This window comes from Scyliorhinus canicula, chromosome 10 (assembly GCF_902713615.1).
Source record: "Scyliorhinus canicula chromosome 10, sScyCan1.1, whole genome shotgun sequence".
Taxonomy (NCBI): domain Eukaryota; kingdom Metazoa; phylum Chordata; class Chondrichthyes; order Carcharhiniformes; family Scyliorhinidae; genus Scyliorhinus; species Scyliorhinus canicula.
In genome coordinates, this window is record NC_052155.1 from 10,595,297 (window position 1) to 10,739,475 (window position 144,179).

The 144,179-nt window shown below is 46.1% G+C and overlaps 2 protein-coding genes across 5 annotated transcripts; one reads left to right on the forward strand and one right to left on the reverse strand.

Annotated features, from left to right (window-relative positions):
• Positions 1-20,917: 20,917 nt before the first annotated feature.
• On the reverse strand, positions 20,918-43,932 carry rida (reactive intermediate imine deaminase A homolog). Of its 3 annotated transcripts, none has more exons than XM_038808603.1 (6): positions 43,472-43,917; positions 30,766-30,871; positions 29,122-29,176; positions 28,249-28,317; positions 26,848-26,903; positions 20,918-21,219 (listed from the first exon to the last, which is right to left on the reverse strand). In XM_038808603.1, the coding sequence occupies exons 1-6, from the start codon at positions 43,603-43,605 to the stop codon at positions 21,145-21,147; spliced, it is 495 nt and encodes a 164-aa protein (XP_038664531.1). In that variant the 5' UTR covers positions 43,606-43,917; the 3' UTR covers positions 20,918-21,144. The 3 variants fall into 3 exon arrangements, with proteins under 3 accessions (XP_038664531.1, XP_038664532.1, XP_038664533.1); XM_038808604.1 differs by lacking the exon at positions 43,472-43,917 and adding an exon at positions 40,960-41,060; XM_038808605.1 differs by lacking the exon at positions 28,249-28,317 and having other exon boundaries at positions 43,472-43,932.
• On the forward strand, positions 43,692-115,347 carry pop1 (POP1 homolog, ribonuclease P/MRP subunit). Of its 2 annotated transcripts, none has more exons than XM_038808601.1 (16): positions 43,692-43,808; positions 49,115-49,282; positions 59,378-59,545; positions 64,030-64,202; positions 65,777-66,025; positions 69,623-69,710; positions 71,304-71,479; positions 74,027-74,274; positions 81,987-82,140; positions 85,219-85,333; positions 89,151-89,270; positions 94,457-94,572; positions 102,533-102,724; positions 106,515-106,669; positions 109,725-110,093; positions 114,036-115,347. In XM_038808601.1, the coding sequence occupies exons 2-16, from the start codon at positions 49,117-49,119 to the stop codon at positions 114,688-114,690; spliced, it is 3,144 nt and encodes a 1,047-aa protein (XP_038664529.1). In that variant the 5' UTR covers positions 43,692-43,808; positions 49,115-49,116; the 3' UTR covers positions 114,691-115,347. The 2 variants fall into 2 exon arrangements, with proteins under 2 accessions (XP_038664529.1, XP_038664530.1); XM_038808602.1 differs by having other exon boundaries at positions 81,987-82,080.
• Positions 115,348-144,179: the final 28,832 nt, after the last annotated feature.

Below are 144,179 nucleotides of genomic sequence, written 5' to 3' on the forward strand. Positions count from 1 at the left end.
CAGACAGGGCCTCAGTTCAACGTTTCATCTGAAACCTTCACCTCACAGTTCCATTCCGTACAACTCTTAAGTAGACATTGGCCATAAAGGCTTTGAGATACCATGAGATTGTGACAGGTTCTATGTAAATGCAAGTCTTTAAAAAAGATTTATAGCAATGAAGTTGCAGTTTTAACGCATGGGTTAACAGCTCTCAGTTCTCCCCACATGCAACCGTCAGCAGCGAGGCTTCTATCAGGCTGAATAATCAAACAACGGTTTTGTCCAGGGATTAGAAGCTATTATGTTTCTGATTTTTTTTTTCTGGGCTGATTCACATCAGGTCAATAAACTTGCAAAGATGTGATTGTAATAAAATCGAGCAAGTGTGCCTAATAAATTAATACTACTGGAGCCAGATTCTGCCAAGTGTTTAAAAAAAGGGGTTGCAAATCTCGCTGTTATTGTTGCCAGCCAGCGATGGTTTATTCTGTATTAAGCTTTTATAACAACATGGCCTAACGGTGCACAAAAAGAATCAGGAAGGAAAATCGAAGGGCAGCACGGTGGCCTAGTGGTTAGCACAACCGCCTCACGGCGCTGAGGTCCCAGGTTCGATCCCGGCTCTGGGTCACTGTCCGTGTGGAGTTTGCACATTCTCCCCGTGTCTGCGTGGGTTTCGCCCCCACAACCCAAAAATGTGCAGAGTAGGTGGATTGGCCACGCTAAATTGCCCCTTAATTGGAAAAAATAATTGGGTAATCTAAATTTATAAAAAAAAAGGAAGGAAAATCGAAAGTGACTAGCTTCAAAGAGGAAATTCCATTAAATGGGACTTTTCATGACCACCGGACATCCCAAGGCGCTTTCCAGAGAAGCACAAGTAAAGTCACTGTTCTAATGTAGCAAACATCGCAGTCGATTTGCGTTCAAAGAACAATGTGATAATGCACAGATATTCTGGTTTTTGTGTTGTTGATGGAGAGATAAATCTTGGGCGGGACAATAAGCAAATCTCCCCCACTCTTCTTTGAAGTAGTTCCATCGGATCTTTCTCATGCACCCAAGCAGAAAGATAATAATAATAATCTTTCATTGTCGCAAGCTAGGCTTACATTAACACTGCAATGAAGTTACTGTGAAAAGCCCCTAGTCGCCACATTCCGGCACCTGTTCGGGCACGCGGAGGGAGAATTCAGAATGTCCAAATTATCTACCAGCACGTCTTTCGGTACTTGTGGGAGGAAACCGGAGCACCCGGAGGAAACCCACACAGACACGGGGAGAACGTGCAGATTCTGCACAGACAGTGACCCAAACTGGGAATCGAACCTGGGACCCTGGAGCTGTGAAGCAACAGTGCTACCCACTATGCTACCCATGGGGACCTCAGTTTAATCTCTCATCCAAAATATAGCACTTCCAACGGCGCAGCACTCCTTTGGCACTGCACTGGAGCATGAGCCTGGATGTGTATTCTCAGATACTTGTTACGATCTTGTTAGGGACCATTAACTTGAGGGAAATCCAAACACCCCATCATTAACTGACAGACGTATGCCACAGGATTTCAAAAACAAACTTTTTATTGCATATGAAAATTAAACAAATCAAGTACTATTATGTTTATTATTTATGCTCTGAATTCAGTTGTACTTTTCAATCTGTCCCCGCCCAGTAATTCCCTTCTCCATGATAAAAATCTTGAAAATACATTGACTTCTTCAGAAACACACCTGCAACACATGCCACAGCCCTCCAGAATTCACTTGAATTCTCCTCTGTTCTAGTTATTTGCCTCGGTAATATTTGAATCCATTAGATTTTTGGCTAAGCAACCTTCCAACTTTTATTTGTGGTCAAGTACAATTCTGCTGCTGCTCTTGGCGCACAGCACCTCATGGATGCCCAATCTTGAGTTACGAAATCTGTTCAAAATCTACCCCATTTGGCATATGGTAGTGCCACATAACACGATGGGGGATATCTTCAATGCAAAAACAGGACTTTGCATCCGCAAGGACTGTGCGGTGGTCATTCCGACTGATCATGTCATGGACAGATGCATCTGTGGCAGGCAGGTTGGTGAGGATGAGATCAAGCAGGTTTTTCCCTCTTATTGGTTCCCTCTCCTCCTGCCGCTGACCCAGTCTAGCAGCTATGTCCTCTCGGGCTCAGTGTGTATTGGTTCTGCTGAGTCACCTTTGGCGATGGACCCCTGCCTGCGTACATTCTGTACCTTTGCCACCCTCAGCTCTTCCTCCCAATGGTGTTCAACATGGATGAGTACTAATTCATCATCTGATGGAGGGGAGGGGGTGGAGGTACATGGTAATCAGCAGGAGGTTTCCTTGTCTATGTTTGACCTGAATTTAACCTCCGGAGTATCCCCTCAATTTAACCTCCTGAGTCCTTATGGGGCCCGGAGTCGACGTTGAGGACTCCCAGGGCGACTCCCAGGGCAACTCCCTCCCAACTGTACACCACTGTGTCACCACCTCTGCTGGGTCTGTCCTGGGACATGGCATACCCAGGAATAGACATTGTGGTGTCTGGGACATTACCTGTGAGCACGACTCTGTCAACTGTTGCTTGACAACACTGTGCGAAAGCTGTCACAATTGAAATGAAAAATGAAAATCACTTATTGTCATGAGTAGGCTTCAATGAAGTTACTGTGAAAAGCCCCTAGTCGCCACATTCCGGCGCCTGTTCGGGGAGGCTGGTACGGGAATTGTGGCACAAACAGCTAGAGGTTGGTAAGGTGCACTTTGCAGGTTCGATAAAGCTGAGTTTTCCGTTGTTGTTTCCAGTGCTAAGGTCAATTCTGGGTGGTCCATCCAGTTGCATTGTTGTTATTGACATTTTAGCGGTTTGATGGAACAGGGTGGCTTCCTCGGCCATTTCAGAGGGCAGCTAAGTCTCAACCACATTGCTGTGGATCTAGAGTCAAATATAGGCCAGACCAGGTAAGGACGGCAGATTTCCCTCCCTACAGGACATTGTCAATAACTCCTTTTGTCCCTCAGAATGATTTACCACTCCTCCTCCTCCTCCTCCTCCTCCTCCTCCAGTATCTGGAAAGTCAGTCTGTGTCCTAATTCCACTATTGTCAATTAACTGAATTTCCCATGATCTCTGGGGCTGGCGTGGGAGGCAGGAAGGCGAGAGGGTGTTGGGAGGGGAGCCCAACAGCTTTTCACAGCCATGGTATGTTATCAGAGGCGGGAAACTTGGTTAAATGTTTGCCCATTGGGTGGCCAACTGTGCCTGCCCTCGTCAGCATTTTGCCCACATCAGCAGGGACTGCTGCCACAGGGCGAGACTATCTAGGCCTCCAGCAGATTCCCAGAGCCAGGGGGAAGGAGGACTCCTTAATTCCATGGCTTACCCCACAGTGACAATGGTTGTCTTGAACCCAAAGTTTGTCGTGGAACAACCACCACCTCCAATTCCACCCATACTCCACCCCTCTCTCCCCATCCCATTATTGGGGGCCTGCTCTCCACTCCCTTAAAAAAACTTAGAAGGGGGCAGCATGGTGGCGCAGTGGTTAGCACTGCTGTCTCATGGCGCCGAGGTCCCAGGTTCGATCCCGGCTCTGGGTCACTGCCCGTCAGAGCTCTGGAGAGGGACAGGAGCCTGCACTGAAACTTTCAGCCCATGGTCTCGTACCACTTTTGCCACCACAATCCACTTCCAAATAATCTGAGAAAATTAACACCCAGGTTCTGCTCTCTCTCTTCCAGACAGTTTCTACTTCAGTTAATTACAATCCCTTAAGTCCATATCCCCAAATCTACAAACGTCTCCTATATGGCACCTTAGTGAAGAATTTCTGAAAGTCCATGTACACTGCATCCATCGCATTTCCCATGTCACCTCATTAAATGAGATTTCTCAAACAACATCCAGCCGGCTGACCTTTGAATACCAGTTGTCACTTTGCCCCCTTTAGTGGTTTACAGGGTCCGTTAGTGTGTGGTGCAGATGAAATGGAGGGCACTTAGATTGGGGGTATTAGCTCAAATGGTAGAACGCTCGCTTAGCATGTGAGAGGTAGTGGGATCGATGCCCACATTCTCCACTTTCATTTAAGGGTAGCATGGTAGCACAGTGGTTAGCACTGTGGCTTCACAGCACCAGGGTCCCAGGTTCGATTCCCCACTGGGTCACTGTCTGTGTGGAGTCTGCACTTTCTCCAAGTGTCTGCGTGGATTTCCTCCGGGTGCTCCTGTTTCCTCCCACAGTTCAAAGATGTGCAGGTTCGGTGGATTGGCCATGATAAATTGCCCTTAGTGTCCAAAAAAAGGTTAGGAGTGCTTATTGGGTTACGTGGATAGAGTAGAAGTGAGGGCTTAAGTGGGTTGGTGTAGACTTGATGGAACGAATGGCCTCCTTCTGCATTCTATGTTCTATGACACCACAAGGTGAGAAGGTGAAATGTATTTGAGTCCCCAGACTTGAATATTCCAATATTCCTCATCAACCTCCCACCTCATGTCCTCTCGAGACCCAAGCTCATCCAAATCTCTGTAGTACATGTCTAATTCGCACCAAATCCTGTTCACACCTGACCCCTGTGCTCACTGGACAGCACTGAGTACCAATCCAGCAATGACTCAATTTTGAAATCCGCATCCTTGTTTTGATTCCCTCCGCGGCCTCTACCCCTCCCTATCTCTGTGACATCCTCCAGCCCTACAACATTCCAAGATCTCTACACTCCGTGATTCTGGCCGCATGCACATCCCCAGTTTGCTTTACTCATCGCTGTTGGCCGTGCCTTCAGCTGTCCCGCTCCCCAGCTCATGAATTCTCTCCCTAAACATCTCCGCCTCTTTATTTCTCCCCCTCTTCCTTTTAAAATGCTGCTTCAAACCCATCTTTGACCAACTTTTTATTCAGCTGTCCTAACATCTCCTTGTGTGAAGTGATTTGCGACGCTTCACCATCACAGTATCGGGTGCTATATAAATGCGGTTTGTTGTTGACGTGCGTATGAAAGATAAAAACATAAGATTATTGGGAAGGTTTTAATCGAACTAAATTCTCTTGTTTCTGTCCTTTAATGGGCCTGGTGATCGATGGTGAGAAACCAGCAGCTCCAGGTATAAACGGCCCCATTATCGATGAAAGTGAAACAATTCCAGATCACTCCCAACTACTAGAGGCCAAAGAACATGACGCTGCCCCAGATGAGGTGGTCACCAGTGAGCCGGGCCCTTCGGAAACGGTTGGAGTGTTGGAGGTGGCTGCTGAGGCCGACCTCAGTCCTGTTGCTGCAGAGATGGCTGTTGATGAACCCGAAGCGGAGATCTCTGCGGCTCCAATGGAAGCAACATCTCTTTCTGATGCAGATGCACATCCCTCGGAGGCGGAGGAACAGACCGAAGGTAACCTGGCAGCTGTGGCCTAACATTGTGCTGTTGCGACAAGCAGTGTCTACTGTAATTATTACATCTCAGTGTAATTCAAACACTAGAGGGCACCACCAGTTCCCAGTATAAATATCAGACCTCAGGGAATCTTGGGTAGAAGATTAGTGAGTGTCAGCAGAGAGAGGGAAGTGTTGATCACAGCTCAGGGAGTAATTTAGATTAGAGAGAAGTATCACAAGTACGCCATTAGTTAACATTAGATTACAGATTACTGTATTAATAGTTGTAGCTCTGTAGAGTGTGCGAATTCTATTTAATTTAATTGTTATTTAATAAATTAGTTTTGTTTTAATCTAAAGATTGCTGGTTTCTGTATCATCAACTCATCAGACCATTCTGGAGAACAAGGCAAAGAATAATGTTATATTACCATCAAGTGTAATACAACATTTACCACATGTCGCGACTCAAAAGGGAGGGCCAGCCTCAAAAAGTATGACGGGCGGGTTTAGTTGAAACAAATGAAAACAGCCTGCATCGTAACCCGAGCCATTTAGACCAAAGAACTTATGAATGTGAGATTCCCAGTGATTAACAGATAGCATTCAGTGTTAGCCATCAATGTTTTAAATAGTTAATTAGTACGTCCAGATTTTTTAATTTTTAAAAAAATTTCTTCTTGAAATGTGACCACCACTGGAAAGGCCAGAATTCATTTCCCATCTTTAATTGCACTTAAGCAGGTGGCAGTGAACCACTTAATAATAATCTTTATTATTGTCACTAGTAAGCTTACATTAACACTGCAATGAAGTTACTGTGAAAATCCCCTGTGAAAATCCCCTAGTTGCCACACTCTGGCGCCTGTTCGGGTACATTGAGGGAGAATTCAGAATGTCCAATTCACCTCACAAGCACGTCTTTCGGTACTTGTGGGAGGAAACCGGAGCACCCGGAGGAAACCCACGCAGACACGGGGAGAACGTGCAGACTCTGCACACACAGTGACCCAAGCCGGGAATCGAACCTGGGAACCTGGCGCTGTGAAGCAACAGTGCTAACCACAGGGTCATTGGTTAACGTCAACCACATTGCTGCGGGTCTGGAGTCACATGTACGTCAGACCGAGTAAGGATGGCAGATTTCCTCTCTGGAAAGTCATTCGTGAACTCACTGGAATTTAGAAGTATGAGAGGTGACCTTATTGGAACATATAGGGTTCTGCCAGAGCTTGACAGGGTGGATACTGAGAGGATGTTTCCCCTTATGGGGGAATCTAGAACTGGAGGGCACAGTTTAAAAATTAGGAGACTCTCATTTAAGGCAGAGACAGGGAAAAATTATTCTCTGAGGTTATTGATCTTTGTAATTCTCATCCACAGAGGGAAGAGAGACTGGGTCATTGAATATATTCGAGGCTGAGCAAGACAGGTTTAAAAAAATTTAGAGTACCCAATTATTTTTTCCAATTAAGGGCAATTTAGCGTGGCCAATCCACCTAGCCTGCACAACTTTTGGGTTCTGGGGGTGAAACCCACGCAAACACAGGGAGAATGTGCAAACTCCACACAGACAGTGACCCAGAGCCAGGATTGAACCTGGGACCTCAGCACCATGAGGCAGCAGGGCTAACCCACTGCGCCACCATGCTGCCCTGCTAGACAGGTTTCTGATCGTCAGGGAGTTAGGTGTTATGGGGACAGGCAGGAAAGTGGGGTTAGGGGGCAGCACGGTGGCACAGTGGTTAGCATTGCTGCCTACGGCGCTGAGGACCCGGGTTCGAATCCCGGCCCTGGGTCCGAATCCCGGCTCTGGGTCACTGTCTGTGTGGAGTTTGCACATTCTCCATGTGTCTGCGTGGGTTTCACCCCCACAACCCAAAGAGTCCCAGTGCACCACACGCCACTCTAAGTGTTGTTCGCTTGACACACCTCTACTTGCTGAGATTGGTTTACAGTCCGGAAATCCTCAATTTAAAAATGATCCCAGTTTTCAAATCCTTCCATGGAGTCACCCCTCCTGACCTCTGCAATCACGTCCAGCTCCACAACCCTCCAAGATATCCACACTCGATTTCTGGCCTCTTTTTTTTCAGATGTGCTGTTAAACCAAGGGGACGTAAAACATTTTTTAAAATCCCGTGTCTCAATTTTGAAGAAAAACAGGGGTTTTCCTGGCCAAATTGGTCTTTCAGTCAGCTCAAAATACTTTGACTTGCCTGGATAAGTACAGCTTCAATAACATTCAAGAAGCTCCACACCATTCAGGACAAAGCAGCGCCCTCGATTGGCACCTCATCCACCACTGACACACAGTGGCTGCAGGATATTCTATCAACAAGATGAACTGCAGCAACCCGTCAAAGCTCTTTCTGCTCGCTGCCAAGATGCTTTTTTCCCTTTCATTGCATGCTGAGCACATGCGTCACATTGATGATCACAGTGACAAGAGCCACCTGATCCAGTGGCTTTGCAGATACAGAAGGCCCACACTTGCAGGTGAATCTCGCCCAGATAATTCTAAGTTGTCTTTGGCAATGGCAGAGATGCTGAGAATCACATTCATTTCCCTCAGGAAGCATTGAGGGTCGGTATACGTGTTGCAGGGGAGATCATGGCCCATTAAAAAGGAGAAAAAGGCTCCAATCGAATCACACAGCACAGGAAAAGGCCATTTGGCCCATTCTGTCTCTGCCAGCTCTTTCAAAGAGCTGTCCAATTAGTCCCACTCTCCCATTCTTTCCCCACAGTCCTGCAAATATTTCCCTTTCAAGTATTTATCCAATTTTGAAGTTTACTTTCAAGTCTGTTTCCACCACTCTTTCAGTTAGTGCATCTCCTCAGGGGAGGCAGTGGCGTGGTGGTCTTATCGCTGGACGAATAACCCAGAGACCAAAGTAATGCTCTGGGGACCTGGGTTCAAATCCCCCCATGGCGGATAGTGAAATTTGAATTCAATTTTAAAAATCTGGAATTAAAAGGTGACCATGAAACCATTGTCGTAAAAACCCATCTGGTTCACTAACGCCCATTAGGGACAGAAATCTGCCGTCCTTACCCGGTCTGGCCTACATGTGATGCCAGACCCACAGCAATGTGGTTGACTCTTAAATGCCCGAATTCTATTATCAACTGCCATAAGTCTGTGTCCTCTGATTATTGACCTTTCTGGAAATGTAAAGTGTCTCCCTATTTACTCTATCAAGACCCCATATATCTTCTCTGCTTCAAGGCGCACAAACCGAGCTGCTGTGGTCACGCCACATAACTGAAGCCTCTGCGCTCTGGTCCTGTTCCAGTAAATCTCTTCTGAACCCTCGCTCTAAAAGTCTGGTGCTCAGAACTGGACACAATACGCCAGCTGGCTTTGCATCAGCGCTGTTTATCTTTCCATGTTTCAGGGATAAGGCCTTTGGAAAGTCAGCTGGCTGGGAGATAAGAATGCGTCCGGGTAATGGATGTAAAATTTGATTCAGATTGCATGGTTACTGTATCCAGGTGAGACTGGAGAGAAGTTGGAGAGCGAGATAAATGTCGACACTGGGATTGGAGAAGTGGAGACAAAAGAAGAGGAAACAGAAGACGCCGAGGCTTCTGAAGTGACAGAGATGAGTAAGTTGAAAATTAAACAATTGCTGTTTGTACTATTACTTCCACCATATTAAACAAGACAGGGTGATAGACAGAACACATCATCTCGTGAGCCATCTTTAGATTCTCAAGGTCTTGATTTCCCCACACTTGCACCAACATTACTCACTCGTGTTGAGATGAATACTCCCTGCACCATCTCCTATTCTAACTCACCTTTCACCAGGACTTCACAATTACAGTCCTCCGTCCTTTGCTTAATCAATAATGCTTTTTAAATCCAAGCTTGTCACTTCATCGCTGGGTATCCTGAAAATAATCTCATCTTTCTTCCTTGGAGGTGTCCTGTCTGTGAGCCTTAACCTTTCACCTGATTTGTCCCAGTAAAATAACTCTGTGAATTAAAAATGGGGCGCAATTCTCTCCCCCCCCCCTGCCCCCCCCGCCCCCCCCAACGCCGGGTGGGAGAATCACGGGGGCGCGGGGCGAGTCCTGCCACGCCGCCCCGGCCGCACACGATTCTCCCACCCCCCCCAAATTGGCGCGGTGAGATTTATGGCTGGCCGCTCGGAGAATCGCCGCTCGCCGTTTGTAATGGGTGAGCGGCGATTCTCCAGCCCGGATGGGCCGAGTGGCCTGCCCCGTACGACGTGTTCCCGCCAGCGCCGACCACACATGGTCGCTGTCGGCGTGAACAGCGTGGGAACGCTGGGGGGGTGGCGCGCCTGTGGGGGGGGGGGGGGTATCCAGCACGGGGGGGGGGGGGGGGTGGGCGCTCAAAAGGGGTCTGGCCCGCGATCGGTGCCCACTGATCGGCGGGCCAGCCTCTCCATAGGATGCACTCCTTTCCTCCGCCGCCCCGCAAGATCACTCCGACATTTCTTGCGGGGCGCCCGCGGGGAGGACGGCAACCGCGCATGCGTGTGTTGGCGCCGGCCAACCTGCACATGCACGGGTGACGTAACTTACACGGCGCCGCTTTTACGCGTAAATGACGCGGCGCCGCTCCTAGCCCCCCGGGGGTGGGAGAATAGGGGGCGAGGAGCGGCCTCCGACGCCGGAGTGAAACACTCCGGTTTTCACTCCGGCGTCGGCACTTAGTCTCCCGATGGGAGAATCTCGCCCATGGTCTTTGATTTGAAAACTCTCATCCTTGTGTTCAAATCCCTCCCCGGCCTCAACCCTATTGCTGTAACATCCGGCAGCCTAACAACCCTCTGTGATACTGCCCCCTTCCTGCTCTGGGTCCTTGCGCACTCCTGACTTTAATCAGCCTATCATTGGCAACCTGGGCCCTCAGTTCTGGAATTCCCTCCTTAAACTCTCCGCGTCACTAACTTTCTCTCCTTCAAGACGTTCATTTGAAGCTATGTCTTTGACCAAGCTTCTAGTCATCTGCCCTAATATGTCCTCAGGCGGTTCAGCGTCAACCTTGTTTTGACGGTTGTTCCTGTGAAACACATTGGGACATCTGACTACACTAAAGGTGCTACCTAAATGGAAATGGTTATTCTCACAATTACAAACCATCCTCAACACCGGGGCCCCGCAAGGATGTGTGCTCAGTCCTCTACTGTACTCCCTATACATACACAACTGTGTGATTTAACTCCAATTCGATCCATAACTTTGCGGGTGATATGACTGTGGTGGGTCATATCTCAAACGACGACGAATCAGACTACAGAAGGGAGATAGATCACTTGGTTGCATGGTGTACCAAAAACAAGACCAAGGAACTGATCATTGACTTCAGGAAGTGTAGCACAACACCCCCTGTACATCATTGGCTCCAAAGTGGAGATCGTTGATAGATTTCAGTTCCTGTGTCACCATCACCAAAAGTCTGTCCTGGTCCACTCACGTTGATGCAGCAGTCAAGAAAGCCCAACGACTTCTCTACTTCCTATGGAAGCTAAAGAAATTTGGCATGTCTGCATCGACTCTCACAAACCTCTACATCCTATCCGGCTGCATCACAGCCTGGTATGGCAACTGCTCGGCCCAAGATCGCAAGAAACTGCAGAGTGTGGTGAACTCAGCCCAACGCATCACACAAGCTTACCATCCTCCCATTGATTCTGTCTACACCTCCCACTGCCTCAGGAAGGCAGACAGCATTATCAGAGACCCCTCCCACCCAGGCATTACCATCTTCCAGACCCTTCCATCAGGCAGAAGGTACAGAAGTCTGAAGACCCACACATCCAGACATAGCTTCCCCACAGCTACTAAAATCCTCAATGACTCCCCCTCTCTCCGAAGTCCATTTTTGAGTTCCTTCCTAATAATAACCTTTTATTGTCACAAGTATGAAGTTACTGTGAAAAGCCCCCAGTCACCACATTCTGGTAAGCTGGTTCGGGAATTGAACCCACACTGCTGGCCTTGTTGTGCATCGCAATCCAGCTGTTTAGCCAACTGAGCTAAACCAGCCCAGGCTATCTTGTACCCCCTAGAGCTGTGCCAGATCCTTGCTTCCTCAACCTTAACGCTCAAATGTTTGTTTTCAGTATCACTTACCTCCCCAGGAAAGTTAGTTCCTTAACTTGTGCTTCTTGCACCATTTCCATGTGGCCCTGTTTTAAAATGTTCGCCCTCTTTTCACAGGTTATCAGCATTTTCGAGCGACAGTTTTGAAATGGCCTATTTTTCCACATTTGTAGTTCATCTGCAACCCCACTCTCCCCTCCTTCGTCCTAACCTTCCTGGGCCGTTTTGTTTGTGTGGTTTGTTCCTGCCATGCATTTCAAAATGGAGGTTGGCGTGCTTCCCCCCCCCCCCCCCCCCCTTGGCTGGTTTGGGCTTTGGCAGGATTTCTTTTATAGTCTGCACACGGCATTGTCCCACTCGACCTTCTCCATGAGATCTCTCCTGCTGAACAAACGCCCAATTCTGTTTCCTGACTTCCGTTTGCGTTGCGGTGTGCTCTGCACTCACAAATGTTAACTCCTCTCGTAAGAAATCTGACAGTGCTTCATTTCAGACCCCTAAGCATGTTGTAAATCAGCTCAACCTTTAAGATTCTTTAATTGCAGTTCCTTGCCAACCTATAAAGTCCGTTGATGAATGTGCTTTTGCCTGCACTTTGCTTTATTGTATTAAGTTTAGCCCTCTCTATTATTATATTCGGCCAGACACTGAAGGCAAGGCCACAGACCAAGTGCTGGAAAATGAGATTAGAATTGATAGGTGCTTGATGGCCGGAACAGACTCAATGGGCCGAAGGGCCTCTTGCTGTGCTGTAAATCTCTATGACTCTTAAGAGTAGCAAGCTTGCAGGATTTCTTGCTGCACAGTCTACTGACCTGGTCTTTTTGATCTTTTCTGTGTAATCCTGATGCAGTTCTGTAACTGGTGTCTGGTTTAGCTCAGTGTGCTAGACAGCTGGTTTGTCATGCAGAACAAGACCAGCAGCGCAGGTTCAATTCCTGTACCAGCTGAGAATTCTGTATTCCCCCTCTGTACCGGAATGTGGCGACTAGGGGCTTTTCACAGTAACTTCATTGCAGGGTTAATGTAAGGCTACTTGTGACAATACAGATTATTTACAGTTCATAGATTTTACAGTGCAGGACAATTCGGCCCATCGAGTCTGCACCGGCCCTTGGCAAGAGCACCCTGCCCAAGCCCACACTGTCCCCATAACCTAGTAACCCCACCTAACCTTTTTGGCATTAAAGGCAATGATCATGGACAATCCACCTAACCTGCACATCTTTGGACTGTGGGAGGAAACTGGAGCACCCAGAGGAGACCCACACAGACACGGAGAGAACGTGCAGACTCCGCACCGACAGTGACCCAAGCCGGGAATCGAACCTGGGACCCTGGAGCTGTGAAGTAACCGTGCTAACCACTATGCTACCGTGCTGCCCCTTTACCGTGTGAAACTTTTTCAAACAAAAAAGTGGTCGATCAGGAAGATTTTACCCAGTTTCCGATCAACCGGCCACAGAGTAATCTTCCTTTCAATTTTATTTTTTTCCCCCACACATCACATCCTTCGCAGCAAACTATTCATTTTTTAAAGAGCAGATGCTAATTGCCTTATTTTCATTCACAGAAAGTAAGGAAGATTAAATGTCTGCTATTCAAGTCTCGGAAGATACTTTTCTGCTAACCTGGAACCTGTAAAATGGCTTTATATCCTACTGTCCTCAATGATAAGAGATTTTAACAGCGGTCCTCAGCAATTCTACAGAGTCATCAACATTTATTCTGGGGTTTCTACACACATCACTTGCCAAGTCACAGCCATGCAATCATTCGACTGGATAACGCGGTGCGTTGACGACACCTATTGGCTGTCTGCTAATGTCACTGCTATCAAATGAGAGTGACTGAATCGTTCTCGGGAGCTGTTTCTTTCACTGCATTTACAACCGTTTTAGGTCCAAGTAATCGTGGAACATGCCGTTGTGTGGAGTTGTGAACCTGGGCCTGTAACCTGGCCGGTGAAAGAATTTAATTCATGCGTTTATTCACTACATGAAAGGCCACAAGAGATCAACGAAACAAAAAGAAATAGGGACAAACCCCGTGTTGTACCATCACCTGTTAATGGAAAGAGGTGTAGCAATCTGGACAGCGTCTTATTTATAATTATGCTTGCAGTACTTAGTAGCAATTTTTTTTTAAAATGATTTTTTTTGGCGGGGTAACACTGCACAAGAGCATGCTCATGACTTTATAGGGGACCATGTGTTGTGTATTTTTGCTGTTGGGAGATAGAAGCTTTCAGGAGCACTGCCAAATTGTTTGCAGTATGATGCTGCAGAGGTTCGATAAAGTGCTCCCCAAAATGACCTTTTCGATGTGCAATGCAAATGTTCTATAGATGCAAATTATTTTAGGGAACTCTTAGAATTTTATAAATTATTGGATACATATCAAAAAACGATGGAACGCTGTTTATATTTATAAATATATTCCTGCTCTAGTACATCAGATATTAGTAAACATATCATTTAAGCGCATTTAACAATAAGACCTTTGTAAGTCAAGGGTGTTGAGAATTACAGAACCAAGGTGGGTAGATGGAGCTAAGATACAGATCGATCAGCCATAATCTAATTGAATAATCGAACAGGCTCAAGGGCTGGAAGGAGAAGGAGGGAGGACGCCAATGTTTGGAAGAAAAAAAATGACAACATCACAACAGCTATGAACCTCCTTAAAATGGTCTGTATTTTGATTTAAAGAGTAAATATTGCAGAATATGAAATATAAATCAGCTTTTAACAATATTCTGGGATTTGTGTGGTTTATTCTTAATTGCAGTTCAGCCTGGACTTCACAAAAGTACAGTGCAACGTTATATTTATGGTTTCCCAATGAAGGTTTCCCAACCTCATGAAAAATTGACATGTAAAGGTAATAAAGATGATATAGTTCCCATATCAGCCTCCCCGAACAGGCGCCGGAAGGTGGCGACTAGGGGCTTTTCACAGTAACTTCATTTGAAGTTACTTGTGACAATAAGCGATTTTCATTTCATTTCATAGTTGCATTTGACGAGCAATTTATGATCCACAAGTCTTGCATGGTATGTCATAGAATCCCTACATTCCATAAGGAGGCCATTCAACCTATCGAGTCTGCACTGACCCTCCGAAGGAGTAGCCTACCCAGGCCCACCCCCACGCCCTATCCCCGTAATCATGATCAATCCATGGGGCTGTTTAGCTCACTGGGCTAAATCGCTGGCTTTGGAAGCAGACCAAGCAAGGCAGCAGCACGGTTCAATTCCCGTAACAGACTCCCCGAACAGGCGCCAGAATGTGGCGACTAGGGGCTTTTCACAGTAACTTCATTCGAAGCCTACTCGTGACAATAAGCGATTTTCATTTCATTTCCACCTAACCTGCACATCTTTGGACTGTCAGGTATAGTACGGATCACTCTTGTATTATGGGCTCAAACCATATTTTAAGAAGCCACGTCATTATGCCTTTTTTAACATCTGATCCATTAATAGTGGAACTGTGTCTGCTCATTGAAGTCCTTCACAATAAGTGAAAGAATAACTAGAACATGTTTCAACATGCCAAAGGAGAAACTGGCAGATTGCAGAGTTAATAGTCATTGCATAGACCTGAAAAGTACTCAAGTTGCATAAAAGGCACGCAGGTTTTTATGACATGAATAGTTGAACATTTCCCTTGCTTTATGGATTAACCTTTAGCAGTGTTGCTAAGCTATTTGATCACATGGACTCATTGCGGAAGCCAATCCCATGCTCTGCCAATGTTGGATAGTATCAGGAATAGAAAGCTTGGGTAACTTGGTGTCCCTGATCTAGGACGGGTCACGACCAATTGCTGTGCTTCACTAAACCACGTTCATTAATATGGTAAAACATTCCAAAGTGTTTCACAAGAGCATTATCAGACAAAATCTAACACGAGCCACAGAGCTCCAAAAATGTTACTTGGACAGATGACCAACGCCTTCGTCAAATGGATAGGTTTTAAAGACCATCTTGAAAGGAGGAAAGGTAGAGAGAGACATAGGCTCAGGGAGGGATTTCCAAAGCTTGGCGCCTTGGCCTTTTGAAAGACTGGCCACTAATAGTGAAGAGTTTAAAATTATTAATGCACATGGCACCAGAATTGAAGGAGTGCAGATAACTTGTTTGAGGAGGTGGTGGAGCACTGGACCAGCAATGGGGCTGGTTTAGCACAGGGCTAAATCGCTGGCTTTTAAAGCAGACCAAGGCAGGCCGGCAGCACGGCTCAACTCCCGTACCAGCCTCCCCGAACAGGCGCTGGAATGTGGCGACTAGGGGCTTTTCACAGTAACTTAATTTGAAGCCTACTTGTGACAATAAGCGATTTTCATTTCATTTAATCTAGAGACCCAGATAATTCTATGGGGACCAGGGCTCAAATCCTACCACAGATAGTGGAATTTGAATTCAATAACAAAAAATCTGATGATGACCATGAAATCATTGTCGATTGTCGTATCTGGTTCACTAATGTCCTTTAGGGAAGGAAATCTGCTGTTCTTACCCGTTCTGGTCTACATGCTGCTCTGGGGGCAGCATGCTGGTTGGTACTGCTGCCTCTCAACACCAGGGGTGACAGTGTGGAGTCTGCATGTTCTCCCCGTGTCTGCGTAGGTTTCCTCTAGGTGCTACGGTTTCCTCGCACAGTCCAAAGATGTGCAGGTTAGGAGGATTGGCCCTGCTAAACTTCCCTTTCGTGCCCAGAGATGTGTAGGTTAGGTTAAGGGATTGGGCGGGGAAGTGGGTTTGGGCGGGGTGCTCTTTCGGTGCACCGGTCATACTCGATGGGCCGAATGGTCTCCTTCTGCACTGTAGGGCTTCTATTATTCTAATGTGGTTGACTCTGAAATGCCCTTTGAAATGGACCACCTGGCATTGACTTAGGCATGGAAAACGGCAAATCCAGCCCTGTTGACCCTGTAAAGTCCTTCTTACTAACATCTGGGGGCTTGTGTCAAAATTAGGACAGCTGTCACTCAGGTGATGCAAGCAACAGACTGACATAGTTGTACTGATGGAATTATAGTTTACCGACAATGTCCCAGAAACCACCATTGCCGTCCCTGGGGAATGTCCTGTGCCACCGGCAGGACAGGCCCAGCAGAGGTGGCGGCACAGTGGTAGAGTCAGAAGGGGACTGCCCTGCAAGTCCTCAACATCGATTCCAGACCGGATGAAGTTTCAGGGCATCAGGTCAAACATGGGCAAGGAAACCTGCTGATTACCAAATACTGCACCCCCGCCCCAGATCAGCTGATGAATCAGCAATCCTCCATGTTCAATACAACTTGGAGGAAACACTGAGGATGGCATGGGCACAGCATGTAATCTGGGTGGTGGAACGTCAATGTACACCACCAAAAGTGGCTCTGTAGCACCACTACTGACCGAGCTGGTCAAGCCCTAAAGGACATAGCTGCCAGACTGGGTTTGGGCGGGGTGCTCTTTCGGAAACCCACTTCCCCACCCAATCCCTTAACCTTTGTGACAGATACTGATTGAACCAAGAGGGGAACACATACTTCGCCTCATCCTCACCAACCTGTCTGCCACAGATGCATCTGTCAATGACAGTGTCAGTAGGAGTGGCATAGTCCTTGTGGAGACAAAGTCCCATATTCATATCAAAGATGCCCTCCATCATGTGTGTTCACTAAAAGGAATAGATCCTGAACATATCTAGCAGCTCAAGACTGGGCATCCATGAGGCACTGTGGGCCATCAGCAAAAGCAGAGTTGTATTCAACCACAATCTATAAGTTCATAGCCCAGAATATCCCTCACTCTCATTACTACCAAGCCAGGGGATCTACCGCAGTTCAATGGAAATTACAGGAGGCTATGCCAAGCCCAGCACCAGGAATACCGAAAAGAGAGGTGAAGTGTCAATCTGATGAAGCTATAACACAGCTCTGCTTGTGTGCCAAACAGCATAAGCAGCAAGTGATAGAGCCAAGCGATCCCACAACCAATGGATTTAAGCCTTGCAGTTCTGTCACATTAGCTGTGTGTTGGAACCAACAATTCTACGGACACGTGCTTGTAGGATTAGAATAGCGGTTTTAATATACTTACAATAGAGCCAGCCTGTTAGCCGTTGAACTTTCGGTGAACTGGCCGGCTGACCCTGTGGCACTGATCTTTATACAGCAGCTCCCAGGGGAGGAGTCCTGGGCGGAGCCCCGTACAACTCAAGCATTCCCAGAGCTACTCCCCCGGAGGTCAGATAGTGCAACTGCACTTACAATATAGACACATGTATATACAGGTTATAATCCGGTGTGAATCACATTCACCACACTGTGAATGATGGTGGACAATTAAACAGCTCACTAGAATAGGAGCCTCTACAAAATATCCCCATCTTCAATGATGGGGAGCCCAGCACATCAGTGCAAAAGGTGGAATTTGCTCCAATCTTCAGCCAGAAGTGCCAAGAGGCTGACCAATCTTGTCAGTCTTCAACTAATTCAATTCATTCCATTGGAGACTGCAAAGGCTATCGGCCTTGACAACATCCTGACAATAGTACTGAAGACTTGTTTCAGAACGTCACGGCCCTAGTTAAGCTAGTCCAGTACAGCTACAACACTGGCACCTGCCCAGTAATGTGGAAAATCGCCCAGGTGCACACCCTGTCCACAAAGAGCATGACAAATCCAACACTGCCAATTGGTTATCACAATTCCTTCACAGCTCCAGTGTCCCAGGTTCGATTCCCTGCTTTGTTCACTGTCTGCGGAGTCTTCACGTTCTCACGTTTGCATGGGTTTACTCCCACAGTCCAAAGGTGTGCAGGTTAGGTGGATTGGCTATGCTAAATTGCCCTTCTTGTCCAAAAATGGTTAGGTGGGGTTATGGGGATAGGGTGGAGGTGTGGGGATAGGGTGGAGGTGTGGGCTTGGGTAAGAGGCTCTATCCAAGGGCCAGTGCAGACTAGATGGGCCGAATGGCCTCCTTCTGCACTGTAAATTCTATGAATTACCGTCACATCAGCCTACCTTCAATTATCAGTCAAGTAATGGAAGGGGTAATAAACAGTGCAATCAAGTGGCGCTTGCTTAGCAATATCCTGCTCACTGACACTCAGTTTGGGTCTGCCAGGGCCACTCAGCTCCTGACCTTGTTACAGCCTTGGTTCAAACATGGACAAAAGAGCTGAACTCTAGGGGGAGGTCAAAGTGCCTTCCCTTGATGTCAAGACGCATTTCACTGAATGTGACATGGAGCTGGAGGAAAACTGGAGTCAATGGGTATCAGGTGTGTACCCGAACAGTCGCCGTAGTGAGACAACCAGGGGATTTTCACAGTAACTTTGTTGCTGTGAAATCACTAATTAGTTGCATCACTAATAAAGATTATTAACAGCACTGTGGCTTTACCTACACCCCATGGACTGCAGCAGTTCAAGGCAGCTCACCACCACCTTCTCAACGGTAAGTAGGGATAAGCAATGAATGCTGGCATAGACAGCGACACCCAGATCCCTTGAATAAAATCAAACTTGGGAGGGTTGTAGGGTCAGAGGAGGTTAGGTACAAGATGAGGATAGAGATTTGAAACAAGGGTTAGAAATTTAAAATTGCAGCATTTTAGGACAGTGAGCCAAGGATAGCTGGTGTTAATGGAATGTGTTGCACCCAATCCTGTACATAGCCAGTGACAAGACATGTGTCATGAGGTGTCATGGGACAACAGTCAGGAAGAGGAACTTTAGGATCCCACCTGCATTACCATGGAATTGGCAACAACTCCTTGTAAAATAGCTCGAAAGGTACAAAATGATGAGTACAGGCCCACAAATGTAGTTATGTCCTGCATGATCTTCATTAATTGCCCCGTTTGAGTTAGGGGCATCGGGCCATTCCCAGAACGGAGAAGTTTATATCTATCATTGAAGACTGAATCTCTTTTCATCTGGAAAACAGACTGAAGTGTGATCCAATAAAGGCCTTTAAGATTACAAAAGAGATTCAACCGGCTGAACACAGAAGATATTTCCACTTATCATGAGCAAAATTAGTGGCCATAAATATAATAAATCCAGTAGGGTTCCAAGATAAACCAGAGAGTGGTTAGAATGAGAAACACAACACAAGGAGTGGTTGAGGTGATCAACAGATAGACTGAAGGGAACACTAGATAACCACACAAGGGAGAAAGGAATAGAATGATATGTTGTAAGTTGGGAGGAAGCTCTTATGGGACACAAGGATCATTTTGGATCTGCCGGGCCGAATGGCCTGTTTTTGCATTGTACATTCGATGAATGCCCTGATGTAATGGGCTTCTTTACCTGCAATCAAACAACGTGAAGTTGAAAAGTCCAACACACTGATGATGGATGCTGCGACTCTGACTTTGGCAATGTGAGTTATTTTCAGAATTTCCTTGGAAGATTAAAAATTGTGTCATACATTAATGTAACATGTTTCCCACATGGGAAATATGTATATCAAGTGAAGTGTCGTCAGCAGAGGCAGCATTACTCATTATAGACATGCTCTGCCATTTAACTTGATGCCGCAAGACACTGGCAACACTTTGTGAAGCTGCATAATTTTGTTCATAACTCACTGGCTCTTCCTGGCACCAAGCACAATGTGAACTGACCTACGTAAATCTTAATAAACTATTTGCCAAAGTCTTCAGAGGAAGATAACGTCAGACATATACAAAATGCTTTATTGTTTTTGGCATTGTGTGCAGATCATTCTCTGCAGGAGAAGCCACCCCCTTTATCCTGGCTGCTTGGAGAAGTAGTTGGAGAAGTTTGCTATACCACCTCCTCGAGCTTCTTGCGCCATACAATAAAATCATGGTTAATCTTCTAACTCAAATCTCTCCTGCCTGATCCTCATGTGTCTGAAAATCTGTCTCTGTTTTGAATAAATTCAATGACTGAGCATCCATTTTCTACAGTTGTGACCCCAGTTCCTTTGAAGTATGGCAGCAAGTTTGCTGCTCAGACGGATATTCTACCCTGTGCCAATAATATTCCCTCTCCAGCCTCCAATCTGTCCAGGGAATGCAGGAATATTTAAATTGGTGGAGCTCTCGCAGCATCACAAGTTGATACTTGTGCAAGTTTGGCAGTGATGGGATGCCTAAAGTGTTGAGTCGCTCTTCAGAATGTTTTATAGCACTTCAAAGCCAAAAAAACAATTTCTCAAATAATGCCAATTAAAATTCAACAGATCAGAGAAGCATCAAATTAATTGGCCACTAATCTGTTTCTGGTAGTGGTGGATGGACGAGTGGGGTATATAGGCAGACCAGTGCACCTCTTCGAGTACTGCCAAAAGGGAATTGTATCTCTATCTAAATTGGCAGGCAGGACCTTGGTTTAGCAGATTGCTTGAAATACATTTCAGCAGTTCGCTCAGTATTTTCCAGCCTAGATTTTTGAGAAAAACTAAGGAGCAAAACATCAAGAAACAAATAAGTACAGTCGCTTCATTTCATATTATATGTATTTCACAAAACTTTGATCATTGGATATAAAGCACAATTGGCGACTGAAAAAAATAATGGTTCTTGTTAAAGACAATTAGAGGTTTAAAAAAAGAACAATCACAGTTACATTTTTAAAGTTGTGTTATTTAAATTATTGATCCATACAAGACAAAAACTTAAATCGTAGAGCAGTGATTTCCTTGTATCTGCAGTATTAGTCTCCAATTTATAATTTTTGTTCCAGGGCCCCTTCCACAATGGGTCCCAATACAGCCACAGCTTCAATCTCCACTCGGCCTCCCTGCACAGGAGGAGGGAAAAATATCACAAAATTAGGCAAATATTTGACATGCTCTATAACACAGTGCAGCCCATGACATTCTTATGGGATCACAGAGTTTCTGGATACACAGAATTTGCAGCAAAAAATCAGGCCATTCCACCCAACAGTTCCATGCTAGAATGTATACTCTGTACGAGTCGCTTCCCAGCCTACTTCATCTCACCTGATCAGTCACCTATTCCTTTCTCATATGCTTACCTAGCTTCACATTAAATGTATCTGTGCTATTGATCTCATCCACTCAATGTACACTCACCAAGGCTCATCTGGAGCACCTTCCAAACCCATGACCTCTATCATTTAAAAGACAAGGGCAGCAGATGCACAGGAACACCACCACCAGCAAGTTCCCCTCAAACCATCCTGACTTGGAATTAAATAATTCCCTCACTGTTGCTGGATTAAAATCCTTGAACTCCTTCCCTAACAGCACTGTGGGTGCACCTACACCACAGGCACTGCAGCGGTTCAAGGCGGCAGCTCACCACCGCCTTCCCAAGGGCAATTAGGGGTGGGCAATGAATGCTGGTCTAGTCAGCGATGTCCATATCCTGTGGAGAAATTAACTTAAATTTGACAGCAAGTTCCACATTCTCACCACTTTCTGGGTAAAGAAGTTGATCTCAATTCCTTATTGGATTAACTTGTGACCATCTTGTGTAAACGGTCCCTGGTGTGGACTCCCTTCAAGTAGATATCTTGGTAACTGAACGGTTAATTAATTGAGCAAAACAAACAGCACACTTTTCAATTTCTTGTTTTCGTACTGCACATAAAGGCAAAGAATCAAAAGATACAGCAGCCACGTGGTTATTTTACTGGACTAACACAGGCAATCATGGATTCTAATCTCGCCATGGCAAACTAAGAAAATTAATCCCCTCATTATAATATTTGGGGAGGCAGTGGCCTAGATGTATTGTCATCGGACTAATCCAGAGGCCAGGCTAATGCCCTGGGTACATGGATCGAATCCCACCAAGGCAGGTGGAGGAATTTAAATTCAATTAAAAAATCTGAAATCAAAAAGCTCGGCTAATGGGTGATTTTCAGAAAAACCATACTGTCTCACTAATTCCCTTTACGAATGGTTCAGAATTATTGGGGTGTGGAATTCCTTTTTCCGAAGAGGTAGTGGAGGCTGGGCCTCAGAATTTATTCAAGGCTGAGGTAGACCGGAGGGGGGGGAAAAGAGGTCAAGGGTTATGGTGGGCAGTCAGAAAAATGGAGCAGAGACCGCAACCAGATCAGTCATGATCTTACTGAATGCTGGAGCAGACTCGAAGGGCCGAATAGTCCATTCCAGCTCTCGAGTCTGGTTCATATGAAGTTGTGCTCTCTGAAGTTCCCGTTGGACTTGTACAGCATAGGAGATCAAACACAAAAGGCAATGAGGATGAGATGAAGTGGAGAACTAGAATATACGGCTTGGCAGAATGTTAGCATTCTCACTTCAGAGTCATGTGACTGTGGATTCAAGGCTTACTCTACAACTTGATCTCGGAAGATACTGCAGTGCTTTGAAATTACCCTGAAAACCTCTCTCCAATACCCCTCCAGCTTGGGACAGGACCAAAACATATGAACGCGATTTGCAGGTGCCCCCCCACAACGTTCACAAACATTCTCTACTCCCTCAAAGAGTTGGCTCATCCTCGCCTTTGTGAGGTGCGCCCTATACACCACCTTCAGAGGCTGGTTTAGCACACTGGGCTAAATCGCTGGTTTTTAAAGCAGACCAAGGCAGGCCAGCAGCATGGTTCCATTCCCGTACCAGCCTCCCCGAACAGGCGCCGGAATGTGGCGACTAGGGGCTTTTCACAGTAACTTCATTTGAAGCCTACTTGTGACAATAAGCGATTTTCATTTCATTTTCATTTCAGCTGTATCAGCCCCAACCTTGTGCACGAAGTTGAGGCATGCACCCTCCTGGAGCACCTCACACCACAACCCCTCCTCATGCTCTCTCCCAACTCTTCCTCCCCCGTTGTCTTAATCCCCTCCAGCAGTGCCTTCCCTTCTCTCTGAATTGCCCCATAAATCACCGACTCCACCCACTTCTGCATTCCCCCGCCGTCAGAATCTCCTTGAACAGTGTGGAGGTCAGCACCCTGGAAAGCTCTGCATCTCCTTCTTAGCAAAATCTCAGACCTACTTATACAAAATCATTCCCCCCGCCCCAATCCATATTTTGCCTCCAGCTCCTTCAGTCCTGCAAACCGGCCCCCTAGAAACAAATCCTTTAATGCCCTGACTCCCTTCTCCTCCCATCTCCGAAAATCTCCCAGCCCACTTCCCTGGCTCAAATCTGTGATTCCCCTGAATCGACATTTCCATTGACCCCGCCCCCAGCCTAAAGTGCTGGTGCAACTGCCTCCAGATTTTCAACGTCGCTACTACTACCGGACACAAGTAGACTTACATTAACACTGCAATTAAGTTACTATGAAAAGCCCCTAGTCACCACACTCCGACGCCTGTACACGGAGGGAGAATTCAGAATGTCTTTCGGGACTTTGTGGGAGGAAACCAAAGCACCCGGAGGAAACCTACGCAGGCACGGGGGGAACGTGCAGACTCCGCACAGACAGTGATCCAAGCCAGAATCGAACCTGGGACCCTGACGCTGTGAAGCAACAGTGCTAATCACTGTGCTACCATGTCGCCCTGCGGGGCCGGGTTCAAATCCCACCGTGGCAGATGGTGAGATTGGAATTCAATAAAAATTTGGAATTAGAAGTCTAACGATAACCATGAAACCATTGTCGATTGTTGTAAAACCTTTCTGGCTCACTAATGTCCTTTAGGGAAGGAAATCTGCCGTCCTTACCTGGTCTGGCTGAAATGCAACTACATGACTACAGAGCCACAGCTATGTGGTTGACTCTTAACTGTCACTCAGTTCAAGGGCAGTTAGGGATGGGCAATAAGGATCATAGAATTTACAGTGCAGAAGGAGGCCATTCGGCCCATCGAGTCTGCACCGGCTCTTGGAAAGAGCACCCTACCCAAGGTCAACACCTCCACCCTATCCCAATAACCCAGTAACCCCACCCAACACTAAGGGCAATTTTGGACACTAAGGGCAATTTATCATGGCCAATCCACCTAACCTGCACATCTTTGGACTGTGGGAGAAACCGGAGCACCCGGAGGAAACCCACGCAGACATTGGGAGAATGTGCAGACTCCGTACAGACAGTGACCCAAGCCGGGAATCGAACCTGGGACCCTGGAGCTGTGAAGCCATTGTGCTATCCACAATGCTACCGTGCTGGCCCAGCCAGTGACGCCCACATCCTGTCAATGAATTTTTAAAAAGAGATGGGAGGCACTGAGAGCAAGAGTGAGGTTAAAGTCTGGAACAATTATCAACACCCAAGACCTCAATTACATGCTGACCAGCCATTCATGTGAAATGGGTGGGAAACAGAGTTAGCCAGGGGATACCAGGGGAAATTTGAGTGGGCGGAGGTTTCGGCTGACATTAAGGAAAGACTCACTGGAAGACAGGAAGGTCGCTGAGAGGGCTTTTTAAAGAAAAAATAAAGAAAGTTCTTGCAAGGGTTGTGGGAAAACAGGCAAACAAACCCTGAAGGTAAATTTTAAGATTCAAAGTTAGATCTATGCAGGAAATTGAAATCCTGATTTATGTTCACAGAGATTGAATTTGCAGTACAAAGAACAAAGAAAATTACAGCACAGGAACAGGCCCTTCGGCCCTCCCAGCCTGCGCCGATCCAGATCCTTTATCTAAACCTGTCGCCTATTTTCCAAGGATCTACTTCCCTCTGTTCTCCGCCCGTTCATATATTTTGTCTAGATGCATCTTAAATTATGCTATCGTGCCCGCCTCTACCACCTCTGCTGGCAAAGCATTCCAGGCACCCACCACCCTTGCGTAAAAAACTTTCCACGCACATCTCCTTTAAACTTTCCCCCTCTCACCTTGAAATCATGACCCCTTGTAATTGACACCCGCACTCTTGGAAAAAGCTTGTTGCTATCCACCCTGTCCATACCTCTCATAATTTTGTAGACCTCAATCAGGTCCCCCCTCAACCTCCGTCTTTCCAACGAAAACAATCCTAATCTACTGAACCTTTCTTCATAGCTAGCACCCTCCATACCAGGCAACATCCTGGTGAACCTCCTCTGCACCCTCTCTAAAGCATCCACATCCTTCTGGTAATGTGGCGACCAGAACTGCAGGCAGTATTCCAAATGAGGCCTAACCAAAGTCCTATACTGTAACTTGGGAGTGCCAACTCTTGTACTCAATACCCCGTCCGATGAAGGCAAGCATGCTGTATGCCTTATTGACCACTCTATTGACCTGCGTTGCCACCTTCAGGGTACAATGGACCTGAACTCCCAGATCTCTCTGTACATCAATTTTCCCCAGGACTCTTCCATTGACTGTATAGTCCGCTCTTAAATTAGATCTTCCAAAATGCATCACTTCGCATTTGCCTGGATTGAACTCCATTCGCCATTTCTCTGCCCGACTGTCCAATCTATCTATATTTTGCTGTATTCTCTGACAGTCCTCCTCGCTATCTGCAACTCCACCAATCTTAGTATCATCTGCAAACTTGCTAATCAGACCACCTATACCTTCGTCCAGATCATTTATGTATATCACAAACAACAGTGGTCCGAGCAAGGATCCCTGTGGAACACCACTGGTCACCGTTCTCCATTTTGAGACACTCCCTTCCACCACTACTCTGTCTCCTGTTGCCCAGCCAGTTCTTTATCCATCTGGCTAGTACACCCTGAACCCCATACGACTTCACTTTTTCCATCAACCTGCCATGGGAAACTTTATCAAACGCCTTACTGAAGTCCATGTATATGACATCTACAGACCTTCTCTCATCAGTAGATTTGTAATATTCTGAAGAGAATACAGGGCAAAACATGAAATTTGTTATTTGAACATTTAAAGGGGAATTGAATATAAAAATAGGAGGTTATGCTTCAGTTATAAAAGAATACCAGTGAGACCACATCTGGAATACTGTATAACCGTATGGTCACCTTCCTTAATGCGTTGAAAGGAAGGTTTATCAGACTAATACCTGGACTGGACGGTTGTCTGATGAGAAAAGATTGGACAGGCTGGCTTGTATCCACTTGAATTTAGATGTGTTAGATGTGATTTGATTGAAACATACATGATCCCGGATGTGGGAGAACCTAGAACTAGGGGTCACTGACACCCATTTAAAACGGAAGTGAGGCAAAACATTTTCTCAGAGTGGTGAGTCTTTGGAACGCTTTCAAAGTCTTTGAATATTTTTAAGACTGAGGTGGATAGATTCTTGATAAGCAGGGGGTTCTAGGTTAGCAGGGGTAGGTGAATTCAGATTGAGGTTATTATCAGATCAACCATGATCTTGTAAAAATAGGGGAAGGCTCGAGAGCCGGAATGGCCTATCCCTGCTCTTTGTTCGTATGTCTTCGACCAGTTTTTCTTCCCAATCGTCTAACATTTCCTAATTCTTCCCTCATGATCCAATGCCTTGGGTCAGTTCACCAGTACAAGCCAATGAGAGACACCGAACAACCAAACCATCTTACCCGTGGCAATGCAGCAACTTGGTAGGCAGCCCTGGCTGGGACGTTAGTTGTGAAATCTGAGAAGAAAAAAACCAAAAGTTTACTTCACTCATAATTGACAGCTGAGAAACAGGCCATTCTGTACAAATACTCTATCCAAGTGTTTATAGCCCTACAAGTGCCTCCTCTTACCCTGCTGTTCCTTTCTTTGTCATCTAGCTTCCCCTTATATGCATCTATGCTATTCTCCTCAGCCACTCTATAGTAAAATAAAAGACAATGCGTGGGTCAGAAGCAATAAATGTTTTTTATATAAACTGGAATAAGTCAGACGGGGGTCCTATTTCTGACTGTCAATGGGAAAGTGTTTAAGTATCGCTGTTAAATAGTAAATATCACTTCAGCATTCACCGTCATGGATTATAATTCGAGGAGTTATTAATCCCCAAACCCATCCATTTACAAACATGAGAGCTAGACGAGCTTTCGAGGGAATGCAATGAGTGCTCACTGGATTGATTGTTGGGATTTCACAGCCCAAGGTCTCCATTTGGATGAATGAAGGGAGGGTTTATTAAAACAGAATTCTTAAGATTTTGACAGGATAGACACTGAGAGGCTCATATCCTGAGTAACTCACCCCCTGACTCCCCAAAGCCCGTCCTCCATCTACAAGGCACAAGTCAGGAGTGTGATGGAATATCTCCACTTGCCCTGATGAGTGCAGGTCCAACAAGACTCAAGAACTCAACTCCATTCTGTACAAAGCAGTCTGCTTGATGGGTACCCCATCCACCACCTTAAACATTCACTCCCTCTGTCAGTGATCAACAATGGCAGTAGTGTACCATCTACATGATGCACTGCAGCAAGTCACCAGCACCTTCAAAACACATGATCTCTACCACCTAGAAGAACAAGGGCAGCAGATGCATGGAAATGCCATCACCTGCAAGTTCTCTACAAACGACACACCTTCCTAACTTTGAACTATATCCTTGTTCCTTCACTGTTGCTGGTTCAAAATCCTGGATCTCCCTCTCTAAAAGCACGGTGGGCGTACCTACATCACATGGACTGCAGCGGTTCAAGAAGTCAGCTCACCATCACCTTCTCAAAGGGTATTTTGGGATGGGCAATAATGTTAACCGTGCCAACGAGACCAGAGTCAAATGAAGGAATTAACGAGGAGGAACTTCTTCACTCACAGTTGTGACCCTTTAGGGTTCTCTACCCTGGGAGGCTGCCATTGCTCACATATTGAGTGTATTCAAGGCTGATATTGCTACATTTTGGATACTAAGGGAATATAGGGATAGAGTGGGGAAGTGGAGTGAGGTAGAAATTTAGCCTGCTCTGATTTATTTTGTTCTTACACTTGCACTGCTATAAAGCTATCCAAACATGAAGATCTATACTCACATTGCTTGTAAACATCGTTAACACAGTTGAAGTCGCTGATGTCTGCCAGCAGAACGGTTGTTTTTACAACTATAGTGTAAATAAAAAAAACCACTCCTCAGTAAGTGCTCAAAATTAAATCCAAGTCAATATGTCACAAAATATCTATCTTCCCAAAGCATGATTTAAGTAATATTCTCTGCCAGATTGTAAATTCAGCACTACTACACAAAATACATTACTCCATTAAGTAGATTTAATAACAGAGAATGCCAGAACTATATTCAGAAGGTTAAGGAGTATTGACAGAGAAAGGCACAGAGTTAATAGATTAGGTCAATGAGCTCACAGTTTAAGGTCATCGACCTGAAACATTAACTTTGCTTTCTCCACAGGTGCTGCAAGTTTCCTGCATTTTCCATTTTTAGATCAGGAAATCCAGCATCCAGTGTGGTAGCTTGGCCCCTTTGGGGATGATTGTTCTCAGGTCACGAGACCCGCTTGGGGCCTATTGCGCAGGAGCACGTGAACCCTGACCAATGGGAAGAAAATGTGTGACCCTGGGAGCAGGGGCCTAGGGAGTCAAAGAGCAAAGACCTCTATGATATACCTCTGTGCCTGCACACAGTTTAACCTCATTTTTGTCCAACGAATCACTCTCTGTCACTCAAGTAGCCTCCTCAGTTGTACCACTGCTATTACAGTATTTGGCTTTGTTTTAAACATCTCCGTTCCAGTTGAAAGTCGATTTGGCGATATTCCTTACTCAGCACAAATCATTTATTTATTTTTTGGATTATTCCCCCTCTACTTTGGACTTCCTGGTTTATGATTGAAAAAAAGCTCTTGCTGGCTCTGTGCAACAAGGAGGAACGCCACATTTCAGCCTCATACCATTATTGTAGTTACAGTTTGCAGCCTTGAGGATCTCTCCCATATTGACGAGTGCCTGCCACAGAGAACATTACAAATTAGTTCAGATGATCAGCCATTTCTTTTGTCACTGTTCTGTGTAAATTTACTTGGAACTTTAAAAAGATTTTCCTCACACATCTTTTTAGATTCCAATCATTTAAATAGCTACAAGCTTTTCAAAGTGAAGATTAATTTATGTTACAGTCTCGGAATGGAAAATGTTTGGAATTAAAGCACAGTCTGCATGCCCAAACCTGCAAATAACCTTCAAAGATTAGATCATAGATCATAATGACTCATAAAGTGCCCCCACGTTACTGCATTGGCAATAGTCATCAAGTCGTAATTGTTGATCAACCACAAAAATAATTCTCAGATTGTGTCAAACCTAGCCGGGTAGGTCCAGTGAAAAATAGCCAATTCTTTCAATCAGATTAGTTGTGTGTGATTTCAGAACAGTAAACGAGTGGTTTACAGAGAATAACCCGCTTGTGTCCTGGTAAGGGGCTGGTTTAGCACAGGGCTAAAGAGCTGGCTTTTAAAGCAGACCAAGGCAGGCCAGCAGCACGGTACAATTCCCGTACCGGCCTCCCGAACAGGCGCCGGAATGTGGCGACTAGTGGCTTTTCACAGTAACTTCATTTGAAGCCTACTTGTGACAATAAGCGATTTTCATTTAATTTCAACAAAACTCACTTACATTTGGGAGCATCTGCGATCTATAGGAACATAGAAAATAGCAGGAGTAGGCCATTCTGCCCTTCAAACCTACTCAGCCATTTGATACGATAGCTTTGACAAAGGGTCATCTGGACTTGAAACGTTAGCTCTTTTCTCTCCCTACAGATGCTGCCAGACCTGCTGAGGTTTTCCAGCATTTTCTCTTTGGTTTCAGATTCCAGCATCCGCAGTAATTTGCTTTTATCAATCCGGTGAACTTTTGTTACACTCCCTCCATGTACAGCATGTACATCCTTTCTTTGATGATGTTACAATTCCAGTTGGTGTTATAATTGGAGAGGAGTTCCCAGAATGGAACCCTGGCCCAAAAGACCATTAACTTTTATTTAGTTTTATTAAACATAAAATGTGGAGGAACAGAGCCACAGGGACCATTAATTAGTTTTAACAAGAAGGAAAATTAATTTATTAAACATGAAAAGTTGGATTATTGCACAATACTCCTTTACTCCCTCCATGGCTTAACAAATACACACAGTTTTAAAGGTTATCATGGATTACAAAGTGCATCTTAAATTATAATGGTCTCATTAACACAAAGTCCTTTTTAAGCACACATGATGACTGTGGTCAAATACACTCTCCACTCTGAACTCCAAGTGAATGCCTGTGGATTTTGGATTTCTCCTCAGAACTCCCTCCCTCTCAATGATGATTGTTCAAACTCCACTCCCAAAAAATGTTATAAAATCTTCTCTCATAATTATGCTTTCCCTCAACGGTTTGCATTCCAAAATCGAATCCAGATTTTCCAAATGACAATGATGAAAAACCTTTTCCATGACAAGTGCTGATGAGCTCGAATGTGCTGCATGGTGGATACAGACTCAATCTTGGCTTCAAAATGGCAAAAATGTGTTGTTAATGAAGCAAAGACATTACCTGCTTAGCTTCCTGTGTTGTTCCTCCAGTCACAAGCTGTCCAGTTGCAGGATCCAAACCTAGCTGCCCTGAAATGTACATGGTCCGATCCACCACCACTGCTTGGCTATAAAATACATTTACAAAGTGATTAGTCATACAGCACACCAAACAACAGTTCAGAAGGGTAAGGGAAGGCATTTGCAGGACCCAAAACATAAGAATTCTCTCTGCTTCTCTATTGGCTTCTTTAATCAATTTTTTGGTCAGCAGTCCTAATATCTCCTTATGTAGCTCAGCCTCAAATTCTGTCTGATTAGACTTCTATGACAAACCTTAGGATGTTTTACTACGTTAGTGGTGCTCCATAAATACCTCTTCCAACTTTAGAAAAAGACTCCAGATAGAGTCAAAGGGTCAATAGAGTTTTTCTAATGCCCTGATTCAATGCCTAACAATTAATGTTGCTGGAGCATTATATGCTCATGAAGCTTCCATCGAATTGCATCTCTTAAAATTGTGCAGCTATACATCAGCAGCTCTTACATTCGATCCATGGGCTTATCCTATCCACAATGATAGCCAGGGATGTTACATTGAGCAACATAAACATTGGCCCAGATTGAGGTTTACAGACCTCCTGGAGATCGCACTGTGTGGGATCTGAGACCAGATTGGAGCAAGTCTCTTCTCTAAGGCATGTAAATAAGTACAATAGCAAGAAAGTATCTTGGGTGAAGATGAGAAATAACAAGGGGAAGACGACACTGGTGGGAGTAATCTTTAGGCCCCCAAACAGTAGCTAGACTGTAGGACGGAGAATAAATCAGGAGATAATAAAAGCATGTAAAAAAGACAGGACTTTAATCACGGGTGACTTCAATCTTTATGTAGATTGAGAAATTCAAATTGGCAGAGGTAGCTAGGAGGAAAAAGTCACAAGAGTGTATTTGGAACAGTTTTCTCGAACAATATATTTTGGATCCAACCAGGATCAGGCTATTTTGGATTTGGTAATGTGCAATGAGGCAGGTTTAATGAATTATCTCAGAGTAAAAGATCCCCTCAGAAGCAGTGACCATATCATGGTAGAATTTAGCATTGAGTGTGAGAAACTTGGGTCAGAAACAACTGCGTTACAATTAAATAACGGTAAGTGTAAAGGAATGAGGGCAGAGTTGGCTGGAGTTGACTGGGAAAGGATTTAAACAGGAAAGATGGTTGATCAGCAATGACAGACGTTTCTGAAAATAGCTCATGACTTACAATAAAGATATACCCCAGTGAGGAAGAATGATTCTAGGGAGGGATAATTCAACCATGTTTCACCGAGAAGTTAAGGATAGTCTTAAACTGAAAGAAAAAACAGACAATGCAGCAAAGATTAGTGGCAAGCGAGAGGATTGGGCAAGTTTTAAAAACCAAGATGACATAAAAGAGGAAACTATAAACTATGAGGGTAAACTAGCAAGTAATATAAAAAAGGACAGCAAGAGTTTATTTAAATATATAGAAAGGAAGAGAGAGGCCAAAGTGAATGTGGGTCCCTTGGGGCATGAAATTGGGGAAATAATGGGGAGCAAGGAAATGGCAGAGGAGTTAAGCAAGTATGTTGTGTCAGTCTTCACAGTGGAAGACACTAATAACATTCCAAAAGTACTAAATAATCAATGGGCAGAAGGGGAGGTGGAAAAAGAGGAGGAAATAAATACAATCACACCGGGAAAGAAGTATTAAGGAAATTAACAGGGCAAAAGGCCGATATGTTCCCTGGGCCTGATCGGTTGCATCCCAGGATATTAAAGAACCTAGCTACAGAGATAGTGGTAGTAACCTTCCAAGAATCCTTAAATTCGGGGCAGCACAGAGGTTAGCACTGTTGCCTCACGGCGCAGAGGACCCGGGTTAGATCCTGGCCCTGGGTCACTGTCCATGTGAAGTTTGCACATTCTCCCCGTGTCTGCATTGGTCTCACCTCCACAACCCAAAATTATGTGCAGGGTAGGTGAATTGGCCATATGAAATTGCCTTTTAATTGGAAAAAAGGAATTGGGTACTGTAATTTTTTTTTTAATCCTTAAATTCTGAAAAGTGCCAGAGGATTGGAAAACTGTCAATGTAACACCTTTATTCAAAAAGGGAGGGAGACAAAATGCAAGTAACTGTAGTTAGCTTAACTTCAGTCATTGGGAAAATATTGAGTCCATTATAAAGGATGTAACAGCAGAGCATTTAGAAATGCAGAGAATCAAGCAGTTGGCATGGATTCATGAAGAGGAAATAGTGTCTGGCAAATTTATTAGAATTTACAAACAGGATAGATGAAGGGGAACAAGTAGATGTAATATCCTTGGATGCCCAAAAAGTGTTCGATAAGGTACCATACAAAAGGCTATTTAAAAGGCTATATAAAAGAGTCCATGTTGTTGGGTATAGTATATTAGGACGGGAAGGTAGGAATGTAAGTGGTGAGAATGAAGCAAAGGACAGGGTCTACAGAGGGATATAGACAGGTCGAGTAGACACAAACTTGGCAGATGGAATACAATATAGGAAAATGTGAAGTTATGCACTTTGTTAAGAATAAAGGAGCTGAATATTATTTAAATGGGGAAAGACTGCAGCACAGAGGGATTGAGCGCCTCTGATTCATAAATCACAAAAGACTAGAATTCAAGTTCAGCAGTTAATAGGAAAGGAAAATAGAAGTTGGCCTTTAGGAAATGGAATATGAAAATAGGTACGCCTTGCTGAAACTATACAAGACATTAATTAGCCTACCCCTGGAATACTGTGAACAGTTTTGGTTCCTTTATCAAAGGAAAGATGTACTGGAATTGGAGGAAGTCCAGAGGTTCACGAAGTTTATTCCGGGTATGGAGGGACTTTCTCATGAGGAGAGGTCGAGTAGATTGGGCCTGTACTCATCGGGCCTGTACTCATTGGAGTTTAGCAGAATGAGAGGCCACCTTATTGAGACATATCGGATTCTCAGGGGGTTTGACAGGGTCGATGCTGAGAGGATGTTTCCCCTTGTGGGAGAGTTTAGGACCAAAGGGTAGAATCTCAGAGTGAGGGGTCACCCATTTCATTCAGAGATGAGGAGGAATTTCTTTCTCAGAGGGTAGTGAATCTGTGGAATTCTTCACCGCAGAGAGCTGTAGAGGCTGGGTCGTAGTATGGTCAAGGCTGAGACAGACATTTAAATTCAGGTAGATTATTAATCAGTAAGGGAATCAAATGCTATGGGGATCATAGAATCCCTATACTGCAGAAGGAGGCCATTCAGCCCATTGAGTCTGCACTGAACCTCCGAAAGAGCACCTTCCTAGGCCCACTCCCCTGCTCTATCCCCATAACGCCACCTAACCCGTTGGACACTAAGGGACATTTGGCATGGCTAATCCACCTAACCTGCAGATCTTTGGACTGTGGGAGGAAACCAGGGCACAGGAGAATCCCACGCAGACATGAGGAGAGTCACCCAAGGTGGGAATCAGACCTGGGTCCCTGGAGGTGTGAGGCAGCAGTGCTACCTCTGTGCCATGCATAAGGCAGGAAAGTGGAGCTGAGGATATCAGATCAACCATGATTTCTTTGAATGACAGAGCAGATTGGTCGAATGACCTACTTCTGCTCCTACATCTTATGGTAAAAGCTCTGTGGTCAACTGTCAGTGTGTGAGGTGAATTACTGATTACTGCAAATTCCAAGCAAACACAGCGCAGGGATGAAGGACTACTGTGGTCAGATAATTATGGAATTAAACCCCAGAGATGGGGTGGGTGGATGAGAATGGAGAGGCAGAAGAGAAAACTACTTGGAGAACAGTAGAATAATGAAAGAAAGTGATGCATCTGCAAACTGCACTAATTTATTCCTAACAATCACGTGGCATTGGCATGTTAAACATCTATTAATAATTAACAATAAATACAAGATAGGTCAAGAAATGATCTAACATTGCAAAGTCTGTATTGTGCAGATTGCACAAGACTTATAAACACATTTCACTGCAATAAATAACCCCACAGCTAAACCTCTTGCAACCAGTGGTGGAGGAGAGGACCAGAAGTCAATCTTTACTCAGTTTTAGATTTACTCACAAAGTGAGACATTACAAATATATACAGCTAACCACATAAGGGGATTTAAGGCCTGGTAACCAAAATCTTGGTCAATAAGGTAGATTTTAAAAAGAGGAGAGGGAGGTAGAGAAGTGGAGATGTTCAGGGATAGAATTTCAGAGCTTAAGGCCCAGGGCAAGAGGCAATGGTAAAATAGGGGTAATGTCACTGGATTAACAATCCAGGAGAATGCTCTGGAAGGTACAAGTTTAAATCACACCAGGGCAGCTGAGGGAATTCAATAAATTAATAAATCTTTTTATCAAATTTCCCAATCAAGGGGCAATTTAGCGTGGCCAATCTAATCCGTCGACCCTGCACATCTTTGGGTTGTGGGGGTGAGACCCACGTAGGGGAGACTGCATTAATTAATAAATCTTGAATAGAAGGCTAGTCTCTTTAATAATGATTTTGAAACTACCAGATTGCTATTAAAATAGATAGTAAGAGGCATAAAATTAACTTGTGGTTCTGCCCCTGAAAAATCAGACAGGTTCAGACCATGTGAAAAATGCAAATGTTAACAACCAACATTCACACACACAGCAACTGTTCGTACTGACACAGACCAAAAACATCTGAACGTTATTAATATCCAGAAAAGGTTATCAGTTTTTAAAACTATTAATACATAGAACAGTACAGCACAGAACAGGCCCTTCGGCCCTCGATGTTGTGCCGAACATTGTCCAAAACCAAGATCAAGCTATCCCACTCCCTGTCATTCTGGTGTGCTCCATGGGCAGCACGGTAGCATTGTGGATAGCACAATCGCTTCACAGCTCCAGGGTCCCAGGGTCGATTCCGGCTTGGGTCACTGTCTGTGCGGAGTCTGCACATCCTCCCCGTGTGTGCGTGGGTTTCCTCCGGGTGCTCCGGTTTCCTCCCACAGTCCAAAGATGTGCAGGTTAGGTGGATTGGCCATGATAAATTGCCCTTAGTGTCCAAAATTACCCTTAGTGTTGGGTGGGGTTATGGGGATAGGGTGGAGGTGTTGACCTTGGGTACGGTGCTCTTTCCAAGAGCCGGTGCAGACTCGATGGGCCGAATGGCCTCCTTCTGCACTGTAAATTCTAATCCAATAACCGCTTGAAAGTTCCTAAAGTGTCCGACTCCACTATCACAGCAGGCAGTCCATTCCACACCCTAACCATTCTCTGAGTAAAGAACCTACCTCGGACATCTCTCCTATATCTCCCACCCCGAATCTTATAGTTATGCCACCTTGTAACAGCTACATCCACCCGTGGAAATAGTCTCGGAACGTCCACTCTATCTATCCCCCTCATCATCTTATAAACCTCTATTAAGCTGCCTCTCATCCTCCTCCGCTCCAAAGAGAAAAGCCCTAGCTACCTCAGCCTTTCCTCATAAGACCTATCATGCAAACCAGGCAGCATCCTGGTAAATCTCCTTTGCACCCTTTCCAATGCTTCCACATCCTTCCTATAATGTGACCGGGGCGAAATTCTCCAACCCCACGCAGGGTCGGAGAATCGGCCGGCAGCGCCGATATTGCCGCTCCCGCCATGTTAAAGATTCACCCACCCGCCATAAAACGGCGTTCTTCAAATCCCGCCGGTTGCCTCGGAAAACGGCTGGCGCCGGCGGGATGCCATTGTTTTATTAAGCTTTTTTATTCACCGGCCCGGATGGGCCGAAGTCCCGCCGACGTGGCCACGGGTCACGTCGGCGAAAATCAAAGTAGGTTTATAACGGCGTCAACCATTGATGATGGTTGACGCCGTTCAGTTACCTACATCGAGTGCGGGGGGGGGGGGGGGGTAGGGGGTAGGGGTAGAGGTAGGGGGGGTGGGGGTAGGGGTAGAGGGGGTGGGGGTAGGGGGCAGCGGCATGCAGAGGGGGGGGGCGACGGTGCATTGGCCCCAGACATCCATTGGATGGGGGCATCAGCAGATCTTCCTCAAGGCTCCCCTTCCTCCCAGCTGCCTTGTCTTTGTTTGAGAGAGAGAGAGAGAGAGAGAGGGAGTCCCGTCCGTCCTCTGGCTGAGAGCAGGGCTTTGGTGAGTATATTGCAATCTGCCTAAACCCAGGAATATTGCCTGGTTAGAATGAAGAGGGAAATGCTGGGATCCCGGGGTGGGAGATGTGTCTGGATTTGTCTATTTCTGCTTCAGCCTCTGCGATTTCAGGTCAGTTTCACAACAACAGGAAAAACTCTCGGAGAGAGAGGGAAAAACTTTTGGCAAAGTTTCTGGGTTCTGCCTTTATAATTCACAGCGCGTTTTTCCTGCCGGTCAAGGGCGTCACGAAGGTCTTCGGTGAATTTCTCCCCAGAACTGCACACACTACTCCAAATGTAGTCTCACCAGGGTCATGTACTGTTGCAGCATAACCCCGTGGCTCTTAAACTCAAGCCCCCTGTTAATAAACGCTAACACACTATAGGCCTTGTTCACGGCTCCATCCACTTGAGTGGCAACCTTCAGAGATCTGTGGACATGAACCCCAAGATCTCTCTGTTCCTCCACATTCCTCAGAACCCTGCCGTTGACCCTGTAATCCGCATTCAAATTTTTCAAAATTGCTAATACATCCTTCCTCAGAACATCTACCTCCTCCAGCCTACCCGCCTGTGTCACACTCTCATCTTCAAAAATATCGCCCCGCTCCTTGGTGAACACTGAAGAAAAGTATTAATTCAATGCCTCTCCGATTTCTTTCGACTCGATGCACAAGTTACCACTACTGTCCTTGACCGGCCCTAACCTCACCCTTGTCATTCTTTTATTTCTCACATAAGAGTAAAAAGCCTTGGGGTTTTCCTTGATCCGACCCGCCAAGGACTTCTCATGCCCCCTCCTAGCTCTCTTAAGCCCTTTTTTTTTTAAAGCTAATTCCTTGCTACCTTGTAACCCTCAAGCGACCCAACTGAACCTTGTTTTCTCATCCTTACATACGCTTCCTTTTTCCTCTTGACGAGACATTCAACCTCTTTTGTGAACCATGGTTCCCTCACACGGCCATTTACTCCCTGCCTGACAGGGACATACCTATCAAGGATACGCAATATTTGTTCCTTGAACAAGCTCCACTTTTCATTTGTGCCTTTTCCTGACAGTTTCTGTCCCCATCTTATGCTCCCTAATTCTTGCCTAACCGCATCATAATTACCCCTCCCCCAATTATAAACCTTGCCCTGCCGTATGGCCCTTTCCCTCTCCATTGCAATAGTGAAAGACACCGAATTGTGGTCACTATCTCCAAAGTGCTCTCCCACAAACAAATCTAACACTTGGCCCGGTTCATTACCCAGTACCAAATCCAATGTTGCCCCCCCTCTTGTCGGCCTATCCACATATTGTGTCAGGAAACCTTCCTGAAGGGCAGCACGGTGGCCTAGTGGTTAGCACAACCGCCTCACGGCGCTGAGGTCCCAGGTTCGGTCCCGGCTCTGGGTCACTGTCCGTGTGGAGTTTGCACATTCTCCCCGTGTCTGCGTGGGTTTCGCCCCCACAACCCAAAAATGTGCAGAGTAGGTGGATTGGCCACGCTAAATTGCCCCTTAATTGGAAAAACTAATTGGGTAATCTAAATTTATAAAAAAATTTTTAAAAAAAGGAAACCTTCCTGCACACACTGTACAAAAACTGCCATCCAAACTGTTCCAATCTCTGTTTGGAAAGTTAAAGTCACCCATGACAACTACCCTGAGACCTCCACACCTATCCCTAATCTGTTTTGCAATTACTTCCTCCACATCTCGATTACTATTTGGGGGGGCCAAGAGAAAACTCCTAACAACGTGACCGCTCCTTTCCTATTTCTAAATTCGGCCCATATTACCTCAGTAGGCAGATCCCCTTCAAACTGCCTTTCTGCAGCCGTTAAACTATCCTTGATTAACAATGCAACTCCTCCACCTCTTTTGCCACCTTCCCTACTCTTGCTGAAATAATCTATACCCCGGAACTTCCAACAACCATTCCTGTCCCTTTTCTAACCATGTCTCCGTAATGGCCACAACATCCTAGTCCCAAGTACCAATCCATGCTCAAAGTTCACCTACCTTATTCCAGATGCTCCTTGCATTGAAGTAGATACACTTCAACCCACCTTTCTGTCTGCCGGTACGCTCCTACAACCTTGATGCCCTCCTCAGTACCTCACTACTCTCAACACTAGCTTCTGGACAACAGCTAGTTTTCCCACCCCACACCGACAAATTAGATTAAACCCCCCCCCCCCCCCCCCCCCGGAAGAGCCGTAGCAAATTTCCCTCCCAGGATATTTATGCCCCTCTGGTTCAGGTGCAAACCGTCTGTCTGTACAGGTCCCACCTTCCCCAGAATGTGCTCCAATTATCCACGTACCTGAAACCCTCCCTCCTACACCATCCCTGCAGCCACGTGTTTATCTGCACTCTCTCCCTGTTCCTCACCTCACTCGCACGTGGCACTGGCAACAAACCAGAGATGACAACACGGTTTTTCCTGGCTCTCAGCTTCCACCCTAGCTCCCTAAATTCCTGTTTTAAATTCCTGTCCCTTCTTTTACCTATGTCGTTGGTACCGATGTGTACCACAACATGTGACTGTTCCCCCTCCCCCTTAAGGATTCTGAAAACACGGTCCAAGACGTCACGGACCCTGGCACCCGGGAGGCAACATACCATCCGTGAGTCTCTTTTGTTGCCACAGAATCGTCTATCTGTCCCTCTAACTATCGAGTCCCCAATAACTATTGCTCTCCTGCTCTCCCTCCTTGCGTTCTGAGCCACTGGGGGCGGACTCAGTGCAGGAGATCCGTTCACCGTGGCTTAGCCCTGGTAAGTCGTCCCCCTCAACAGTATCCAAAGCGGTATACTTGTTACTGAGGGGAACAACCACAGAAGATCCCTGCATTGACTGCTTCCTCCAGCCCCTCTCACCGTCAACCATCTATCTTGATTCTTTGGAGTAACTATGTGCCTGAAGCTACTATCTATGACCACCTCTGCCTCCCGAATAATCCGAAATTCATCCAGCTCCAGTTCCTTAACGTGGTTTCTGAGGAGCTGGAGATGGGTGCACAGGTGAAATCAGCAGGGACTGATGGCGTCCCTCACCTCAAACATTCTGCAGGAGGAACATTGCACTGCCTTCCCTGCCATCCCCTCTAGATAAAACACGAAAAGAAAGAAAGAGCTTACCTGTTATTCATTCTACCCCTTAGGTTAGAGGAGGTGGAAGGGTGGGGGACACTACAAGTGTAGTGTCTAGGGTTTAGGAACTGCCCAACTTATTCCAAATCCCGCTCCCAATTTTCCTTGGCTGTTGTTGACTAACAGGTGGTAGTGGATATGGAATGATTAGAAAACTAAGACACAAGCCCAAGATACAGGGAGGTAGTGGTAAACCCAAGATACAGGGAGGTAGTGGTAATATCACTGGACTAGTAATCCAGAGGGATGACTAATGATCTGAGGAAGAGAGTTCAAATCCCACCTTGATCGTGGAACTTAAATTCAGTTAAACAATCTGGAACTGAAATAAGTCTCAAGAATGATGACCACGAAACTACCATTGAATAAAAAGTATTTGATTCACTAATGTCCTTGAGAGTCTGGGCTATAAGTGACTCCAGACCCACAACAATGTGGTTGACTCCGCTCTCTCCAGTGAGAAGCCCCAAGAATCAGCAACCATTGTGGACCGGGACCCTTCATCTGTAATCCACCCTCTAAACACAAAAATTGTTATGACTGACTTTACTTGTTGCAAGGTCAAGTTTTTAAATAAATTTTATTTTTGTACACTTGTGTGTTGTTTTTTTGTATTCGTGGGTAGTTTGATATATTTATACATTTTAAACTTTTAGCCGAGTGAATTTTCGCAATAAATCAAATTCTTTAATTGTTAACTTAAGATTGGCTTATTTCTTGAACTAAGATATGCATAGCTAAATACATAAATCCAAACTCTGTCCCACTTTAGTTTTTTCTAAATAAAGAGAGAAGTCAGTTTACCCCTGTTAAACCAATCCTAACAATAAAAAATAAATCTGACCATCGGTGTACACTCAAAAAACAAAGTGCCTTATTTGAACAAAAGTCCAACACACACTCAGTTCTGCCGTTCTCTGGTACCTGTAAATTCCAAGTCTGACTGGAGCTTTGGGAGTATAGGTACAAACCCTCCTTGTAGCCATTGTCGATATCATCCTCACTCCCAGGATCAGATTAATACTAAAGCAAAGTGACCTTTGGAATACACTATTGCCGGAATATTATGGCTGTCATAAACACTTCTTGTCCATACTTCGGATTTTTTGTGACTCTTATAGATAGAATTTACAGTGCGGAAGGAGGCCATTCGGCCCATCGAATCTGCACCGGATCTTGGAAAGAGCACCCCTACCCTAATCAAGACCAAGATTAGTTTGCAGAAAATGTTCTGATCCCAGTTGAGGTTATAACTGGACGAGGAGATCCCAGAATGGAACCCTGGCTCAAGAGACTATAACTTTTTTTTAAATAGAAGTTGGAAAAACAGTTACAGGATTTAACAAGAAAAAACATTTAATAAACATGAAAAAATTAGACTATGATACAATACAACTTTATTGTACCCCTTAGCTTAACAATTATACACAAATTTCCGAATTAACACAGATTACAAAGCACATCTTAATCGCTAGTGGTCTGATTAACACAAAGTCCCCTTTTAAGCACACAAGATGATTGTGGGCAAATACACTCTGAACTCAAGTGAATGCTTGTGGATGTCTCCTCAGAATTCCCCAGATGATTGTCATGTGAGAGTTTCCAAACTCCACTCCCAAAAAAACTTTAAAATCTTGGCTCATAATAATGATTTTCCTTAGCGGCTTGCAGCACACCAGGTTTTCCAAAGGACACTTTTAAACAAAACTTCTGCTCCACTTTTAACAGTGCATCCAGTCCAGGATTTTGCACTAACCCCGTTACAAATTGCCTTGACTGCTGTGCAAACTGCTCACGATTGCTTTAACTCTCAATTTGCAGATTGTATTAAAATGGCATCAGACATTTAGCTTTGAAGGCTGCTGTCCCACTTTAAATCTAGTTACTACAATTGCCTCTTTAATTCAGAACACTTTGTTTACTCTTCCTTTAATACTTCTGAACCATACCCTGGTCTCTGTTTTCTTAAAAACTGTTTAAGACAAATGAAGTTATGTCCCAATTCTTGTTATCTGGACTGTAATTTATACATTAGGCAGCCTGTCTTTTTGTAGTTACCATCCTTTCCAGTCTTTCTTCTGGCAGAAGTGAGAGATGTTAACTCCTTGAGGTCCTGCCCACAAATTCAGCTAAAACTAAAGCTTAAAAGCTTCTCTACCTTACAAGACCAAGGCCCCAGTTGCTAAGCAACATCCGCAGACCTCGGCTGGCCTATTTATTCTTCATGCTGTAGCCCTTTCTAGAAGCACCATAGAACCACAATTGGAACTTAAGCAATCCCCATCCTTACAAACATCTTTGCCCAGCATGAATCTAACTGTAGGTTTTACCCTTCCAGACACAGGCATTAAATTAATCCTACGTAAAACTATATCTTGTTTTCCAAAACAAATAAAATACATCTTCATTTTGTTTACGGAACTGCTTCAGCTTTTCCTTCTCCCTGCCCATGCGTCTTCAATCTGATTGGTTAATGAGATACCCAGTTGCTTCCTCTGCTTACTGTCGAGACACTGTCTTATCTAACTACTACAAAACACACATATAAAATGCACAGCAAGTTTGTGGGGAAATGTAATGGATGGGAAACACTGTTCATTCACATCTATCCATAAAAAACCTGGGCCACAGAATCTCCATCTATCTAAATATGAAAAACACAACACACTTATCCAAGCTGACAGAAGTCAAGCACAGATTTGCCAGAGCGTGTAAGTAGGAAAAAGGTTATCTGGTCATCGTTTCAATGCTGTTTGTGGGGCTTTGGTGAGCAGAAAGTGGCTGCCGTGACTCCTGCTTTAAGCAGTGACATTAAAAAAACGGCATTTCCTGTAGAAAGTTTTGGGACTTCCTCTGGCCATCAAAGGCTGCAAACTATACATTGGAAAAGTAATGCATTGATGGTAAAGGACTTTAGGACGTGCAAACGACTTCTAATGCATGGTAGAAATGCAACTTTTTAGTAACATAATTAAACTTGAATGACCTGTTGAATGAAAGGGGGGGGGGGGGCTACATTACTCCACAGGTTGCTCAAATACAAGTAAAATACAACAGCTGTTGGGAGATTTGAAATAAAAACAAAAAGTGCTGGAAAGACTTAGCAGATCTGGCAGTGTTTGTGGAGAGGGAAACAGAGCTAACATTTCGAGTCCAATATGACGCTTCTTCGGAAATCCATCGGACTTTGTACTTTACATTTGGACTACGTGTTTCAAAGCAAGAATGTGCATTCATATAGAATCTTTCACGACCTCCGGAGCACTTTATAGCCAATGAAGCACTTCTGATGTGTTGACCTTCAATTTAAATGCAACTATTTTATAAGAACACAGCCGTTCCAATATGCTGATATGACTTGCCAACCTACGGTATTGTTTAAAAGCTATCTAATCCCGCTCCACCTCCTTATCAAACGTTACTGAGCAGGGTTTACCTATAGGGACCGATTGCACCTGGTGCCTTGGTGGTCCTGACGATCCTCCTCACCAGCGCTGCCATTCTCTCCGGGCAAGAGTCCAAACAGGGCAGCCACGTGACCCTCCAGACCTCCCAGTTACTACCGCGCATGCGGGCGCCCGGTCCTCAGAGCAGCCCGGGAATTGTAGTTCCAGCTGGACCCATCTCCCATGATGCCCCTGCCGCGCAGCCGCACTGCCTGCCGGTGGCCAAGAGGCGCAGTAACTCTCGTGGTGTTCGGTTGGTCTGAGCCGGCCCGGCCGCTTGCCTGCATCGTCCGTTCTCTGAACCGAGAACTTCCCGCGGCAGCCTCGGTAGGTTTTCGTTCGCAAGGTGACCGGATGCGGCAGATCATTTGGGGTATTTTCCTGGCCGAATAAGGTTTTGATGCTTGCGGCAGCGTCGGGCGGAAAACCGTTCCGACGTCCGTTACGCGCGCGGCCGGTTTGGAGCATGCGCAGTTCAGCAGCACTCGCGCACGCGCAGTGATCTCTGTCTGCCCGGCAGTCACGTGATCCTCACCTCATGCCCTGCTTGGGCAGTGACATTCTCCAAGGAAGGAGATGCTCAATTGGGACTCAAATATGGGAGCTTAAGCTCTTTTTTTGGTAATTTTTTTTCATGAGACAGGCTGGACCAGCATATGTTGCCCATCCCTATCCCCCCTTGAGAAGGTGGCTGTGAGCTGCCACCTTGGAAGGGCTGCAGTCCATGAGGTGTAGATACACCCACCGTGCCGTTAGGGAGGGAGTTCCAGGGTTTTGACCCAGCGGTACAGAAGGAATGGCGATTCATTTCCAAGGTGTGTGGCTTGGAGGGGAACTTCCAAGGTGGTGGTGTTACTATATATCTTACAACACCAGGTTAAAGTCCAGCAGGTTTGTTACAAACACTAGCTTTCGGAGCACTGCTCCTTCCTCGGATAAATCAGTGAAGCAGTGCTCCGAAAGCTAGTGTTTGTAACAAACCTGTTGGACTTTAACCTGGTGTTGTAAGACTTCTTACTGTGCTCACCCCAGTCCGACGCCGGCATCTCCACATCATATATCTGCAGCCCTTTGTCCTTCGAGCTGGTAAAGGTCATGGGTTTTCAAGGTGCAGTGTATCTTGTAGATGATGCATACTGGAGGGAGCGTGAGTTGAAGAATGTGTGTGGGGGTGCCAATCAAGTGGGCTGTTTTTTTTCCTGAAGGAAAAAGTTTTCTTGAGTATTGTGGGCAATATTCCATCACACCCCTAATTGTGCCTTGTAGATGGTGCACAGGCTTTGTAAGTTCAGGAGGTAAGTTACCAGCTGCAGAAGCCCAGTCTGTCAGCTCGTGTCACAGTAGTCCAATTCATTTTCTGGGCAGTGATAAAGCCCAGGATGCTGATAGAGTCAAGATTCCTTAACAAAAAAGTGGCTGGCAAATATTCTGTTGCTCAATTGACTGCTGAATTAGACATTATATTGAGGCTCCAACTGCCTCCTCAGGCGTACATGAATGATCTCATGAAATTATAGTGAAGAAAAATAAGATGGAGATTTCTCCCTCCTGTCCGATCCAAGATTTAGCTCAACAAACCTTCTCCAAACAGGTTATCGGATCATTATTTTTTGTGGAACTGCTTGTGTGTAAATTGGCCTGTGTGGAGTGTTTTCTATCTTACAAAAGTGACTAAACAATGCTTTGGGACATACTATGGTGTGTAGAGTGGTATATAAATGCAATTCATTTTTTTATATCTTGTCCTAATTGGCTGACCCTTTATCTTAAGACTATGACCCCCTACTTCTAGATTCTCAGTATCTACCCTGTCGCACCAATTAAGAATTCCATGTTTCAACAAGATCCCTTGAAGCATTTGAACTCCAGAGTAGGCCAAAGGGGTAGCACAAGTGGCTAGCATTGTGGCTTCACAGCGCAAGGGTCCCAGTTTCGATTACCTGCTGGGTCACTGTCTGTGCAGAGTATGCGCGTTCTCCATGTGTCTGCGTGGGTTTTCTCCGGGTGCTCCGGTGTCCTCCCACAGCCCAAAGACGTGCAGGTGAGGTGGATTGGCCATGCTAAATTGCCCTTGGTGTCCAAAAGGTTAGATGGGGTTATTGGTTGCGGGGATAGGGTGGAAGTGAGGGCTTAAGTGGGTCGGTGCAGACGTGATGGGCCGAATGGCCTCCTGCACTATGTTCTAAATCAATTCACCTTTGCTCATTGGACAACTCTTTCATCACCAATCAATCTTTGCACCCCTCTAAAGCAAGCATATCTACTTGGGTAAGCAGATCAGAGCTGTATGCTGTACTGTGGGTGTGGTCCCACCAAAGCCTGTACAATTAAACACAACAAGTAGGAGATTAATAATAATCGTCTATTAGTGTCACAAGTAGACTTGTATTAGCACTGCAATGTAGTTACTGTGAAAATCCCCTAGTCGCCACATTGCGGCGCCTGTTCGGGTACACAAGAGGGAGAATTCAGAATATCCAATTCACCTAACAAGCATGTCTTTCAGGACTTGTGGGAGGAAACCGGAGCACAGACGTGGGGAGAACGTGCAGGCAGTGACCCAAGCTGAGAATCGAGCCTGGGGCCTACTGCCGTGAAGCAACAGTGCGAACCACTGTGCTATCACGCCCCCAAGCCTGTCCCTCAATTTGGCCCCTCAAGCCTGTTCCACCATACATTAAGATCTCGGGCGACCTGATTGTGGTCTCAACTCCACTTTCCCACATTTCCCCCTTAACCTTTGACTCGCATGCAGATTGAAAATCTGTCTAATTTATGTTCCAGTCTCCACTGCTTTCTGGGAATAGAGAATTCCATAGTTTATGCAGTTTCTGAGAGAAGAAATTCTTCCTTGTGTTCATCTGAAATGAGAAACTCTTATTTTGAAATTCTGCCTGAATTCTAGATTCCCCCTTGCGAATCCATAGAATCTCTACAGTGCAGAAGGAGACCGTTCGGACCATCGAGTCTGCACCGGCCCTTCGAAAGAGCACACTACCTAGGCCCAAATCTAGCCCTATCCCCATTACCCCACCCAAAGTTTGGACACTGATGGGCAATTTAGCATAGGCAATCCGCCTAACTTGTACATCTTTGGACAGTGGGAGGAAACGTGAGCACCTGGAAGAAGCCCACATGAACACGGGAAGAAAGTGCAAACTCCACACAAGTACACAGGCAGTGATCCAAGGTCAGAATTGAACCTGGGTCCCTGGAGCTGTGAGGTAGCGGTGCTAACCATTGTGCTACGTGCCGTCCTCCGCATTCTCTCGGCAATTATCCTGCCAAGCCCTCTCAGAACCTTGTCTGTTTTCAATAAGGCCACCTCTAATTCTTCTGAACTCCAATGGGTATAATCACAACCTGCTTAACCTTTCCTCATCAGGCAACCTCTTTTTCCCAGAAATCAACCTAATGAATCTTCTCTGAATTCTTTCCGTATGTCGAGCCACTTGTTGCCTTCCTAATTGCTTGATGTACCTGCAAGTGTAAGGGTAGTTGTATCCTTCTGATATAACTTTTACTTTAGAAAATAGTTCTCCTTTATTTGTTCTATCAGACTGGCTTACCTCACACTTTGCTTATTTATATTCCTTCTGCCATCTTCTTCACAATCACTTAAACTGTCTATATGCCTTTGCATTCATTTCCCGGTTTACCCCACCCCCTGCCCGAGCTTTGTATCAACAGCAAATGTGGATCTGTTATATTCTCCTCTCACCGAAGTCACTTGATACACTTAGTACATAGCTGAAGCCCAAGCACTGCTCCATGTGACACTCCACAATTGCACCATGCTATCCCAAAATAACATGTTTATTCCTGCTTTTTATCCTGAATCCACGTTAATATATTCTTCCCAATCTCATGAGCATCCCGCATGTTTGGACCCCCCCATACAAATCTTGACTCCCTCCAGGACTGATGAACAGTGACAGCCGTGTGTACCACCTACAAGATGGGCTTGTAAGGCAGCAACTTCCAAACCTACGACCGCTATCATTTACAAGGACAAGGGCAGCAGACGCATGGGAACACCACCACATGGAAGTTCCCCTCCTAAGTCACTGACCATCCTGACTTAGAAATATATCACTGTTATTTCACTCTCGCTGGGTCAAAATCCTGGAACTCCTCCCTAACAGCACTGTGGGTGTACCTACATCTCATGGACTGCAGCGGTTCAAGAAGGCAGCTCACCACCACCTCAAGGGCAGCTAGCGAAGGGCAATAAATGCTCTCTAGCCAGCGACGCCTACATCCCGTAAATGAATATTTTAAAAAAGTGTAACAACCTATATGTGACACCTTAGTTTATTGTTCCGTCTCTATCTCATTCCTCCCTTGAACGGAAGGTTTACATTTGCAAAGAGTCATTCCAGGGAATCCTGGAAGATCACAAGGTACTCGCCCTTCAAATGAAATGATTGGAGTTATCAGTTTAAAACAAATTTTCTGAAAACAATTTCCATCATCGAATGGTTACAGTATAGAAGGAGGCCATTCGACCTACCATGTCTGTGCTGGCTCACCAAGAGCAATTCACTCTGTCCCAATTCTCCACCTTTTCCCAACAGCTCCGAAAATGTTTCCTCTTCAGATAATGGACCAATTCTCTTGAAAGCCCCGATTGAATCTTCCTCCAGCACGTTTGTCAGATCTGGCTGAATAAGTCCAAGATGGCGACTCGCTGCGAGCTCTCTCAACCAGACCCCTTTCTTTTATATCTTATCACTGTTATGCCCTATGCTGCTCTTGTTTGACCCTTGTTCCGCACTGTAACCAATCACTATTTGTTGATGTACCATTGTCAATATTCTCTGTCGATTATTCTCTTTGTCTACTATGTACATACTGTGCACGTTCCCTTGGCCGAAGAAAAATACTTTACTCTGTACTTCGGTACACGTAGCAATAAATCAATCAATCCTAACCACTCGCTGCTTAATGTTTTTTTTCTCACGTTGCCATTTGCTTCTTTTCCCAATTACCTTAAATCAATGCGAGGTTATATCATACTGTTCCACGTTATTGTACAATTTTACTAAATGGTCTTTAAACATATTTAGACTATTATGTCTGGAAGTTTGTTTGTTTATCTTAATGATGCTAAATACCCGTTGACTGGCAAGTATTATACAGTAGATAGCTGATTAACAGGGGAACATAAGAGCAAAAGTAGACCATTCAGCCCTTCAAGCCTGACCTGATATTCAGTTAGATCATCGCTGATCATCTCCCTCAACGCCACTTTCCCACACGATCGCTATATCCCTTGATGAAAAATGAAATGAAAATTGCTTATTGTCACGAGTAGGCTTCAATGAAGTTACTGTGAAAAGCCCCTAGTCGCCACATTCCGGCGCCTGTTCGGGGAGGCTGTTACGGGAATCGAACCGTGCTGCTGGCCTGTCTTGGTCTGCTTTCAAAGCCAGCGATTTTAGCGCAGTGTGATGCCATTTAGTATTCAGAAATCCTATCTATTTCTGCCTTGAACATGCCAATTTCCACAGCAGCCCTTTAAATGTCTCTTCCAATGCTGTGTATACATAGAAACATATTTATTTGTGGAACAAGTTCCTTGTGTGTAAATCTTGTTGTGAAAAATTGCTAATTGCATTTTCTTTGTAAAGCCATGTCTGGAGTCAATCGGAAAGAAAAGAAATATGCCAAGTTGATGAGAAACCAGCCCAGCAATTTCACCTTTTCCTCGTCTGATCCAGGGGCTGGCAGATCTGGAATGGGGCCATCCGAATCACAGACCGATAATCCGAATTATAGCTGGTTTACAAGTCATCAAGGTAAAAAAAATCTCTGTATAGTTTGAAGTTTTGAGCAGCATTTCCTTGGTTTATGGGTAAAAAGTAAAAGTACTGATCCATTCCTGTTGGTGAAATTTGTTATCTGTAGGTCCTAATGGCTTGGCTCCATCCAAGCTGCCTGCCTTTGAGTCTGCAATGCAGTGCCCTCCTTTCTGCTTCTGTTCCAGCGCTGCAGATAATTCTCACCCCGAACTATGGAATTCCTGGTTTACCTCTGATTTGTCATCCTCCATAAACCTGCGCTTAACTTAACTTGCATCAAAACCTGTTCCATCAACCCTGTTCTCGCTGATTTGCCTGAGCCCCCCAGTCCAATAAAGCTTCCATTTTAAAATTCTCATCTTGGTTTTCAAATTCCTTAGAATTTTACAGTGCAGAAGGAGGCCATTCGGCCATTGAGTCTGCACCGGCCCTTACAAAGAGCAACCCACTCAAGCCCACATATCTACCCTATCCCAGCAACCCCCACTTAACCTTTTTTTTGGACACTAAGGGCAATTTAGCATGGCCAATCCACCTAACCCGCACATCTTTGGACTGTGGGAGGAAACTGGAGCACCCGGAAGAAACCCACGCAGACATGGGGAGGACGTGCAGACTCCGCACAGACAGTGACCCAGTCGGGAATCGAACCTGGGACCCTGGAGCTGTGAAGCAAAAGCGCTAACCACTATGCTACCGTGCTGCCTTCTTAGCCTTGCATCTCCCTAACCACCGGCAATCCTGCTACACTCACGTAATTCCCCAATTTTAATCACTGCAATTTTCCGCTTTGCCTTCAGCTGCCCAGGCCAGAAGCTCGTGATTTTTCTCCCTAAACATTTTGATCTGTCTTAAAACCTCCCTCCTTTGACCAAATGTTTGCTCAGCAATATCTCTTTAGTGTCTATTTAATCATTATTAAAGTGATGGAAGATGTCTTTGGGAGTGCTGCCACGAGGCATTTAGTCAGTAATAACCAGCTCACTGATGTTCAGTTGGGTACCACCAGGGCCACTTGGTTCAAGATCTTATTACAACCTTGGTTCCAGTCCAAGATCAGAACTGATGATGCTCACTGATGATTTCACAGTGTTCTGCACCATTCGCAATTCCTCCACTACCGAAGCAGTCCATACCTACATGCAGCAAGACCGGAGCAATATTTCAGCTTAGGCTGACAAGTGGCAAGAAACATTTCTACCACACAAGCACCAGGATATTTACCGTAATCTGAAATCGGAGGTCGGGAACTCCAGTTTCCACTGAACTTCAGGCATTTTGCATTTGTGCTGGCCAGGAAATAGCTGCACTTGGACAGTTTATCGTACCACCTTAAGGTCCAAGAGACAGTACTGCACAGATGCAAGGAAGGTCAAACAGTGTGAAGAAACAGGTCAGATGATCAGAACTGGGGCACCATTACAAAGTAGGCATCCCAAAGGGAAGGTCCCGAATCAAGGAGGGGAACAGTTAAGAGGTCCCAAAAGGAAGTCCCAGGTGAGGGGCAAATACAGGGATCAGGAATAGGTCCCATATGCTGAGCTAAAAGAGCAGAGAAATGGGCTCCAATATAAAGAGCTGCTGTGAGGACAATTAAAGTGAGGTCGATATGAGAGAAGCCCTGAAGATCCAAGAAGGTAGCTGAAGGCTGGTGACTGTCCTGCGGGCAGTAGGGGCAAAGGTTTGAAGCAGTGGTGTTCTGCTTGACAAGGTTGAAGATCCGAAACTGTGCTTGGAAGATGACATTTTAAAAAAAAATTATACTTTTTATTCTCCTTTTTCACATTTTCTCCCAATTTACACCCAACAATAAACAATAATCAGTTAACGAATGTAATGACAATCCCCGTATCAATAACAACTATCCCATCCTCCCACCCAACCCCAGACATTAGCCAGCATGTTAACATAAACAAATGACAAAAAGAAATCAGGAATCACCCATCGTCACCATTAACACTTACAGTCCCCCTCTCCCTCTCCCCCCCCCCAACCCTCCCAGCTCTACCCCCCCCACCCCGCATGTTCGATGTGATCCAATTCTCAAAAGTGCATAATGAATAACGCCCATGAATTATAGAATCCCTCCATCCTTCCCCTCAGTTCAGATTTGACTTTGCAAGCGTCAAGAATTCCAGCAGGACCCCCCGCCACGCAAGGGCACAGCATGGAGAGGTTGATCTCCACCCTAAGAGGATTCGCCTTCGGGCAATCAATGAGGCGAAGGCTACAACATCTGCCTCCGCGCCCGTTTCCAACACCGGCTGGTCCAACACACCGAATATGGCCTCCCGAGGGCCTGGGTCCAGTTTCACATGCACCACTTTAGAGATTATCCTAAAAAACCTCCTTCAGTAATCTTCCAGCTTTGGACAGGACCAAAACATATGAACGTGGTTTGCTGGTCCCCCCTGCAACGTTCACACACATCTTCTACCCCCTCAAAGAGCTGGCTCATCCTCTGCCTTGTAAGGAGTGCTCTACACACCACTTTGAGCTGTATCAACCCCAACATCGCACATGAGCTGGAGGCGTTCACCCTCCGGAGCACCTCACACCACAACCCCTCCTCCATACCCTCTCCCAACTCATCCTCCCACTTTGCCTTGATCCCTTCTAGCGATGCCTTCTCCTCCTCTAAAATAGCTCCGTAAACCGCCGATACTAACCCCTTCTCCAGTCCCTCTGTCGTCAGCACCTCCTCCAGCAATGTGGAAGCCGGCTCTACTGGGAAGCTCTGTATTTCCTTTCTGGCATAATCTCGAACCTGTATGTATTTCAATATTTCCCCCTGCTCCAGCCCATACTTCGCTCCCAGCTCCTTCAGTCCCGCAAAACAGTGAGAAATTAGAAGTTACAGTGAGATTGGTTCGTCGAAGTTTCAGTGAGATTGATTGGCTCGCATTGTCTGGTATATTTGTTGAAAAACTCAAAACTTTTAATAAATAAATTTAGAGTAACCGAATTGTTTTTTTTTCCGATTAAGGGGCAATTTAGCGTGGCCAATCCACCTAACCGGTACATCTTTGGGTTGTGGGGGTGAAACCCACGCAGACACGGGGAGAACATAGACCATTACAGCGCAGTACGGGCCCTTCGGCCCTCGATGTTGAGCCGACCCGTGAAACCATCTGAAGCCTATCTGACCTACACTATTCCATTTTCATCCATATGTCTATCCAGTGACCACTTAAATGCCCTTAAAGTTGGCGAGTCTACTACTGTTGCAGGCAGGGTGTTCCACACCCCTACTACTCTCTGAGTAAAGAAACTACCTCTGACATCTGTCCTATATCTACTACCCCTCAATTTAAAGCTATGTCCCCTCGTGTTGGTCATCACCATCCGAGGAAAGAGACTCTCACTGTCCACCCTATCTAACCCTCTGACTATCTTATATGTCTCTATTAAGTCACCTCTCAGCCTTCTCCTCTCTAACGAAAACAACCTCAAGTCCGTGAGCCTTTCCTCGTAAGACCTTCCCTCCATACCAGGCAACATCCTAGTAAATCTCCTCTGAACCCTTTCCAAAGCTTCCACATCCTTCCTATAATGTGGTGACGAGAACTGCATGCAGTACTCCAGGAGTGGCCGCACCAGAGTTATGTACAGCTGCAGCATGACCTTGTGGCCCCGAAACCCAGGGCCGGGATTCGACCCCGGGTCCTCAGCGCTGTAGTCCCAGTGCCATGTGCCGCCCCTAGAGAAACTCAAACTTGATGAACTCATTGCATTCTGTGCTCGTTTCGAGCCGGAAACCAACAAACCATTGTCAACTGCGCTAGCAGCATCGAACACACCCATAATTGCCGTCACAGCTTCCGAAGTCAGATCAGGCTTCTTGAAAGTGAATCCTCGGAAAGCAACGGGTCCCGACGGAGACCCTGGTCATGCACTCAGAGCCTGCGCGGACCAGTTGGCAGATGTGTTTGCGGACACCTTCAACCTCTCCCTATTCCGTTCCAAGGTCCCCACCTGCTTCAAGAAGCATCCTACTGGTGTCAAAGAAGAACCAGGCAAAATGCCTCAATGTCTACCGTCTGGTGGCCTTGACATATATCATTATGAAGTGCTTCGCGAGGTTGGTCATGAGCTCCATACTCCCAGAATGCCTTGATCCACTGCAATTCGCATACTATCACAGCCGGTCACTGCAGACGCTATCTCCCTGGCCCTGCACTCATCATTTGAGCATCGCGACAACAAGGACTCTTACGTCAGACTCCTTTTCATTGACTACAGCTCCGCCTTCAACACTGTAATCCCAGCCAAACTCCTATCGAAATTCCAAAACCTAGTAAGGCCCTGGGTTTCGGGGCCACAAGGTCATGCTGCAGCTGTACATAACTCTGGTGCGGCCACTCCTGGAGTACTGCATGCAGTTCTGGTCACCACATTATAGGAGGCTCCTCCCTCTACAGCTGGATCCTCGATCTCCTGACCCGTAGATAAGCCACAACACCACCTCCACGATAATCCTCAAAACCGGGGCCCTGCAAGGCTGTGTACTTAGCCCCAACTATACTCCCTATACACACACAACTGTGTGGCGAACTTTGGCTCCGACTCCATCTACAAGCTTGCTGATGACACGACTGTACAACGATGAGTCAGAGTACAGGAGGGAGATAGAGAACCTAGTGACATGGTGTAACAACAACAATCTCTCCCTCAACGTCAGTAAAACTAAGGAGCTTGTCATTGACGTCTTGGAGCAAAGAATCATACACATCCCTGTCTGCATCAATGGTACAGAGCTTCAAATTCCGAGGTGTGCACATCACCAACAATCTGTCCTGGTCCACACGTCGACTCTGCAACCAAGAAAGCACAACAACACCTATAATTTCTCAGGAAATAAGGAAATTTGCATGTTCTCATTGACTCTTACCAATTTTTACAGAAGCACCATTGAAAGCATCCTATCAGGCTGCATCACAGCCGGGTATGGCAACTGCTCGGCCCAAGACCGTTAGAAAGCACAGAGTCGTGAACACAGCAAAGTCCACCTCGCCTCCCATTCATTGACTCTGTCTACACCTCCCGCTGCTTGGGAAAAGCAGGCAGCATAATCAAAGACTCTGCCCACCCGAGCTATTCTCTCTTCCATAGGGCAGGACATACAAAAGTCTGAGAACACGCACTAACAGATTCAAAAACTGCTTCTTCCCCGCTGTTACCAGACTCGTGAATGACCCTCTTATGGACTGAACTGATTTCTCCACACATCGTCTGTGCCGAATCGTACTACACTCCGTATGCTTCACCCAATGTATTTGCATTGTGTATGTATCGTACGTCCTATGTATTTTCATGCATGGAATGATCTACCTGGACTGTACGCAGAACAACACTTTTCACTGTATCTGTACACGTGACAATAAACCCAAATCCATAGAATCTGCTTTGGTCATACCTGTCATTGTGGAGTGTTCAGTGTGTGTCAGAGAGAGTTCTGGGATTTTAAGCTCTCTGGGATAAAAAGCTCCAAGGCTATTGAGACAATGGTTTACTGAGTAATCCGTTCAGACTCAGTAAAATGATCAGTTTAGCAGAGGTGCCACTTTAAGACTCAGTTTAGGGAGCTTGATGTTTTCTCTACAGTTGAAACAATAAGTATAGAGTGTGGCTTTTGGGTATCTCATGGAGGCTACAAAACGGGTGTGAAGCATCAAGCGGATGATCAGGAATTAACTGGAAGAAAGCCAGTTGCAACTGTGCCAGCCCCAAACCAGAAACCTTTGTGTCAAGCTTGTGGTAACTCTTCATTAGTATATCTGCCTGTAAAGATATTGCTGGGGTAAAGGAATAGTGGGAATTTGAATCGTCATCTTGTGTTTGTATTGAGATCTCTCCGACCTTTTTGTCTGATAATATTTTTCGTGTTTCTTATTTTAAAAAAAAAAAGATTTTTTATTCATTTTTTTAAATGTATATGGACTTTCTGGCCAGGCCAGCATTTATTGTCCATCCCTAATTGTCTTTGAAAAGGTGGTGGTGAACTGCCTTGTTGAACGGCTGCGGTCCATGTGGTGTAGGTACACCTACTGTGCTTTTAGGCGGGGGTTCCAGGATTTTGACTCGGCAGCAGTGAAGGAACGGTGATATATTTCCAAGTCAGGATGGTTGAGTGACAGGGCAGCACGGTGGCGCAGTGTTTAGCATCGAGGTCCCAGGTTCGATCCCGGCTCTGGGTCACTGCCCGTGTGGAGTTTGCACATTCTCCCCGTGTTTGCGTGGGTTCCGCCCCCACAACCCAAAAGATGTTCAGAATAGGTGGATTGGCCACGCTAAATTACCCCTTAATTGGAAAGAAATTAATTGGGTTCTCTAAATTTAAAAAAAAAAGGATGGTGAGCGACTTGGAGGGGGAGCTCCAGGTGGTGGGGTTCCCATGTATCTGCTGTTCTTTTCCTTCTAGATGATAGTGGTCACGGATTTGAAAGGTGCTCCCAAGGAGCCTTGGTGGTGTTTGTGGCAGGTGGTGTTTGAGGCGGGTAGAATAGTCTTGGATGTCGGAAGTCAGTACATTATGGTCAGTGGGAAACTGGAGGGGGTGCAGGTGGTATTAGTAAATGTGAATGCGCCAAATTGGGTGATGTGGAGTTTATAAAAAGGATGCTGGGGAAGATCCTGCACAGGTTGGTCATGGGAGTGGACTTCAACACCGTTATTGACCGTGGCTTGGGCCGGTCAAGCTCGAAAACGGGTAGGGTGCCAGCAATGGCAAAGGAACTAAAAAGGTTCATGGAGCAGATGGGGGAGGGGGGTGTGGATCCATGGAGATTTGGGCAAACGAGGGTGAAGGAGTTCTCCTTCTACTCACACGTGGATAAAGTGTACTCCCGGATCGATTTCTTTATTCTGAGCAGGGCCTTACTGGCAGGAGTGGTGGACACAGGGTACTCGCCGATCACAATCTCACACCATACTCCGCTCTGGGTTGACCTGCAGGTTAGTAAAGACAGTAACCAGCGCCCGCACTGGAGGTTAGATGTGGGACTTTTGGCTGACGAAGGGGTGTGCAAGCGGCTGAGGAAATGTATTCAGAGCTACCTGCAGGTCAACGACACGGGGGAAATTTCAGCAGCGATGGTCTGGGAAGCACTGAAGGCGGTGTTCAGAGGGGAGCTGATCTTGATACGGGCCCATAGGGAGAAGGTGGACAGGGCAGAGATGGACCGACTGGTAAAGGAGATACTACAGATTGATAGGAGGTATGCGGAGACCCCAGCGGCAGGGCTTTAAAGGGAACGGCGGAGGCTACAGGCAGAGTTCGGCTTGTTAACCACAGGGAGGGCGGTGGAGCAGCTGAGAAAGGCGGGGGGGGGGGGGGGTGATCTATGAATATGGAGAGAAGGCCAGCAGAATGCTTGCACAGCAGCTTAGAAAGAGGGAGGCAGCCAGGGAGATAGGGAAAGTAAATGATGGAGATGGGAACCTGGTTGGAGATTCAACAGGGGTGAATAAGGCGTTTAGGGATTTCTACAGTAGGCTGTATAGGTCGGAACTCCCTATGGGGCTGGAGGGGATGAGGCACTTCTTGGAGTGGTTGAATTTCCCAAAGGTGGACAGGGAGCTGGTAGAAGGGCTGGGGGCCCCGATCGGGTTGGAAGAGATAGTGAAGTGTCTGAAGGACAAGCAGTCGGGTAAAGCCCCGGGGCCGGACGGGTAACCAGTGGAGTTTTATAAAATGTTCTCTGGGATATTGGGGCCGGTGTTGATGAGGATGTTCAATGGGGCAAGGGAAAGAGGGATGCTGCCCGCGACGTTGTCACAGGCCACGATTACGCTGATCCTGAAGCGGGACAAGAACCCGGAGCTGTGTGGGTCCTAGAGGCCGATATCCCTGTTGAATGTGGACGCCAAACTGCTGGCCAAAATTTTGTCCTCCAGGATTGAGGATTTTGTTCCGGACGTTATTGGGGAGGACCAAACGGGGTTTGTTAAGAGTAGGCAGTTGGTGACCATTGTAAGAAGGTTGTTAAACGTGATCATGATGCCCCCGGAAGTTAGGGAGTTGGAGGTAGTGATCGCAATGGATGCAGAAAAGGCTTTTGATCGGGTAGAATAGGATTATCTGTGCGAGATACTGGGACGGTTTGGATTTGGGCGGGGCTTTATTGACTGGGTCAGGTTGATGTATCAGGCTCCTGTGGCAAGTGCACGGACGAATAGGACAACATCGGGCTATTTTAGACTGCACAGGGGGACGAGACAGGGATGCCCCCTCTCCCCACTTGTTTGCCCCGTGGTGGTGGCAGCCCTGGGGGCAATGGAGGAGACATGTGGGAGCAGAGGCAGCATCGGTCTGGTCCCCAATCTGTAATAATCACCGGTTTGCCCCGGGAAGTATGGATGGGGGTTTCTGGATATGGCGGAGAGCAGGGATTGAGAGGATGGGGGATATTTTTATAGAGGTGAGCTTTCTGAGTACGAGGGCATTGGAAGAGAAGTTTGGGTTGGTGAGGGGAAACAAATTCAGGTATCTGCAGGTGCGGGACTTCCTACATAAACAGGTGTCAACCTTCCCGCTTCTACCGCTAAGGGGGGATTCAGGACAGGGTAGTTTCCAGAGGGTGGGTGGGAGAAGGGAGCATCTCTGACATTTACAAGGAACTTATGGGGTCCGAAGAGACGCAGACCGAGGAGCTGAAGCGCAAGTGGGAGGAGGAGCTGGGAGGTGAGATCGAGGATAGTCTATGGGCGGACGCATTGACGAGATGCGTCCGCAACATGTGCCAGGCTCAGCCTGATACAATTCAAGGTCGTTCACCGGGCTCACATGACAGTGGCCCGGATGAGCAGATTCTTTGGGGTGGAAGACAGGTGTGCAAAATGTGCGGGACGATGAGTGAACCATGTCCACATGTTCTGGGCATGTCCGAAGCTTAGGAGATTTTGGCAGGGGTTTGCAGATGTCATGTCCACGGTGTTAAAAACAAGGGTGGCACTGAGTCCAGAAGTGGCGATTTTCGGGGCGTCGGAAGACCCGGGAATCCAGGAGGAGAAAGAGGCAGACGTTCTGGCCTTCGCTTCCCTGGTATCCCGGAGGCGGATACTATTAGTTTGGAGGGACTCAAAGCCCCCGAAGTCGGAGACCTGGCCATCGGACATGGCTAGCTTTCTCTGTTTGGGGAAAATCAAGTTCGCCTTGAGAGGGTCAATGTTAGAGTTCGCCCAGAGGTGGCAACTGTTTGGCGGCAACTTCGTGGAAAATTAATCGTCAGCAGAAGGGGAGGGGGTTAGTTTAGCTTAGAGTAGGGGATTAATAATGGTGGGACTTGTAAGGGAGGAAGACGGCTTTATGCATTATGTTTCTAGTTTCATGTACATTGTTTATTTTGTTGTTGCTGTAATACCAAAAATACCTGCATAAAATGTTTATTTTAAAAAAAAGAATTTGTTCAGTAACATTCCTCTACGGTTTTTAAAAAAGTAATTTAGGATCAATTTTTGCTCTGGGTTCTGACATGTCCAGTATTAACATTAACTAGGATCATAACACGTGCAATGAAAGGAGAGAATCTAACCATCTTCCGTTGATGTTCAATAACATTGCCTTCATTGAGTTCCCACTGTCAACAGCCTGGAACATTGATGAGAAATTTAACTGGGCCAGCCTGTTTTACCAGAGTGTGGCTGCTATCGCATGCTAACAATCACTTGGAACCACAGCTGGCTGACTCGATCATTGGAAAGCTGGCTTAACCTTTACCATCAGTGTTTGCGTTTTCTCAGGTTCATGTTCAACACATTTGATTGGGTACTCATGAATCTTCTCTGGCATTTTTTTATAAATACAAAATTGGCCAAATGCTTTATCTTGGCCTTCACGTTTGTTGTTCAGTTGTTATGTTTTGTCCGCCTTCCTTTTATCAAAATATTATCAGAGAATGCCATTGAAGCATTCGTATAAATGAGTTTCAAACAGGCAATTGGGTATGTTTGTGGGGAGATTGGAGGTATATTGTGTGAAGGCAGATTGTTGGGATTGAGATCTGATCAAAAAGGAACAGCCTTGTTGGCCATTTTTTTCAGAACTCCAGGAATTCTTTTTCACCATTTTGGCTTTTTCTTTTAAAACTCCAGGTGTTAATGGTGATCGTGGGCAACAGCAGCAGGTGGGATCCAGCCATCAGCCATCCAGTTACGGTGACCGACAGAGGGGTTCACACAGAGGAGGCTTCCGAGGGCAGCGAGGGAGCTCGAGAGGAAGTTATCGGAGTTATTCTCAAGAAATTCCCAAAATCATAACTGGTAGGTGCTCTGCAGTAAATAGAAGCTTGTTTTTATCACTTGGAACAAATTAATTTTTAAATACCGGCTTCTAAAGCTTTGCTCCTCTCTGACTGTTTAAGAGAACAAAGAAAAGTACAGCACAGGAACAGGCCCTTCGGCCCTGAAAGCCCGTGCCGACCATGCTGCCTGACTAAACTACAATCTTCTACACTTCCTAGGTCCGTATCCCTCTATTCCCATCCTATTCATGTATTTGTCAAGATGCCCCTTAAATGTCCCTATTGTCCCTGCTTCCATCACTTCCTCCAGCAGCGAGTTCCAGGTATCCACTACCCTCTGTAAAAAAACTTGCCTCGTACATCTCCTCTAAACCTTGCTCCTTGCAGCTTAAACCTATGCCCCCTAGTAATTGACCCCTCTACCCTGGGAAAAAGCCTCTGACTATCCACTCTGTCTATGCCCCTCATCATTTTGTCGACCTCTATCAGGTCGCCCCTCAACCTCCTTCGTTCCAGTGAGAACAAACTAAGTTTATTCAACCTCTCCTCATAGCTAATGCCCTCCATACCAGGCAACATCCTGGTAAATCTCTTCTACACCCTCTCTAAATCCTCCACATCCTTCTGGTAGTGTGGCAACCAGAATTGAACACTATACTCCCAAGTGTGGCCTAACTAAGGTTCCATACAGCTGCAACATGACTTGCCAATTCTTATACTCAATGCCCCGGCCAATGAAGGCAAGCGTGCCGCATGCCTTCTTAACTACCTTCTCCACCTGTGTTGCAACTTTGTGACCTGTGAACCTGTACACCTAGATCTCTCTGACTGTCAATACTATTTCTACCATTAACCCCCTACTCTCAGTATGGGGAGGACTAACACTCACTCTACTTACACTTATCTTTTTAAATACCTGTAGAAACTATATTCCCTACCTGCATTAGACCTTTCAAAATGCATTACCTCACATTTGTCCGGATTAGACTCCATCTGCCATCTCTCCGCCCAAGTCTCCAAACGATCTAAATCCTGCTGTATCCTCTGACAGTCCTCATTGCTATCCGCAATTCCACCAACCTTTGTGTCGTCTGCAAACTTACTAATCAGACCAGTTACATTTTCCTCCAAATCATTTATATATATACTACGAGCAACAAAGGTCCCAGCACTGATCCCTGCCGAACACCACTAGTCACAGCCCTCCAATCAGAAAAGCACCCTTCCATTGCTACTCTCTGCCTTCTATGACCTAGCCAGTTCTGTATTCACCTTGCCAGCTCACCCCTGATCCCGTGTGACTTCACCTTTTGTACCAGTCTACCATGAGGGACCTTGTCAAAGGCCCTACTGAAGTCCATATAGACACATATATAGGGTCCACTGCCCTACCTGCATCAATCATCTTTGTGACCACTTCGAAAAACTCTATCAAGTTAGTGAGACATGACCTCCCCTTCACAAAACCTGCTGCCTCTCACTAATACGTCCATTTGTTTCCAAATGGGAGTAGATCCTGTCTCGAAGAATTCTCTCCAGTAATTTCCCTACCACTGATGTAAGGCTCACCCGCCTGTAGTTCCCTGGATTATCCTTGCTACCCTTCTTAAACAAAGAGAATGCATTGAGTTCATCGGGGAGGGGTGCGCTGCTGCCGGAGATACTGCTCGGCTTCGCTTTGTAGCCCGTTATGTTGTTTAGTCCTTGCCACAATCGCCGAGAGTCTGACTGTGACTCTAGCTTGGATTAACTCCAGCATTAACACTGCAGTGAAGTTACTGTGAAAATCCCACACTCTGGTGCCTGTTCGGGTACACGGAGGGAGAATTCAGAATGTCCAAATTACCCAACAGCACATCTTTCGGGACTTGTGGGAGGAAACCGGAGCACCTGCAGGAAACCCACGCAGACACGGGAGAACATGCAGACTCCGCACAGACAGTGACCCAAGCCGGGAATCAAACCTGGGACCCTGGAGCTGTGAAGCAATAGTGCTACCCACTGTCCTACTGTGCTGTCCCAGTTGCAGAGTGAATGGGGTTATGACCTTCAATAGCACCCTGTATTCTGTGAACTAATTGACATCGAATTATAAATGCCAATTTTGTTCAGCAACTATTTAATTTTTGGATCTTCAAACTATTCAGAAATTCCACCTGTTCACATTTCCTTCACGCATACAAATTTTATTCTTCGAGTAATTGCTAAATCACTACATATTGCTGCAATGAAAGGTCAAGAGGGAGACCAGTGGCAATATGGGAATAAAACATTTTTTTTTGCACTGTTGCTTGGTGTACATCTGAAGATCCAACACTAAACTGAGATTTGATATTACCACCCTCAATCCATTAAGTTTAAATAACACATTGGAAATGATAGAGTTACAACAATGTCCTGGCATGTGCTGAGTAGTAGTATATTAGAAATGTTTTTTTGAAGTCTAATCAGTAGTTATCATAACCTTCAGTGGTTAGCACTGCTGCCTCACAGCGCTGAGGAGTCGGGTTCGATCCCGGCCCCAGGTCACTGTCCGTATGGAGTTTGCATATTCTTCCCGTGTTTGCGTGGGTCTCACCCCCACAACCCAAAGGTGTGCAGGGTCGGTGAATTGGCCACGCCATATTACCTCTTAATTGGAAAAAAAAGAATTGGGTACTCTAAATTTATAAAACAAAAAAAAAATAACCGTGATCTTGAATTCCTTCAATCATACTTCTTCAGACTTGACATTCTAAGACTTAAACTCTTCTGCTTTGAATTGGAATTCCTACATCTCCACTGTTGCTGAAGTGACCTTGAAGAAGTTTGATTTACTGAGGTTTTTGTTTTGCATAACTTTTTTCAGTTGACTATTTTTAAGTAAAGCCCAACTCTTGCCATTTGCAGGCACTGGGAAAAGCTCAGAAAATGGCCATTAAACTGGACACCTAGTGTTGTAGCCAATTCCACACACGGCAGGAAGAATGTTGAGGCCTTGGGAGTGGTTAGACAAAGACAAAAAACAATACAGCACAGGAACAGGCCCTTCAGCCCTCCAAGCCTGTACCGGTCATGATACCAACCTTTGCCAAAACCTCAGCACTTCCTTGTGCTGTATCCCTCTATACCCATCCTATCCATGTGTTTGTCGAGGTGCCTTTTGAACGCTGTTAATGTACCTGCTTCCGCAGCCTCCCCTGGCAACGCGTTCCATGAAACTCACCACCCTCTGCATAAAAAACCTGCCTCACACATCTCCTCTAAACTTTGCCCCACTGACCTTAAAATCTATGCCTCCTGGTGACTGACCCCTCCACCCTGGGAAAGAGTGCCTGCTCATCCACTCTACCCATGCCCCTCATAATCTGTAGAACTCTGTCAGGTCACCCCTCAACCTCCATATTTCTAATGAAAACAGTCCAACTCTATACAGCCTCCCCACATAGCTAACACCCTTCAGACCAGGCAACATCCTGGTAAACTGCCTCTGCACCCTCTCCAAAGCCTCCACTTCAGGAAATTTACTCGAATGGTTGCAGGAGAGAGGGACTTCACTGAGATTGTTCTCCTTGAGATAGCGAAAATTAAGGGGAGATTTGCTGTACATGTTGAAAATCTTGATTTTAAAAAAAGAAGAATTCGCCAGTGGCAGATGGGTAGGTAACCAATGGAGACAAATTTAAGGTGATTGATGTGAGGGAAAATTAACAGCACCGAGATTAGTAATGATCAAAATGTACTACGTTAGAGATTTAAATGTGAAATTGATAAATATTTAAAAGGAAAAATATTAGGATTATGGGGAATGATCAGAGGCTTGGGACCAACTAGAGATGGCTTCCACTGAACACATGGCCCATGAAACCTTACCAGCAAGTACCTGAAAGTTCATAGAATTATGGAATCATAGTTTACGGTACAGAAAGACACCACTTTGCTCCTCATGTCCAGATCCCGACAAGTCTCTCGCTGACAATTCCCTTCCTTGTCTCCCTTCAGATCTTTCCGCCAATCACTTTAAATCTTTGCCCGCTAGTCACTGAACTCTCTGCTGAAGCAAATAGGCTCTTTCCATCCAATCTATCCAGGCCCCTCAATTCTGTACATCTCAATGAAGTCTTCCCTTGGCCTCCTCTGTTTGAATCCTTCCCCATCGCTCCAATTTTCCAAACCTGGCAACATCCTTGGAAATCTACTCTGTACCCTCTCTAGTGGGATTAAATCCTTTCTGTAATGAGGTGACCAGAGCTGCATACAGTACTCAGGCTGTGGCCTTAATGTGCATTCATATATATGTCGGATGTCTTCTAAAAACATAGTTTAATTAAATTTATTGTCCGAGGTTTGCAAAGTATTGAAGTGACATGGTTTATGAAGTTGTGACCTTTTAGATATGATACAAAAGGAGTGATAGTGGCAAGAAAATCTGAAGGGGAAAGAAGTTGGAAAATGAGAACTTTTCAAACCATAAAATTATAGCACTAAATATTAATTTCTTAACTTTTATTTTTAACACTACAGCAACAAACTTTGCACAAGCCCGTGCTGCCGAAATCAATGCCATGTTAAAAGCTGTCACACACAAGTCTGGTTCTCAGTTTCTGCAGTCACTACCACCAGCAATGCGCAGAAGAGCTATGAGTCACAACATTAAACGTCTCCCAAGAAGGCTACGGGATATTGCAAAGAAAGAGGTAAAGCTATAAACCAATCAAAGTACCCGGAATGCTCTTCTGGGTAAAGGAATAGAGGCTGAAACTCTGAAGTTCCTCAGTTGTCTGTTAGTTGCTATGATTGTTGTGTTGTGTTTTTGTAAAGTTGAGTTGAATGATGTTTGTCATTTGTAATTCTATCTTCCACATGCTACTGACTTTGCCACTAGATTCTGTATTAACATGATTGTTGGTATAATTGAGGGTTCATGCCCTCTTTGTTCTGATCTCCAATGGGTTAATTTTATTGTTCTAGGGAGGGATTCTCCGTTCCCCGACGGCGATTTCATAATCGGTGATCGGGCGGAGAATCCCTTTTTACGACCGAATTGGGGGCTACGCCTATTTTTGGATGCTCCGCTCCTTCCAAAACGGCGACATCGGGGCGTATGCCGCAGGCCGTTGGGACCCCCGCATGACGTTACCTGAAGGCCCTCCCCCGATGTTCCGCCCTGATCGTCCGAATTCATGATGGCGCGGTTCACTTGTGCTCTGTTTTCGTGAACCTGGTGTGGCGGCTGCGGACTGCGTTCAGCGCCGCTACAGTCGGGTGGAGGAGGGGGGACCGTGCCGCGAGGGCTGGCGGGACTGGTGGGGCATGGCGAGGGGAGGCACTATCTGGCAGGTTGGGTTCACTCATGGCTGGCGCCATGTTGTACGCCGTGACCACTGCAGGTCGTTGCTGCGCACAGCCACAGACTAAGCCAGGGGTGGGCAAACTACGGCCCGCCAAAGGTCTTTATGCGGCCCACCAAGATCAAGTCATCAAAAAAAATAAATAATTTTTTTTTACATTTTAAGGTTTATGGGGGGGGGAGCTATTGGGTTACTGGTATAGGGTGTATACGTTGACTTGAGTAGGGTGATCATTGCTCGGCACAACATGTGTTTCATGTGAAGTTTCTACTTTAAAATATTAATTAATAAAAATTAATTGCTTTTTTTCCTTTAAAAACCTTTTATTTTGGCTATTTTAAATATTAATTATTTTACTTAATATACTATGCGGCCCTTTAAAATTGTGAATTTCTGAATGTGGCCCTTGCACGGAAAAGTTTGCCCACCCCTGGACTAAGCAATTCCCCGGCCATTTATTTTGTGAAGGCCGTGTGTTTTACGTGGCACAGCTGCTAGCCCCTCACCGGTTGGAGGGTCAGTGCTGGGACCTCTCCGGTTTTTTTCATTGTAGAACTCGACACTTCCTCCATACATAGCCTCAAAATCGGAGAATGCAGCCCCTGATTTCCAATGGGGAATTTTAGTAAGGCTTTGCCCTGTTTGTACTAGGGTAGACGATAAATTTTCCTTTTTTGAGATTAGCATTTAAAAAATATTTTTAATGAATAAAGCTTTTAATTATGTCCTCTTATTTTATAAGCTGGAATGCGGTTGTTTAAAAACTCCAGCTGATAATTTTGTCGTCTTAAACTTTTTATTTGAATATTGATAAATGATGTTGTTGTTGAATGGGCAATGCAATTCTGTGGAAGAACAATGTGAAGCTCCTTTTACGAAAGCCCTCATTTAGTAACTTGCTGACTAAACCTTTTGTGCAGGTGGAAAAGATTGCCCAGCTGAAAAAAGAACAATCAAAGAGCAAGTCTCGCAAAGCCCGTCGACGACATGGGAACTTATTGATGGAATTTAATCGAAGACAGCGGAAGAACATTTGGCTAGAGACTCACATATGGCATGCAAAAAGATTCCATATGGTCAAAAAGTGGGGATACTGTTTGGGCAATAAACCAACCACTAAAAGTTACAGAGCATGTTATCGTGCTATGTCGAAGCAATGTGTCCTGCAGGTAACCAAAAATCTTTCTTTTTAATCACTTTGTGGCATTCTAAACTAGAGGATATAGTTAAATTTGCTTACACCGCTTACAAAATCATCTTTGCATTGAGCACAAAATACTGGTTTCAGCCTGAACTGGAGTACTGTATCCAGTTCTAATAATAATAATAAATAATCTTTATTAGTGTTACAAGTAGGCTTGCATTAACACTGCAATGAAGTTACTGTGAAAATCCCCTAGTTGCCACATTCCCCTAATTGCCTGTTCGGGTATTCAGAGGGAGAATTCAGAATGTCTAATTCACCTAACAGCCCATCTTTCGGGAATTGTGGGAAGAAACTGGAGCACCCGGAGGAAATCCACGCAGGCACGGAGGACATGCAGACTCTGCACAGACAGTGACCCAAGCGTGAATCGAACCTGGGATCCTGTGCTAACCATTGTGCTACCGTGCCACCCATACTCCAGGAAGGATGAAGGTTTCAGGGAGGGTGCAGAAAACATTTACTGGACGATTCCAGGGATGAGGAACTTCAGTTACGATGATAAACTGAAAAGGCTGGGGCTGGCCTTCTTAGAGAAGAGAAGGTTTGATGGAGGTGCTCAAAATCATGAGGGATTTAGACACAGTAGATGGGAAGAAACTGTTCTCTTTGGCCAAGGGGTTAAGAACCAAAGGAAGCATTTAAGGGTTTTGGCAGAGGAACCAAAGGCGGCATGAGGAATTATTTTTACGCAGCTAGTGGTTGTGAATTTTGAATGTGGTGATGAATCTGCCTCTTACCACCCTTTCAAAAGCTTTAAAAAGAGAATTGGATATGCAGAGGCATAAGAAAAGAGCTAAGGAATGGGACTAGCTAAAAAGAGAATTGGATATGCAGAGGCATAGGAAAAGAGCTAAGGAATGGGACTAGCTAAATTGCTTTTGGAAGAGAGCTGTCATGAACTCAGTGGATCGAGTGGTCTTCCTTTGAGCTTTGCTATGCTTGAGATTATGTTAGCATTTAATACTTTCCTCTTCCTTCTTCCCCCTTCTTCCTCCTCCTCCAATGTATGGGAGAAAAAAAACAAGGAAGGTTGTCTCCCTCATATACTGTTGTGAGAATCCTGGATCAGTGTCAGTCCTATGTGGTTCACTGGTGAACTGGTCTAAAGGTTGTGCACAACATGTTTCAATTTGCTCCTATTTCTCAACTGACCCTAACTCTCGGACGTTGCATTTTTTTTACATATGGTGTTTAATGATGCCATCGCCTTGAAGAGCAATCACTTCGGAATGTAGCAGTCAATGATTTAAGAGTTCTTCTCAAGAGTTCTTCTAAATTTGCATTACAAATCTATGTAGTGAGCTTCTAATGTGCTATAATTCTTTTGACATTTTCATGGGACTTGGGCGTAGACCAGCATTTATTGCCTATCCCTAATTGCTCTTGGGTAGGTGGTGGTGGTGAGCCGCCGCCTTGAACTGCTGCAGTTGTGGGAACACCCACAGTGCTGTTACAGAGGAAATTCCAGAATTTTAACCCAGCGACAGTAAAAGGATGGTGTGTGACTTGGAGGGGAACTTGCTGGTGGTGGTATTCCCATGTGTCAGTTGTCCTTGCCCTTCTAAGTTGTTAGGGAGATTTGAAAGGTGCTGTTGAAGGAAAATTGATCAGTTTATGAAAATTAAGGCGGCCACTTTCAAGTGGAGGCTGAAATTGAACTTTGTCCCCTGCATTTTGTCCAGAAATTATTCAGCTTCCTGAGACAGAGAGAACGCTATATCTGGATGACCTTTCAATTAAGCTACTTAAGGTTTGATGCAATAAGTTCATTCTTCTGTATTGTGATCCAAGTGAGTGAGAATTTTTGACTACACAGTTTCACTAGGGGAGGTGCTAGTGCAGTGGTATTCTCACTGGGTGCTGTTATCAGACTCCTAAACGACTCTCTTATGGACTGACCTGATTAATACTACACTCCTGTATGCTTCGCCCGATGCCGGTGTCTATGTATTTACATTGTGTACCTTGTGTTGCCCTATTATATATTTTCTTTTTATTTTATTTTCTTTTCATGCACTAAATGATCTGTTTGAGTTGCTCATAGAGAAATACATTTCACTATATCTCTGTACACATGACAATAAACAAATCCATCCATCCATCTAGAGACCCACGGTAATGCTTTGGGGGCCCAGGTTCGAATCCCACCTATTTGACTCCAATACGATCTGGAACTAATAGTCTAACAACGATCAAGAGACATTGTTGATTGTTGTAAAAATCCATCTGGTTCACTAATGTCCTTTAGGGAAGGAAATCTGCCGTCCTTACCCGATCTGACCTACATGTGACTCCAGACCCACAGCAATGCGTGGTCGACTCTTAAACTGCCCTCTAAAATGGCCCAGCAAGCCACTCCATTCATGGGCAATTAGAGATGGGCAACAAATACTGGCCCAGTCAGGGACCCCCACACCTCATGAAAGAATCTTTTTAAAATCTGGAAATCAAAAATTGTGTTGAAGAGTAAATGTTCAATACCCTTTTGTCCTGTGTACTTTTTAAAGACAAAATACAACTATGTTTATCTATGCACCATGAAGAAAATGGTTTGAATCAATTTAAGTAGAGTTAGAATCATAGAATGGTTACAACATAGAAGGAGTCTATTCGGCCCATCATATCTACGCCTCGTCTCTGCAGGAAAAGCTCAGTTAGTACCACTCCCACTTCCTTTTCCCCGTAACCCCGCAAAGATTTCCTTTTGTAAACCACGAGTGAATCTACCTCCATCACACTTTCAGGCAGTGCATGCAGCCTCTAACCACTGGCTGTGTATATGTAACAAATGTATAGTTTTGTCTCCTGCTGCTCTTGGTTCTTTTGCCATTCATCTTAAATTGGTGTCTTCTGATCCTTGACCCCCTCTGCCAATGGGAACAGTTTCTCCCCATCTACTCTGCTCAATCTCCTCATAAGTTTGAATGCCTCTATCAAATTCTATCAATAGGGGCTGGTTTAGCTCACCGAGCTAAATCAGTGGCTTTTAAAGCAGACCAAGCAGGCCAGCAGCACGGTTCGATTCCCGTACCAGCCTCCCCGGACAGGCGCCGGAATGTGGCGACTAGGGGCTTTTCACAGTAACTTCATTGAAGCCTACTCGTGATGATAAGCGATTTTCATTTTCATTTCAAATTTCCTCTAACCGTCTCCTCTTTAAGGAGAACAGTCCCAGCTTCTCCAAACTATCCATGTAACTAAATTCCCTCATCCCTGGAATAGTTCTCGTAAATCCTTTCTCCACCCTGTTCAAAACCCTCACATTTTTCCTGACATGTGGTGCCTGGAAATCGACACGATTCCAATTCAGGCTGAACCAGCATTGTATAAATGTTCATCATCGTTTTCTTGCTTTTGTACTCTATGCATCTATTGATAAAACCCGGGGCCCTGCTTTGTCAACCTGCTTGCCAGCTCATCAATTTGTGCACGTTTACCCCAAGTCCCTCTGCTCCTGCGGCACCTTTAGAATTGTATCACTATATAATTACCAGTTCATATTCTGGGAGCTTTTGGCTGTAATTTCCATTTGTAATCTTTCTGTCTGCAATTCTTTCAGGATTTGTCTTACTATTGCTGCTTGGAACTGAATGGTACAGAGGATAATCTCCTGAAGACACTTACACGTTTGAGTAGCAGAGAAGCAGGTATTTTCATAGTTATTCAAGTCCAGAACATTTAAACATCAGGCTCCATGTTGTTCTGCTGTTTCTTGTTGATGAATCAATGCAGCAAGTTTCCAGACTTTTGGCACAGATGTAAGGAGATAGTCTTAATAATGTGTGGAAGATGGGAAGCAAAGTTTACTGGTATATATTACCTCCCCGTGATGGTTTGATAAAGGTTAAGAACCCTTGGGTGCCGTGCTATCTCTTTGACATTGTGTGTTAATTCACCATGCAGACCACTGGATACAATTCATAATAGCCCCTCGGAAATAATACAAAGAACAATTCCATGTTACATCTGTTTGAGTGGATTTAAAACTTTTTTATTTTTTGTTTAATCACAAGTGAGCTTCGAGCTAAATATTCTGTTTATTTTTCCCTGCTGCAATCTAGAAGAGAGTTTGGCTTGCCTGGGAAGAGAGAATCTAACCATCTCCCTGTGACATTCAATGGCATTTCCATTGTTGAATTGCCCATTGTCAATATCCTGGGGGTTACCTTTGACCAGAAGCTGAACTGGACAAGCCATACAAATATGGCTACCCTAAAGTCAGGTCTGAGGCTGGGAATTCTGTGGCGAGTAACTCCCCAAAGCCTGTCTTCCATCTACAAGGCACAAGTCAGGAGTGTGATGGAATACCCTTCACTTAACCTGGATGTGTGCAACTCGACCCCGTCCAGGGCAAAGCAAGCCACTTGATTGTCACCCCATTCACCACCTTCAGCATTCGCTCCCTGCACCACCAATGCACAGTGACAGCCGTGTGTACCATCTACAAGATGCACTGCAGTAATTCACCAAGGCTCCTTTGACAGCACCTTCCAAACCTGTGGCCTGTACCATCTGGAAGGACAAGGATGCATGGGAGCACCATCACCTCCCAAGTCACTCACCATCCTGATTTAGTACTATGTAGCCGTTCCTTCACTGCTACTGGGTCAAAATCTTACCCTAACAACGTGTGGGTGTACCTACATCAAATGGACTGCAGCGGCTCACATAGCAGCTAACCACCACACCAGGGGCAATTCGTGTCAGGTAATAAATGATGGCCTAGAATCTAACCTGGGGAAGAATTTAACAGCCCTGTGAGAAAATGAAAAGGTGCTGACTCTCCCCACCACCACATTAAGAGACTTCACTAGCTTAAGATAATTTAATGGCCCAAACCCCCTACTCTTTGTGTTTGTTTGTTGGGCTTTGGGACAACATCGCCAGTCCCTCTTCCTCAAGGTGGTAACGGTGAATGCCTTTTAAATTAAATAGGACATTTCAGGTCAGTGGTGTCTGCCTGCATTGATTGCATTCCTGCGCACCATAAAAGAAAGTTTCTGCTCCACTCCCTACATCTGCATCAACACCATTTGATCTTGACTTGCCATGTGGAATTCTATTGAAACTCAACTAGCCATAGTTATCAAAGCCATTTAACAATACCTATTGTGGGAATGACTAAACCTGTAATTTTTGTTGTCTTAATTTTTCAATGTACATAAAACGTTTTCTGTGGCACTCCTACCCTTAATTGGTCTATTGAAGCCTGCTGATTTTATTTTTGTATGGTACTAAAGGTACAACCTTTGCCTCTGTGGCCTGCCTGTCTGGGAAGTGTCAAGGGTCACTGGTTCTTTACAAGGCAGACCAATATCCTGAGAAGTCACTGGGCCCAGTTACATTCCTATGGAGGCCTAAGACACTATCTGAAAACAGACGGCTTTGGATTTGGGCACATCCGGCATTGAAAATGGTAACTAATTTTCATTGTACACACCGCTATTAAATGTAGAGATTTGCACCATTACTTTCAAGGAAATTGGCCAGAAATGAAACTTGCAGAGCGGGTAAAATTATGTGAAATAGATTTGTAACGAAGTATGGCTTCTTCTTTAATTCATTGTTATAGCTTCGAAGAATGTTATGTAACGCTCATGATCATAAGATGAAAAGAAATAGGAGCAGGAGGAGGCCATTCGGCCCATTGAGTCTGCTCTGCCATTCACTAAGGTCATGGCTGGTCTGATTTGTGGCTTTAAGAGCATTGTCTTGCCTGTCCCCCATATCCCCAACTCTTCACCCTTGTTTTTGTCTACTGTTGCAGACAGATCTTCAGTTGACTGGACTATGTTCTGTAACTCTTTCTCTAAACTTCCAAACCCTCTCCTAAGAACGTCATTGAATATTAATCTTTTTTTTAACCTTGGCATCCATTTTTCCACCTCCCTTGTGCCTTGGTGCAGCACTTTGGACTTGTTATTATGCATTAAAAGATCCATACCAGGTTGTAAAAAGTTTGGAAATATTCTTGTGTGGACATCGGTTGCGTTTTGATGGTAAATGTCAATGTGGGAGTTGGGAAAATGGCATCATGCGTTTAAGAGGAAGCTAGATAAACACATGAAAGAGAAAGGAGTCAAAGAATACGTTGATGGGATTAGGTGAAAATGGACAGAGGCAGTCTCTTATTCACATAAATCAACACTGACCTGTTGAGGTTTAAAAGAGTAAGAGGCGACTTGATTAAAACATACAAGATCCTGAGGGGTCTTGACAGGGTGGACGTGGGGAGGATTATCTTGTGGGAGAACTTAGAACTAGGGGTCACTGTACAAGAGGTCACCCATTTAAGACAGCAGAGGGGGAACCTTTTCTCTGAGGGTTGAGCGTCTTTGGAACGGTCTTCTTCAAAAGGCGCTGGAAGCAGAATCTTTGAATATTTTTAAGGCAGAGCTAGATTCTTGATGAGGGGGACAAAAGGATATCGGGGTAGGTGGAATTGAGGTTACAGTCAGATCAGCCGTGATCTCATTGAATCACGGAGCAGGCTCGAGGGGCCTACTCGTCCCGATTTGTATGTTCGTACAGTCTGTGCTGTGCGGCACGGTAGCCCAGTGGTTAGCACTGTTGCTTCACAGCTCCAGGGTCCCAGGTTCGATTCCCCGCTGGGTCACTGTCTGTGCGGAGTCTGCACGTTCTCCCCGTGTCTGCGTGGGTTTCCTCCGGGAGCTCCGGTTTCCTCCCACTGTCCAAAGAAGTGCAGGTTAGGTGGATTGGCCATGCTAAATTGCCCTTGGTGTCCAAAAGGGTTGGATGGGGGTACTGGGTTACGGGGATAGGATGGAGGTGTGGGCTTAAGTAGGATGCTCTTTCCAAGGACTATGCAGACCCGATGGGCCGAATGGCCTCCTTCTGCACTGTAAACTCTATGATTCACTACAATGCAGTAGGTGTACACCTTTTGCTTTTGGGAGGTGCTGTATTTTTATTTGCTGAACTGAGGTCACAACTACATGCTCAGGTGTGCATAAAACCTCACCTGCCAACTGAAAGGGAAAAACCTGCACTTATGTCAGACAGGATATTTACAAAGTGCTAGGAGGTGGAACAGCAGATAAAGTGTGTGTGTATGTGTGTTTTTCAAATGTTTCCCAGAGCATGAGCATTAAATTAAAAGTACTCGTCAAACCGGGATTCTTTTTAAGGGTGTTTTTGTGTTGCACCAAGATCAGAGGAGAATGTTATCTAAACAGCTAAGAAAAAAATTTGGGAAGAGGGAATTTAATAAGTACTTGTATTTTTTAGCAAATATTGGATAGAGGTAGATAGATCAAAGTATATATAAATAACTATATAAGAGGCTTTAGGATGAGAACATTTATCTATATCTTGTGTTTACTTTTTAACAACATTTTGAGGTGTATTTTCCAGATTCAATAAGTTGTGTAAATCTTCCAGTGAAGTGTGTAATGCTTCAGTATATGTACTGCAGGAATATTTCTTCCTCAATAACCAGGATAATAGAGGATCGGTTGCATATAGCAATGTGCAGTATGCACATTAATTCTTAGTTCCAGCACAATCCTGGCTGGAGTAGCTCTGCATCTTCTGTGAACCTCTTGCAAACGCTTTTGTATCTCACTTTGCAACTGAATATTATTACAGGTTAATCTGGAGTACGTACTTTCTTACAAAGCATGGTAGCACAGTGGTTAGCACTATTGCTTTACAGCGCCAGTCCCAGGTTCGATTCCCGCTTGGGCCACTGTCTGTGCGGAGTCTGTACATTCTCCCCGTGTCTGCATGGGTTTCCTCCGGGTGCTCCGGTTTCTTCCCACAAGTCCTGAAAGATGTGTTTGTTAGGTGAATTGGACATTCTGAATTCTTCCTCTGTGCACCCGAACAGGCACCAGAGTGTGGCGACTTGGGGAATTTCATAGTAACGTCATTGCAGTGTTAATGTAAGCCTACTTGTGACAATAATAAAGATTTTTAGAATTTAACTTTTTTTTCCCTTTAGGATTTATTAGCTGAGCTCCAATTGGTCTGTCAATGTCTGGATGTCCCTGTACCTGAACCAGCTCCTCGTGAATGTAGAACTGTAACACACACACCAGTAAAACAAGCCAAAGTCATTGGCTCGAAAAGAAAACTTCAGGATAAAGCCGGGAATGAGGTTGTACCTGAGAAAAAGATTATAGGCAATGGGACCAGAGATCCATTGGAAACTGTGATTTGGACCTCATTAACTACTGGCATTGTAATAGAGTGAGTACAAATTTTCTGAAGAGAGCGTTGATCCGAAATCTACACGTTGACAAGTAGCAAGATGGCATTGTTGATGATGGTAGCATACTGATTAATGTTACTGGACTAGTGATCCAGGAGCCTGGATTGATGCATGAGAATTTAAATTCAATTAATAAATTAGTTCATTTGATAGATGTGGAATTGAAAAGCTAGTCGCTGCATTGTCGCCAAGGAACTACCAGCAATTAACCAATGCAGACTGTTTATTGCCTCACAATTTGCTTTTGAATATTGGTTAAAAAGAGAAGACATGCAGCTGAAGTTTTTTGTCTTGCACTCACCAGGACAAGCACAAGAATACCAAATTTCAAACAATAACAACAGTTTATACGACAGGAGAAAAGAATCATGATTGGTTGTTTCACTTTCAGCAATATTTGCCTTTATTCTGGGTCCCTATTCAGGCCTCCCAATAGTCTGACCTCTTCATGAAAAATTGGATAACTAGCTTTGGGGGATGCTTTATAAGAAATTGCACGGCTGAGTTTGGCAAGCTGTATTCACCCGAACCTCTAATGAACTTAATTGACAATGCATTTGCTACAGCAGGAAAAACCGCTGTATATTCGGAGACTCATGAGCTGCAAAATACGAGGCTCGTTTTGCTCTGTCGCAGCTGTCACCTGCTGAAGCCTTCATTCACGTCTTTGCTACCTCTAGACTTGAGTATTCTTTTTTTTAATAAACAATTTTATTGAGGTAGTTTTTGGCTTTATAAACAGTTACAGACATCAACAGAAAGAAAGCAAAAAAAGGCAAAAATGTGCAAACATCCATGTACTTTCAATACTTCAATCGTAACATACTGCACAAGCCCGCTCCTCTCCCACCCCCCCAACCCCCTGCTGACGCTCACTCTCCCGCAAAGAAGTCAATAAATGGTTGCCACCTCCAGGCGAACCCCTGTACAGATCCCCTCAAGGCGAACTTAATTTTTTCCATACCCAGGAAACTCGACATGTCCGCAAGCCACAACTCAGCCTTCGGGGACTTTGAGTCCCTCCACGCCAATAGTATTCGTCGCCAGGTTATCAGGGAAGCAAAGGCCAAAACATCGGCCTCTTTCTCCCCCTGGACTCATCACCACCCTTGCTTTTAGCACCCGGGACATGATCCCCGCAAATCCCTCCCAGTACCCCCTCAGCTTTGGGCATGCCCAAAACATGTGAACGTGGTTCGCTGGTCCTCCCGCGCACCTAGCGCATTTGTCCTCTATCCCAAAGAATTTGCTCATCTGAGCCACCGTCATATGGGACCGGTGAACGACCTTAAATTGAATCAGCCCGAGCCTAGCACATGTCGCGGTCGAATTTACCCTACTCAGGGCCTCTGCCCACAGCCCGTCCTCCATTTCCCCGCCTAGTTCCTCCTCCCATTTAAGTTTCAGTTCCTCTGTCTGGGACCCTCCCTCCATCATGAGCACCTTATAAATACCTGAGACTCTACCCTCCCCTTCTTCCCCCCCTAGAGACTATTCTGTCTCGGATCCCCATTGGCGGGAGGCGTGGGAAGGATGGGATCTGTCTACGAACAAAGTCCCGCAACTGTAGGTACCTAAAATCGTTTCCCCTTACCAGCCCAAATTTCTCCTCCTAGTTCCTCAAACTCGCAAAGCTCCCTTCCAGGAACATATCACCCACCCTTCCCACCCCCGCCCGCCGCCATACTAGGAACCCCCCCATCCATACTCCCGGGGGCAAACCGATGGTTGTCGCAGATTGGTGCCCAAACCGACGCCCTCGTCTCCCCTACATGCCTCCTCCACTGGCTTCATATCCGCAGGGTCGCCACCACTACCGGGCTGGTGGTGTACGTGGCCGGCGGCAGCGGTAGAGGAGCCGTGACCAGGGCTGCCAAGCTGGAGCCCCTGCACGAAGCCGCCTCCACCCGCTCCCAGATAGACCCCGTACCCACCATCCACTTCCTTATCATAGCGATGTTGGCTGCCCAGTAATAATTAATCAGACTCGGCAAAGCCAGCTCTCCCTCTCTGCGGTTCCTCTCCAACATCGCCTTCTTCACCCGCGGGGATTTTCCCGCCCAGACAAAGCTCATGATCATCCTGTTAACTCTTTTGAAGAAGGACTGTGGAACAAAGATCGAGATGTACTGAAAAACAAACAGAAATCTAGGGAGGATTGTCATCTTTACAGTCTGCACCCTCCCTCCCAGCGACAGCGGGAGTGCATCCCATCTCCGAAACTCTCCCTTCATTTGCTCCACCACCCTGGCCAAATTTAACTTGTGCAGCCTGCCCCAGTCTCGTGCCACCTGGATTCCCAAATCCTGAAAATTTTCCTCAACCAGCCTAAACAGTAGCCCTCTCAATCTGTTCTCCTGGCCCCTTGCCTGGACCACAAACATTTCACTCTTGACCGTATTTAATTTGTATCCTGAGAACTGGCCGAACTTCCTCAGCATTCCCAGTATACTTCCCATCCCGGCCACTGGGTCCGACACGTACAGGAGCAGGTCGTCTGCGTAAAGAGCGACCCTATGTTCTACCCCGCCCCTCACCATCGCCTTCCATCCCTCTGCGGCTCTCAGCGCAATCGCCAGCGGCTCTATGGCCAGTGCAAACAGCAGCGGGGAGAGCGGGCAGCCCTGCCTGGTCCCTCGGTACAACCTAAAGTACTCCGACACTTCTCTGTTAGTCCTGACACTGGCCCTCGGGGCCTGATATAATAATTTGATCCAATCCACCAATCCATCCCCGAACCCAAACCGTCCGAGCACCTCCCATAGATAGTCCCACTCCACCCGGTCAAAGGCCTTCTCGGCGTCCATTGCCACCACTACCTCCACCTCCCTACCCGCCGGGGGCATCGTTATCACATTAAGTAATCTTCTCAGGTTGGCCGCCAGCTGCCTACCTTTCACGAAACCAGTTTGGTCCTCCCCAATCACCTCTGGTACGCAGTCCTCCATTCTAACCGGCAGTACCTTTTCCAGGAGCTTGGCGTCTACATTAATCAGGGAGATTGGCCTGTAGGACCCGCACGCCTCCGGGTCTTTACCCCGCTTCAATATCAGTGATATAGGGGCTTGCGACATTGTCGGCGGCTGGGTCCCTCTGTCCCTTGCCTCATTGAAAACCCTTGCCAAGACTGGGCCCACCAGCTCAGAAAACTTCCTATAGAACTCTACTGGGTATCCATCCGGCCCCGGGGCTTTCCCCGACTGCATGGCCTTTAGGCCCCCCAATACCTCCTCCACTCTAATCGGGGCCCCCAGCTCTTCCACTCGCCCCCCACCTACTGTTGGGAAGGTTAACCCGTCCAGAAACCTTTTAATCTCCTCCGGTTCTTCCGGCGGCTCTGAAGTATACAGCTTGCGATAGAAGTCCCGGAATACCTTATTCAATCCTGCCGGGTCCTCCACTTTGCGCCCCTCCCCATCCCTCACTCTACCTATTTCCCTGGCCGCCCCCCTCCTCCTGAGTTGCTGCACTAACAGTCTGCTAGCCTTTTCCCCATGCTCGTACACCGCTCCCCTCGCCTTCCTAAGCTGTTCCACGGCCCTACTCATGGATAGTGCCCCCAGTTCCGCCTGTAGTCTCTGCCTCTCCCAGTAAAACCTCCCCCGGGGACTCCGCGTGCTCTTCATCTATCCGACCCATTTCCCTGACCAATCAATCCATCTCTGCCCGGTCTGCCTTGGCTCTGTGGGCCCCAATTGAAATCAGCTCCCCCCGCACTACTGCCTTTAGCGCCTCCCACAAGGTCGCCGCTGAGACCTCCCCCGTGTCATTCACCTGCAAGTAATTTTGCATACATTTCCGAAGCCTCTCGCAGATCCCCTCCTCCGACAGCAGTCCCACGTCTAGCCTCCATTGCGGGCGTTGGTAGCTCGCTCCCCCGATCTGCTTGTCTACCCAGTGCGGGGCATGGTCTGAGATAGTAATTGCCGAGTATTCCGTGTTCTTTACCCCCCCATTATTAGCCTGCAAGAGTCCAGGTCTGGGATCTTCCCCAGCACTCTTTTAATGAAGTCCACATCATCCCAGTTCGGGGCATATATATTCGCCAGCACCACTCTTCTCCCCTCCAGTCTGCCCCGTTCCATCAGGTATCTGCCCCCCCGTCTGTGGCTATGCCCTCCGCCTCAAATCGCACCTGCTTGTTGATCAGGGGCTGTATAGCACAACGCTAAATTGCTGGCTTTGAAAGCAAACCAAGCAGGCCAGCAGCACGGTTCGATTCCCGTAACAGCCTCCCCGAACAGGCGCCGGAATGTGGCGACTAGGGTCTTTTCACAGTAACTTCATTTGAAGCCTACTCGTGACAATAAGCGATTTTCATTTTCATTTTTCATTCATCATGATTGCCACCCCCCTGTACTTCGAGTCCAAGTCCGAGTGGAAGACCTGGCTAACCCAGCCCTTCCTTAGCCTGGTCTGGTCAGACACTTTCAGATGTGTCTCCTGCAACATAATTACGTCCGCCCTCAGAGCCCGCAAGTGCGCGAACACCCGCGCCCTCTTAACCGGCCCATTCAGTCCCTTGACGTTCCAGGTGATCAGCCTGGTCGGGGGGCACATCCCACCCCCCCACCACGCCGGTCAGCCATAGCCTTTCTCGGGCCGGCCCCCGGCCCGTGCGTCGCGCCATTCCTGGCCCGCCCATTGGCTGCCTCCACCCTCGACCTCCTTTTCAGTGCTTATTTCAAGTCCCTCCCACGTCAGCAGAACAACCCCCCCCCCTAACCACATCCCCCGATACCCCCACCCCTGCCATCCACTGGCTGTGATCCCCCCCCCCCCCTTACCTGACTCCCTTGACTAGCCAATCTGCTAGCCCGGTGACTCAACACTCCAGCGCCTTCCTGTCTCATTCCCATTGTTTCCCCGTCCTCCTCCCCACTCCCCGGCGCCCCATCCCCCTCTCCAAACCACTGGAGCAAGCCGGCTCCAGTGTTAGACTTGAGTATTCTAACAAACACACAGCACATTCTTTCCTCTGTAAACATGCAGCCATCCAAAACTCTACTTCCTGTGTGATAATTCATCCCATTCACTCTGCACTCGCTGACCGGTATTCAATCCTAGTCTCCATTTTGGTCCTGGTCTCGATTTTAAAGTTCTTATCACTGTTTTCAAATCCCTCTGCAATATCCTGCAATCCAGAAATCCTTTTTTAAATGTTTTCTGTCGTGGGATGTAGGCATCACTGACAACATCGACATTTGGTGAACTGATTGGCTTTCAGAGGGCAGTTGAGTCACATGTAGGCCAGGCCAGGAAAGGACAAAATATTTATTTTCCTAAAGGACATTTTTAATGACAATCAATAGTTTAATGGTCACCATTACTGATCTAGCTTTCACTTCAAGATTTTATTGAGTTCAAATTCTGCCGGTTATCATAATGGGATTTGAACCCCTGTCCCAGAGCATTAGCCTGGGTCTCTGGGTTACTAGTCTAGTGACATTACCACTGCGCCAGCATCTCCCTCCAAGATACAGTAAGTCCTTTCTTAGCATTGTAGTCGTGTTCCTGAAAAATGTAATTTTAAGTGAAACAGATGTAAAAGCTGTAGTTGGGTTCTGTAGGACATTGCCCACCAGAAAAAAAAACATGTACCCTGTTAACTGTAAATTCCTGAATTCCTACCTTTCTCAATTAAAAATTTTTTTTTTTTAGAGTATCCAATATTTTTTTCGCAATTAAGGGGCCATTTGGCGTGGCCAATCCACCTGCCGTACATATCTTTGGATTGTGGAGGTGAGCCCTACACAGACACGTGGATAACGTGCCACCTCCACGTGGACAGCGACCTGGGGCCGGGATTGAACCCGGGTCCTCTGTGCCATCAGGCAGCAGTGCTAACCACTGCGCTGCCGTGCCACCCATTTCTAAATCAAATAATTTTAAAACTATAATATAAAAATATCACTGAAAATTGCAAACACTTTCTGCTTGCCCCTTGCAGTCAATTCTCACTTGCCCCTTCACTAACCAATTCTCCTGCTCGTTACTTCCCCACAGTGCACACTGTGAGGTGAGAGCTCAGGAGAGGGAGGAAGCAGCGCCAGGGACGCTAGGTTTGATTCCTCCTTGGGCCACTGTCTGTGCGGAGTCTGCACGTTCTCCCTGTGTGTGTGTGGGTTTCCTCCCACAAGTCTTGAAAGACGTGCTATTAGGTGAATTGGACATTCTGAATTCTCCCTATGTACCCAAACAGGCACCGGAATGTGGCGACTAGGGGCTTTTCACAGTAACTTCATTGCAGTGTTAATGTAAGCCTACTGGTGACAATAATAAAGATTTTTATTGAGAGGAACTGCGAACAGTTGAGTCGGAAAGGGAAGCATTGAGTGGGAGAGTCTCAGTGAACAGGAAAGGCCTCTTCTAAATACCGCTGATCAGGGCATGCACGCACTCAGGGCGAAACAGCATTGAGATGAAAGTCCTGACTCTGTGTAAACATCCTTTGCAATGCGAAACGTAAATGATGCTGGCAACTTAAAACGAGGACCTGCCGTGGATGTGCTTCTCTAATTATAGCCTCTTGAGCATCCACAATTTTAATTACTCCACCCGTTGAACCTGTAGCTTAGTTGCCTGTGCCCTAAAATATGGAATTCCCTCTGTCTCTTGTGTCTCTCTCGCTCTCTCTCGCACTCCCTCTCTCTTGCTCTCTCTCTCTCTCTCGCTCTCTCTCTCTCTCTCTCTCTCTCTCTCTCTCTCCCTCGCTCCCTCTCTCGCTCCCTCTCTCGCTCCCTCTCTCGCTCCCTCTCTCGCTCCCTCTCTCGCTCTTTCTCCCACTTTCTCCCACTCTCTTGCGCTCTCTCTCTCCCGCTCTCTCTCCCCCGCTCTCTCGTGCTTGCTCTTCTCTCTCTCTCGTGCTCTCTCTCCTGAAAAAAAAAATGAAAAATGAAAATCGCTTATTGTCACGAGTAGGCTTCAATGAAGTTACTGTGAAAAGCCCCTAGTCACCACATTCCGGCGCCTGTCCGGGGAGGCTGGCCCGGGAATCGAACCGTGCTGCTGGCCTGCTTTAAAAGCCAGCGATTTAGCTGAGTGAGCTAAACCAGCCCCTTCTCCTGCTCCCTCTCTCGTGCTCTCTCTCTCGTGCTCTGTCTCCTGCTCTCTCTCTCTCGTGCTCTTTCTCTCTCTCGTGCTCTTTCTCTCTCTCGTGCTCTTTCTCTCTCTCGTGCTCTCTCTCTCTCTCTCGTGCTCTCTCTCTCGTGCTCTCTCTCTCTCGTGCTCTTTCTCTCTCTCGTGCTCTTTCTCTCTCTCGTGCTCTTTCTCTCTCTCGTGCTCTCTCTCTCTCCTGCTCTCTCTCTCTCGTGCTCTTTCTCTCTCTCGTGCTTTCTCTCTCTCATGCTCTCTCTCTCGTGCTCTCTCTCTCTCATGCTCTCTCTCTCGTGCTCTCTCTCTCTCATGCTCTCTCTCGTGCTCTCTCTCTACCTTAGGATACTCCTTAAATCCGATGATTTTGTTCATCCGCCCTCATGCCTCCTTCTGTGGCTTGGTGTCACCCTTTGTTTTCTAATGCTCTTGTGAAGCAATTTGGGAAATTTTATATTAAATGTGCTGTACCAATTTGTTTAGAAATTTGTGGTTGAACAAGAGGGGAGAAGTCTGCAGCAGCAAATGTTCGCGAATGAATAAGTTTATTGTATGTGCTTCACTGTTTAATGCAGAATGTGATGATTAACTTTTTCAGAGATCTGACCATGGAAATTCTGAGGTATCGACTGATTGGCCCTCTATCCCACTGTGTGATGTTTGAAGCTATCCAAGCTGCTGCTATCCTGAAAGTGAGTCTTTTGTTGGAGATGGCCTTTTGTGAAGACGAAAGATTCACTGCGGCCTCAAAGGTTGAGCACTGCATTAATTATAATTCAGGGTTTCCCTCAGTCCCCGTTTTACTGTAAATTATCAAATCCTTTGACTAGTTTATTATTAAAACGTTTTACCCAGGTGCCCTTATTTGCGAGATGAACAAAGGACAAATACAGGTTCATGGTTCACCCCAAATTTATTCACAAGCACAATAAAACCGTTATTCTCCAAAATTATCCCAAATATTATCTGCCCAAGATCGTAATGCTACCCATGCAGATGAACTTGATCGAGCTGCGGGTCCAATCCTCTGCGCCTCAGGCGTCCCAGGGCCCTCTTGTGCGAAGGTGGTTCCCACACGCCTCTCCCATCTGCTCTCTGGTCTGCTGTCAAGTCTTCTCCTTGTCAAGCCTTTGCTGGGGAGGGTCTTTGAGTGTCCGTTTTTATCCCCCTCTTCAAGCCCTTCCAGAAGTTTCTCTGGCCCTTAGCCAATGAGGTCTGGGTCGGGGTCGCAATACCCAATGGAGTTGTCGATTCCAACTCTACAGGACACCAGGACCCCCCCAGTCTATTGTCCGCATGTAACCTTATCCCTTGTAAGGTAACGGCGGCAACTCAAGGTGCCGGAAAGTCTGGCTGCATCTGGGCAATCCACAACAATCAATCCATCTGAATGGGGCCAATTATCTGATCTCTTTACAGGACGAGTCCAGACTTGCCTGTCTCTCTGTCCAATGTATTCGAACATAGCTGTTTGAATTCCCATGGCCTGTCTATGGTTCTGACCAATCTGGATTGGTGCAGGCTTGGAGGGCCGAATGGCCTGTTCCTGTGCTGTAATTTTTCTTTGTTCTTTGTTCATTGTATCGGGCCTAAAATTCAGGCCGTTTGCCATTTTACCACATTACCTATGAATAAGGAAAAATGTTGACTAGATATACAGAATTTCAAAAACACTTCATTAAGCTTGAGAAGGTTAAATTCGCCCTGAGAGGATCGGTGCAAGGGTTCTTTAAACGGTGGCAACCTTTCCTCGACTTTCTGGCTCAACGATAAGCAGCAACCCGGGGGGGGGATGTGATACATGTGATGTTACGGTATGGGGGGAATTGTGGGTGTTATGGGGCTGTTAGTTGCATATTACTGCTTTTTGCTATACTTGTTATATTTTCTGTAAAAAATTCCAATAAAAATTATTAAAAAAAAAAAAGAATTTCAAAAACACTTTGCAGCATTGTAGATATAATGGGCGGGATTCTCCGTTGCCCGATGCTGAAATCGGGGCAGCTGCTGGTTGGGTTGCGATGCCCGCCCCTCCAAAGCGGCGTCATTGGGCCGTGCGCAGTTGCGGCCTGGAAGTGGAGGGGTGGCCAGGAAGTGGGCTGTGGGGTCGGGGTGGGTAGGTACGCAGTCCAGCACGGCTGGCGCCATCCTTCTTGGTGCGTGTGGGGGGGTGTAGGCGTGTGTGCAGCTGCAGCTCATCAGTCCGGCGATTCCCTAACCGTTTTCTGTCCGTTCCACGTGTGTTTCACGCGGCGCCGGTACCGGATCCTCACCGGAATCGGTGAGGGTTTCGCGCTGATTGCCCCATCGCAAAACGCCACCGCACTTAGCCTCAGGAACGGCGAATCCAGCCAAATATTTCCCAGTAAGCAGTTGTTTTAATGGTAATATTTGAAGTTTTGAGATGCACAAATTCTGGTAGCTTCCATTTCCTTCTCTTGCTGCATCAGGCACCTCTGCTGGGTTTTAAAAAAGGAAAAGAAACTACAGAAGGACGTTTTGTATTTTGATTTGATGTATATCCAGTACTACTCATTAAACGGAGGTATAACTGCTGTCACGTGTAAATTGTAATAAAACTTCAGCTTTGCTCCTCGAGCCCGATATATTGAACTCTGCGATGCTGCTTATCTTCAATTCCTGTGTCTCAGCTCGCAGTAATAACGTACACACAAACATATGAATTAGGAGCAGGGGTAGGCCGTTCTGCTCCTTTGAGCCTGCTCCGCCATTTGATAATATCTCCGCTGACCTGAGTATGGTCTCAACTCTCCCTCCCCACATACACTGCACATTATTTTGCTGTCCATCTCTGAGCCTCACAATGACTACCTCCCATAATATTGTGATAAATTGCATGCAACACAAATCCACAGGGAGTTAATCTCCTAAGTGATAGATTTTAATCTGAGAAAACTGTAAATTTGCCCATGTTTTGTTCCCTTCAGCATTGATATAAATAGTGTGACTGCCCTGCTGCTGCCTTCTGGAATTCGTGTCCATTTCCCTCTACTTTGTTAGTACCTTTTGCTGTTTTCAAGGCGCCTTTCTAGTTCCCCAGTCCCAACCTTCCAATTTCTCTTGTTTTTTTCCAAGCTCGTGACAGACAGCTTTAATCCTTATTCTAAAGTACTCTGAGATCTAAAAAGTGATGAGTGCCATATAAATGGGAATTGTTACGGCATGAACTCAATGGGCTGAATGGCTTCCTCCTGTGCTAACAAAGAACAATACAGCACATGAACAGGCCCTTCGGCCCTCCAAGCCTGTACCGGTCATGATACCAACCTTTGCCAAAACCCTCAGTACTTCTTTGTGCTGTATACTTGTGCGTGGGCTAAAGTGGGGTGCTCTTTCCAAGGGCCGGTGCAGGCTCGATGGGCCAAATGACCTCCTTCTGCACTGTAAATTTTATGAAATCTATGTATCCTTCTATACCCATCCTATCCATGTGTTTGACAAGATGCCTTTTGAACACCGTTAATGTATCTGCTTCCACAACCTCCCCTGGCAACGCGTTCCAGGCACTCACCACCCTCTGCGTAAAAAGCCTGCCTTGCACATCTCCTCTGAACTTTGTCCCACGGACCTTATTGTATGTGCTGTATACTGTATCAATAAACCACTCCACAATGTATGTTGGTTTGCAGCTAGAAAGAGGGCTGGTGGTGAGTGCGCACCAACTAATGTCTCAGTGCAAATGTTGCCAAATTCCACCCATTCTGGGGAAATGCTCAATTTAAGCCAAAATTCTGATGGGTTTACTATGCACCTGCTGCTCTTGTTTCTCCTCCTCTGACGTGCCATCTTTGTTTTTAAACTGGCTTTAGAATTCCGACGGGAGGGAAGAGACGGGATTGCGCTCCTGGTGGTCCAAGTATTGCGAGAGTCCTGAAAACGTGACCCTTCATAACCGTCAGGAAGGCGTCCTTCTGTTACTGCCTGGTGGGTCATAGAGAGCTCAGAAACAAGTGATTGTTACCGGTTCAGTATCCCACAGAAATGTGAATCAATAATTGTGGGTTTGAATTGTGACTTTGTGTGTGCACCTTCTTGTATTCTTGTGTTTATTCAGGGTAACCCGACACCAAATTAGAATATCTCATTCGCAACTTTGTGCATGAATAATATTAAGTTATGAGACCAGAGTTTGGAGCAATAAAAGCATCATAAAATAAGTATATTTACTGGATTGCATGTTGCAGAAGTCAGTGTCTTTATGTGAACTTGCAGTCTTATAAGAACATAAGAACTAGGAGCAGGAATAGGCCATCTGGTCCCTTGAGCCTGCTCCGCCATTCAATGAGATCATGGCTGATCTTTTGTGGACTCAGCTCCACTCTGGAGCTCCACATTTCTGGGGCTTGTGTTGATCAATGCAGTGTGAAGATGAATCGTTTTATGATGTGTTTCTATTACTTGAATGTCAGAATTTGTAAGTAGCCTTTTTAAAAGGGAAATTTCCTCTGTCAATTTTTTTCTCAATTCTTATCTCTCTCCTGAAAGCATCGATTTATTTCTGAAATAGGATTTCCGCAACACTTATTGAAAAATTATTTTCATGGATTGTGAGAGCCGCTGGTTAGGCCAGCATTTATTGCCCATCCCTAATTGCCCTTGAAGGTGGTAGTGAGCTGCCTCCTTGTACAGCTGCAGTTCATGTGGTGTAGTTACTCCCACAGTGCTGTTGGGGGGGGGGGGGGGTGAACAGGATTTTTATCCAGCGACAGTGAAGGAAGGACCATTTGCAGCCACAGTATTTATATGACTGGTCCAGTCCAGTATCTTCTGCTCAATGGTAACCCCCAAGGTGTTGCTAATGGGGGATTCAGTGGTGGCAATGCCATTGACATCTATTAGCGATATCTTGATACTCGTTGGAGATGACCATTGCCTGGCACCCGTGTGTCATGCCACTTATCAGCTGAAGTCTGAATGTTATCCAGGTCTTAGAACATAGAACATAGAACAGTACAGCACAGAACAGGCCCTTCGGCCCTCAATGTTGTGCCGAGCCATGATCACCCTACTCAAACCCACGTATCCACCCTATACCCGTAACCCAACAACCCCCCCTTAACCTTACTTTTATTAGGACACTACGGGCAATTTAGCATGGCCAATCCACCTAACCCGCACATCTTTGGACTGTGGGAGGAAACCGGAGCACCCGGAGGAAACCCACGCACACAGGGGGAGGACGTGCAGACTCCACACAGACAGTGACCCAGCCGGGAATCGAACCTGGGACCCTGGAGCTGTGAAGCATTTATGCTAACCACCATGCTACCCTGCTGCCTCTTGTTGAATATTGACGCAGACTGCTTCAGTACCTGAAGAGTTGTGAATGGTGCTGAACATTTTGTAGTCGTCAGGAGCCCCACTTCTGACCTTTATGATAGAGGGAAAGTAACTGAGGAAGCAGCTGAAGGAGGTTGGGCCTAGGATTCCTGTAGCCATGACCTGGGGCTGAACTGACTGACCTCCAACAACCACAACCACCTTGTGCTAGGTATGACCCAACCAGTGGAGATTTCCCCCCTTGATTGCCATTGACTCCAGTTTTGCCAGGACTCCTTGATGCCATAGTCAGTCAAATATCACCCTGATGTCAAGGGCAGTTGCTCACAATCTCCTTTTGAGTTCAGCTCTTTGGTCCATGTTTGGAATAAGACTGTAATGAGATCTGGAACCAAGTGGCCACAGTGGAACCCAAACTGAGGGTAAGTGAGCAGGTTATTGCTTATTAGGGTGGCACAGTGGTTAGCATTGTTGCCTCACAGCGACAGGGACCCGGGGTCAATTCCGGCCTTGGGTGAAAGTTTGTGTGGAGTTTGCACATTTCCCCCGTGTCTGCGTGAGTTTCCTCCAGGTGCTTCGGTTTCCTCCCACAGTCCAAAGATGTGCAGGTTGACTATGCTAAGTTGCCCCTTTGTGTCCAAAAAAGATGTGTGGATTAAGATAAGCAGTTATTGGGAATTTTTTTTTGGGGGGGGGGGATTTGTGCAGACTCGATGAGCCGAATATCCTCCTTCTGCACTATAGGCTTCCATGAATCAATGAAATCAATGAATCAATGAAAATGCTGCCCAATAGCACTATTGATGAGTCCTTCCACCACCTTTCTGATGATCGAGGGTGGACTAATTGGTCGGATTGGATTTGTCCTGTTTGTAGACAGGACATAGCTGAGCAATTTTCCACGTTTCCGGGTGGATGCCAGTGCTGTAGCTGTACTGAAACAACTTGACTCGGAGCGCAGCTAGTTCTAGAACATAGAACGATACAGCGCAGTACAGGCCCTTCGGCCCTCGATGTTGCACCAACATGGAAAAAAAATCTAAAGGCCATCTAACCTACACTATGCCCTTATCATCCATATGCTTATCCAATAAATTTTTAAATGCCCTCAATGTTGGCGTGTTCACTACTGTTGCAGGTAGGGCATTCCACGGCCTCACCACTCTTTGCGTAAAAAACCCACCTCTGACCTCTGTCCTATATCTATTACCCCTCAATTTAAGGCTATGTCCCCTCGTGCTAGCCACCTCCATCCGCGGGAGAAGGCTCTCGCTGTCCACCCTATCTAACCCTCTGATCATTTTGTATGCCTCTATTAAGTCACCTCTTAACCTTCTTCTCTCTAACGAAAACAACCTCAAGCCCATCAGCCTTTCCTCATAAGATTTTCCCTCCATACCAGGCAACATCCTGGTAAATCTCCTCTGCACCCGTTCCAAAGCTTCCACGTCCTTCCTATAATGAGGCGACCAGAACTGTACGCAATACTCCAAATGCGGCCGTACTAGAGTTTTGTACAGCTGCAACATGACCTCATGGCTCCGGAACTCAATCCCTCTACCTATAAAGGCCAACACACCATAGGCCTTCTTCACAACCCTATCAACTTGGGTGGCAACTTTCTGGAGCACAAGTTTTCAATACTATCACTGGGATGCTTCAGGGCCCACAGCCTTTGCAGTATCTGAGGCTGAGATGGATCATCCACACAGCACTCCTGGTTGAAGGTTGTAGCAAATGTCTATTGCAATGATATGCTGAGATTTCCCATCATTGAGGATGGGTATATTTGTGCAGCTCGTTGTTTAATTGCCCAATGCCGATCATGACAGCATATGTCAGGACTGCATAGTCTTGATCTGATCATTAATTGAGAGATCGCTCAGCTCTGCCCATCTTCCATTGCTTGGCATACAAGTGGTCCTGTGCTGTAGTTTCTCCAGGTTGATGCCTCATTTTTCAGAATACCTGGTGCTGTTCCTCGCTTGCCCTCATGCACTCTTCATTGAATCAGGGTTGATCCGGGTTGGATGGTGATATGCCGGGGCAGATTGTGATTGAATACATTTCTGCTGCTGATGGCCCATGACATGCGCATTATGGATGCCGGTTTTGAACTGATTGGCCTTGATCAAGTAGGAATAATTCATATGTCCTGTTTGGTGAGGCATTGATCTGCAGAGGGCTGTCACAGCCAAGCCCAATCATGTCTTCATCCTTTTACAATCCTGACCGTTCTTAGCTTTGGTCACTAGTTCAACTATTCTCACACAACCCGCCAAGCTTTCAACATTTTTGTAAGATTTTGCGAGTGAAAGAACAACATAATCAGTATATGCCCTGCTTGTATTAGTTGAAAGGTTTCATAGGATATTTGGCAATAACTGCTGAGTGGTAAAGAAATGTGAAGTAATTTAACCCAAAATCATACTTCTACAATTTTGTGTTTTATTCTTTGAAGGCATTGCTTCGCCAGCAGAAATTTCAGCAGGCACTGTACTTGGACTGACTGTGGGAGATCCCCGTCTAAACATGCCTAAAAACAGAGCCATGGCTATGCCAGACCCAACACAGCCTAAAGGTAGTATCCCTCAGTGGCACTCTCGAGTATAACTTGAGAGGTCCTGAATTATTTTCTGTTGTATGGTTGGAATTTGGAACTCAATGCCACTGGGACTAGTTGATGTGTTTAAAGGCAAGCTAGATAAACACAGTAGAAAGGGACTGAAGGTCATGTTGACTGGGTAAGATGAAAGTGGGTGAAAGGAGATTGGAATGGAGAATAAATGTGTAGATCTTGTGGCTTCAAGTGCCGGACATTTCTGTGTAATTATATTCCTGCATATGGAAACTTGCACATGGCAAACTCTAAATATGTTGAGGTCCATTTCTGTACATGCATTTCTTTCATATTAGATGTAAATTGAAAAGCAAATCTTCTGTAATGGTTTTTATTCTTCACTCCGTTGAAACAGGTTGGTGAACAGAGGGATGCGGGGGTGGCATGTCTGACATTCAACGCAGATTCTTGAACTTTTCCACGGCCTTCCTTTCCCCATCCACCCCCACAAAACCTGTCCCGTCCCAACCTCCCAACCAAATAAGATACTGCTGTTTAGTTTGGAAAATCAACTTCCATTATTACCAAATCATGGCTGCCATTAGTGACCATTAATCCAGAGTGGTGAAGATTGGTTAATTCTCATTGACTATCATCGGATCGAAGGCCCTTCAGGGAAATGACCGATCCTATCGTCATAATCATGAAATGTGGAGAAACTGCTTGACACATCGTTGAATTCATTTTACAGTCCTTTTATTAATTGTCTTTCTATTGAAACTTGAGGCGTGATCTTTGATATACTCTAATGGGGGTGTGGGGCAGCAGTGCAGACATAAAATTGAAAATGTAGGTCTTTTGAAGAATTGAGATGGAGGGCTGTGATTCCCAGTTTATGAATCTGTGGGTACTCCGACAGGCTCGATATGCCTGTACCTTTGTGTAGACTTGGGAGTGATTTGCGATTTATCAAGTAAAGGAGGGACTGCATTGTACTTAATATCAACAGTTATTTTGATAACTAAATTAGGGAGGTTGAGGAGGGTCAGGCTTAGAAGTTGTGCATATGTAGAACTGAGGTTGGATGTTAGGCGGGTCCTCTTTTCACAGAATAGTCGACCTGTAGCACAGGTTGCCAGCTCGGGCAACGAATGCTGATTTCGCTGTATTCCTTCAAGCGAGGCCTGTGTCTGGCCGGGTGGAAATCACCTTGTATAACAGGTGGGTATCCTCTCGTGTAAATCGGGTCAGTTAGATTTGCCTGAGGTTTTAATTCTTTCATGGGATGTGGCTGCCGTTGGCTGGGCCAGCATTTTGTGCCCCGCCCCTAATTGCCCCTGAACTGAGTGCCTCGCTCGGCCATTTCAGAGGGGAGCAGTTAAGAGCCAACCACATCGCTGCGGGTCTGGAGTCACATGTGGGTCTGACCGGGTAAGGACTGCAGATTTCCTTCCCGAAAGAGCATTAGTGAACCAGATGTGTACCAAAGAGAAATTCTACTGTTTCTTTTCACCCGGCATTTGCCCCCCCCCCCCCGCCCTTCTTTACTGTTTCATTGTGTCACACTCACCCCCCTGCGATGATGTTCCTGGAAGGGGGGGGGGAAAGATATTGTGACACATAATGTATGACAACCGTGTAGGATGGGCTGGATGGAACACGAGGCCTTTTCTGTCATGTTTGCATGTTTTGTATGTAAATAGCCTGCTTTTAGTTGTGTCCTGCAAATGGATCCCTTTTTATAATAATAGTCTTTTTATTGTCACAAGTATTTATACCTGCCCTGGTTAGAGCTTTAGACTATTAATTGATTTCAATAACAGCAAATATTTAGGCACATTTTGCTGGTCTTGTGCTCAGTGAGAGCCTCTGTTCTTTCATGCAGATGTTCCAGGTTTGAATCCTGGCAAGGCCAACCATGTGCTGTTTGCGACAAGAGTTTATGTAGATTGATATGTTGCATAGATCTAAACTGACAGTAAGAATATTCATATGACTTGAGAACACATTACAGTGCTTTCCTTGGCTCATTGCTTGTAGCATATGCTCTATTTAACCGTTAGCAGCCTATTGATTTTTTGGAATGAATCTTTTGTCATATTAACCAGTTGTCACATTATTAACTGTGAAACTTCATGAACTTTCTTTAATCACAATGGCGTTCACTTTTATCAATTATTAAAATTTGAGATACTCCTGAACCCTCGTATTTTTGAGGATTAAGCTGTGTTATCTACAGACATTTAACTTAAATACCCAAAAGTGATTTCTGGCTCCAACTTTGCAACTGGATGGCTTCCCCAAAACACAGTGCAAATTTTTGGAGCATTTGATATTTTTTCTTCAAAGAGGCAGCTTTTCTGGCCAACACACAAGATTTGGTGAAGGTTTTTCTCTTCTCCCTAACACGTTAAAAAGCAACGTGCAAACAGTTTGGAAATTTCTGAATGGGAATGTACGTGTGAGAACAGACCTTCGTTGCTGCCTGGGATTAGCTTGGTCTGTGAATTGGGTTGAATTCGGTCAGTTTCAATAAAAGTTCTAGTATGTACTGGCTTATGAACTTCAGTGGGAATTTAATGTATGAAAAATGTTACCATTAACATTCAAGATTGACCCCCAAGCTGCTTCGATCTGACCCACAGAGACCCCACTGGTTAAACAGGTACAGTGTCTCAAATCTGGTGGTCTGAAAAACAGACGGTTTCAGAATGTGTCGTGCGTCAATTTTAATTGAGTAAGTTTTTTAAAAATGTCCCTGGACAAACTGACCAGGTGCTGAATTGGTGCATCATGGCGTCGGAGCACTTGTCCATTTTGCTGTTTGCATGCCAGTCTATTCCCATGCACCAAGCTGGTCTCCGGAATAAAATTGTTATCCTAATGTTTAAATCCCTTCCTGGCCAAGTACTTCCCCCTATGTTTGACCTCCGGCAGCCCCCCACTGGATGGGCAGCAGCTGTTCAAGAAGGCAGCTCGCTGCCAGCCTCTCGAGGGCAATTAGGGATGGACAGCAGACCAAACTCAAAATCCAGCAAGGTCTGAAATCTGGCACAGCCTCAGTCCTGAGACAGCAGGTTCTGAAACACTATAGCAGTTACACCCCCCCCCCCCCCCCCCCCCCCACCCCCCTCCCACCCAGCTACAAGAGCAGCAATTTTAAACAGAGCTGATGAATTCTATACTGTTTTTGTGACCCCAACAGATCTCAATACGCTTTACAGCCACTGAACTAAGTGTCCAAGAAAGGCAGTGACTGCCTCAGGAGACAGGAAGGACCATAAGACATAGGAGCAGAATTAGGTCACTCGGCCCATCAAGTCTGCTCCGGTAGGAAGGTAGAGGAGCAGTTCAGAAGAGAAAGAAGGAGGTGGGGAGATAAAAAGAGGAGAAATTAAATTAGTTTTAAATAACAGCTGTAATATAATTTTCACCTGCATAACAGTAACCATTCTTGAGATAAATTTGGTTACTTTTGGCCGGTGCAGACTCGATGGGCCGAATGGCCTCCTTCTGCAATGTAAATTCTATGATTCTGCAAGACAGGGTGAAGTGCTGTCTAAATGCAGATTCTTTCAGTCTGACATTTCTTTTTGGAAAAATAAAGAACAGTCTGGAACCAGAGGAGACAATTTTGAAATAGAAAGTTAGGGTGGAGTTGAGAATTGTTTTTACTGTTATGACGTGGATGCAGTGAGTGTGGAGCAGATTCAGTGGTAAATTTTAGCTGGGAGTTGGATTGCTATTTTTAAAGGAAAGAAAATAGCTGGGTTATGGGGAAAGAATTGGTGATTGGCAGTAATTGGACAGCTCTTTCAAACAGCGAGCGCAGGCTATCCTGTGCAATCTCATTCGAGGGGGGGAAAAACATATTTCAAGGGAACGTTCTCATCCCTTATCCAAAACACTGCTGACTGCTCCAATCGGCATAGAGTCCTGCCCATCAAACTCTCCTGATCTAAAAGGTCTCAATCCCTCTCTGGCCAGGCCATTCCCTCTCTGCTTAACCTCCTATCGCCCTCACTCTGAACTGCAGCCATTCAAAAAGGCAGCTCACCACCGCCTCCTGGAGGGCAATTGGAGATGAACAGCAAAAGCTGGTCTTGCTAGCGACGCTCATTTCATGAAAGAATGAAAAGAAAATCGTCCACTGTCCTCTCGGTTTCATTGATTATTTGTATATTTGTCCCTCCCCCAAGATGATTGGTGGCCATGACCATAGCCATTTAGGCCCAAAGCTATGGATTTCCTACCTTAAACCTCTGTCTCTCCCTCTTCTCCATTAAGATTATCCACAACCCCACACCCCCTTTAATAAAGCCTATAATCAGCTCCCTCATAATATCTTTCATGTCTTTTCTTAGAATCCAGTTTCATCTGAATACACCTCAATGATGTGCTTGGATGTTTTTCTGCATTAACAGTGCTAAACGGTTGCATGTTTGTCGTATACATGTTGCTGTTTTGTGTGGAAGGGACTGCATGGCTTGCGTTCTTAACTATGGAACTTGCAGTATTACACAGTGATGTGGATGCCATTCACTGGTTCTGCCATGTGTATCCACCCTACAACTCTGAAAGGTTAGACAGCCCTGCTTTTAAAAAAAAACATGTTTAGTACTTGCCAGTAATTGAGCCTGGATAAATTCAAGAAACTTTAAACAAAAAAATAACCCATACCCCTTTCTTTGAATGTGGCCCAAATGGTAACCAAAACCGTTCTGCCCAACATGGTCATCATGTACCCACAAGTGTTTAAGCTGTGGAAGATCAGAACACACTCTTCCTCCTCAATTTGAGAAACCCCTTGCAACATTTTCAGGATGTCTTGAAGACTTCTAAAAATAAAATAAGGTGGAGCCTCAGTTTTTAACCTGAGGCTAGAAGTTGGCGAGGGTAGCGAGTTCGCATTTTCATGTTGAATGTCGTGGTGTGGCTGAAATATTTCACTGGACAGTTCCTTCGGAATTATGTTTTTTAATTGTCAAAGTGATTATTGACTCTGGCTTGATGCAGTTGCACCCCTTGAATTTCTAGTTGTAGTTGGAGCTGTTTACAGGAATGGTGTTGTGGTTCCTTTACACTCTCTGACCCCGATCCCGCAGCTTTTCTGCTCATGCTCTGAAAATTGCTACTTGTAAATGTGCAGCTTCACCCATAATTGCAATTTCTGCGTGTTCTGTAATGATTTTTCTCTTCCGTTGTAGATCTGGAGAAAATCAGGGAGTTGTGTCTGAATGGCGTTGGTGCGGAGTGTGCTCAAAGTCAGATCTGGGACCGAAACGTCCGCAATATTGTTACAGAAACTAAAATTACTGAACAGGTAATTTGACTGCAATGAAAAAGCCGAATAATTGAAATTGGAAATTATTCACCATGTTTGCATTTTAGGGTTTCCCCCAAATATCTTCCCATGCCTCCTACTCCATTGTAAGACTAGCTTGTGCTGCTGTGCAGTTTAATTGCAGGTTTGATGACATCTTCACGTTAGCTGTGACTCGAACTTGGAATCAGAATGTGTTCACGTTCCAATACAGAGACTTGAGTGTAAAAACCTTGGCCAATGTTTAAGTGCAGTGCTGACTGAGTACCGCAGTATGGGATGTGATATTAAACTGGTGGACATTGAAAGAGATTGTTTTAGGGGGAATCAAAGAGAGCAGACATGTTTTCCACGGCTTTCTGGGCTGATAATTAGTCCTCGCCCAACATCACTAAAATAGATTAGATCTTTACATTACAGCTGTTTGTTGGGAGCTTGCTGCGTACAAATGGGTTACCATGTTTCCAATGCCGCAACAGTGATTACTCTTCAAAACAGTTCATTGATTGGAAAGAGATGTGGGGTGTAGGGCTTGTTTCCTTTCAATTATTTGGTTGAACATAATAATCTTTCTATTAATCTTCTTTATTGTCACAAGTAGGCTTACATTAACACTGCAATGAAGTTACTGTGAAAATCCCCGAGTCGCCACATTCCGGCGCCTGTTTGGGTACACTGAGGGAGAATTCAGAATGTGCAATTCACCTAACAGCACGTCTTTCGGGACTTGTGGGAGGAAACCGGATCACCCGGGGGAAACCCACGCAGACGCGGGGAGAATGTGCAGACTCCGCACAGACAGTGACCCAAGCCGGGAATCTAACCCGGGACCCTGGCGCTGTGAAGCAACAGTGCAACCACTGTGCTCCCGTGCCACCCACAGTGGAGAACATCAGTTAGCTGTTCACTTGTCTGTGGCCTTATCACAGCTGCTTTTATATCTGGGTCTCTTTCCAATCTCCAACCCCATAGCTTTCTGCTCATGTCCTCCAAATTGCTACTTGTAAATGTGCAGTGTCACCTGTATTTGCATTCTCTGTGTGTTCTATAATGTTTTTTCTCTCAGTTGTAGATCTGGTAAAAAATCTGGGTGTTGTGTCTGAATGGTGTTGGTGCAGAGTGTGGTGTTGTGGTATTGTTTCTGGATTAGTAATCTAGTCTCTTGGGATAATGTTCTGGGGACCCGGATTCGAATCCCACCATGGCAGTTTTACTGAATTTTAATTCAGTGACGTATTTTGGAATAAAATGAACTCCTTGTCAATTGCTGTTTCAAAAAAAAAATCTGGTTCACTAACGTCCTGGAGGGAAGGAAATCTGCTGCCCTTATCTGGTCTGACCTGCATGTGACTCCAGACCCACGGCAATGTGGGTGATCCTTAATTACCCTCTGAAATGTCCGAGCAAGCCACTCAGTTGAAGGGCATTTGGGGATGGGTAACAGATGCTGACGCTTGCTAGCGACCTTCGCATCGCATGGAAGAATTGAAAGAAAACTCGCTAGGCATCCACATGTTGCTACCCAATAATCAGGAGGTCCTGCCTTTTTCCATTTCCAGGAATGTTGAGGCCAATTGTAGCCCTGTCTGACATAATTCAGCATGTGCTGGAAATTGAACTTGGGGCCCATTCTGTACAGCTCAGCTGCTATCTGAATAAAAACAGAAAATACTGGACAATCTCAGCAGGTCTGACAGCATCTGTGGAGAAAGAACGGAGCTAACGTTTCGGGTCTGGATGCTCTTTATCAGAGCTTTCTGAATAAATGTCGCTGCATAAAAATCTACGGCACCCCGGAAGTTAAGCCTTTTCTTAAACCACCGATGTTTTGGAAACATTAATACTAGGGGCTGGTTTAGCACACTGGGCTAAATCGCTGGCTTTTAAAAGCAGACCAAGGCAGGCCAGCAGCACGGTTCAATTCCCGTACCAACGTCCCTGAACAGACGCCGGAATTTGGCGACTAGGGGCTTTTCACAATAACTTCATTGAAGTCTACTCGTGCCAATAAGCGATTTTCATTTCATTTCATTTTCATACTGATTAACACAGCTATGTTTGTATTAGTAATTAATGGGCACTTTGTAATGCAGAGCGAGGCCAGCAGCTCAGGTTAATTCCTGTATCGGCTGAGGTTATCCGCTTTCTCAACCTTGCCCCTCGCCTGAGGTATGGTGACCCTCAGGTTAAATCACCACCAGTCAGTTCTCCCCTTCTAAGGGGAAAGCAGCCTATGGTCACCTGGGACTATGGTGACTTTACTAATTAATGGGCACTGCAAAGGTTAGCACTCCTTACCTCCTCGATTCTTCAAACTTCATTGCTTTGTCCCTTTAACTCCTCCTCCGGTTCTTTGTCACTGTCCGTGTGGAGTTTGCACATTTCTTGGGTTTCGTCCCACAACCTAAAGATGTGCAGGGTAGGTGGATTGGCCACGCTAAATTGCCCCTTAATTGGAAAAACAATGAATTGGGTATACTAAACCTATTTTTTTTTAAACTCATCCTCCCAACTTATCTATGCGTCACAATTTATACGGAGTAATTTGTGTTTGCAGTTTCTTTTCTCAGTGGAAATCTCTGGTATTGCATCTGCTTTCCAAGGACAGACTCGATGGGCTGAATGGCCTCCTTCTGCACTATAAATTCTTTGATTCTATGATGTGACTTAATGCAGCGCAGCTTCCCATATACAGCAACAAACTGCTACCTTAACGGTGAATTAATTAATCAGAGAATCATAGAATCCCTACAGTGCAGAAGGAGGCCATTCGGCCCATCAAATCTCACCGACCCTGTGAAAGAGCACCCTACCTAAGCCCAATCCCCCGTAACTCCACTTAATCTTTTGGACACTTAGGGGCAATTTAGCATGGCCAATCCAACTAACCTGCATATCGTTGGACTTTGGGAGCACCCGGAGGAAACCAATGCAGACACTGTGAGAATGCGCAAACTCCACACTTAGAACATAGAACAGTACAGCACAGAACAGGCCCTTCGGCCCTCGATGTGATGCCGAGAATTGTCCGAAACCAAGATCAAGCTATCCCACTCCCTGTCATTCTGTTGTGCTCCATGTGCCTATCCAATAACCACTTGAAAGTTCCTAAAGTGTCCGACTCCACTATCACAGCAGGCAGTCCATTCCACACCCTAACTACTCTCTGAGTAAAGAACCTACCTTGGATATACCTCCAATATCTCCCACCCTGAATCTTATAGTTATGCCCCCTTGTAACAGCTACATCCACCCAAAGAATTGGTCTCTGAGCGTCCACTCTATCTATCCCCCTCATCATCTTATGGTAGCATAGTGGTTTGCACAATTGCTTCACAGCTCCAGGGTCCCAGGTTCGATTCCCGGCTGGGTCACTGTCTGTGCGGAGTTTGCACGTTCTCCCCGTTTGTGCGTGGGTTTCCTCCGGGTGCTCCGGTTTCCTCCCACAGTCCAAAGATGTGCAGGTTAGGTGGATTGGCCATGCTAAATTGCACTTCGTGTTGGTTGAGTGCGGTTACTGGGTTATGGGGATAGGGTGGTGTGGGCTTGGGTAGGATGCTCTTTCCGAGAGCCGGTGCAGACTCGATAGACCGAATGGCCTCCTTCTGCACTGTAAATTCTATGATCCAAAATTCTATAAACCTCTATTAAGTCGCCTCTCATCCTCCTCCGCTCCAAAGAGAAAAGCCCGAGCTCACTCAACCTTTTCTCATAAGACCTACCCTCCAATCCAGGCAGCATCCTGGTAAATCTCCTTTGCACCCTTTCCAATGCTTCCACATCCTTCCTATAATGAGGTGACCAGAACTGCACACAATACTCCAAATCCCCGGACAAGCGCCGGAATGTGGCGACTAGGGGCTTTTCACAGTAACTTCATTGAAGGCTACTAGTGACAATAAGCGATTTTCATTTCATTTCATTTTTTCAAATGTGGTCTCACCAGGGTCATGTACAGTAGCAGCATAACCCCGCGGCTCTTAAACTCAAGCCCCCTGTTAATAAACGCTAACACACTATAAGCCTTCTTCACGGCTCTATCCACTTGAGTGGCAACCTTCAGAGATCTGTGGATATGAACCCCAAGATCTCTCTGTTCCTTCACATTCCTCAGAACCCTGCCGTTGACCCTGTAATCCGCATTCAAATTTTTTCTCCCAAAATGAATCTCCTCCCACTTATCAGGGTTAAACTCCATCTGCCATTTTTCGGCCCAGCTCTGCATCGTATCAATGTCTCTTTGCAGCCTACAACAGCCCTCCACCTCATCCACTACTCCACCAATCTTGGTGTCATCATTAAATTTACTGACCCACCCTTCAGCCCCCTCCTCCAAGTCATCGATAAAAATCACAAATAGCAGAGGACCCAGCACTGATCCATGTGGTACACCGCTGGCAACTGGTCTCCAGTCTGAAAATTTTCCATCCACCACCACCCTCTGTCTTCTATGTGATAGCCAGTTACTTATCCAATTGGCCAAATTTCCCTCAATCCCGCACCTCCTTACTTTCTTCATGAACCTTTTAAAACACCTTACTAAAATCCATGTATACGATTTCAACTGCTCTACCTTCATCTACACACTTAGTTACCTCCTCAAAGAATTCAATCAAATTTGTGAGGCAAGACTTGCCCTTCACAAATCCGTGTTGACTCTCCCGGATTAAGCTGCATCTTTCCAAATGGTCATAAATCCTATCATTCAGGACCTTTTCTATTAACTTACCGACCACCGAAGTAAGACTAACTGGCCTATAATTACCAGGGTCATTCCTATTCCCTTTCTTGAACAGAGGAACAATATTCACCACTCTCCAGTCCTCTGGCACTATCCCCGTGGACAGTGAGGACCCAAAGATCAAAGCCAAAGGCTCTGCAATCTCATCCCTTGCCTCCCAAAGAATCCTTGGATATATCCCACCTGGCCCAGGGACTTATCGACCCTCAGGTTTTTCAAAATTGCTAATACATCCTTCCTCAGAACATCTACCTCCTCCAGCCTACCCACCTGTATCACACTCTCATCCTCAAAAACATGGTCCCTCTCCTTGGTGAACACTGAAGAAAAGTATTGATTCAACGCCTCTCCTATTTCTTCTGACTCCATGCACAAGTTCCCACTACTGTCCTTGATCGGCCCTACCCTCACCCTGGTCATTCTTTTATTTCTCACATAAGAGTAAAAAGCCTTGGGGTTTTCCTTGATCCGACCCACCAATGGCTCCTCCTGGCTCTCCTATGCCCTTTTTTAGCTCATTCCTTGCTACCTTGTAACCCTCAAGCGACCCAACTGAACCTTGTTTTCTCATCCTTACATACTCTTCCTTTTTCCCCTTGACAAGACATTCAACCTCTTTTGTGAACCATGGTTCCCTCACACGGCTGTTTCCTCCCTGCCTGACAGGGACATACCTATCAAGGACACGCAGTATTTGTTCCTTGAACAAGCTCCATTTTTCATTTGTGCCTTTCCCTGACAGTTTCTGTTCCCATCTTATTCTCCCTAATTCTTGCCTAGTCGCATCATAATTACCCCTCCCCCAATTATCAACCTTGCCCTGCCGTATGGCCCTTTCCCTCTCCATTGCAATAGTGAAAGACACCGAATTGTGGTCACTATCTCCAAAGTGCTCTCCCACAAACAAATCTAACACTTGGCCCGGTTCATTACCCAGTACCAAATCCAATGTGCCCCCCCGCTCTTGTCAGGAAATCCTCCTGCACACACTGTACAAAAACAGCCCCATCCGAACTGTTCGACCTATAGAGGTTCCAATCAATATTTGGAAAGTTAAAGTCACCCATGACAACTACCCTGAGACCTCCACACCTATCCATAATCTGTTTTGCAATTTCTTCCTCCACATCTCTATTACTATTTGGAGGCTTATAGAAAACTCCTAACAACGTGACCGTTCCTTTTCTATTTCTAACTTCGGCCCATATTACCTCAGTTGGCAGATCCCTTTCAAACTGCCTTTCTGCAGTCGTTAAACTATCCTTGATTAACAATGCTACTCCTCCACCTCTTTTACCACCTTCACTACTCTTACTGAAACATCTATATCCCGGAACTTCCAACAACCATTACTGTCCCTGTTCTAACCATGTCTCCCTAATGGCCACTACATCGTAGTCCCAAGTACCAATCCACGCTCCAGGTTCACCTACCTTATTCCGGATGCTCCTTGCATTGAAATAGACACACTTCAACCCACCTTTCTGTCTGCCGGTACACTCCTGCGACCTTGATACCCTCCTTAGTACCTCACTACTCTCAACACTGGCTTCTGGACTATAGCTCGTTTTCCCAGCCCCCTGACAAATTAGTTTAAACCCCCCCCCCCTCCCGAAGAGCCGTAGCAAATTTCCCTCCCATCCAGTTACCTGAGGTTGGAATCGAACCTGGGTCCCTGGCACAGCGAGACAGCAGTGCTAACCACTGCTAATGTAAATGAGGTGACCATAACAGAGTGTGACAATTCTTAATTGTAACTTTTGTATAATATATACTTAACCATGTCCAGTATTGATTTTATCAATTCTGGTGGATGTATATTGATGCATCTAAAGGCTAAACGTTTAGGTCCCAATGGGGCATGATGTGTTTGACCTTTGGCTATTAACTTTCTTTGGAAAGATAACGGTTAAGTAACTGTTGCCCACATATTTGAGTCTGGCAGCAGGTCTCTGAAGCTCGCAGGGGAACTCTTGTCCTTACTGTTGACTGGACCTGATTTGAGTCACAAGTTATAGTTACTGAAATAATGGGTTTTATAAACATATCCTCTTTGGTTCTAATTGCTGTTGTTTAGTATGTTTTTAATATCATTACATTCATTTTTTTTAAAATTTAGATTACCCAATTATTTTTTCCAATTAAGGGGCAATCCACCTACTCTGCACATTTTTGGGTTGTGGGGGCGAAACCCACGCAGACACGGGGAGAATGTGCAAACTCCACCCGGACAGTGACCCAGAGCCGGGATCGAACCTGGGACCTCAGCACCGTGAGGCGGTTGTGCTAACCACTAGGCCACCGTGCTGCCCATCATTACATTCATAATGTATATTTTTCTGGGTTGTCCTTTGATGTGACATACGATATGAAATTTGAAACTAGTTTCTCTTCAATCTCTGACATATTTTCTTAGTTACATTGTGCTGGCCTTTTGTCTGCATTGTATCGAGTCTATTCTCGACCAGCAGCATTTTATCATGTAATCATCCACTTGGCAGCAACAATTTTCTTCTTATCCTACCAATTGTATTTGCTGAGTAAATTGAAACTATTCTGCATCCTGGAGCATATATCCTACATCATTCATGCAAATTTGATTCATGCCAGCCCCAAATGAACAACACTGACGAAGGGAACACAGTGAAGCCTCATAACCTTTCCTCTTTGCACAGCTTGTCAGCCAGGACCTGTATTCCCAGTTATTTCTGTTCTGGCTTAATTGGGAAACAGTTCCACATTCAGACCTGATTACTGGACTGTTTGCTGCTAACAGCCTGTCTAAAATGCACATTTTTAATGCCAGGCCCCCCTCGGGGCATATACCCAAAATATGGAGAGTACTCGCTACATTAATATTGTATTTAATGAGGTCTATATCTGTCTGACTAGTCGAATTATTTTCCCACACACAACAGTTAGGGCAGAGACTGCTGCACCTTTTTGGCGAAGGAGTGATTAAATAATTGAAGCTGAGTAAGAGATGCCGAGAGAGTAGCCAATGGGATTAGTTTTGGAGCACTCTAACAAAGAGTTGATAAAGAAATGTCACACTGAATAGGTTCATTCTCCATTGTAAAAGAAATCTGCAATGAACTTTAAATTTCCAATTGGCATCTCATGGAAGTAAAATACGAACACAAAATGAGCAAGTAAAGTGGCATCGGCATATTTCTACCTGCAAATTATAAAGATTGTGTTATTTTTATTGTATTCCAGGAACTGAATGGCATGAGAAGCAAACTGTTGGTCCCTGGGACTCGTCTGGATCTAGGGCCACAAGAATCCAAGATTCCCATCCTGTTAGTGCAGCAGCCTGGGAAGATGGCTGGACAAGAGCACACTGGTTGGGGGAGTGGCTGGGATATCCTAATCCCAAAAGGCTGGGGAATGGCATTCTGGATCCCGTTGGTATTAATGCATGCAATACTTTTGGGGGGTTGGTTAACTCGGTTGTCTGGACGGCTGGTTCGTGATACGGAGCGACGTCAACAGGCGGGTCCAATTCTTATACCAGTACTAACTGAGGTTACTCATGAAGGCCCCGTCTTCTCAACCTTAGCCCTCGCCTGAGTGCGCTCTTTCTCAAAAAGGGGAAAGCAGCCTATGATCCTCTGGGACTATGGCGACATTTACATTTCTAGCACTTAATTTAAAGTCTGTGAATATAGGATATCCCTGTTGGTTCTCAGTGATAGACCTGTATTAATTCTGAGTTGGATCACTAAAGGCATTTCCAAATGGTCTAGAATTAAGGAATTCTGAAGCATCGAAAGAGGGCAATCCTCACACTGTGGGCTCTCTATCCAGTGATCATCGTTGCAAATAACATCCCAGAAATAAATGTAAATCAGGAGATGGGAGTGTGGGAGGAACTTGAAACAATTACAGTCATACCAGGGAAGTGGTACTGAGCAAGCTATTGGAGCTGCAGGCTGACAAGTTCCTAGATCTTGATGGACTTCATCCTGGGCTCTTGAAAGAAGTGGCTAGTGAAATAGTTAATATGTTGGTTTTAATTTTCTCAAGTTCTCTAGATTCTGGGAGCTTTCATTAGATTGAAGTAAGTCCATTATTCAAAAAGCGAGGAGACAAAGCATAAAACTGCAGGCCAGTTAGATTAACATCTATCATAAGAAAAATGTTATAAGTTATTATTGAGGGCATGAAATGTGAAATTGTCCATTTTTGGCAAAAAGTGTAAAAAGGAAATATAATATCTAAATTGAGAGGATGCAGAGGGATTAGGCGGCCCTCGTGCACGGAGGTGAGGAGAAATCTCTTCACCCATAAGAGTGGTGAATTTGTGGAACAGAACTGCCACAGAAAGTAGTTGAGTCCAAAACATTGTGTAATTTCAAGAAAGTGTTTGATACAGCTCTCGGGGCTAAAGCGACCAAAGGCGTGATCATAATCAATGGCGGAGTAGGCTCGAAGGGCCGAATAGCCTACTCTTTCTATTTTTTATGTATGTTTCTTTGCATTTTGGTCTGCCGGTACAGTAAGTAATTAGGAAAACTAATAGAATGTTCTAATTTATTGCGAGGCAAACTGAATACTAAAGTAGCGAGGTTTTGCTTCAATTGTACAGGGCGTTGGTGAGACCACCTCTGGAGTAGTGAGTGCAATATTGGATTCCTTATTGAAGGAAGGATGTAAATACATTGGTAGCAGTTGAGAGAAGGTTTACTAGACTAAATGCAGGAATAAGCAGGTTGTCTCGTCAGGAAAGGTCGGACAGGCTAGGCTTGTATCTGCTGGAGGTTAGAAGAGTAAGAGGCAACTTGATTGCAACATGTAAGCTAGTGAGGGGTCTTGACAGGGTTGATGTGGCGAGGATGTTTCTCCTTGTGGGAGAATCTAGAACTAGGGGATCATTGTTTAAAACAAGAGGTCACCATTTAGGACAGAGATGAGAATAGTTTTTTCCCAGAGGTTGGTGAGTCTTTGGAACTGTTCCTGAAAAGGCAGCGGAAGCAGAGTCTGAATATTTTAACGGCAGAGGTTCTTGATAAGTAAGGGGCTGAAAGGAATGTGGAGTTGAGGCTACAATCATCAGCCACGATCTTATTAATTGGCGGAGAAGGATCGAGGGGCCGAGTGGCCTATTCCTAATTTGTATATTTGTTTGTACTTTCTTTTCATATATATGCATTTTATCTTTTGAAGCTGTTGTGGATATTTCTTCCCTTTATTTCTGGGAAGATATTTCACATCCTAGCAACTAAAAATTCCTACGCTCTCACTTCATTGTTTCTCTTGTTTATTGTTCAAATTTAATTACAGACTCGCTAACCAGTGAAAAACAGTTTGTCCCTCATTGCTTTAACCATCTCAATCAGATCATCTCTCAGCACTTATTCTAATGAATAAAAAGTCTCTCGTCATGAATCTCTCCGCACCTTTTCATGAGCCTTGATATCTTCACTGTCTATTCTTTAGTTCAAACATTCATTGAACTAAGACACCTAATTGATAGGTTTAGCATTATCTCTTTACAATGCACTTGAAACTCGATTTATAAAATCCAGGCCCCCTTATGTTTTTATCAGCCGATTTTGTCGCTCATAATGATTTGTCTCGCTAACCCTGGTGCCTCTTGTCAGTTCTTTAAGTTTTACTAGGGGCTGGTTTAGCACAGTGGGCTAATCAGCTGGCTTGTAAAGCAGCACAATGCCAGCAGCGCAGGTTCCGGCCTCCCCGAACAGGCGGCGGAATGTGGCTACTAGGGGCTTTTCACAGTAACTTCATTGAAGCCTACTCGTGACAATAAGCGATTATTATTATTATTTAGTTGTTTATTTATTCATGTTGTCTTGTACTTTAGTCCCAAAATTTCTCCTTGCACTTCAATGCATTCAATTTCATCCATCTGCTCAATCTACTAAATTCTTCTGAAGTCGTCTACAGTTTTTCCTCAAACTTAACCTCCCACTCTTTGTTTTCTTTGTAAATTTTGATATTGCATTTCTTATATACAATTCCCGATTATTTAGCTGTACATGGAGAAGACCAACTTCCTGCCATGCTGTCACACACTTCATACTATATCTTAATCAATTATCCTCTCATGCAGCACCTTGTTGAATGCCTGTTGAGAATCTACCCTGTTTCTTTCGCAATTCACTGAAAAACATCCGTAACAAACTTACCTTAAATTTGTGATGCACAACTTGACTTCCACAAATCCCTGCAGGCTATCCTTAATTAACCAATATAGTTTTAAGTGACTGCTAATTTTATCTCCTAGCATGACCTCCAGAACCTTATGCACAACTGAAGACTGACTAGTCTAATGTTGCCTGATTTCACTGTTTTTGAAAGGTGTTGCTACATTGGCAGCTGCTCACTGCTCTTGCTCAATTTGCACACCCCAAAAATTTTGAATGTGATTGGAACCTTTTTCTCTCCGTCATCTGTGGTTGTTAGTACCACAAGGTTCAAGATTAAATTACTACTCGATTAAATTACTACTCGAGGGCCTGAACACAAAAATTGAGTTGAGATGTTAAATCAAGGCCTCGTGCTTGGGTGAATGTTAGAAAAAAACTCAGTGGCACTTTTTGGAAGAAGAGCAGGGGAGTAATTTCTGACCAAATATTTATCCCTCAGTCAACATCACAAACAGATTATCTGGTTACCTACCGCACTGCTGTTTGCTGAGTGCAAATTAGCTGCAGCGTTTACAAATCTGAATTGTATGAAGAATCATTGATTGATAACCATGCAGGGAACCCATTTGTAACTGTTATGTCCTCCGTACCGACTGAAGTTATCCATGAAGGCCCCGTCCTGCCTTCTCAACCATGCCTCTCACCTGAAAATTGCGAAAGAAACAGGATAGATTTTCAACAGGCATTCAACATGGTGCTGCATGAGAGGCTAATTGATTAAGATATAGTATGAAGAGTGTGACAGCATGGTGGCCCTCCGGTTAAGTCATCACCAGTCAGCCCTCTCCTTCAAAAGGGGAGAGCAGCCTATGATCCTTGGGGACAATGGCAACTTTCATGTAGCAAATTGCTTATGAAATTCCTTTTTAATAAACTTGCTTTGTTTTTTTTTAATTGGCGAAATAATTTCAGATCAGCATCTTGGCTATAGTTCTTTTCGATGGATCAGTAAATCATCAATGTTTAAAATAGAATATTGGTCATTTTGTTTTTGCCTCGTGGGTTTTGAATCATGACCATTTTATCAGATCTACAGGGGGGCTCGAGCAGGAGGTTTGCAAGAAGAAGCCAAGCACACTCAGTACAAGGGGCTTCCACACTTCCCAGATGATTTCCCGGACTGCCCAGCAGGCATGCAGCACAGTGAGGAGACCGAGAAGGAGCTGATAGCCAAATATAAGAAGTAAGCAACCAGTCCATTCGCGGAGAGCAATGTAAGAATTTGACGTGCCGTTTTTAAAAACAAAAGAGCTGAAACTGCGCAGAAACTACATCATAACACGTGGACCAAATATTTTGGTCCTGTATCTGGGCTGGTCGGATGGCTTAGGCAGAGCAAATTCAGGCAAATCGGGTATTGAAGAATACACACCTACAATGGAGCCCATCCATTAATGTATCTCAGCAAACCATTGGCCCCTGTACTTCTATCCTCCCTGTTTGATATTTTTCTACTTTAGCTACACCCAGTCTCTCCACTGCCTTCAGGGACAGGAAAATCATCTTTGCTTTTGTTTAACATCCATTTTTTTCTAACTGAAGTCCTTGTAATTCTTTTGACAAGCTTTGTGTGGACTGAATCCTAGATTTCTGTACAGCTGCACTCTGATGTGATTCACTGCTTCAGTTCAGCTTGACTTGATTCTGGCAAATTCTTTTTCTCTGCTAAATGTTATCTCCTCTGCCTACCTGGTATTTCTTGAATTGAGACATGTGGATAAACTCTGCACGTGCTCATTATACAACCCTGAAGCACAGCTTCTTTTTCAGCCTGTTCTGCTTTTCCTGAAGTTTTTATCCGTGCTCTGTCCATCCTGGCGGCATCATTACTTCACTGTGAACCATAGAATCCTTGCAGTGCAGAAGGAGGCCATTCAGCCCATTGAGTCTGCACCAACCCTCTAAAAGAGCACCTTTCCTAGGCCCACTCTTCCGCCCTATCCCCACATCTTTTGGGTGTGGGAGGGAACAGGAGCACCCGGAGGAAGCCCACGCAGACACGGGGAGAACGTGCTGACTCCGTGCAGAGAGTCAGGCCGAGATCGAACCTGGATCCCTGGCGCTGAGGCAGCTGTGCTAACCTCTGTACCGCTGCATCACACAAAACACTCGTTTAATTGGAATTCAGCAGACATGTCAAGGAAATGGCTTTGTTTTTATCTTTTAATCGTTAAATTGAAGAAGCCTTTTTAATTATTTTCCTCCAATACTTATCTATAATCCCTTTCAACAAAACCATTGACCACATGACCAAGCCGACTGTCTTGACAGCTCGATAGATCCTTGGCTACAAATTGGTGACTGGTAACCAAAGGAGAAAGTGCTAGAGAAATTGCTAAATCTCCGGGCCCAGATGGGCTACATCCTAGAGTTCTAAAGGAGATAGCTGAAGAAATAGTGGAGGCGTTAGTTATGATCTTTCAAAAGTCACTGGAATCAGGGAAAGTCCCAGAGGATTGGAAAATCGCTGTTGCAACCCCCCTGTTCAAGAAGGGAACAAGAAAAAAGATGGAAAATTATAGGCCAATTAGCCTAACCTCGGTTGTTGGCAAAATTCTAGAATCCATCGTTAAGGATGAGATTTCTAAATTCTTGGAAGTGCAGGTCGGATTAGGACAAGTCAGCATGGATTTAGTAAGGGGAGGTCGTGCCTGACAAACCTGTTAGAGTTCTTTGAAGAGATAACAAATAGGTTAGACCAAGGAGAGCCAATGGATGTTATCTATCTTGACTTCCAAAAGGCCTTTGACAAGGTGCCTCATGGGAGACTGCTGAGTAAAATAAGGGCCCATGGTATTCGAGGCAAGGTACTAACATGGATTGACGATTGGCTGTCAGACAGAAGGCAGAGAGTTGGGATAAAAGGTTCTTTTTCGGAATGGCAACCGGTGACAAGTGGTGTCCCGCAGGGTTCAGTGTTGGGGCCACAGCTGTTCTCTTTATATATTAACGATCTAGATGACGGGACTGGGGGCATTCTGGCCAAGTTTGCCGATGATACAAAGATAGGTGGAGGGGCAGGTAGTATTGAGGAGGTGGGGAGGCTGCAGAAAGATGTAGACAGTTTAGGAGAATGGTCCAAGAAGTGGCTGATGAAATTCAACGTGGGCAAGTGCGAGGTCTTGCACTTTGGAAAAAAGAATAGAGGCATGGACTATTTTCTAAACGGTGACAAAATTCATAATGCTAAAGTGCAAAGGGACTTGGGAGTCCTAGTCCAGGATTCTCTAAAGGTAAACTTGCAGGTTGAGTCCGTAATTAAGAAAGCAAATGTAATGTTGTCATTTATCTCAAGAGGCTTGGAATATAAAAGCAGGGATGTACTTCTGAGGCTTTATAAAGCACTAGTTAGGCCCCATTTAGAATACTGTGAGCAATTTTGGGCCCCACACCTCAGGAAGGACATGCTGGCACTGGAGCGGGTCCAGCGGAGATTCACACGGATGATCCCAGGAATGGTAGGCCTAACATACGATGAACGTCTGAGGATCGTGGGATTATATTCATTGGAGTTTAGGAAGTTGAGGGGAGATCTAATAGAAACTTACAAGATAATGAATGGCTTGGATAGGATGGACGTAGGGAAGTTGTTTCCATTAGCAGGGGAGACTAGGACGCGGGGGCACAGCCTTAGAATAAAAGGGAGTCACTTTAGAACAGAGATGAGGAGAAATTTCTTCAGCCAGAGAGTGGTAGGTCTGTGGAATTCATTGCCACAGAGGGCGGTGGAGGCCGGGACGTTGAGTGTCTTTAAGATAGAAATTGATAAATTCTTGATTTCTCGAGGAATTAAGGGCTATGGGGAGAGAGCGGGTAAATGGAGTTGAAATCAACCATGATTGAATGGTGGAGTGGACTCGATGGGCCGAATGGCCTTACTTCCGCTCCTATGTCTTATGGTCTTAACACTCTGCGCTTTTATAACCAGTTGGGCCATCAGGTGAAAGAGAAAGTGACTATTTTTTGCTGGTTGATTGTGAGCCTCATCTTCTGATGCACCACTCACAAATGTGCCTGTTCGCTTGTTTTATTATTCCACCCCAGATTTGTACTTGCTTCAAAAGTTCAACTTTTAAGGAGAGTAATTAATTAATTTAGCAAATATCTAGCCATCCCCTATGTCATGGCTTACTTTAGTTGTGTGCGGTAGTTCTTTTTTTCAATCCTCTGGATAATGTCGAAAGATCGTTTATGTTTTATTCACTTTCTTCAGATTAAGTTACCAAATTTCTCTACAGGTACCCACCAGCCAAGAGGCCTAACTATATCCATCATGGCACCATGACTCCATTCCGTTGTCCTTGGCAACGACTAGTAGAAGATTGGGAGACCCAGAACCAAGATGGTGGTATCAAACCTGCTATGAGTGACCATGAACAAGGGCTGAGATCTGAACTGCAGGCCTCAAACAGGGAAGATGTTGGGGTATACGGAAAGAATGCTTTCGAGGAAATATCGAGTGAAGAAAAACCTCCAAATTTGGAGGAGAAAATGGAGGAAGAATCTGAAAGTGTGACTACTCTTGAGCCGAACACAGGATGTGAAAATATCCAAAATCCAAGTAATCGAGACTGCTCCTCAAAAAGCGGTCACGTTTCCATTTTGAGGTCTGTATATGGCATGTTTTCTTTTTAAGTTCACCTAAAATCTTATCGGGCAGCACAAGTGGATAGCACTGTGGCTGCACAGTGCCAGGGTACCAGGTTCAATTCCCGCTGGGTCAATGTCTGTGCGGAGTCTGCACGTTCTCCCCGTGTCTGGGTGGGTTTCCTCCGGGTGCTCCGGTTTCCTCCCACAGTCCAAAGATGTGCAGGTTAGGTGGATTGGCCATGCTAAATTGCCCTTAGTGTCCAAAAAGGTTAGATGGGGTTATTGGGTTATGGCAATAGGGTGGAAGTGAGGGCTTAAGTGGGTCGGTGCAGACTCGAAGGGCCGAATGGCCTCCTGCAGTGTATGTTCTATGTTCTAAAAGTCACTTGATGATTATGTGAAAATATTCTTCTGAAAATGATTCTCTGCCTGTATTAGGCAATAGCATGATTCAGTGGTCAAATAACACAAATGCAGGTGAAGTAGCACGCTGCAGGCACCATTTTTACATAGTTAGGTGCTTTGAATAAACTGCAGTTTTTAAATGCTCCTATCCACCTGCAGAATTGGTATTTTCCATTGCTTCAACCAATTGGGAGCTGAGACCATTTCACTAGGGAGATATTCTCATGAAACGTAGTACTTAGTGACCACAAAACTATCTTCCCTTCTCTTCACCTTCAGTTAAAACTAGGCACATAGACAGTAAATTGTCACCTCAGTTCTATGGTTGGTGCATTTGAAGTCTCAATGTACTTGGAAGAATACAGCATTCATTTCTGCTGACAATAGCACTCAGCCATAAAAGTGTGGGAATCGGGTGCATTGCCAAAAAGCCAGAGAAAAATCAGCTGGGCGATGTGTGGTCAAGATGCAGGAAATGGGAGAACTTTTTTTTTAAATCACAAGATAATTATGGATCGGAAGGCAACGTTTTTCAAACGTTTTTTTCCTGGGACCCACTTCTACCCACTGGTCGACCTTCATGACCCATGCCGGCCAATCTTCACAACACACCACTTTTTGCTTACCTTTAATGCGAGAAGTGAGCCTACTTGTTCCTCGCGATCTCATTCCGAAACAATCAGGTTCACAGGAGGGGAGGGCAATGCGCATATGATCTTTGCTGACTTCATCTTTGTGAGGACAGAAAACCTAATCTTGCACTTGCAGATTGCTGTGAAGGGCAATAGCAACAAAATGCTTGTTTTACTCAGCGCTGGATACTTCTTGGAGACGCTACCCCAGAATGCTGACAGCCTCATCGACTTGTGGCATGTTTTTAATGTGCTCACACGTGAGGCGCAGAGGTTCAGTCTGTTCATTTGCAGTTTCCACTAGTAGGAGAAACAAGAACCCGATGGCACACCCTCAGACTGAATGGATGATCCTTTAAAACAGAGATGAAGAGAAATTTCTTCAGCCAGAGGGTGGTGAATCTGTGGAACTCATTGCCCCAAAAGGCTGTGGAAGCCAAATCACTTGGGTGTCTTTAAGACAACGATAGATAGGGTATTGATTAATAAGGGGGTAGAATTTCAGTGCAGAAAGAGGTAATTCGGCCAATTGAGTCTGCACCGGCCCTTGAAAAGAGCGCCCTACTTAAGCCCACACCGCCACCCTATCCCCTTAACCCAGCAACCCCACCCAACCTTTTTTGGGCACTAAGGGCAATTTATCATGGCCAATCCACCTAACCTGCCACCTTTGGACTGTGGGAGGAAACCGGAGCACCCGGAGGAACCCCACGCACACAGGAAGAATGTGCTGACTCCACACAGACCGTGGCCCAAGCTGAGAATCGCACCCAGGACCCTGGAGCTGTGAAGCAACAGTGCTGACGACTGCGCTACCGTGCCGTTACCAGGGGTTATGAGGAGAATGCAAAAAATAGGGATGAGAAACATATCAGCCATGATTGAATGGTGGAGCAGATTCGTTGGGCCGAGTGGTCTAATTCTGCTCCTATGTCTTATATATTTTATCTTTTATAAGATGAGCTATTTTTAGCATCCAACTCTTATTTGCCAGTATTTCTCTGCATATAATAAACATGGGCTTTGCATTCTGATTTGCATTGGCACAATTAACAAATCCATACCTCAAGAAATCATGTTTATGCTGCTTTGTTCCCGATTTCAGTTTCTTAGGCTGTTCACGAGAGGCTCTGGAGCTCTGTATGCAGCTAACATTAGCACTGCTTTGTCCTGCCATGGACTTTCCTGAACAACACTCTCAAGCAGATTCCGTTGTGAGATCCTAACCTGTTTGTGTGTGTGTCTCTCTCTCTCTCTCTCTCTCTCTCTCTCCCCCCCCCACCCTCCTCTTCCTTATAACAAGACGATCCATCTTTATTTCTTCACAGTCCTGGTGATTTGTTTGCTTGCAGCTAGAAAATGGAGGAATCTCTCATCCGTGATTTCTGTCACAGGCAGGGATATACACTGATATGCCGGGCGCGTGACCTGTTCCCCACTGCCGCTTCTGCCGGGAAGAATGCATCATTCACACTTAAAAGCCGGTAGTGGCTGGCATTCCTAAAAGCCCGTCACAGCCATTGAGTGCTTCTCTCGCAACCGATCAGCCCACCACACCCACCGACCAGTTTGAAATGCCCTGAGGAAGACAGTTCCACAAACCATCAGTTCGAAAAAGACCTGAAATACCCCAAATGCACCATTTTTTCAAAATGATTCAAGATTTTAAAAACTATCTTGGAGTCTATTTCACGTATTCATCGCTCTCTGTTTGAAGGAGAAGGAAAGAAGGGCCATTGAGAATTGGATTTAATCTAATATCGAGAGTCTCCCGAAGGTTTAATTTAAAGGGGCAATAGATGGCAGGAGAGCTCCAAGCCTTGGTTTGCTCCTCTTACTCCTCTTGTGGGAAGCTGGGAACATTTCTAGTGCCCGGGACCAGCATGTGTGCAGGAAGTGTCTCCAGCTACAGCTCCTGGAAGCCCAGGTTTTGGTGTGGTGGCTGGGGACGCTGTGGAGCATCCACGAGGAAGAGAGTCGTGGTTAGCACATATATAGAGAGGTGGTCACACAGACAGGAAGGGAATGAGTGACCACCAGACAGAGCAAGAGAGCTAGACAGGCAGTGCAGGAATCTCCTGTGGCCAGTCCCCTGCAAAGCAGATTCCTCTTCCTCTACCACTTCCTCTACCACTGGTGCACGTTGGCATCCAGTGTGTCATCTACAGGATTTACTGCAGAAACTCACCAAGCCTTCTTCCAAACCCATGACCATGACCAATCTAGTAGGACAAGAGCAGCAGATGTATGAAGCTCCCCCTCCAAGCCACACTGCACCCTGACTTGGAACTATATCGCTGTCCCTTCAGTGTCACTGGATCAAAATCTGGAACTCTTTCCCTAACAGCACTGTGCTGGACATACAGCGCATGCTCTGCAGCCATTTAAAAAAAGGAACTCACCACCTTCTCAACGGTACTTAGGGGTGAGCAAGAATTGACCTGCCAGTGATGACCACATCCCTTGAATGGATTAATTAATAAAATTGCCTTTCAGTAGCCAAGGAGAGTGAATGGTTTGCAACATCAGAAAGCGTAGGAATTAGGAAGGAGAATTGAGTGATCAGTTTTAGTGAAGATGGCTTCAAAGAAACCAGGCAGTGGATTTGTGGGCAAAATCTGTTTGGAGAGAGTGAGGGGCGAGGTGGAAGAGAAACTAGAGAAGGAAATGGGGTCGGAAATGGGGAGGTTTGGCTTCGGGCAGAGGATTGGAGAAACAACAGCAGAGTTTTAGTGACACACAATTCTATCAGTCGCCCACATCTGAGTGTGAAGGGAGCATGGAAGCAGGGGCATGGTCAGTAATGGTGAAAAATAGCTTTCCAACATAACTGCATTGTGTGCTTATATCTTTTATTTCATACCGTAGTTCTATTGTAGCAGGCGACATATTGTTGACATGAATGTTTTTCTGTTGTCCCAGGAGTAGAAAGTTGCTGAAGCAAGTATCCGCCTGGTGTCGGCCAACATCCAGCAGGGGTCAGCAGACCCGACAATACAGAGGGTCTGCACCGGTACAGATGACAGCAGACACTGTGAAGTCCGTCATCTGCTCCTATCCCCGGTTCCTCGTCTGGGTCAGGCTGTCATTGCTGAAGAAAGGCAGTCCCGTCGCTAATGCCACCATTTGCGTTCCTTCCAAAGAGGATCTTCAGCGTTTGGCGTCGGAGCCGAATTGTTCTGGCCCTCAAGAACCAAAGCACAGGGACCCGTTCAAACAGGAGTGCAAAGCCCAGAAGAAGAGCCAGAAGAAAAGGACTTTGCCGCAGGATTCAGAAACCGCAGCTGGAGATTTGGAACGCAAATCGGCTTCCAGCTGTGGAAAGGTTTTAATTCGAGGGTTATGGCCCACTCAGCCACTGAATGTGATGTCCCACTGCTCCAGACTAACAATTGGCTATGTCAGCCAAGGGGATTTCTCACTGACTGTCGGCTGCGGGGAAGCATGGGGATTTGTGAGTTTATTGGGACTTTTGCGTATGGTGCTGAGCCAGCCAGCTGAGAGACGTGGTCTGGCACTGGTACGGAACCCAGCTTCCTTGCAGTACCGATTTGCCAAGATAAACATCGAGGTATAAACCCTGAAACAAATTTCAGACCAATCAATTTAAAACAGTATCTCAAAGCATGACTGAAGTTAAATGTTTACATTTCCTTTCAAAGGGCCAGAGTTTATCTTTTAAATAATCGATCTAATCCTGTTACAAAAACAAAAATGCTGGAGGTGCTAAAAAGCTGAAATAAAGCAAAGAATGCTGGAAATACGCAGCAGGTCTGGCAGCAGTTGTGAAGAGGATAATGTTTCTTTGAAGCAGTTAATTCTGTTTCTCTCTCTGCACAGATGCTGTCTGACCTTTGTATTTCCGGCATTGTCTGATTTCACTTTTGTACCTCCTTTTGGACTTGAATTCTAGTGATGATGAATTGAGGAATCTAGAATTGGTTCCATTTCTAAGATATCTACAACTGGCCTGATTTTTTTTTAGAATGCTGCTTCCATTAATGGCGTACCTACAAGACAAGCTTCCTGATGAAGACCATTTCCAATAATTACGGCTGCCAATAGATGAATTTCAGTGTAATTGCAGCATATAATTAACATTAAAATGGACATTGGCATAATTATAATCATTGTGGAGGATTGCTGAACAGGAAATAATCTGCCCTTTGTTTCAACCTCAAATAGACTTTGTCATGAACACAGTTGAAAAATAAAATTGCTGTGAATGGTCAAATTTGTTTCATGGTTGTGTTCAATTTTTTTCCCCCAGGAGTTCTTCAGGGCAGTGTTCCAGGCCCAACCATTTTCAGTTGCTTCACCAGTTACCTTCCACGATTCATGAGGTCAGCGATGGGGATAAGAGCCGAAGTAGGCCATTTTGTCCATCGAGTCTGCTCCGCCATTCAATGCGATTATGACTGATGTAATTTTGTTTTTATTCATTCATGGGATGTGGCGTCTCTGGCAAAGTCTGAATTTATCTCCCATCCCTAATTTTCCCTGAACTGAGTAGTTTGCTGGGCCATTTAAGAGTCAACCCCATTGGTGTGGACCTGGAGCCACGTGTAGGCCCGACAGGTTGTGGCCATTTCCTTCCCTATAGGTGGACCAGGTGTGTTTTTACAACGATCGTCATTGGTTTCATGGCCATCATTAGACTTTTAATTCCAAATTTTTATTGAATTCAACTTTCACCACCTGCACTGGTGGGATTCAAACCCAGGTCCCCAGAGCATTACCCTGGGTCTCTGGATTACTAGTCCAGTGACAATACCACTACACCAGTGCCACCCCTCAAATAGGATCATTGACAACTCCACTTTGCTGCCTTATACCCATAACACTTGATTCCCGGCAGCAAGACCTGGCTAACATTCAGGTTTGGGCTGATAACTGGCAAGGAACAGTTGTACCACACAAATACCAACAATGACCATCTCCAATACGAGAATTAAGCCATTTCCCCAGGACACTCAATGGCATTAACATTAGTGAATCCTCCCACTATCAACATCCTGGGGGTTACCACTGACATGAACCTAGACCGGACCTGCCATATATTGAACTTCTAAGAGGAGTTCAGAGTCTGGGAATTCTGTGGTGAGTAACTCACCACCTGACTCCCCAAAGCCTTTCCACCATCTACAAAGCATAAGTCAGGAGTGTAATGTCCACTTGCCTGAATGAGTGCAGCTCCAACAACACTCGAGAAGTTCAACACCATCCAGGACAAAGCAGCCCCATCCACTGCTACCATCATTGGCACCCTCCACCACTGACTCTCACTGGAAGCAGTGCACACCATCTGCAAGTTACCGAGCCACTTTCAGCAAACTTGTGACCTTTGGGAGGCTAAGGGCAGCAGATGCATGGGAACACTACCACCCATTAGTTACCCTCAAAGCACACGGCATTGTAATTTGGAACTATAGGGAGGCAGTGGCATAGTGGTATTGTCACTGGGCTAGTAATCCAGAGACCCAGGATAATGATCTGGCGACCTGGGTTCGAACCCCACCATGGCAGACGATGGAATTTGAACTCAATAAAATATCCAGAATTAAGAGTCTCAGTTATATTCAAGCACTGTGAAAACACAAAAGAGGAATGAAACTGGATGGATCAGCCGGCATCGAACCAGACACCGGAAACAGCAACGGTAAACCCAGCCCTGTCGACCTTGCAAAGTCCTCCTTAATAACATCTGGGGGCTTGGTCCAAAGTTTGGAGAACTGTCTCACAGACTAGTTAAGTAACAGACAGACATAGTCATACTCACAGAATCATACCTCGCATGTCCTTGCACTGTCTCATCGGCAGGACAGACCAGCAGAGATGGCAGCACAGTGGTATACAGTCGAGAGGGAGTTGCTCTGGGTGTCCTCAACATCGGCTCTGGACACCAACATGGGTAAGGAAACCTGCTGATTACCACGTCCCGGCCACCATCAGCTGATGAATCAATATCCATGAACACCACATGGAGGAAGCACTGAGGGTGGCAAGGGAGCAGAATATGCTCTGGGTGGGGGCCAGGAGTGGCTCGGTAGTACTACCATAGACCAAGCTGGCCGGGTTCTAAAGGACATAGCTGCTAGACTGGGATCAAGAGGGAAAACCATATTTGACCTCATCTTTACCGATCTGCTGCTGAAGATGTATCTAGTCAGGACAGTATCGGTAGAAGTGACCACTGCACAGTCTTTGTGGAGACAAAGTCCCATCTTCACATTGAGAATACCCTCCATTGTGTTGTGTGGCACCACCACCGTGCTAAAGGGGATAGACTTCGAACAGATGTAGCAACTCAAGACTGGGCATCCATGAGAGTCTGTGGGCCATCAGCAGCAGCAGAATTGTGTTCAACCACAATCTGTAACCTCATGGCCCGGCACATCCCCCACTCTACCGTTACCACCCAGCCAGGGGATCAATCCTGGTTTAATGAAGAGTGCAAGAGAGCATGCCAGGAGCAACACCAGCCATACCGAAAAATAGGTGTCACGCTGGTGAAGCTTCAACACAGGACTACCTGTGTGCCAAACAGCATAAGCTGAAAGCAATAGACAGAGCTAAGCGATTGCACAACAGGCGCATCAGATCTAAGCTCTGCAGTCCTGCCATATCCAGCCGTGAATGTGGTGGACAACTAAACTCACTGGAGGAGGAGGCTCCACAGGTATCCCCATCCTCAATGATGGAGGAGCCCAGCACATATTAAGCACATACAATGAAACATTTTCATTTTTCAAATGTGCAAAAGACAAGGCTGAGGCAATCACAACAATCTTCAGCCTGAAGTGCCGAGTGGATGATCCATCTCGGTCTCCTCTGGAGGTCCCCAGCATTACAGATGTCAGTCTTCAGCCAATATGATTCACTCCACATGATATCAAGAAATGATTGAAGGCACTGGATACTGCAAAGGCTATGGGCCCTGACAATATTCTGGCAATAGTGCTGAAGACTTGTGCTGCGGAACTTGCTGCACCCCTAACCAAGCTGTCCCAGGACACCTACAACCCTGGCATCTACCCGGCAATGTGGAAAATTGTCCAGGTGTGTCTTGTACACAAGAAAAAGGATAAATCCAACACTGCTAATTACCACCTAATCAGTCTACTCTTCATTATCAGCAAAGTGATGGAAGGAGTCATCAATAGTACTATCAAGCGGCACTTACTCAAAGAACAATACAGCACAGGAACAGGCCCTTCAGCCCTCCAAGCTTGTACCAGTCATGATACCACTCTTGGCCAAAACTCTCAGCACTTCCTAGTGCCGTATCCATGTGTCTGTCAAGGTGTCTTTTGAATGCCATTAATGTACCTGCTTCCACAACCTCCCCTGGCAATGCGTTCCAGGCACTCACCACCCTCTGCATAAAAAACATGACTCAAACATCTCTAAACTTTGCCCCACGGACCTTAAACCTATGCCCCCCCTAATGACTGACCCCTCCACCCTGGGAAAGAGTGCCTACCCATCCACTCCGTCCATGCCCCTCATAATTTTACGGACCTCTATCAGTTCGCCTCACCACCTCCGTCTTTCTAATGGAAACAGTCCGAGTCCATTCAGCCTCTCCACATAGCTAACACCCTCCAGATCAGGAGACATCCTGATAAACCTCCTCTGCATCCTCTCCAAAGCCTCCACATCCTTCTGGTAGTGTGGCGACCAGAATTGTGCGCAATATTCGAAGTGCGGCCGTACCAAGGTTCTATGCAACTTAGCGTGACATGCCATTTTTTTATACTCGATGCCCCGTCCAATGAAGACAAGCATTCCGTATGCTTTCTTGACTGCTTTGTCCACTTGTGTTGCCGCGTTCAAAGATCTGTGGACCTGCACACCCAGATCTCTCTGACGTTCTATATTCCTAAGAGTTTTTTGCCATTTACGGTATATTTCCTCTCTAGTTAGAGGTACCAAAATGCATTACCTCACATTTATCTGGATTAAACTCCATTTGCCATTTCTCTGCCCAAGTCTGCAACCTATCTATGTCCTGTTGTATCCTCTGGCAATCCTCAACACTATCTGCCACTCCACCAACCTTGGTGTCATCCATGAACTTACTAATCAGACCAGCTACATTTTCCTCCAAATCGTTTATGTATACTACAAACAACAGAGGCCCCAGCACTGATCCCTGTGGAACACCATTAGTCACAACTTCCCATTCAGAAAAACACCCTTCGACTGCTACCCTCTGCCTTCTGTGACTGAGCCAGTTCTGTATCCATCTTACCACCTCACCTCTGATCCTGTGTGACGTCACCTTCTATACCAGTCTGCCATGAGGCACCTTGTCAAAAGCTTTACTGAAGTCCATGGAAAAAACATCTACCGCTCTCCCCTCATCAATCATCTTTGTAACCTCCTCAAAAAGACTCGATCAAGTTAGTGAGGCACGCCCTCCCCTTCACAAAACCATGCTGTCTGTCGCTAATTGGTCCATTTGTTTCTAAATGGGTATAAATCCTGTCCCTGAGAATTCTCTCCAATAATTTGCCTACTACCAACGTGAGGCTCACCGGCCTCACCTGTGCTTTCCTGGATTATCCCTGCTACCTTTCTGAAACAGCTGCACCACATTAGCTATTCTCCAGTCCCCTGAGGCTCACCTGTAGCCAATGAGGATACAAAGATGTCAGTCAAGGCCCCAACAATTTCCTCCCTTGCTTCCCTCAGTGTTCTGGGATAAATCCCATCCGGCCCAGGAGACTTATAGAACATAGAACAGTACAGCACAGAACAGGCCCTTCGGCCCTCAATGTTGTGCCGAGCCATGATCACCCTACTCAAACCCACGTATCCACCCTATACCCGTAACCCAACAACCCCCCCCTTAACCTTACTTTTATTAGGACACTACGGGCAATTTAGCATGGCCAATCCACCTAACCCGCACATCTTTGGACTGTGGGAGGAAACCGGAGCACCCGGAGGAAACCCACGCACACACGGGGAGGACGTGCAGACTCCACACAGACAGTGACCCAGCCGGGAATCGAACCTGGGACCCTGGAGCTGTGAAGCATTTATGCTAACCACCATGCTACCCTGCTACCCTATCTACCTTAATGTCTTTCAATACACCCAGTACCTCCTCCTTTTTGATGTCAGCATGACCCAGACTATCCACACACCCTACCCAAGAATCATCTTCCTCAAAGTCCTTTTCTTTGGTGAACACTGATGCAAAGTACTCATTTAGTACCTCGCCCATTTCCTCTAGCTCAACACATAGACTCCCCCCACTGTCATTCAGTGGTCCAATCCTTTCCCTGGCTACCCTCTTGTTTTTTGTATTTGAATAAAAAGCTTTGTGATTCACCTCAATCCTACATACCAAGGTCTTTTCAACACCCCTTCTAGCCCTCCTAATTTCCCATTTAAGTACCTTTGTTCTTTTTTTATACTCCTCAAGGGTTTTGACTGTCCGCACCCTTCTAGACAGTACAAAAGGCTGGTTTAGCTCACTGGGCTAAATCACTGGCTTTTAAAGCAGGTCAGCAGCACGGTTCGATTCCCGGACAGGTGCAGGAATGTGGCGACTAGGGGCTTTTCACAGTAACTTCATTGAAGCCTACTCGTGACAATAAGCGATTTTCATTTCATTCATTTTTCATTTCATTTTTATTTTTGACAAGGTTCACAATATCACTCATTATCCAAGGCTCCCATACTTATCCTTCGTTCTCTCAGGAACGCAAAATTCCTGAATCCAAATCAACTGTCGTTTGAAAGGCTCCCACATGTCCGATGTTGATTTATTATCCAGCAGCCACACGCAATCCAAATTCTTCAATTCCTGTCTAATGTTATCATAATTTGCCCCAATTTAACACTTTAACATGAGAGTTATCCTCATCCCAATCCAAAAGTGCCCTAAAACTTACAGAATTGTGGTCACTACTCCCAAAATGTTCCTCTACTGAAACCTCGACCACCTGTCCAGGTTCATTCCCCAATACCAGATCTAGTACTGCCCCTTCCCTCGTTGGACTATCCACATATTGCATCAAGAAGGCTTCCTGGATACACCTTACAAACTCTGCCCTATCCAAGCCCCTAGCACTAAGTGAGTCCCAGTCAATATAGGGGAAGTTAAAATCTCCTATCACAACAACCCTATTACATTTGCGCCTCCAAAATCTCTCTCCCTATCTGCTCCTCTATCTCTCACTGGCAGTTATGGGGCCTGTTATAAACCCCCAACATTGTGATTGCCCCCTTCCTGTTCCTAAGCTCTACCCAGATTGCCTCATTGTGTGAGCCCTCCACGGTGTCTTCCTGCAGTACGGCTATAATATTCTCTTTAACCAGTAGTGCTACTTCCCCACTCCTTTTACACCCACGTCACCTCTCCTGAAGCATCTGTATCCTCCAAAGTTCAGCTGCTAATCCTGCCCTTCCTTTAACCACGTTTCTGTGATAGCCACAACATCATAGTTCCAAGAACAAAGAACAACACAGGAACAGGCCCTTCGGCCCTCCAAGCCTGCACTGACCATGGTACCTGCCTAAACTAAAACCGTATGCACTTACAGAGTCCGTATCCTTGCATTCCCACCCTATTCCTATATTTGTCCAGATCAGTGTTTTTCAAACTTTTTTTCTGGGGATCCATTTTTACCAACCGACCAACCTTCAGGACCCATGCCGGTCGACCTTCATAACCCACGCCGGCCCACATTCTCGATCCACCATTTTCTCTGACTATTAATGCGCGAGGTGAGCATGCTTGGTCCTCACGATCTCACTCCAATCAGGTTCACAGGAGGAGATGACTGTGCACATATCGGGCTCAGGATTCAGCCGGTTCCTTTGTGCCGTCTTAATCTTTGTGAGGACGGAAAATCCAACCTCGCACATGTAGATCGTTGTGAAGGACAAAAGCAACAAAATGCTTGTTTTACTCAGCTCTGGATACTCCTTGGAGACGCTACTCCAGAATGCTTACTGTTCCATTGACTTGTGCCGTGCTTTTAATGTGCTGTCACAGCTGAGGCGCAGAAGTTCAGTCAGCTTCATTTGGAGTCAGGCTTCCCAGTCCATTTACAGTTTCCTTACCGATGCCGTTTTCTTCGATGTTGTAGCATTGTGGGGAACATGTAGTCATTTTGGCTTTGCACTCGCAATTCCTGAACTTTCAATGACTTTTGGAAAGCTGCGATTTCTTCGCTGTGCCGAAACCAATCATCATCTTTCCCTTGAAATTTGAGGTTTAGTTCATTTAGAATTGAAAAGATGTCTGCAAGGTAAGACAGAGATAGCATCCAAATTTCATCAGCAAACAAATCAACCAGAGAGGACAATTTCTAGAGGCGAAAAGCATGGATTTCGTACCTCAGTTTGTAAACTCTGAGAATCTCCCATATTGACTGATCATTACAGCGGATGAAGTTCACCGTCATTGGGATTGACTGTTCACTGTTTCGATTCAATGCTTTAATGTAGTCTAAAGGGTCAGTAAACAACATATAGCCACCCTTCAGTATACAGAGGACGTCGATGTGATGATTTTCCATAGATTTCATTATATTTTGATCTCAGAACAAGAGGGATAAATACTCAGTTTTTTAAAAAATCTAATTAAATAGTATAGGAGACATTGGATATAATCTGACACAAAACATCTTTCAAAAGTTTAATTTCAAAGGTTTAATTTAAAGGAATAATGCATGGAAGGACAGCCCCAAGGCGTGCTTTGCTCCTCTTGCTCCATGTGGCAGACTGGGGACAGTTCCAGTCCCCAAGGTCAGCATGTGTGCAGGAAATGTCTCCAGTTACCGTTCCTGGAAGCTCTAGTTTCAGAGCTGGAGCGGCGGCTGGTGACACGGTGGAGCATCCGCGAGTCGGAGAGCATTGTGGATAGCAAGTATGGAGAGGTGGTCATACCGTAGGCTCAGACTCCGCAGGCAGGAAGGGAATGGGTGACCATCAGACAGAGAAAAAGAGCAAGGCAATTAGTACAGGAATCTCCTGTGGCCATTCCCCTGCGGAACAGATATACCATTGTGGATAATTTTGAGGGAAATGACCTCAGGGGAAAACAGCAACAGCCAAACCCGTGGCAGCACGGTTGGTTTTTCTGTAGAGGGGAGGGGTAATAAGTGCAATAGTTATAGGGGATTCAATTGTAAGGGGAATAGACAGGCGTTTCTGTGGCCGCAAACAAGACTCCAGGATGGTATGTTGCCTCCCTGGTGCTAGGGTCAAGGATGTCTCGGAGCGGGTACAGGACATTCTGGAGGGGGAGGATGAACAGCCAGTGATCGTGGTACACATCGGTACAAACGACATAGGTTAAAAAAAGGGATGAGGTCCTAAAAGCAGAATACTGGGAGCGAGGAAGGAAGTTAAGAAATCAGACATCAAATGTAGTGATCTCAGGATTACTACCGGTGCCACGTGCTGGTCAGAGTAGAAATGACAGGATATGTAGGATGAATACGTGGCTGAAGAGATGGTGTCAGGGGGTGGGTTTCAGATTCCTGGGGCATTGGGACCGGTTCTGGGGGAGGTGGAATCTGTACAAACTGGACGGGTTACACCTGGGCAGGACTGGAACTGATGTCCCGGGGGGGGCTATTTCCTGGAGCAGTTGGGGAGAGTTTAAACTAAAATGCCAGGGGGGTGGGAACCTACGCAAGGAGTCAGAGAAAGAGGGAGCAAGGACAAAAACAAAAGGTAAAAAAATGAATAAGAAAAGTGATAGGTGGAGAAACCAAGGGCAAAAATTAAACAGAGCAGTAGAGAAAAATATTGGGAGCAGGACAAACAATGCGAAAAAGACAAACTTAAAGGCTCTGTGCCTTAGCATTTGTAATAAAGTGAATGAACTAATCACGCAGATAGATATAAATGGGTATGATATAATTGGGATTACAGAGACATGGCTGCAGGGTGACCAAGGATGGGAACTGGGCTTTAGCATTCAGGAAGGGCAGGAATAAAAGAAAAGGTGGTGTTGTGGCACTGCTGGTTAAAGAGGAAATTAACACAGTAGTGGGAAAGGATATTGGCTCTGACAATGTGGAATCTGTATGGGTAGAGTTGAGAAATACCAAGGGGCAAAAAATATTAGTGGGTCTATAGAATCTCATAGAATTTACAGTGCCATTTACAGAGGCCATTCGGCCCATCAGGTCTGCACTGGCTCTTGGAAAGAGCACCCTACTTAAGCCCACACCTCCACCTTGGTCCCCGTAACCCTGCAACCCCATCTAACCTAAGTCCAATTTATCATGGCCAATCCACCTAACCTGCACATCGTTGGACTGTGGGAGGAAACCGGAGCACCGGAGGAAACCCACGCACACACGGGGAAAACGTGCAGACTCTGCACAGACAGTGACCCAAGCAGGAATCGAACCTGGGACCCTGGCACTGTGAAGCCATATGCTAACCACAATGCTACCGTGCTGCCCATAGACTACCATGTCATATATAGACCCCCAAACTGCACTGGTGATGTTGGGAATGGCATTAAACAAGAAATTAGAGATGTATGTAATAAGGGAATATCGGTGATCACGGGTGATTTTAATCTTCACAGAGATTGGGCAAATCAAATTAGCCACAATGCCGTACAGGAGGAATTCCTGGAGTGTATACGGGATGGTTTTCTTGACCAATATGTGGAGGAACCAGCTAGAGAGCAGGCCATCTTAGACTGGGTACTGTGTAATGAGAAGGGAATCATTGCCAATCTGGCTGAACGAGACACCTTGGGGATGAGCGACCATAACATGATAGAATTTTTTATCAAGATGGAGAGTGAAGTAGTTGATTCGGAGACGAGGGTGCTGGATCTTAACAAAGGGAACTATGAAGATATGAGGTGTGAGTTGGCCTTGATAGATTGGGGAGAGTTACTTCAAGGGATGACAGTGGATAGACAATGGCAAACATTCAAGGAACGCAGGGGGTAACTACAGCAACTGTTCATTCCTGTCTGGCAGAAAAGCAAAGGGGGTAAGAGGGCCAATCCATGGCTTACAAAGGAATTTAGAAATAGTATCCGATCAAAGGAAGAAGCAGACAGATTGGCCAAGAAAAAGAATAGGCCTGAGGATTGGGAGCAGTTTAGAATTCAGCAAAGAAGGGCAAAGGGATTGATTAAGAAGGGGAAAGTACAGTACGAAAGGAAGCTTGCAGGGAACATAAAGACTGACACTAAGAGTTTCTATAGATATGTGAAGAGAAAGGGATTGGTAAAGAGAAATGTAGCCCCCCTACAGACAGAAACAGGGGATGCATAATAAGGGACAAAGAAATGGCTGAGAAATTAAATATATACTTTGGTTCTGTCTTCACAAAACGAGGACACAAATCAAATTCCAGAAATGTTGGAAAATGAAAGGTTTAGTGAGAGGAAAGAACTGAGGGAGATCAACATTAGTAGAGAAATTGTGCTGGGAAAACTGATTGGATTGAAGGTGGATAAATCCCCAGGGCCTGAGAATCTGCATCCCAGAGTGTTTAAGGAGGTGGCTCTGGAAATAGTGGACGCATTGGTGGTCATCTTCCGGGATTCTATAGACTCTGGAACTGTCCCTGCAGATTGGAGGGTAGCTCACGTCACTCTGATATTCAAAAAGGGAGGTAGAGAGAAAGCAGGGAATTACAGACCAGTAAGCCTAACATCGATAGTGGGGAAAATGCTTGAATCCATTATCAAGGACTTTATAGCAGAACATTGAGAAAGCAGTGGCAGGATCAGTCAGAGTCAGCATGGATTTATGGAGGGAAAATCATGCTCGACAAATCTGTTGGAATTCTTTGAAGATGTAACCAGTACAGTTGACAAGGGGAACCAGTCGATGTGGTATATTTGGACTTTCAGAAGGCGTTTGACAAAGTCCCGCATGAGAGATTATTGCGCATGGGATTGGGGGAAATGTATTGAGGTGGATAGAAAACTGGTTGGCAGAGAGGAAACAAAGAAACAAAGGGATTAACCCCCCGGGTTGCTGCTGCTGCCGGCCTATTTCCCTACCGTTCCGCCAGGAAGTCCAGGAAAGGCTGCCACCGCCTAAAGAACCCTTGCACCGAACCTCTCAGGGCGAATTTCACCCTCTCCAATGTGATGAACCGCGCCATGTCATTGATCCAGGCCTCCACGCTTGGGGGCCTCGCATCCTTCCACTGAAGCAAAATCCTACGCCGGGCTACTAGGGACGCAAAGGCCAGAACACCGGCCTCTTTCTCCTCCTGCACTCCCGGCTCCACTGCTACCCCAAATATCGCGAGTCCCCAGCCTGGTTCAACCCTGGATCCCACCACCCTCGACACCGTGCTTGCTACCCCCTTCCAAAAGTCCCCCAATGCTGGGCACGCCCAAAACATATGGGCATGGTTCGCTGGGCTCCCCGAGCACCTAGTACACCTATCCTCGCCCCCAAAGAACCTGCTCATCCTCATCCCGGTCATATGAGCCCTATGTAGCACCCTGAACTGTATGAGGCTAAGCCTCGCACAAGAAGAGGAGGAGTTCACCCTTTCCAGGGCATCCGCCCACGTCCCCTCCTCAATCTCCTCACCCAGCTCCTCGCCGTATGCCTTCCTGACCACCTTATCCACATGCGTTGCCACTTTCAACGATCGGTGGACATGCACACCCAGATCTCTCTGCCTGTCAGCACTCGCAAGAGTTCTACCATTTATGTGTAATTCCTACATGCATTGGACATTCCAAATTGCATTACCTCACACTTGTCCGGATTAAACTCCATCTGCCCTTTCTCAGCCCAAGACTCCAATCAGTTTATATCCTGCTGTATCCTCTGACAATCCTCTTCACTATCCGCAACTCCACCAATTTTTGTGTGTTGCCTGTGAACTTACTAATCAGCGCTTTAAGTTCATCTGCCTTACCTGCTATATTTCTGGCGTTGAAAGAAATACACCAGACCTCTGCCTTCGAGCAGACAGGGTGATGTTTCGGTTCTCTTATTTTTGTTCTCTATTTCCCCTTCAGTCATTACACCTTCTAAGCTAACGCTCTGTTTCCCACCCCCCTGCCATACTAGTTTAAATCCTCCCGAGTGACTCTAGCAAACCTCCCAGCCAGGATATTGGTGCCCCTCCAGTTTAGATGCCACCCATCCTTCTTGTATAGATCCCACCTGACCCAGAACAGATCCCAGTGGTCCAGAAATCTAAAATCCTCCTTCCTGCACCAGTGGTTTAGCCACGTATTTAGCTGCACTATCCTATTTCTAGCCTCACTGGCACATGGCAGAGGGAGTAATCCTGAGATCCTGCTTTTAGCTTACTGCCTAAATCCCTGAACTCTGCACAGACAGGAGGCCGTCTAAATATGCACCCGTCCGCAGGACCTCATCGCTCTTCCTGCCTCTGTCGTTAGTACCTATGTGTACTACACCCCCTGTCTGTTCACCCTCCCCTTTCAGAATTCTTTCTGCCTGTTCAGAGACATCCCATTCCTGACACTCACTTTGGGGTGGCATGGCAGCACAGTGGTTAGCACCGTTGCTTCACCGAAAGTGGCAACGCATGTGGATAAGGTGGTCAAGAAGGCATACGGCGTGCTGGCCTTCATCGGTCGGAGCACTGAATATAAAAATTGACAAGTCATGTTGCAGCTGTAGAGGACCTTAGTTAGGCTTCATTTGGAATATTGTGTACAATTCTGGTCGCCGCATTGGCTAAGTTGTCCTTAGTGTCAAAAGGGATTGGATGGGGTTGCTGGGTTACGGGTATGGGGGTGGAGGTGTGGGCTTAAGTGGGGTGCCATTTCCAAGGGCCAGTGCAGACTCGATGGGCCGAATGGCCTCCTTCTGCATTGTACATTCTCTGTCTATGTCGATACTCGGCAATAACCTCACCGACATTCAGTTTGGATGATAATTACTCCTGAACAATCTGTCCTGTTCTGAACCTTTACAAGTCGGATGTCTCATTTGCTCAGAAAATATTGTTGAGGTTTAAAAATACCTTGTACCTGTTCTGAAGTTACTGTGAAAAATCCCCTCGCCGCCACATTCCGGCGCTTATTCGGGTACACTGAGGGAGAATTCAGAATGTCCAATTCAACTACGAGCACGTCTTTCGGGACTTATGGGAAGAAACCGGAGCACCCGGAGGAAACCCACACAGACACGGGGAGAACGTGCAGACTCCGCACGGTTACCCAAGTGGGAATTGAAGTTTTGATACTCTGTAACAGAGTTTCGATATCTTTTAAAGTGGAGTTTGATACTTTTGTGGTAACTTGGTAGAAGTACAATAAAGGCGATTTGTGGTACAATCATTTGAGATTTTTGTCCAAAACGTTAGTTGACCTCGTGTCCGAGGAGCAACAGGTTTGTGTCTCCATAATAAGCAGGTCACATGGGCGTTTGCCTCCAGCCAGAATGAGGTGGCGATCACATGCTCCTTTCCCTTACTCCACTTTATCTTGAATTAAAACAGACAGTTTCAACTAGCCATCTTAGAAAACCTTGCACGCGTAACACTGGCTTTAAGGCAGAAAGCAGCGCATTGAAAAGATAAAATATGCAAAATACTGCGGGTGCTGGGATCTGAAACAAGAGCAGAAGGCAGTGGAAAAACTCAGAAGGTCAACCAGCATCTATCAGGAGGGAAACAGAGTTAACGCTTCGAGTCATGGAGCCTGTGTTCCTGAGTGGAAAGGTGGTTACGCAGAGTGGCAGAAGGTGGGAAGTGGTGTTTCACAAGGATCAGTTTGGTGTTCACAGTTCGCATGAACAGTTTGAACTTTGGAATCAAAAACATAGTTTCTCAATTTGTGGATGGCATCAAAAGTTGTAGAGGAGTTGGGGGAGGGGGGGGGGGGGGGGGGGGGGGAGGAAGAACTCCCAATAAAGTACAGGACATTAATAAACTTGCAGAATGGAGAAATAATTAGCAAATGAAGTGCGACACAGCTAAATGTGAGGTAGTGCATTCTGGTAAGAAGGATTGTAAGACGAGAACCAGAGGATACAGCCTCAGTCTGAAGGGACGATCCTTTAAAACAGAGATGAGGAGGAATTTCTTCAGCCAGAGAGGGTGGTGAATCGGTGGAACTCTTTGCCGCAGAAGGCTGTGGAGGCCAAATCACTGAGTGTCTTTGAGACAGGGATAGATAGGTTCTTGATTAATAAGGGGATCAGGGGTTATGGGGAGAAGGCAGAAGAATGGGGATGAGAAAAATATCAGCCATGATTAAATGACAGAACAGACTTGATGGGCCGAATGGCCTAATTCTGCTCCTATGGGTGTCACTGGCTGGACTAGCATTTATTGCCCATCTTGCTGGTTGGCCAATTCAGAGTCAATCGCACTGCTCTGGGTCTGGAGTCACATATAGATAATGACTGGACCAGGTAAGGAGAGCAGCTTTCCTTCCCTAAAGGACACTAGTGAGCTAGATGGGTTTTTACAACAATGAATAATGGTTTCATGGTCATCATTAGACTTTTATTTCCAGATTGTATCGGATTCATCTGCCGTTGTGGGATTCGAACCCGGGTCCCTGGGGAACTATCCAGGGTCTTTGGGTTACGAGGCCAATGACAATGCCACTGCGCCACTGCCTCACCTGGGTAGTGGGGGGGGGTCACTTATTGCTTTGAAGGAGCAAGATTAGGTGGAGTGGAGAAGCAAAGGGATCTCGGAGTACAAATACACCGATCATTGAAAGCTCCACCACGGGTAATCAGGCCATTCACAAAAAATCAAACCAAGCAAATGTGGGTAAAACTTTTTCACACAACGAGTGGCTCGAGTCTGGAACACACTGCCTGGTTGTATGGTGGAGGCAGGTTCCATTGAGCCATTCAAGAGGGCATTAGATAATAATTTGACTTGAAACAATGTACAGAGTTACAGGGAAAAAAGCAGGAATAGCACCAAGTCATGATGCATGTTGGTGGGGTGGTGCAGACATGATGGGCCAAATGGCCTCCTTTTTAATATAAATTTAGAGTACCCAATTAATTTTTACCAATTAAGGGGCAATTTAGCGTGGCCAATCCACCTAACCGGCACATCTTTGAGTTGTGGGGGCGAAACCCACGTAAACACGGGGAGAATGTGCAAACTCCACACGGACAGTGACCCAGAGCCGGGATCGAACCTGGGATCTCAGCGCCGTGAGGCAGCAGGGCTAACCCACTGCGCCACCGTGCTGCCAAAATGGCCTCCTTCAACGCCACAACAATTCTGTGATTCACTTTTGATGCACTATCAATTACGCGAAGACAAGAGTCGGATGTAATCGAGGCTTTATTACACTGAGATGTGTGGCCTCCTACAGCAGCTGACGAAATGGCTGCTGTATGGGGAGCACACATATTTATACTACGCCTACTGGGCGGAGCCAGCAGGCAGGATCCTACCCCCGAACCGGTAGTACAGGGGCCTTACTGTAAAGCACCTATATCAACATCCTATATATACAATATATACATCAGTGGTGACTACGATAACTTTATTTCTAGAGGGTTAGAATTTAGAGTAGGGAAGTTCTGCTAAACCTCTGTCGAACCTTGGTTTAGACTGTACTTAAAGAGTATTGCCTGCAGTTCTGGTCACCATATTATTGAAAGGATATAGAGGCACTGGAGAGGGAGCAGAAAAGATTTATGGGTAAGATGCCGGAAATGCGATTGTATAACTATCAGGAAAGAATTGACACAGGATGATGATGATGTGACCTGTCACAAGTGAAATGCCAGACGTTGAAATGAAAGTAAGAGCCACTGGCTATGATTGTGACAGAACGTAAGTAGCAGCTTGTTGAGGTTGAGATTTTTTGATTGTGATGTTTCCAATATCCCCTTTCCTCTCAGATTGGTCATTGACAACAGTAAGAGGAGGTGGGGCGGGGCTGATTGTATAGCCAACTCTTAAACCTCGAAGAATCAAATGGACCCAAGATGTTAATTCTGCTTTCTCCCCCTACAGAGGCTGTCAGACTGGCTGTGTTTTTCCAGCATTCTCTGTTTCTGTGTAATAAACCTAGAACCTGTTCCGACCACTGCCTTTTCCTTGCTGTCACTTCTACTGACATCTTCCTGGACATGTCCAGACAGAGTTGGCAACCGTGGGGAGGATTGCATCACACTCCTGTTGTGTACCTTGTGAACAGCAATTGGGGCGACAGGAAGTGCTTTTCCCGCTGCAGAATTTCCAGACTCTGACCGGCTCTTGTTGCCGCTGTAATCCCGAGGATGTTGATGTAGGGGGATTCCACGATGGCAATACCATTGAATCTCAAGGGGCAATGGTTAGATTCTCTCTTGTTGGAGATGATCATTGCCTGGCTCTTGTGTGCTGCTTGTCAGCCCCAGCCTGAATGTTGTCCAGGTCTTGCAGTATCTAAAGACTCCCCAGTATCTGAGGAGTCAGAAATAGTGTTGAACATTATGTAATCATCAGTGAAGATCCCCACTTCTGACCTTATGATCTTATGAAGGTCATTGATGAAGCAGTTGAAGATGTTTGGGTGTAGGACACTGAGGAATTCTGTAGTGGCATCTTGTGACTGCAATGATTGGCATCCAAGAACCACATCATCGTCCTTTGTGCTAAGTATGATTCCAACCAGTGGTGGGATTTTCCCAATGTCCGTTAACTTCAATTTTGCGAGTAAAGAAATTTCTCCTCAACTCAGTTCAAATTGACCATCTCCTTATGCTGAGAATGTGAGACTTGCCAGCTGAGGAAAACAGCCTCTTGGTATCTAGCATGTCAAGCCCTCTAAAAATTATATATTTTTCAATGAGTTCCCATTCTACTCAATGACTCCTCATAGGACAGGGGCAGCACGGTAGCATTGTGGTTAGCACAATTGCTTCACAGCTCCAGGGTCCCAGGTTCGATACCCGGCTTGAGTCACTGTCTGTGCGGAGTCTGCACGTCCTCCCCGTGTCTGCGTGGGTTTCCTCCGGGTGCTCCGGTTTCCTCCCACAGTCCAAAGATGTGCAGGTTAGGTGGATCGGCCATGATAAATTGCCCTTAGTGTCCAAAATTGCCCTTAGTGTTGGGTGGGGTTACTGGGTTATGGGGATAAGGTGGAGGTGTCGACCTTGGGTAGGGTGCTCTTTCCAAGAGCCGGTGCAGACTCGATGGGCCGAATGGCCTCCTTCTGCACTGTAAATTCTATGATTCTATGACAACCCTCTCATCCAAGAATCAATCCGGTGAACATCTGTTGCACCCCCTCACAGCAAAGCATTTACATTCTTAGGTATTGCAACTAAAACAGTAAACAGTGCTCCAGGCATGGTTTCATCTATACAATTGCAAGCAAGATTTCCTGACTTTTCTACTCCAACCCTTTATAATAAAGGCCTTTGACATCCTAATTGATCACACTACCTGCATGCGATATTGCTATTTTATGTACAAGGGCCACCAAATCCCTCTGGACGCAGTCAGTTGATAGTTTCTCGCCAGTTTGCAAACGTTTTTAAGCATTGTTATTGGGGAAGGGAACTTCAGTTCAAGTTATTTTTAAGATTGGCAGCTGCGATGACAGATAACCCTGCGGAGAAGTGAGAAATCACCACCTTCTGGATTTCCACGATTAATGCTTACTGTGCAGTCTGGCAGAAAGTGTTGACAATTTTGCTGTCATTACAATCACGTCTGCTTGTTCCCTCCTCAAACTTACACTTCTCACAAACCTTTGCATCTTAAGCTAACCTGCATACATTACACCTTCATGTCAGTCATTTTTACAGAAACCTGAGCAGTTTGCTGCCCAAATTACCCAAAACCTGGGGCGGGATTGTCCCTCGCCCGACCCCGAAATTGGGGACGGCAATCGGCCGGAGAATGGCTCCCGACGCCGAAATCGGGGTAGGCGCCGGTTTGACGCTGAATCGCGATTCTCCGTCCCCCTCCAAATCGGCGTCATTGGGTCGGGCGCCGTACGCAGTCGCAACCCCGTTGGCGCATCATTAGCTGGCCCACCCATGATTCTCCGCCCCTGATGGGCCGAGTTTCCGATGGCGGCACCATGTGTGATCTCAGCGGTCGGTAGCCCGGCGTGGCGGCTGCGGAGAGAGAGAGAGAGAGAGGGCGTGCGGATAGTGTCCAGCACCGCCACACCCGGCCAAGAACCGTGCCGCTGGTCGAGGGTCTTCTGCCAGGGTTGGAGGGCGTGATGGGGGGGGGGTGGCCAGGAGGTGGGCTGTGGGGTCGGGGAAGGCGGGAAGGCGGTCCAGCACGACCGGCACCATCTTTTCCGGAGCGCCCGGTGCATGTGTGGGGATTGTAGGCATGAATGAAAATGAAAATGGCTTATTGTCACAAGTAGGCTTCAAATGAAGTTACTGTGAAAAGCCCCTAGTCGCCACATTCCGGCGCCTGTTCGGGAAGGCACCAGCTTATCAGCCCTGCGCATGTGCAGCACGGGACCTGGCGATTCTCCAACCGTTTTCTGCGCGTTCCGCGGGTGTTTCACGTGGCACCGGTCAGTGCTAGCCCCTCAACAGAAGCGGAATCCGTGTGGGTTACGTGATGATTTTCCCGTCGTGAAACGCCACGGATCCTCCGTTGGCGTCGGCACTTTGCCTCAGGAACGGTGAATCCTGCCCTTTCTTTCCAAGTTTTAAACTTCAAAGTATTTTGGAACTGATTTGTAAATGTGGCCCATTAGAGGGTGCTAGAGCTTCAGTTAATGTGTTCTGTATTCTTCTCCAGCCTCAAAAGCAACCCCTGAAGAGGTCAGCCATCTCCGCTCACTCACCCTGGCCCATGACCAACCAAATGGGGAAGGGGTTGATTCAGGAAGATACCCAACACGTCGACTGACTTCGTCCGGAATGTGCAAAGGCGGAGTTGAGGCATCGGAGAGGCACAAACAACTCATCTGCCCAGCCTTTCATACCACCTGCACTACCTGTGGCAGAGTCCGCAGACCACGCGTTGGTCTTATCAACCATTTCAGAACCCATCGAACCAGAGAATAAGCAAATCATCCTCGATCCCGCAGGACTGCCTCGGAGAATAGATATCAGTCCCCATGTCACTTCATTGACTGTCAAGCTTTTTGGGACATCTGGGGCTGGATTCTCCCCTACCCGGCGTGACGGAGGGTCCCGGTGTAGGGGAGTGGTGCCAACCACTCAGGGGTCGTGCCTCCCCAAAGGTGGGGAATTCTCCGCACCTTTGGGGGCCAGCCCCGAGCCGGAGAGGTTGGCACCAGAAGACTGGCGCAAAAAACCGGCGCCCCCGGCAGCGGGGCTGGCCGAAAGGCTTTCGCCGGTCGGCGCATGCGCCGGCAGTGACGTCAGCGGCAGCTGGCCGCTGACGTCACTGCCGGCGCATGCGCGATGTGGGGTTCTCTTCCGCTTCCGCCATGGCGGAGGCCGTGGTGGCCGCAGAGGAGAAATAGTGCAGCCAGGGCACTGGCCCGGAGTCTGAGCGGGGGGCCCCGATCGCGGGCCAGGCCACCGTGGGGGCACCCCCCGGGGTTCGATCGCCCCCGCCCCCCCCCCCCCCCCAGGACCCCGGGGCCCGCTCGCGCCGCTGATCCCGCCGTTCCAGAGGTGGTTCAAACCTCGGCGGCGGGAGAGGCCCCCCAGCGGCGGGACTTCGGCCCATCCGGGCCGGAGAATCGCCGCAGGGGCCTCGCCGATCGGAGTGGCGAGATTCCCGCAACCGCCACTTCCCGGGTGGCGGAGAATCTCTGCCACGGCGGGGGCGGGATTTTCAGCGGCCCCAGGCGATTCTCCGACCCTGCTGGGGGTCGGAGAATTTCGCCCCTGGTGTTTTACAAACTCAAGTCTTCTTTTTTTTTATCTTAAACTACACATCCATACGACTTTCATTTCCAGGCACAAGAAGAAAGATTTGCATTTATATAGTGTTTTCCGTGAACACAGGACACCCCAAAGTGCCCTCCAGTCAATTATAGTTACCGTTGACTAACGATCTGCGAGCGAAGCACAGATTGGAATGGATTTAATCCTCTAACAAAGTGTTAACTGAATCCTAATACCTCATCAAATTACAGAACCATGAGCTGGTTTGCCAGTGAGGCTACAATCCCCCATTTGACAATATTATGTCTCCACTCTGCATTGTTGAGCCAGTTTATAGTTTAATCAGACATCAGTGTTTACACTGGAAAATAACACTCTCTGCTTTCATTGCCAGCTTTCAGAAAAAGTATTAAAAGGTCACTCTTAATGGCCTTGCTTCATGTTTGACAGCTCATTTTGGGCTAAAACTACTTTGTTCTTGCAAGAAACTTTTGACGATCATTTATCCCAGATAAAACAAAGAAATAAGATGAAAATTCTTTCCACTGTGATATTTATTTAATCTGTTATACAAGATGCATTTAATGAGGGTGTCAGCCTGGCCGTTACACTCAATGGATGTCCAAAGGGACATCATTGAAAAGGGTTGTCATCTACATGATGTCAATTATCTTAACAAATTGAGAAGTTAACACCTGTACTGTGTCTTTCATGACCTCGGGTTATATAGTATAGTCACTATACAGCATTGTCACTATAGTTCCAGATGACCATAGGCTGCTTTCCCCTTTGAGGGGGAGAGCTGACTGGTGGTGATTTAACCTGAGGATAAATGCACCTCAGGCGAGGGGCAAGGTTGAGAAGGCGGGGCCTTCATGAATAACCTCAGCCTGTACGGGAATTGAACCCCCGCTGCTGGCCTCGCTCGCCATCCAGCTGTCCAGCCAATTGAGCTAAACTCGCCCCGAGGGCATATAGCCACTTTACATACACTTTTCAAGTGAAGCCACCCTTGTGTAATTTGAGAAGCACGGCAGCCAATTAGCACGCAGAAAGCTCCCGTAGACTACAGTGTAATAACTAGATCATTTGTCATTAGATGCTGGTTCAGGAATAAGAATTGTTCAGGGTGACTCCTGTGAAATGGGATCTTTTCTGAGAGGGCTGACACAGCTTTGGTTTGAGGGTACTTCAGAAAGACAATATTTCTGCCCATGGAGCACCCCCTCAGTGCTGACCCTGGAGTGCGAGCCTGGGATTTGTGCTCATGTCTCTGGAATAAACTCCAAACTCCAGCCTCTGGGTCAGGGGCAGGTGTTGTACCAATTGAACCATTGGGTGACACCCTGAAGATGCTGTTGAATGGGAAGGAGTATTATTGTGATAATAACCCAAATGTATGATGCTATTTGTGGGATTCTATTGTAAACTGACCATGATGATCACAGTCTAATTGAAGATCCTTGTGTACATATTCAAATCGGGCTGTTGTCAGGATCCATAGCCTCCCCGCTGCCCTCTACCCAGTGAACCTGTAGCTGGAGCAGAGAAATCAGTAATCCCAAAGGACCACTGGAGACCACGAGGAAATAGAATCACAGAATTGTTAAGCACAGAAAGAGGCCATTCAGCACATCGTGTCTGCGCTGTCCCTCCAAACGAGCATCCTGCCTTCGTCCTGATTTCTAAACATAGAATCCCTACAGTGCAGGAGGAGGCCATTCAGCCCATTGAGTCTGCACCAACGCTTGGAAATAGCGCTCTACCTGGGCCCATGACTCCACCCTATCCCCGTAACCCAGTAACCCCATCTAACCTATGGACACTAAGATGCAATTCAGAGCACCCGGAAGAAACCCAAGCAAACACAGGTAGAAAGTGCAAACTCCATACAGATTGTCACCCGAGGCCGGAATTGAACCTGGGTCCCTGGCGCTGTGAGGCAGCAGTGCTAACCATTGTGCCACTGTGCCAGCCCATCTCTATCAAGTCTCCTCTGAGCCACCTTCTTTCTAAGGGAAACAACCTCTCCAATCTGTCCTCAGCACTAAAGTTTCTCATCCCTGGAACTATTCTTGTAAACCTCTTCTGTAATCTCTCCAATGTGTTCACATCCTTCCTATAGTGTGGGGCCCAGAACTGTGCACAATATTCCAGCTGAGGTCTGATTAGAGTCTTGTATGAGTTCAGCATATTCTCCTTGCTCTCATACTCTATGCCCCTATTAATAAAGCCCAGGATACTATTTGCTTTATTAACTGCTCTCTCCACCTGTCCTGCCACCTTCAATGATTGATGCACACACACACCCAGGTCCCTCTGCTCCTGCACCCCTTTCAGAATTTTACCCTTTTAAAAAATATTGTCTCTCCATGTTCTTCGTATCAAAATGCACCACCTCGTACTTCTACGCATTGAACTTCATCTGCCCCCTGTTTGCCCACTCCACCAACCTGCTTTGTCCTTCTGAAGTTCTGCACTGTCCTCGCAGTTTACAATACTTCCATGTTTTGTAGCATCTGCAACTTTGCAATTGTCCCCCACTGAGCAAGATCTCCTTCATTAATATTTATCAGGAAAAGCAAGGGTCCCAACACCAACTCTTGGAGAAGATCAGTGCATCCTCCAGCCTGAAAAATATCCATTGACCATCTGCTTCCTATTACTCAGCCAATTTTGTATCCACGTTGCTACTGTCCCTTTTTTTCCATGAGCTATAACTTTCCTCATAAAAGTCTGTTGTGTGGCACTATATCAAATGCCTTCTGAAAGTCCATGTTCACCACATCAACAGCATTACCATCATCAGCCCCTTCTGTTACTTCTTCAAAAAACTCCAGCAAGTTAGTGAATCATGATGTCCCCCTCAGAAAACCATGCTGGCTCTTTCTAATCAACCCGCCTTTTTCCATGTGGCTACTAATTCTATCCCGAATAATTGCTTCTAGAATCCTGCCACTGATGTTAATCTGACTGGTCAGTAATTACTGGGGTTATCTTACAACCATTTTTGAACAAGGATTGGATTGGATTGGATTTGTTTATTGTCACGTGTACCGAGGTACAGTGAAAAGTATTTTTCTGCAAGCAGCTCAACAGATCATTCAGTACATGGGAAGAAAAGGGAATTAAACAAAATTCAAGAAAATACATAATAGGGCAACACAAGATATACAATGTAACTAGATAAGCATTGGCATCGGGTGAAGCATACAGGGTGTAGTGTTAATGAGGTCAGTCAATAAGATGGTTGTTTAGGAGTCTGGTGACAGTGGGGAAGAAGCTGTTTTTGAGTCTGTTTGTGCGTGTTCTCAGACTTCTGTATCTCCTGCCCGATGGAAGAGGTTGGAAGAGTGAGTAAGCCGGGTGGGAGGGGTCTTTGATTATGCTGCCCGCTTTCCCCAGGCAGCGGGAGGTGTAGATGGAGTCCATGGATGGGAGGCAGGTTTGTGTGATGGACTGGGCGGTATTCATGGCTCTCTAAAGTTTCTTGCGGTCCTGGGCCGAGCAGTTGCCATACCAGGCTGTGATGCAGCCAGATTGGATGCTTTCTATGGTGCATCTGTAAAAGTTGGTAAGGGTTAATGTGGACATGCCGAATTTCCTTAGTTTCCTGAGGACGTATAGGCGCTGTTGTGCTTTCTTGGTGATAGCGTCGACGTGAGTGGACCAGGACAGATTTTTGGTGATATATGTAACATTTGCAATTCCCCAGTCCTCTGGCACCTCCCCTGAGTCTGGGGAAGAGGGGAAGATTATGACCAGTGCCCCTTAATTTCCATTCTCACTTTCTTCAATATCCTTGGATGTATTTCATCCAGTCCCGGTGCCTTGTCAATTTTCAGTACCAACAGTCTATTCAACACTTCTGCCTTATCAATTTTGAACCCTTCTGGGGACAGTTTCCTCGTCTATAACCATGTCCTGGGTCGCATCTACCTCCTTAGTAAAGACAGATACAAAGTATTTTTCCCCTTTTTGGTCCTATTCGGCCCTTTTCCTCCTTTTACCAGCCGTTTCCTATCTATATGATTAGAAAAGATTTTGGATTCCCTTTTATGTTGGCTGTCAGTTTTCCTAATTCCTCTTTGCTTCTCTAATGAGCTTTTTCATCTCCTCTTTGAACCTTCTGTGTTCCTCTTGGATCTCAACTGTATTTTCTACCTGACTGCTGTCGCAAGCACGCTTGTTCTTCCTTAGCTTAATGCTTATCTTCTTTTCCTTCCAGGGAGCTCTGGATTTGTTTACCCTGCCTTTCCCTTTTAAAGAAATATGCCTTGACGGTACTCAGATCACTTCAATTTTGACGGTAGCCTGTTGCTCAGTTACAGTTTTCTACCGTTAACTTTTCATTCAGTCCAAATGGCCCAGCTCCGTTCTTGCCCCATTGAAGTCAGGATGGCAAGTGCTTGTTTACCAATTCTTCTTGGTTGGGCAAGGGAGGGGGGGGGTGGGGAATTCTTTTCAATTCTTGGGGGGCCCACCAGCTGTCTCTCCATTACCCCCTATTCCCAACTTCCCCTCCCCGACCAGGCCCAGCTTGTCTGCACAGATTTCAACACGGTAGCATGGTGGTTAGCACAATTGCTTCACAGCTCCAGGGTCCCAGGTTCGATTCCCGGCTTGGGTTCACTGTCTGTGCGGAGTCTGCACGTTCTCCCCGTGTCTGCGTGGGTTTCCTCCGGGTGCTCCGGTTTCCTCCCACAGTCCAAAGATGTGCAGGTTAGTTAGGTGGATTGGCCATGACAAATTGCCCTTAGTGTCTAAAATTGCCCTTAGTGTTGGGTGGGCTTAATGGGTTGTGGGGATAGGGTGGAGATGTGGGCTTGGGTAGGGTGCTCTTTCAAAGAGCCGGTGCAGACTCGATGGGCAGAATGGCCTCCTTCTGCACTGTAAATTCTATGATCTATGGTTTCCACTGTCACTAGATTTCCTCGATCCTGTGGTCAATGAGGTGCCTGTGTCTGCACCCATTGTGGAACCATTTTATCAAAATGAGGCCCAATAACCAAAATCGGCCAGGCCTCCTGTCGGTAAAACTCTGGGCAGGGCCGACAATCTGAGGAAAGTCCAAAGCTGCCCCATGTCCCCTGACATCTTGCCAGAGTGTCAACATGAATAGCCACTGGACAATATAGAACTTCAATATTGCTGAAAATGGAGACATGTTGTCAGACTTTGTTGTCTTGCACCCATTAGGACAAATGGAAAAATACCAAATTTCAAACTATTACAACAATATATGTTATGAGAAAAGGCCCCCTCCCCCCATCTCTCCTCTTCCTTCCGTAATAACAATTGTTATGATCTGAAATTGACATTTTTGGATTTGTCCTGATGAGTGCAAGCTAAAAAACTTCAACAACATGTCTCTCTTTTCAACAATATATATATTTTTGGAAATATTTTTATTGAGCTTTTATGTCATAAATTCAAGGGGCCAGACAAGACTAATGCATATATTAGCAAAATAAGAAGTTCCAAACGACAACTGTAACAATAGCCCCCCTAACAAAATATTTCTCTTTCAGACTTTACGTTGCCAGATTTGATCAAAAAACATATTTACCGTGGTTTAGGTACATTTTGGTTCAAACATTAATTTGCCAGCAAACTGTCTCTTATGATTTCCCTCCCTTCTGTCTGTCTCCCATGTTTCTCTTGGGTGCATTCGTCCCCCTCCCTTCTTTCTCTTCCTTGTTCCTTGTTCCGTAACTTGCTCTGTGTCGCCCCCCCCCTCCACCATCTCTTCCCCCCCCCCCGTCCCCCCCCCCCCCCCCCCCCGTCCCCGTCCCCGTCCCCCTGAATGGCTTCCATATCCTCTGAAACCCTTCTTCCGACCCACTGATGGTAAATTCTATCATCTCCAGCCTAAGAACTTCTGCCAGGTCGGACAGCCAGTCTGCAGCCTTGGGTGGTCCTGCTGATCGCCAGCCCAGCAGGAGTCTCTGGCGGGCGATCAGGGCGGCTAAGGCTAGTGCATCAGCCCGCCTCAGCCCCCATCCTCAGGCAGAGCTCTGGCTTCTCTGATACCCCAAAGAGCACAACTAGAGGTCACGGCTCCAACTGCATTCCATCAATCCTGGACACGGTCTCAAAGAAGGACGGCCAGTGCCTGACAAGTCAGGGGCAAGCCCAGATCATGGGGCAGAAAGGTAGCACAATGGTTAGCACTGTGGCCACCCCCCCCCCCCCCCCCCCCCCACACACCATCCCTCCGAGGAGAGAACACCAGAGGTGATCATCTCCCTGGACGCAGAAAAGACATTTTGACAGAGTCGAATGAAACTATCTCCTCGAGGTACTGGAACGGTTTGGGCGAGGAGCGGGATTCACCGCCGGGGTGAGGCGCTCCCAAAAGCGAGCGTCTGAACTAACACTACCAGCTCTGAATACTCCCAGCTACAGAGAGGAACAAGACAGGGCTGCCCCCTGTCCCCATTCTTGTTCGCGCTAGCGATCGAACCCCTGGCGATAGCCCTGTGGGACGCAAAAAGCTGGAAGGAAATCCAGAGAGGAGACAGAGAGCACAGAGTCTCACTCTATGCTGATGACCTGCTCCTCTATGTCTCGAAGCCACAGGAGCGACTGATTGCAATATTACAAATACTGAAAGAGTTTGGAACCTTCTCGGGCTACAAAATTAACCAGGGCAAAAGCGAGACATTTCCAGGGATCCCTAAAGGGGGAGGGACAGAGCTGGAGGGGCTCCCGTTCAAAACGGCCCAGAGTGGAACTCCAGCCTGGTGGAGGAAGTAAGAAGAGACCTTCAAAGGTGGGGCTCACACCCACTCTCTCTGGCGGGGAGAGTGCAGACGATCAAGATGAACGTACTGCCAAGGTTCCTCTTCCTGTTTAGATCCATTCCGATCTTCATCCCCAAGGCCTTTTTCCAAACCGTAGACAGTCAAATCATGGTGTTTGTGTGGGAGGGTAAGAATCTGAAAATTCCCAAACCGACACTGCAAAAAGGAAAAGTTAAAGGGGGCTTGGCTTTACCGAACCTACAACACTACCACTGGACAGCAATGGCAGGAGGAGTGAGGGGATGGGTACAAGAACCCGACACAGTTTGGGGACAAATGGAGGAGGCATCCTGTAAAGGAACAACCCTCCGGGCCCTGGCTTCAGCAGCACTCCCATCCTCCTCAGCAAGGTACACAACGAGCCCAGTGGTAGCGGCCACGCTGAGAATGTGGACCCAGTTGAGGCAGCACTTCATGATAACCAAAATGTCCCTCATGGTCCCCATCTGCGGCAATCACAGATTCCCCCCGGCCATGCTAGATACCACCTTCAAACGGTGGAGGCGGGAAGGGGGCACACTGACGGTCGGGGACTTCTACGTAGGGCACAGACTGGCGACACTGGCCGAACTGATGAGGAAGTGGAAACTAGCAAGAGGACAGGAATTGAGACATCTCCAAATAAAGCACTTCCTCCGCAAAGAGACACAGGGGTCTTACCGTAAAGCACCTATGTCGACATCCTATATATACAATATATACATCAGTGGTGACTACCACATTCACCCCCTGTTAAAAAATTGAGTCCTGCGGGGGTGGTGGAGAACTATATACAGAAAGTAGTGTTTTAAAAGTACAGATAATATTACCCCGGGGCCCCAGAAATCACACTACTAGAGGCCCTGATAGGCACAAGCAACGAGAAGGGGGGAGCAATGTGGGAAAATATACGGACAGATACTGGACAGAGCCCGGACTCCACTGGACGGGATCAGACAAAAATGGGAGGACAAATTGGGGACAGAGGTAGGGTGTGGACTCTGGAGCGAAGCACTGAGCAGGGCCAACTCCACCTCCTCCTGCACAAGGCTCAGCCTAATGCAGCTCAATGTGGTGCACAGAGTGCACCTGACCAGAACCCGAATGAGCAGGTTCTTCCCGGAAGTGGAGGACGAATGTGAACGGTGCCAGAGGGGCCCGACAACCACACCCGCATGTTTTGGGCTTGCCCCAAGCTTGCTGGGTTCTGGACAGCCTTCTCCAAGGCAATGTCCAAGGTTGTGGGGGTGAGGGTGAAGCCATGCCCAATAGTGGCAATCTTCGGGGTATCGGAGCAGCTAGAGTTACACATGGGGAAGGGGGCCAACACCCTCGCTTTCGCTTCCCTAATCGCACTCCGGAGAATCCTGCTCGGCTGGCAATCGGCAGCACCCCCCACCCAAAGCTGCAGACTGGCTCGCTGACCTCTCGGAATTTCTCCACTGAGAGTACGCCATCCGAGGGTCAGGGGCAGGCTTTCTGGATACTTGAGGTGGGGGGGGTGGGGGGGGGGGGGGGGGAGAGAGAGAGAGAGAGAGAGAGAGAGAGAGAGAGAGAGAGAGAGAGAGAGAGAGAGAGAGAGAGAGAGAGAGAGAGAGAGAGAGATCCAGAGGGCAACGAAATGTTAGTTAACGAGTTAGTTAAATGAAGGACAAAATAAACCTCTCTGTAAAATAAAGTAAATTAGCGCAGGCAAGAAAAATGTAATGTATATACACAACAATTGTTTACCAATATGAGAAAAGCCAATGAAAAAGATTTTCAAAAAAAAGCACCGTGGCTTTACAGCGCCAGGGTCCCAGGTTCAATTCCCCGCTGGGTCACTGTCTGTGCGGAGTCTGCACGTTCTCCCCGTGTCTGCGTGGGTTTCCTCCGGGTGCTCCCACAATCCAAAGACATGCAGGTTCGGTGGATTGGCCATGATAAATTGCCCTTAGTGTCCAAAACAGGTGAGGAGGGGTTATTGGGTTACGGGTATAGGATGGAAGTGAGGGTTTAAGTGGGTCGGTGTAGACCCGATGGGCCGAATGGCCTCCTTCTGCATTGTTTGTTCTATGTGGGTATGGTTGGCCAGGCCTCCCTGGCACCATTTACATAAAGTCCTCCACCTCTGGGAAGAACCCACTCATGCGTGTTCTTGTTAGGCGTGCCCTGTGCACCACCTTTGGTTGCGTTAGGCTCAGCCCTGTGCACATGGAGGTAAACTTTGCCCTGTGCAGTGATTCAATCCAAAGCCCTCCCCTATCTCCCTGCCGAGAACTTCCATCCACTTTTTCTTTGTCTGATCCAGGGGTGAGTGTACCTCTTCTGACAGTTGTCCACACATGTTCACACAGTTCCCCTCCCCGAGGTCACTTGCGTCCTGTAGTCTTTCTCATGGTGAATGTCCTGGTATCTGGGGGGTGCGTCATCCTTTCCTTGTGGAGGATGTTTTTGATTTGTACGTACCTCAGGTTGTTCCCCCTCAGCAACTGAATCTTCTCCATGAGTTCCCCCAGGGTCCGGACTCTACCGTCCATGCA

Excerpts from the sequence above, each read along its gene's own strand:
- rida (XM_038808603.1), bottom strand. The coding sequence starts at position 43,605 with ATGCGCGGTAGTAACTGGGAGGTCTGGAGGGTCACGTGGCTGCCCTGT. Across the intron at positions 30,872-43,471 it reads GGTGCAATCGGTCCCTATAG|CCAAGCAGTGGTGGTGGATC; the intron begins GTAAACCCTGCT and ends TGTATTTTATAG. Across the intron at positions 28,318-29,121 it reads AAACTGTAACTACAATAATG|TTGTAAAAACAACCGTTCTG; the intron begins GTATGAGGCTGA and ends TTTACACTATAG.
- pop1 (XM_038808601.1), top strand. The coding sequence starts at position 49,117 with ATGTCTGGAGTCAATCGGAAAGAAAAGAAATATGCCAAGTTGATGAGA. Across the intron at positions 71,480-74,026 it reads CACATCCGGCATTGAAAATG|GATTTATTAGCTGAGCTCCA; the intron begins GTAACTAATTTT and ends TTTTCCCTTTAG. Across the intron at positions 106,670-109,724 it reads CTGATAGCCAAATATAAGAA|GTACCCACCAGCCAAGAGGC; the intron begins GTAAGCAACCAG and ends ATTTCTCTACAG.